Source organism: Camelus ferus, chromosome 10, assembly GCF_009834535.1.
Source record: "Camelus ferus isolate YT-003-E chromosome 10, BCGSAC_Cfer_1.0, whole genome shotgun sequence".
NCBI lineage: Eukaryota > Metazoa > Chordata > Mammalia > Artiodactyla > Camelidae > Camelus > Camelus ferus.
The window spans coordinates 56321273-56458274 of NC_045705.1; the positions used below are offsets into that span (position 1 = coordinate 56321273).

Here is a 137002-nt window from a genome sequence, read left to right on the forward strand (position 1 = left end):
AACGATTATGCAATGGCATATCATACCCATTAGATTTGTACTGTTCAATACAGTAGCTACTAGCTACGTGTGATGTTTAAATTTACATTTCAGTTAATTAAAATTAAACTTTAAAAATTCAGTTCCTTGGTTGCACTAGCCAAGTTTCAAGTGTTCAATAGCCACATGAAGCTCTTGGTTACAATATTAAACAACAGAGATTTGGAACATTTGCATCACTGAAGGAATTTCTATTGGACAGAGCTGTATTTGATTATCTTTTCTAACTTGACTGTATTTGCACAGAAGTTGTAAACGCCATTAGAAGCCAGTCCTGCCTCCACTGAACACTTGGGCAATTCGCTGCTGGATCTCCTTGGTCCTAACACTGTAGACAACAGGATTGAGCACAGGAGGTACCAGCAGGTAGATACTGGCCATGACCGTGTGTACTACTGGTGACAAATGCTTCTCCAAGCAGTGACTCAGAATCATGCCAATAAGAGGTACATAGAAGAGCAGCAATGCACAGATATGAGAGAGGCAGGTGTTGAGAGCTTTGAGTCTCTCTTGCCAGGAAGCAATGCCCAATACTGCCTGGAGGATTAGAAAGTAGAAACCAAAAGGATCAAGGCATCCAGTGCAATGATGAAGATCACAGCCAGAGGGCATAGATGCTATTGATATAGGTGGAGGATGCTATTGATATGGGTGGAGGCAGTATGCATGGGAGAGGATGTTGGAGTGGCAGAAAGGTAGGCTTTTGATGAGGAAAGGCACTGAGAGCACAGCTCCCACACTCCACAGCAGGACGGCTGCTCCAATCTTGCTGATGACTCCATGAGTGAAAATGGTAGCACAATGCAGAAGAAAGTGAATATCCACAAAACAATCAAAGGCCATAGCCACCAGAACACCTGATTCCCAAAGGTGTGGGAAAAGAACATTTGAGTGGTGCAGGCATCAAGGGTTACTGAGCACCAGTTGAACCAGCGGACCCTGATCATGGTGGGCATGGAAGACGACGAAAGGCTGAGGTAAGTGGCAGCTAGCATAGCCAGAAAATAACACATGAGCTCATGGAAACTTCGCTCAACTTTGATGACAACAAGGATGATGACATTACCCAGAAATGTGAAACCAGTAAAGAAGACAGAGGAGCAAGGCCAACCAGAAGTCCTTCTCGGGCATTCCTGGAATCCCAGTCAGCATGCAGATCTAATGATTGTCAGCAGTTTGGTTGAATGGCAACATAGTGGAGTGGAGGTTTGACTAGGGAAAAATAAAAACTCATTAAGTCAAACAGTTTCAATTAGAATCAGTGACAATAAGTATTGAGATGGTAACCATAAGAAAGAGTGACTTAAACATTATTTTGACACATGTCAGTGTCTGATACAGAAACTGATGCCCCACCCCCATAAAGCAATAATTCTGTTACTGACAGTCATATGGTAAAATGTCCAGGAGAATGGAAAAAAAAAAAAAAACCTTCAATCCCCTAAAAGGGATATAATTCATGTAGAAACATCAAGGAGTTAACTGTCTTGCCTCTGTGCTAAGGAAAAATTTGATGCTATATAAAACAGAAACAGACTCACAGACTTAGAAAACAAACGTATGGTTACCAAGGGGAAAGGTGTGGGGGAGGGATAAATTGGGAGTATGGGATTTGCAGATACTAACTACTGTTTACACTTACATTAATTAAACGAATTAAAATGTCAGTACCTTAGCTGCTGTAGCTGTGTTTCAAGTGTTCAATAGCTACATCAGGCTAGTGACTACTTCCCTGGAAAAATACAGATGTAGAACGTTTCCATTACTTCAGAAAATTCTATTGAAATTTAAAAATTTGGTCATGCAGACTGCAGATTATAGGATACCAACATTCTAGTGACCTCTTGACAAATCTTAGACCCAAGTGGATTTGAGGGTTTTTCACTTATATACTGTATAACTTCTGTTTCTCTTTACCAGTATGTCTTTGTCTCTCTTTTGGAAATTTGAATAGGAAAATAGCATTAAAACTGAACCCAGGAGAGTGACCACCTGGGTTTGAATCCTAGCTCTATGACCTTGGACACGTTACTTAATTTCTATGCTTTATTCCTCACCTTTTTAAATAAAAATGAAAATAGTAGCTACCATGGGATAGTTAAGAGTACTCATTAGAGATATTCATAGGGCATTTAGTTAAGCATCCGCCAAATAATAAACACAGTAAAGTTTAGCTATAATCAATGATCATCTATTATCTATAAACTTTGTAATGTTTGGTTCACTGTGAAAATTCTCTCTCAAAATATTGATAGGCCATGAAATTTATTTACATACTGATAACTGTAACTGCCTACCCATATATTACTTATATATTTTGATTAAATTCTATATTACCTAAATATCTCTATACATCAGTGAACACTAAATATCAGTGGCTTGCCAGTGGTAGTTGTTGTAGTGCTCAGGGTGGTGGTCTGTGCTCAGTGACTCAGCATGTAAACATGAATGTTTACTGTAAAAGATTTATTGGAAGAAGATCCTAGATAAATCAGAGATGAAAAAATGATATACTGGTAGGAGTCATGGGTAGTGAAAATCAGTAAGAGGATGAAAAGGGTACGGAACACTGATTCCAAAGAATTAAGACCACAAAAGAAAGACTACACTGACTATCTGAAGAGCTTCATCTAAAGACCAAGACAGCTCTACCAGAATTCAAAGACGAGGATGGCAAAGGAGGCTCTTGATTCCTTAAGAGGAGTGCTATCATGAACTCAGATGCACTCAGGAAAGGATTTTCACTTCTAAGTAATTTATTGATTAATAATTTTGCTGAATGCCTACTAAGTACTAGACGTGTTATGATAGTCAGAGGGTCAAAAGGAGCAACATTTTTCCTTCTAAGACCCTTAGCAAAGAACACATGGAAAATAAGATCAGAAAGAGGAATGAAATGTGTGCCTGGGGTAGAACACAGACATGCTTTACAGATGGGTCAGTATGTTCAGCTTGTATCCTCAGCTGGACTCGGGTTAACGCTGTCTCTGTCAATTCTAGTGACAGACAGTGCAGACCAAGCCTAAACTTTCCTCCCGGCAAAAAGACAGAAGCTCTGTGGCTTAAGAAGAGTGTGGAGGGATGGACGTGGAGGAAAAGAGGGCAGTGAGAGTCTTTCTCTTCTACCTGCTACAGAAATATCTGTCATTCAATGTTCTCTTCCACCCAGGCAGCCAGGTGGAAGGGCTATTCTCTAAAGGACTGGCCTGAGCAATCTATGCTTTTTTTAAATTGAAGTATATTTGATTTACAGTGTGTGTTAGTTTAGGTATCTAGGATAGGATAGATGTATAGAAGAGTGATTAAGTTATACAATATATCCTTTTTCATTATAGGCCATTACAAGATACTGAATATAGTTCCCTGTTCTATACAGTAGACCTTGTTGTTTATCTATTTTATATATAGTAGTTAGTATCTGCAAATCCCAAACTCCTAATTTATACCTTTCCTCCCTTTCCCCTTTGGTAACCATAAGTTTGTTTTATATGTCTATGAGTTTATTTCTTTTTCATAAATAAGTTCGTGTCATTTTTTTTAGATTACACAGAAAGTGATATCGTATGATATTAGTCTCTCTCTGTCTGACTTATTTCACTTAGTACGATGATCTCTAGGCTCATCCATGTTGCTGCAAATAGTGTTATTTCATTCTTTTTTATGGCAGAGTAGTATTCCATTCTATATATATACCACAATTTCTTTACCCAATCATCTGTCAATGGACATTTAAGTTGCTTCCATATCTTGGCTATTGTAAATAGTGCTGCTATGAACACTGGAGTGCATGTATCTTTTCAAATTAGAGTTCTCTCTAGATATATGCCCAGAAGTGGGATTTCTGGATCATATGGTAAGTCTATTTTTAGTTTTTTAAGGAATATCCATACTGTTTTCCATAGTGTATGCACCAAGTTACTCAACCTATACTTTTAAAGTGTCTTAGCTTCAGGCTGAAGCTGAGTTCTGGCTCCTTGGATTTGTCCTCTGTAGGAGCCATGGGCTAGTCTCTCACTTGGAGAAGGCATGTATTTGCTATTTGACTTGAGCTGGGACTTAGAAGGGAAGGGTAAAGTTTAAAGGGGCTTTTGTTGTTTCTCTAATTAGCCTTTGGTAAAATAACACACTCTTCACTTAATTCTCACAGCCACAATTAGAAGTGTTATTTCTATTTTAATTTAAAAAAAAGGAAGAAATGAAAAAAAAAAAACAATTCTTGCTGAGATTTCAGTGATTCTAGGCTTTTTATAGATACATAGAAATCACAAGCAGTAGCTTTATATGATGTCATAGGTGGACAATGGAAGGGATAATGGGCAGACATTTTAAATGATTTTAGTCCTTTAATAATAAAAGCATGTACTATTTATTTAGTGCTTATTTATGTCACAGGCTTTGCTTTTAGCCCCTTTACATATTCTACCTCATTAAATAATCGTGAAAACTTTATGAGGAAAGTACTGTTTATTATTGCCACTGTATTCATGAGTTAAAAAATAGGGTCAGATAAGTTAATTGACCCAAATTCCAAAACTGAAAGTGAGATTGAGGTGCTCTGATCATTGTATTTAAAAGTTCTATTTGTTCGTAAAGAAGAGGATTCACTTTTCAAATTCAAATTGCAGAACAAACAGCAAATTGGCCTCAACAGATCTGATCTCCTTCACTCCCACTACTCAATATTGATCTCTAAAGATTTTCTAAAAATGGCCCACACTACCATCCCCTCCATTCTGTGACCGCATCCTACAAAAAGCACTGCCCAGGTCTCAGGTTGTTCTCCAACTCACCCAGATCTCAGTCTAAGAGATGAGAGCCATTTCTGATGCTGATAGCTACAGCAGTAGAGCCAGAGATTAAAAACCAGAAGCAGCTAGTCCAGAATTCCCTCCGGTGTGATCCTCTGGAGACAAGAGCATCAGTCTTGCTGGAGATGCTCCCAGAGCCAAAGACCATATAGATTCAGGCTTCTGGGCATATTGATTTTCTTTGTCTTGATCTCAAAGTTACCAGTTGTTTTCCCTAATGCAAATCTGAATCAATCTCAGTCCTACATGAATGGTACTTCACTAGCTATATCAAAATACAAATATACTATACTGTCTAATCTTTGTCATTCTGTCTTTTAAAAAGAAGGAAAGAAGGAAGAGAGGAATAAGAAAAATGTAAAAGTAGAGCTCACTCTTATTTCCATGTATTGTCTCATTCTTTCCTCTGCTTCACAGTAAACACTGTGGTCTGTGGTCCCTGTTCCCACTTTTTCCTATTCTGTCCTCAGTTCACTTCAGTGAGAGTTCTTTCCCACTCCACTGAAACTGTCTTCGCAGATGTCACCCATGGCCTGCTTATTGCTAAACCCAGTTTAATAATTGCTAAACACTCCTCATCTTACTCTCCTTTGCAGAAAAATTAAATACAGTAGAAAATAGCCTCCACATTGAGTTACATTCTTATCTGTGTGGTTTTTTTGTTTGTCTGTGTGTGTATGACACCGTGATTTCCTCTGGCTTTAATTTCCACTCTTCAGTACCCTTGACAGTGTATCTCCTTCCTACATCACTAAATGCTGGTGTCCCTCTTATTTGATCTTTTCCCCTAAACTTTAATCTAGTTCCACTCTCCCACTGAGTGATATTGTCAAATCCCATTGTGCTAAATATTGTCTATACACTGATGACCTCCAAAAGTATTTTTTCAGGCCTGAATTCTGCCTTGATCACCAGATCAACTTCCTACTTGATAATTTCACTTGGACTGAATGTTGAGTCAATAAGAAGTTTAATGGCTTTAAGATCAAACAGCTGAAAAATTAAAACTGTGATTTCAAGCAAATTGTATCAGATTTCACACTCTACTCTTTCTGCTGAATTTTGTGCATCTTGGATCCGGAGAGGCAGACCCTTCATAAGGTAGAGCTCCAGCTAATAGGAACTTCTGTTTGTTAGAATAATCTGGGAGTCTGCTGGGTGAGGTTATGCTAAAGGAGCATCAGATTCTATAGATATGAATGGGGCAAGTCCTGATGTCTTCAGGGGAGTCCTAGTCACCTGTCAAGCACTCAGATCAAACGTCTTGTGTATGCCTATTTTTGTCTCTAACAGCACTTCAGAGAGATGGGGGGGGGGGTCCGTTAAACACTCTCACAGATTAGAAACTTGTCGAGGGCAAAGATTTTGTCTTTTAACTTATTACCTTTAATGGCCAGGGGTGCTTAAAGATAACTTCAATAAAATAAAAATAAAAGCTGATCTATAGAAATATATATATGTGCACATATATCTCACATATAGGATCATGTAAAACTAAAACTATACAGAAAATCATACATTTCTAGATACAGTCACACACTCATATTAGAAAATATATGGAAAAACTTATTATGAAACATTAGCCCTTAACATTTATGGTATAGATGGTCTCCTGTAAGTTGTAATATACACTTGGAAAGAAAATGGGTTTAAAATTAAAAATAGACAAACTTCTGCCATACATTCTCTATTATGCCTGAAAAAAAAAATTAGAATTATTTATATTTGGCTTTTGTTTTCTGCTGTTAAAATGTAAATATGTCTATGAAGGAAAAGGCATAGGATCAAAAGGGGCATGAAGAGGTGGTGGAAAGGGTCTGTGGACATTTTGAGGACTGACTGCACAAAGGCACACACTGATGAGTAACCAATTATTTCTATAATTTTAAGAATTACTTTGTTGATGAAGAAAATATCATTACAGAAAAATACACTAAAACAAATGAAAGAAATCATACTTTATATATTGGAATAAGAACCTAGGGAACCAAAGAAGTCCCCAAAATTCAAAGAACTCTGTCTTCTGGGTTCCTGACGGAGAGTCCAGGCAATACTTCGACCCATCCAAAACGGCAGTAGACTTCAACCCTATTCCAATACAAATCACAACACTATGTTAGCACTGAGATTGAAACTGGCTTTGGAGTCAGAAGACCTAGGCCAAAACTGGGCTGCAATCCTAAGACTTGTTTAGTGATATAACATAAGGTGAAAAAAAAAAAAAAATATATATATATATAGTGTTTATGTGTGTGTGTGGTTTGGGAAAAGAAGCAGATCCTTTTGTCTTCAGTTTTGGCTGAGAGAATGCAAATAAATTCAAAATGAAGGAATATTTGAAATAAGTGTTGGTGGAAGAAAGGACAATTTGACAGATGAAGGAGTTTGGAATTCTTAGGGAAACTGGGATGAGATAGCCCAGGTGGCACCACATAACACACCTCAGGAGATTTCTCCAGGGGAATTGTGAGATTATGTGGAATCACGATGGCTCAGACGCCACCCGAGAGTTTGAGAAGTCTTCATAAATGCTCTGTTTTTCTAGTCTCAGGAAGGAAAGGAGCCAAATCAATTCCAAACTGGAGCACAGAGGTTGATATAGGTAATAAATTAATCTTAAAGTCTTTTTACATGCCCTCCATGTAGCAAGCTCTGTGAAGGGTTATTTATGTACTGTATTTCATTAAATCCTCATAAAACTTCTAGTGAGAGAAATGATACAGGCAGATGAGAAGAGTCTATAGTGTCACGGGGTGGTGGGGAGGTACAGAAAAGATGGAAAAAAGTAAAATGTAGGTGTTGGTATTAGAGTATAAGAAGGCATATACTGCAGGGAAGGGTCTATTATGTACAAAAATTGACATGAAGATTGGATGGAAGAGTAAATGAGGTTTGAATTGGAGGCTAGAGGAGAGAGGGGACTGAAAATTCAGGGAGAATGGAAGAGAGATGGAGAATAGAGAGAGGAATGAGATTTCACACACAAAAAAGGAGAGGGTGGGTAAAAGATATTCGGATAAAGAAAAACAGTCAAAAGCAGGAAAAAGAAATGGAAAAATATAAGAATCAACTATTTCCATAGAACAACAATGCTTCAGCAGGCCCTGGGAACTTAATCAAAGACTATCAGAGATTTTGAAAGTCTTTCCAAGGAAAACATCCAGTGGGGATGAGCCAACTGATTATCCCCAAGTGAAAGCTATTGAGAAGAGGGACCAGCAGGACCTACCAGCTGAAGGGCTCTCACTTATCGTGTAAAGTATAAAAAAGTCCCTTCCTCAAAGTACTCCAGAGAGTTAGACTGGCAGCACAAAGTACTTTGTTTAGATTTGAGCATCATGATTTATTTAGAAAGACATCTGGATTCTGTTTGCAATAAACAACACAACCTTTGTGAGTGGACTACACAATCTTTCAGATTCCTCTGTGTCTAACAGATCAGAATCTGCAAAATAACTTCTTTGTAGTGTTGTCTCCCAAACAGCAAATTCTCCTCTCACAGCAGAGAAACAGTAGGCAGAATGAGTCCTGGAAGCCCACCTGCTCTTGTGCACCTGACAGCACCCCACCCCCTCATCCCCTACACCACATGGACTCAGGCGCCCAGAACTGCTCTTGAGGTGCTTCTTTTTCCTTTCTTACAACAGGTACCTAGGTGAGAACAAAGACACCATAATACCTTTCAAGGATCCCTCGTTTAGGTGTTTTTTTTTTTCTATGCCCTGTTAGAAAAAGAGATTTTTATCTAGGTTAATGATTTTCAAGCCACATGCAGAAAATCAAGGAGGAGCTTGAGGATTTGTAGAACTTCTAGAAAGAAGAAAGGTATTCAGTCATCCAAATTCATTTATTCTTTGTTTCATTCCTTCATTCAACGCATATAGAAAAGCTTGTATATGCATGATTTATGGTCTACTAAGTGATGAACAGAAAATATTCCTTTCTTTCAGGGAGTTCAATTCTAGTAGGAGACAGAGAATTAAACATATGTGCAATGTTTAATTAAGTGTACTTACTTATAAGAAGGAAAAGCCCAGAATATGAAAAATGCATACTAACAAGGCAAACTATTATGGGCAATTGGAAAAGACTTACTTGGGAAGGATAGATAGGCTTTGATTAGGCAAAGAGGAACTTGAGAGCAGGTGGAGAAAGGCATAAGGAACAGGGAAGAACACATGTGGAAGTCCCTTATCAATAAGTATCTTACTGAGATCCAGGAACTTAAACACTGCAAATTTGGCTGGATTGAAGAGACCAAAGGGGAAAGAAGTGTTATCAGTTGGTGCTAGAGAGGTAGACAGGGAATGAATTGTGCTATGCTTTGAAGGCTGATATAAGGATTTAGGACTCTGTTCTGGATATAACAGAATCTCTTAAAGGAGCTTTTGCTTGTGATGAATAAATCATATTCCACACTTCCAAAGTTTATTCTGACTGCTGAATGAAGAATTGTTGGAAAGGGGCATTTGTGAATGGAGGACGATCAGTTAGGGTGCCTGGAAGAAATGGGCTATTGCTGTTTATTGGCTATACAAAGGGAAGAAAGGTGATAATAATTTCATAAGTTTTGGAATCAGATTTGAAATTGGTTAAGTGTTGGTTTGATGAAAGAAGAGCTTTTAAGAATAGTCCCAAGTTTCAGGGGGTTAGGAGACTCTCAAAATAAAACTCCTATTGAGTGGGTACTCTGATAGCTTACGTATGGTTGTTTCTGAGTCAATAACCTTTAATATTTGTCCCTTGCTGCTTTAAAATGAGGTTATGGAAAATTATAAATTATCAAAATTTGTGAAGATTAAATATTAATTTGAACAGTTTTATCCACTAAGGTGTCTATTTACAAATATAGGTCATTATAAATACAGTGAGAAAGATACCTAGGCATGTGGAAGAATATACACATATATGTGTATTGAGAATATACATATATATATATACATACACACACATACACATGGATTTATGTGGATGTGAATTTGTGATGGAAATGACATTGTGTTTAGTGTGTGTGTGTGGTAATAGTATTGTGAATTCAGTGTTGTTTGATTATTTAAAATGCTCTATGCTATTAAGTCCTTGCATGTTGCTCCTTTCTGCCAAACCTCACCTGCTGTTAAAGGAGGAGATAATCAAATTTTCTACTATCTAAGCACGAGGTATTTAGTCTTACTTCCAGGTTTTCAGATAAACAAATTAAATTCAAGGGAAAGGACACCATCTAGTGTGATGATCTAAGAAGCAAAAAGAGTGTTGCAAAAACTTCTCAGACACTGATTTTAATGGAGTTCTCCCCTCTGCTATTCCACTTATATATTCATAAAACCATTTACCTATCTTGTATGAAAACATATTTTCAGTTTAGGAGCTGTGAGCTAAGTGGGAGAGTCCAGCCTCACCCGATGGTGAGAGCACCATGATGAACTCTAATGCATCACATGCCAACCACCACAGTTTCATTTTGACAGGTATTCCAGGGATGCCAGACAAAAACCCGTGGATGGCCTTCCCCCTAGGATTTCTCTACACCCTAACTCTCCTGGGAAATGGTACCATCCTAGCTGTCATCAAGGTAGATCAGAGTCTCCACGAGCCTATGTACTACTTCCTCTCTATCTTGGCTCTGACTGATGTTAGTCTCTCCATGTCCACCTTGCCCTCCATGCTCAGCATCTTCTGGTTTAATGCCCCTGAGATTCCCTTTGATGCATGCATCACTCAGATGTTCTTCATCCATGGTTTTGGAGTGGTAGAATCAGGAGTCTTAGTGTCCATGGCCTTCGACAGATTTGTGGCCATCCAAGACCCATTGCGCTATGCTTCCATCCTCACTCATGGCGTCATCGGCAAGATTGGAGTAGCTGTTCTCACCCAAGCAGTTTGTGTAGTCTTCCCTGTGCCCTTCCTCATAAAGCGGCTACCCTTCTGCCGTTCCAATGTCTTGTCTCATTCATACTGTCTCCACCAAGATGCAATGCGGCTAGCCTGTGCCAGCACCCGCATCAACAGCCTCTATGGCCTCATCATTGTCATCTTCACGTTGGGGCTTGATGCCCTGGTCATTCTCTTCTCTTACGTGCTCATCCTGAAGATTGTGCTGGGCATTGCGTCCAGAGTGGAAAGGCTCAAAGCCCTGAACACCTGCCTCTCTCACATCTGTGCTGTGCTCCTCTTCTATGTTCCTCTCATTGGTGTCACCATGATCCACAGATTTGGGAAGCATCTGTCACCAGTAGTGCACACACTCATGGCCAATATCTATCTGTTACTGCCCCCTGTGCTAAACCCCATTGTCTATAGTGTGAAGACCAAACAGATACGGAGGCGGATCATCCATGTGTTCCAGAGAAGAAAGAACAGAGCCTAGGGGAATGGACTCAAATGTAAGGTGCAAATGAAGTAGCATTTTCAGTAGTTACGATGCAGTCAAATTACACACATCTGGTAAGTTGTAAAGTGGACAAGGCTTGTGGGTGAAGATAAAACACAGGTCATTCTTGTTCTGTGTATACTCCATTTTAGAATGTATACATTTTGCTATATGGTGTCAAAACAAACTATAATTTAATTAACATAATTTTCTTCTTGGAAACTGGAGATGAGCATCAATGGTCACGTAAATTACCACCTTTTTATCCAGATACCATTTATGAGTTTTTATTCATCTAATGCTAAATAATATTATTTCTTTAATTATCAATTAAATAATATTTACATCAGGAACAATTCAAGAAACTCAGTAGTACTGCTGAAAGATGAGTCGCTGAGGCTTTTTTTTTTTTTTCTTAAAATAGAGCAAAGAAAGCTGTTACATTATGAATAGTATTTATTGGTATGTTTCAATGTTTTTTGGGTAAAGAGTGCCTTTGATAAAATCGACACAAACAGATCTGCGGTTACTTAATATATACCTTTTCTTTTAAGCGTTATCACTTCTTTACACTTAAAATGTTTCTAGTTTCCTGCCACATACTTAGTAAAATAATAGGTGTCATGCCTTTACTCTTTTAACCTACCTAGCATGAGTGAAGTCTATTTTGCTTTATACAAGAGGACCTAGCAAAACTTTACCAAGAAAAATTACTGCTGGGCCTTGTATGAAGACAAGTAGAAACTTTCAGCGGTGGGAAGATGTTTAAGAAAGCAGCGTACACAGGCGTGGGGATAAGTATGTCAAATGCAACATGTCTTTGCACTGATGCTCACACCTGCTTTAAGTATTTTGTTGATCATTACACAATCAAGTTGCTAGGGGTATTACTCATTCAGTAAATATACATTTAACACTAATGAAATGCCAGCCATGATGCTAGACCCTGAAGACACAGAAAAATGCACCAATTTTCTGCTCAATCCCGGGCATATTTCTCTGTAAGGGAATATGTACACAATTACAAGTCAAGTAGGTATTTAATTACAGTATCACATTTAATTTGCTCATATGAATAGTGCTAGTTGTCTTCAGATAGTCTCTCAATTAATTCTCCCAACAATCTTTGAGAATAGGTGTTTTCACATTTTACACATGAGGAAGTGAGATTGAGAGCAGTAAGCAACTTACTCAAAGTCATACAGTTTCTAAGTGGAAGAAATAGATTCAGATTTAGCTCTGTTGATTCTGAAGCCTGTGAATTGAGCCTAGAGTCGTGGCTCAGAGTGTCCCAGGCTTGCAAGCAAATTCCAGAAAGAAGGAAGGAACCACAATGATTCTAAGACACGGAGGTATGAGACAGAAACTAGGAGTCAATATTGCAGAAACCGTAAGGAAGAAGTTCATCTTGCCAAGATGAAACCAGATGGAGAGGCAGATTTAGACTTAAATTGCAAGACTGATAATGGAGTTTTCATTTTCAATGTTATAAAATTACTTGAAAATTGGTGGCTTGTGCAATACAGATATCAGCCGAGTCCTCTCTCTATATAGATATAGATATAGATATCTAAATGGAAAATGTGAATCCCAGACAGGACACATTATCATCAATTCGCCTACAAGGAAAAAATAATAGAGCTTTTATTTATATTTAAGTTCATCTTATCCTTCCAAAATGTTATTTTTCCTAATGTGTTAGCATAGATGTAGTATATTAGTACAGTGGTCCCTGTATACAATTTTTGAATGAATTAATATATTAAGGAGCATCCACTTTTTTTCTTATACAGTTGCGTAACCCAAAACTTGAAAACTACCACTCTGGACTAAAGATAAAAGCCAGCCCCCCATGGATTATATTTACAATGTTCAAATACTGTGGTAACAGAGGCAATTAACAGAAAGTACCCATTAAATGACATCTTCTTTGATTCTGCAATGGGGCCACGTAGTGGCAAGATGAAAAGCCTAACTTCTTTCCCAGCAATACCCACATACTCCACGTTCTCACTGTGCACTCCCTTCCCCAGTTCCTGCAGTCTCAGTGTGTCTCCACCGCAACATGAAAGTGGTGTTTTCAATGGGTCAGATCTCTTTCTAAATAAGAAGTCAGTATTTCTCCCCAGCCCTCCTTCAACTTGATGTATTTGGATAAATTACACATATTTAAAGTCTCCTGCTTTTAATCTCTTTGCTGATTTCAGGGCACCCAACCACATCTCCTCCTTCCACCTTCTCCTGTTTCCTCACCTGCCTTCCTTCACTTCTTCCTCTCACGCATGATGTGGATATTTCTCCAAGTTCTCCCCTTGTCATTCGGTTGCCTCAGTAAATTTCTTTCTCCAAGTTGCCATTCATTCCAATGGCTTTAAAATGGAGTCCATGTGGATCTCTGTCTCTCTTTCCCTCTGTCTCCTTCTCCCTTTCTCTCTCAAGATCGAATTCTTAATTTTTAACTGCCTTTGCAAAATCTCTAAATGGAGGTTTTGATATAGGACAAAATCCCACACAATCTTTGCTTTAATTCTTTTAAGATGTACTTGGACATATTGTCTCCTGTGCTTACCATTTTCTTCCTTGTAAGGAAAGTACCCCCCATCCCATCTCACCCTCATAAATCTGATACAAACATGTATCTTACATTTGCAAGGGGGCTAAAATAGAGTGGTCTTGCTTTTCGCTACAGTAATCACTTTCCCTTTCTTTAAAGGTATGAACAGTCTCCATTTATATAACATTCAAAAATGTACTGGCACCCATCCAGAAACTAAGTCTTTGATTCTGTCTTTGACTGGCCTCTGTCATCCACGTCCCTGGTAATCACTCTGGTTTGTCCCTGGGGATGCTTGCTCTTGGAACTGAGCCACCGTGCATCTCTTGGTAGCAAAATATCACCCATGGGGGTTGTGTTATTATGTTAATCAGTCCTATTGTTAGATTTGTTGTTACTATCCAAGAAGAGGACAAATTATGCAAATGTATTGTCATTTTCATATATAGGTCCCCCCTCAGTTTCTAAAATTGCAATTGTTAAGAAAAGACAATAAATATTGTATCTAGTTTCAGATTTTAAGCTATGTTTTCTTCTAAGCTGCTCATTCTCGAAATGAATTAAACTGCTATCCAGACCCTAGATTTAGTAATAGAGTTCACACTCTCTCAAGGTTAATTTCAATCTGAGCAAAAAATAGCTCTGACACTAATGATGGCAAGTATGTGTATATTAACATCACCTAGTTTTTCCTAATTTTTTTTTTTAGTGGAGATACTGGGGATTGAACCCAGGACCTCATGCATGCTAAGCATGCGCACTACCTCTATGAATATTCATTATCCATACCCCTTTTTTTCACTAATTTTTTTTTTCACCTAGTTTTTAGAAAAAGTTTTCCTTCTTCCCTCAGCCCAGCAGCCCTGGTATGGAATGAGCCAAGAACAGGTGTTCTTATATGCCACTATATGGACTTTTTAATGTGTGTATATACCTGTGTATATGAATAGAGTATGGGTGGGGTTATGTGGGTCTAGGAATATCTACCTCTATGAGGTTTCAAGAGTGTTTAAAAATACATTGGTTTTTATACCAGTTGTATAAGCGAATGTGTCAGCATTCTGGTGGTAAAGTATGTATGCACACGTGTTTAGATGTGTGAATTCACATGTGTGAATCCATCCCACTGCTGTGAGGTGTGATGTGTGTGTTTCTGTGGGGGTACACATCTATTTGGATGGATTTATATGGAAGCACATGCATGACTGAAAGTGGTTACACATTCTTGTTTGTATCTCCATGTGTGCATTTTTCAAATGATATGTGATACTTATCTATGAAAATATAGATAAGAAAATATATACAAATGGGATGACATTGCATCCCAAAGCCTGTTGCAATCCACCTAATACAGGATTGCCTGTATTTCTTTCTACTTTTAAATTGTGATTACTCAAGAGCTATTTTCTAAAGCAATGCCTCTTTTCATTAGGACAGTGGACACTGCTGTTCAAAAAGTACAGAGTGTTTGCCACCAGGGTGACTACATAGAGCTTAAGCACAAATTCAAATAGAAAGAACTAGGAGATAAGCCTAGAAGTGTGCCTATCTGTACACAAAGTCCCACCTTTGTTTCTTCATCTTCAACACTGTATTAGTTTCCTGCCACTGCTATAACAAATTACCACAAATTTAGTGGCTTAAAACAACATGAATTATTATCTTACCATTCTACAAGTCAGAAGTCTACAATGGGTTTCTCTAGGCTTAAATCAAGATTGTCAACAGGGCAGTGTTTCTGGAGGCTCCAGGGGAGAATTCATTTTCTTATTTTTCCAACTTCTAGAAGCTGGTCTTATTTTTGCTTTGTGACCCCTTGCAATGCTGACAACAGCAAGTCAAGTCATTCTTCCAGCACATCACTCTGACATTGATCTTCCGCCTCCCCATTCTAGGGCTAAGGGACCCTTGTGATTACTCCAGCCCCACCCATGTAATCCAGGATGATCACTTTATCTTAAAGTCATTTTTATAGCAACTTAAATTCTGTAATCTTAATTCTCCTTTGCCACATATCATATTTTCACAGTTTCCAGGGATCAGGTCATGGAAATTTGTGGAAGTCCATTATTTTGTCTACCACAGTCTCTGATTTTGCGAGTGGGATATGTGCATCGGGGAGCTGACGTAGAAGCCAAATGAAAGACTTCCGATAAAATTGGAGCTATTGTTTTGTTTTGTTTTGTTTTTTTGACATGGCAAAGAGCAAAACTCAGGTTATTGAACAGGGTAAAAAGAAGTAATAGTCTATCTACATTCCTGAAGCTAATATAGAGAAAGAACTTGAAATTATATCTGGCCCTATGAATTTAGCCTTGGGGCTCTGATTAGAGGATAATCAAGGCACTAAAAGGATTAAATTCACATATCAATGAACTCAAAAACATGCTGACCTTGGACCATCCTCATCTGGGAAGGCAGATGGTACATCCCACTTTCCAGGTACCTAGAAAACATCCCTGCTGTTTACATGCTTGTCTCCATCATTACACTACCCTTTTTTCTGTACTTAAGTATTTTTTTTTAATTGAGAATAATAATAACAACAGTAATAATACCAATTTATTGAATGCTTGTCATTTCCAGGTCCTGGACCAAGCCTTAATAACTCCTTTAATATTCATTACCCTATAAAATAAGCACTTGTCCCATCCAGATTTTGTAGGTTGGAACAACTAGCATGGAATAAATTTGGTGTCTTATCTGTATTACACAGTCGTAAGTGGCAAAGGCAGGATAAACCCAAGCCCTTGCTCTCAATATATTTACTCACAGAGTTAATTCTGGGTGTAATGAGGCAGTATTTAAAATATGAGTTATGGAGTTATTGTTTAGTGGATGGCAACACACCCAGGACTACTGCTGCTGGTGCTGCAGCTTTCATCATCCTTATCTTCAAAGGAGAAGCGTGAAGGAGACGGAAAGGGGATATAGGGAAGCCACAAACTCCCTCATCTGTACCCTTGCGTCTGAGGTCAGCCTTTATGTACTTATGGCACACAGACAACAGCTATGCAGGGCATTCCGTCTGTCTCTAAAATGGACAGTATGATCTAGAGATTGGGGGCATCAGTTGAATTTCAGGCACTGCATTGGGTGAAAACACCCAAGACCTGAAAGTCCTCAAAGAGTTTTGTTCATCCCCTGAGGATATTGGTCACTTTGCACTGTTTCTAGGACCTTTCCCCTCATGCTGGAAAGAGCAGGTTGAGACCTAGCCTCTTAACAGCAACTGCTGGCAATTCCTGCTCCAGACCCAGGGCTGTAATAGTGTTGACAAGCTCTTAACAACTTCCTCCAGGAGTGGTAGAGCTCCACTCTCCCCACAAAACCCAGAAGGTTTAAATGATATTTAGCACTCATATTATTTTATTAATTGTCTGCAATGTGCTCTTGTTTCTTATAGAGTTAAGAAAAAAATACTTTGGGGTGTGTGTGCGTGTGAACCTATCTAAAATTAACTCAGAAAGACCTGGTGAACATGAAAGGAGTATTAAAATGGAAATACTCTTTTCTTGTAAACACAGTCTTACTAAATGAGTCTCAGCTAAGCTAGTGTCTACCCTAACAAACTTCTAAAATAGCTACCAATTTGAGTAGTAGATACTGTCACCACAAAAGATGCAAAGAATTTTTTATGTTATATTTTCACAATCAAGTGGTAAATATTTTAGAAAAGGTGATTTGGATCATGTAAAGGAATATAGACAGCTCACTGCATACATGTGCCTTTGTTCTCCTACGTCATATGCTTTGTTGTCAAATAAAACTCATAGTGATTTTTTAACCTTCTACTCTGAGTGTCATCCCGATCTGCCTCACCCATTTTCCCTATCTCCCACAATATGGATAGTGTCCAGGATTCCCCCAGGAAGTCTGCCCAGCTGAGCCTTAGCCAGCAAATGAACAGCTCTGAGACTTGATATCTTCATCTGGAAATCCCTCACAGGGAGACTGTAGTTATTCAATAAGACAACACGTAAAAGGCTCTGGTACTGTGTCCTTTACTTAGTGGACAGTCTGAAATACATGTTTTCTTATTCTTATGCATTCAATATTTTTGGCTCTCTATAATCACACAGCATTCTGTAGTTTGCAAGTAATTGTCCTTATATGATTAAATTTAATTTCATAACAATACTGAACGTTAAGTGATAATATTTCCATTTTAAAAATAAAGAAATTGCCACTAGGAGAGGGGAAGAGAGTACCCAGTGTCACTCATGGAACAGCTAAATGTCACCCTCAATCTGTTGATCCCGAGTTATGCAATATGGTTGGCCCCTGCTCAGTTATATGCATTTATATTCTTAATCCTAAAATTTGAACATCTTTCTAATTCATATTTTATTTAATAATGCATTATCCCCAGGTGTTCTCTTATTATTTAATGAGTATAGTTCATTTTCTCCTATTAAGCTAATGGAGGCCATTCCTAACTCTTGAGTTAGAATGTTAAATTAAATAAATTTAATGAGTTTTCATTTAAAAGGCATAAAACTTGTGGCCTATTTATGTTCAAAAGAGTTATTAAAAAGTGGAATTATTAATATTCCCTGCTGTTATATGCCACAGGACAGTCCATTGAACAGTTCCTATAGATGCCACTCTTTCTAAACTGGGCAAAAGATGAATTGGTACAGGAAAAGGAAAGTATGTTCTGAGAGCAGGGAACTCTCTCTTTGCCCAATTCAAATCACACAGAACATAGGAAAAAGTAGAAACCTTTATTTTTTGTCATAGCCATAGTTGAGCCTTTACAGAATAGATTCTCCCTCTCTCCAACTGGCAGACCCTAACCCCCTTCAGTGATCTTGGTTTGAACAAATATCTGGATGATCTTCCTCCGTATCTCTTTGGTCTTCACCGTATAGACTATGGGGTTTAGAACAGGGGGTACAAGGAGGTAGGCATTAGCCATGAGGACATGAGTCAGTGGTGAAAGGTGCCTTCCAAAACGATGAATGACAGACACCCCAATGAGTGGCACATAGAAGATGAGCACAGCACAGGTGTGTGAAACACAGGTGTTGAGCGCCTTCAGCCGGCCCTCCCCTGAGGCAATTGCCATTACTGTTCTGAGTATGAACACGTAGGAGAGGAGGATGGAGAGGGAGTCCAAACCCTTGGTGAAGATGACAGCAATGAGGCCATAGAGACTGTTGACATGGGTGCTGGCACAGGCAAGGCGCATGACATCTTGGTGGAGGCAGAAGGAGTGAGAAAGGAGGGTGGAGCCGTAGAAGGGGCGCCGCTTGATGAGGAAAGGCACAGGGAAGACCACGCAGACTGCCCTTGTCAAGATGACGGCCCCTGTTCTGCAGACCACACCATTGGTTAGGATGGCACTATACCTGAGGGGCTTCCAGATTGCCACAACCCGATCAAAGGCCATGGCCACCAGCACACCAGACTCAATGGCTGAGAAGGTATGGATGAAGTACATCTGAATGAGGCAGGCATCAAAATCAATGGACTTGTAGTTAAACCAAAATATGCCTAGCATAGAGGGCATAGTACACAAGGCAAGTCCCACGTCTGCCAATGCCAGCATACACAGAAAGTAGTACATGGGCACATGCAGGGACAAGTCAGACTTGATGGTAGAGATGATGACACCATTGCCAAAGAGGGCAATGACATATAGAGCACCCAGTGGGAATGCCATCCAGTGATGCTTTTGTTCGAGCCCTGGAATTCCAGCTAAGACAAGGTAAAGGTGTTGGAAGTGGGAGTGGTTATGATCTGCCATGACATCAATGTGACCTAGGCATGAGGAGGGGACTTGTGAGATCCTGATGGATGTCTTCCTAAAAATATAGTGACAAGGATTAGAATCTGACTTTCCTGGGAGTAGAGCCATTTTATCTTCACATGGGTGGGAGAGACTGTCAGAGAGGACTGAATCCCTGAAATTACTGCTCCAAGGAATATCTACTGGCCCAAAAGAAAAGACTCACCCAAGTCAGATAAGTCCCATATTCAATTTAAAGCACACACTGGAGTGCCAATGCATTGTTAGTAAAATGTATTGCTTCCCCTGTCCTCTTCTCTCTCTTTCTAATCAATTCCTACAAGCTTTTGAGTTAGAGGCTGAGGACACAGTAACTAAGACAGAATTGATATAAAGTATAAATTGGTTGATTCCTCACAAAGGATGCCATGTCCACCCATCACACTGCTTTTGCCCGGAACTCTCATGAAGACAACAGATTGCTTATATAGGGCGGGGCTAGAAATGCCCAGGCCTTCTTTTAACCATAACCCTCCTTCATTTCCTCTGAGCCTGGATGTGGCCTCAGAATCATTCTCAACCCAGGAGCCTCAGACTGCCACTTCTAATCACGGGAAATGAAAGGTACTTGATGTGTCAAATCTAATGAAATCTTAGTAGAAGGGTAAGTAAGTTATATTTAGGAAAGCGACAACAGCAATTCTTTGTTTTAGACTAACGTATTTCGTCCAAAAGGAAGTGAAGTCCCCAAGGCTCACCCCAATCAGGATCATCTGGAAATTGGATTACTAAGGCACAGTGAGCATTCACAGTGCCTTGTTACACTCAGAGAGTCAGTATAGAGGCCCTAGTAGAGATCTGGAAGACATGCTCATATGACCAGAATCAGTAACTACACTTATTCCAAAGGGCCCCCTGAGGGACTCAATCAACTTTCTACATGAATGCCAATTCGAGGTAGAGCATACTGTCCTTGAGAAGCTCTCAAACCTTAAGACACTCCTCAGCTGCCTTCGTCAATTGATTAGAATCAAGTTGACTAAGAGGCAAGGGAGTGTTAGGAACATAGACTCCAGATCCACACGTCTTGTAATCGAATTCTAGCTTCCCCTGCTCCTCAGTCTAGCCGTATCTATGTAACACATGCACAACAGTGCCTACTCCATAGGAGCAGTGTGAGGAATATAACCGAGAGGCCTTAGTAAGCAAACGGCGTGCTTTTTTATTGTGAGCACTGGGAGCACATCCCCATGTTCTCAGTGCTGGTACTGGGTTTTTCATTTGCTTCTTTCTTGTTTTTTGTTTTGTTTCTTTGTCTGTTTTGGATTTTTTGGCCAGCGTTTGTTGCAGTTGGTGGAAGTGAAAACTGATGGATTCTCTTCTATCAGCAAAGAATCACATTTGCTTTTACATCCCTTATAATTTTTGAATTATTCACCCTCTGCTCTGCAAATATCGAGTGCCTCAGCCCCAGGCGATGTATACATCTCTGGCTGATGGATGCTTGTGTGGAATCACAAACATATCATAACTGTTTCTGAAATCTCCCAAAACATCCTCTTTCAAAGATTTCTGATTCAGATTTTCCCAGCCGTAGCCAGGGCATTTTTTCTATTTTTATAAAGTATTCATTTCTTTCCATTGCTCTTATGTAAGATAGTTAGCTGTTGGTTCAAAAGACTCTGGCCTTTTAGGCAGCATCCATTTTCTGCCCTCCCAGTAAACTTTTGTTTTAGTTTTTTGTTTGTTTTAGTGAGTTTTGAGAAAGAAAATGTTTATTAAGTTTTTCAAGTGATTGTAATGGAGTGGAAATGAGAGAAAATTTTAAGAGGTAAACAAATGAAAGAGGGGGAAAGAAAATAAAGTGGGGAGAGAAGGAGAGAAAAGGAATAAAAAGAGAATAACATAAATTCCAAGAATAGCAGAAGTAAAAGCTGACCTATTTCACATTTTACTAACAAAGACATCGAAGCCTAGCTAAAGAAAATGACTTGCCCTGAGTCAAAAACCTAGTTAGTAGGAAAACAGATGAGAAGAGAGGAGAAAGGAAAATTATTACTAAGTGCACTGGGAGCATGAGGGTTCAATTAGAGGAGACAAAGTCAAAATTACATCTCCTGGCCAAGATGCTTATTCGCTAATACATGTCCTTAAATTTTGTTCTTCATCAGTATTGCCCAGAATCTAGAAAACAGGTAAAGTTCAAATCTATCCCCTGAAGATTAGGCTCTTAGATCCCAAGTTCTTCTTTTGAAAGTTTCACCTAGTCCTGATCCTCTGCTGTCCATACTGCCACATTTATGGAAAAACAAACTGTGTAAAGTGTTTTATTTCTGCCCCATAGGCTTCCACAAGCTATATGACCTCATTATAGATCCCAAGTTGAAGGAGAGGGGAACAATTAAACAAAATTATAAAATTTCTCTACTATGTGAAGACATATGATAGGCAGGCAGGACCTAAGGAGACAGGAAGAAAAGCCTTCCTGACCTAGAGAGTAATTGTGACCACCCTTCACCTGATGGTAGAGCCATAAATTCCCTTCTCAAGAGGAAAATCCCCAAACTCCAATCATTCTAGGGTTCTAGATGAAAAAAATTTTTAAGTCCAATATCTTACTGATACAGAAACATTCATGCAGTATTCTATAGATGACATTTCTGCCTATTAGTTCCAGTGACTGGGAGTTCCCTAATTTCTAAGGTGATGCACTCAGCACAAAGTATCAGACACCTGCCCACCTCTTAGAAAAAGGTGACTTACTAACCAAGAGTTTAAAGAAGTCTTTGCATCTTTCCCTTAAAGCCAGCACAAATGAGAAACTAGGCAAGAATGCAAGGAATGAAGTGCTTGGGTTGGAGAATAAAAGACAAAAGAGAGATAAGGGGACACAAAAAGAAGTGGTTGGGGGACCATCTGAAACTTTAGTAATGATATCTTAAGATATTCTGTTGATAAGGCAGTTGTATCCTCTGATTTTGCTCTCAAACTTACCTTGTTGCTCAGAGTATCCCTAGCTGGAAGACGGTTCTCTAGCAGCCTGAGGCTTACTGGGCAAAACCATTAGTTACATGAGGACTTTAATTTCCCGAGCTGCCCCAAAACTCCTCCCCTACCATACCAAGGAGAGTTTCACAGATCAGTGAACAGGCTTATTCCCTGGAGCTTCCAAGATTGAGGAGGTCTCTCCAGGGCTGAAAAATCACCTCCTAGATTCTCATGTCTGGGAATTAAGATAGTATTGGGGAGGCTAGTAGGAAAATGTGTGTGTGTGTGTGTGTGAAGGTTGGGGGGTTTCAAAGGCTGGTCAGTACCCAATCACACTCTGTTAGGGCCATCTTAGCCATCTCACTCTTTCCATGCCCTGAAATGAATGACAGTTGCCTTTATTTTTTTCAAAACACAGCAAAAGTAAGAAAAATATTCCAAAGAAAGGTGACTCCATGGTTTTCCCATTCAAAAGAGATTCTAAAATTGAAATGATTCTCTAATGAATAAAGTTTTCCTGATATTTCACCTGTGTATTTTCAGTTTTCAGTATCAACTTAATAAGTCTAATCGTGCTCTGTGCAAAAGGAAGGCAAGAGGCTCTTGAGGGAGCCATTAATAAACAGAAAGGACAACAAATTTTCCACAATATCCAATTATCATCTGCAGATAATTCTACTGTCCCTACTTGCCCTCTGAATAATAATAATAGCATCATCAGTAGCAGTAACATTAATAATAGCAGTAGTAACATCTAGTATAATATCTGAGCATTATCAGTCATACGTTTGCTTTATACATCACCATCATGCCTTCAACATTCCTGTGACGTGGATATGGTATTATCATCCTTATCATTCCAAAGAGAAAAGAGGATCACACTGGGGACTGACCCAGATCCTTGACATAATTGTAATTATTTAGCTGTAGAAATTACTCAGGATAGAAATAACAGAGCAGGGGCTCCTCACTGCCCCAGGTGTGTTCTGGACTTCCTGATGTTGACAGCTGATTTATAATATGATATCATTTTAGGTGTACAGCATAGTGACTCAGAATTTTTGCTGATTAAGCTCCATTAAAAGTCATTACAAGATAATGACTATAATTCTCTGTGCTATACAATAAATATATCCTTGTTGCTTACCTCTTAGATGCTTCTTGAACTATACCCACACTTACCCTTTTCTTCTCAGCCTTTCAGTAAATTGCCTTTTCCCAAGTTCAGTAGTAACCTCACTCCAGTCCCAGTGTCTTTGACTTCATTTCCTACCCGATCACTTGCTTTTCTCATTCTACCTTCTTTTTTGACAATTGAATTCATATACACATATTACATAATATATATGCATATAAAAATTCAATATATAATATTATATACACATATATTCAACTCCATATATAAGCAGATTTCTTCCAGACCTGTATCTCTGATACTGATCCTTATGATAAGTTCCAGAAAATTATATGTATCTGCCTGGTGGCCACTGCAGGGACAGAAAACTTTTTCCTTCTTCCCATCTAGGTTCTTTGGATGGTCTAATAATTAAATTAACATAAAACAAATTAACAGGAGAAAAACAAATTTAATTTGTATATATGAGAGCCCATAAAAAATATGAGACTCAAAGAAGTGACCACAGCAGGCAAGTTTTATAACTTTTACACAAGGAGACAATAAATTTGTGAAGAATTAACAAGACAAAGGGGTTTGGGCTTGGGTTAGTAAATTGGTGAAGAAGTAACAAGGATTGTTTATACAGCCTTTTCAGCCCTAAATTTCCTGTCCCTGGTGATAAGGAAGCTTTTTACTCTCCTGGTGCAGAGAGGGTATATTTCACATGGGAGATTTACTTCCTGCTTTTAGAGGGACAGAGGAGGGTCAGATGACCATTCTTGCACTGGCTGTTTCTTAAGTAACTTTTATTCAAAATAATCCTTATGCTGAAATGGGATGTTTGGAGGTGGCATTTTCTGCTCCCTTTCACCATCTTCGTCTCCACTGTGCTACACATACTTAGCAAAATCAGTAAGTCCAGAACTTTAAAAAGAAAATTTACGTTTCTCTCCCATACTTTAACTGCCTATTTCTTTAACCTTTATGTCTCAGTCCCTAATTCAAACCATCTAGTCATGTAAATTAGTAAAATATAACTCATTCAATAAAGCATAAGTCCTGACAATTTCACCTCTTAAATATTTCTATTGTTGCTCCTATCTCTCCATGTGTTACAGTGTTATACAACTCCAGACCCTCTATTTCTTCTACATGGACTTTTTCAATAACATTTTAACTTTCTTATTCGCATAAAAATAAATTGCTTTGCTTATTCTTGTTTTTCTTTTTCTTGTTTATTCTTTCTCTTAGCTTTGAGTGAGAAATGAGGTTTCTCTTAAGTCTTGTCAATTTTTCTAGAAAATATTACTCTAATAATATTTGGCACTAACCAGTTTTGAATTAAACATATCTCTTATTACACTTAGGTAAATAATTTAATTGCCACATAAATTTGATTTTTTTATGAAAGCCTTATGAAAAATCATTTTCATGAGCAGTCTAAGATGCATTTGTAATAATTTGTAAGCCTATATAATACATCTTGTCTATCCTTAAGCAGTTTTCATAATGTCAAGATAATTTTTAGCTTTCATAAAGTGTATATTTTTTCTAACACATAGTTTCTTATTGACTCATTCTTAATACATTTCTGAGGCATTTTGGAAACTGGATTATTAGATTTGTCAAACACAGATACTTCAACCCATAACCCAGTATTGTATGATCAAGGTGACCAAAAAGTATTTGTTATATTAAAAAAAAAAAAAAAACAGGATGGACAGCTCGGTGCTCCACTAGGTGGCCTCTCTCCATTGCTCTGCAGTCTCCGGCTGCGCGTGCGCAGGCCGAGCGTCCGATGTAATGGGCCGTAGTGGTTGGCGCTACCGGCCGCGTTGGTCCACTGGTCTCGCGCTGAGGGAATGCCGGGCGCCGAAAACCTTCCCCGGAGCCTCGCGGCCCAGGGCCAGCCGTGCTCCTCCTGTCCGCAGGCCTGGGGCCAGCGGGCAGCGACGGCGGGGAATGGCAGGATGGAAGAACAGAGGAAGGAGAGAAAATATAAGAAAATGGAAGAAAAGACAGACGGATATAAGAAAAGAATGAGCCTCGAAAGGTACATTTTATTTAAAATTATTAAAAAGTTTACAGCTTTATGATACTTTTAAATTTTATGTCCACTGAAATTCACTTTCTTTTGTACAACTCTATGAGGTTTGGCACCTAATCCAGATAGGGAAGAGTTCCGTCAACCCAGAACATTCCCTCATGGGACCCCTTTGTAGTCGACGCCTTCACCCATCAAAAGCCCTAAGGCGACCACTGACGCTGTCTAACCCTATAATTTTGGTTCATTATACAGTATGTAATCTTTCAAACTGAATTCTTATATTTAACATAGTGTATTTTATATTTGTCCATGTTATTACTGAACAGTATTCCTTCGTATGGACGTCCATTGTGTAGACATAGGTGATATTCTGTTTATGCATTCAGCAGTTGAAGGAACTTTAGTTATAAATAAAGCTGCTATAAGCACTCATGTTTAGGTTTTTTATGTACATAAGTTTTCTTTTAGTTAAATACCTAACTAAATGGATTCCTCAGTCATATGTTAAGTATATGTTTAATTTAGCAAGAAAATATCAAATTGTTTTTCAGAGTGTTTGTGCTGTTTTGCGTTTCCATCACCAATGTATGAAAGTTTTAGTTGCCTTGCATTCTGACCTCAAATTATCTCCCTATCATTCCAATAGGTATATAGTGGCATCTCATCATGGTAGTTTTAATTTGTGCCTCCTTAATAACTAACATGTAATGTTGAGCCTCTTTTTTGCCATATATATATGTGTATATATATGTGTGTGTGTGTGTGTGTGTGTGTGTATATATATATATATATATATATCTGGCATATGTTTGCCGTATCTCTCTCTCTCTCTCTTCTTTGGTGAAGTGTCTGTTCAAATTTTTTGCCATTATTTCTTTTTGGGTTACTTTTTTTTTTTTCCTTGTTGTAGAATTTATGAAGTTTTCATTTTAGTATGTATTCTGGATAAAAAGCTTTTGTTGTTTATGTGATTTGTGAATGTTTTCTCTTAGCCTATGTCTTGCTTTTTCATTCTGTTAACAGTGTCTTTAAGTATTTGTGTAAAATTTTTGATGAAATATACTTTATTTTTCTTTTATATGTTGTGGTTTTGGTGTCTAATATAAGAATGGTTTATTTGTGCAACAAAAAGTCTCAAATGTATTCTCATATGTTCTCTTCTAAAAGTTTTATATTATTATGATTTACTTTTAGGCTTTTTTTTGGTCAAAAATCAATTGAACATATTTCTGTAGGCTTATTTCTAGATTCTGAATACTGTTTCACTGATTTATGTATCTATCCTTTTGCCAAAACCATATCCTCTTGATTACTGTAGCTTTATAGAAAGTCTAGAAGTCAAGTACTGTGGGTCTTTGAACTTTGCTCTTCTTTTTCAAAATTGTTTTGTCTGTATTAGTTCCTTTGACTTTCCATATACAGTTTAGAATTGGCTTTTCTGTATCTACAAAAAGCAGTGCTGAGATTTTGATCGAAATTGTATTAGATCTTTAGAACAATTTGGGTAGAATTGACATCTTAATAATGAGTCTTATAATTCAGTCTCTTCATTTTTTTTAGTCGTCTTTGATTTACTTTAGCAATGCTATATAGTTTTCACCATAATACTGCACAAATTTTGTTAGATATATACCCAAGTATGTCATTTTGATGCTATTGTAAATGGTACTTTAAAAATTCACTTCCAATTATCTATTGCAAGGATGTAGAAATATCACTGATTTTTATATAGTGGCATATATCCTGTGATCTTGCCAAGTTTATCTTTAAGTTCTAGAAATATTTTCAGAATTATTGGGATTTTTTTATATGGACTGGCGTGGTATCTGTGAACAGACAGTTTGATTTCTTTCATTTCAGTCTGTATGTATCTGCCTCCTTTGTTTCTCTCTCATTGCACTGACTAGGAATTCAAGTACAATGTTGTGTGAGTGTTGGGAGACATACTCTTCTTTTCTGTCCTAATTTCAGGGAGAAAGCATTAAGCCTTTCATCATTAAGAGGTTAGCTAGAAGGCTTTCTGTAGATGTCTTTTATGGAATTATGGAAGTTCCCCTTATATTCCTAATTTGTTAGGAGTTTTTGCCATGAATGTATGTTGGATTCAGCATGCCATCACTGGATTTGAAGATGGAGGAGACTACATACAAGGGTCAGAGCAGCCTCTAGGATACGAGAGTGACACCCAGTCAACAGCCAACAATAAGCTAGGAAGCGTGCAGACTGAGTCTGGTTTGCCTTTTCTATCATGCAGCTCTTTTGGGCTTGAGGCAAGCTGTTTTATGGTGAGAATATTGGATTCCATTGCCACATATATTTGGGGGAATACTAGCTAATAGGGAGCTAGTATAAATTGATATTAATACTGCATTGATTACTAGCACACTTGCTCACTCTTGTATTGATGTGTATCAGATGTAAGAATGTGTCATAAAACTTGGAGTGAATCATTGCTCTAAGTGCTACATTTCTGTGACAACAATGGCAGTGGGCAAAAATGGTATTTACTGACTTTCTGGTTTTTTTTCTAAACAATTTTATGCTCAAACCTTTTGAGTTGCTTCACAAATCAGAAATTTCCCTCTTGGGTTTCAGCCCAGGAAGTTTGGAATGAACGTTTTTTTCAAAAGAAGAGAGAATGGGACTGAGATTACTTAGACAACATGGTCTGTCATGGTCATATCTATTTTGACTGTACCAACTTTTTCCTTCTGGGGCTTTCTTCTTTTCTCATCGCCTTTTCTGGGGAATTCTGTACCTGGATAGAACAAAGACTCTGAGTGAGTTCCCAGAAAAGGTAGCTGTAACTTTTCTTTTTTTCCCTTTTCTGTTTGAGCTTGGCTTTTTTTCCTTTCTTTGGGGGCCTTTCACTCCTAGCATGCAAGATACAAGTTTTATTTTTTACCTAACTGTGAATGCTTCTTTAAAGTAATTTTCAGCTGTTTGGTTTGCTTGTAAGCATTTAAAGGTTAAGTGTGTCAGGCACTGTAACTTCTGTTGCAATTTACACCTTCCCTTTCTGACCTATGTGATGTGACCAACATGCAACTACAGCATCATTTGCTCTGTCACCATGTACCTTCCAGAGAGCAAGAAATGTTGAAAGGAAGGGTGAAGTAAATGTTCTAGAACAGAAAAACAGATGTGTACTCTATATCATTTCTTCTGCATTATCATCTGGAAATAATGACCCCACTAAATTCCATAATTGTGTTGTACTTTGCTATTAGTAAAGGAAATATTTTGTAGTCAAAAGGAACATACATTCTCCAAGAGTAAATATTAAGCCACTTGATCTTCTATGAATACTTCTTTGTTACTAAATTCGAATTCTTTGTTTTTCTGACTTACAGTTACCTCTCTTAAAATGTTTGAATGATAAATTTTAGATAGGCCTTGCTATCATGACTTAGCAGCTGCATCGCATAATCAGGTCTCTATTGTACAGTAGAAAGTGAAAACAAAGCATATTAAACCTTTAGATTATCTAGTAATTAATGTCTCTAGTCTCTGTCCCATTGCACTGAGCAATTAAGAATAATAATCTTATGTGTAAATAGACTATACTATGTTTTTCTCCCCCCTTAATACTAACTCCACTGTGTAGGCACCAGTGGAATAAGAACAGAGCTTTGTGTTTTTGACAACTATATTGCATGTTCATTTTGTTTGTTTGTGTAGTTTGTTTTAATTTAACAGATATGGGCAATATTTTTTGAAGTTCTTTATGTCATTTGTGTGAAAAAATAACATTGAGTTGGGCTTCATTTTCAAAAGCTGTTTATATAACCATGTGTAACGATACCCTTTATCCATCAAATTGTTTAAGACTTTTTAAAGATACACATATAGAGAAAGAAATCTAATCAAGTGTAACTACTAATCTCCATAATGATGAAAACTTTGTCTTAATTTTGAGTATCTTTATGGAATATGTCATGAACATTTTCTTGAATTAGTGGCTAAAGTTCGAATATTCATTTCAGCATTATCTGGTAGCATCAATTATCAGATGAGATAGTCTGTAAATTTTCATTTTGTAGGACAAAAGATGCATTTTAAGGTATTGTTAATAAATGAACATCACTAAAAAGTAGTTGCTATTGGAGTGTCAGAAATATGAGTGATACTCTTAATACTGTAAGATTTTACTTATATAAGGTATCAAAAGTAGTCAAAATTCTATTTTCTGTTTCTTTGGGGAGAGGAAACAGGAGAGCTGTTGTTTAATGAGTATAGAGTTTCAGATTTGTTAAGACAAGAAAGTTTTGGAGATCTGTTTCAAAACAATGTGAATATAATTAACATCACTGAACCATACACTTAAAAATGGTTAAGATGATAAATTCGGTTCTATGTTTTTTTAATCACAATAAAAGAGAGATTTAGAAAAGAAATAAAACAAGTATTAAAATAACTACAAGAAAAGTTAAATGTGTTACGGGCTGCACAAGGAGGTCAGACCAAGACAAGGCTTTTAAAATTAAGAGCATCACTGCCAGCTGATAGGGGCAGGGAAGACTGAGGAAATTTAATGTAGGAAGTGAAATTTAAATTAGGTCTTAGAGAATCAGTAGGATTTTAGATTGAGGAGTTATTAGGGAGAGTAGTTCAGGCAAAGGGAAGAGCACATATGAAAGCAGGTAGTTGAGAAGGTTAAAAGCATTTTCAGGAGACAACGCAGTAGCCCCACATGGCTGGTTAATAGGATGAGGGGAGAATAGCGGTTAAGAGTGGAAAATATTGGAAATAGAATGTTAGGGGCTTTGAATGCTTTAAGAATGTGGAATGTTTTCAAGAGGCAGAGAATAAACAACAGAAAAATTCTGCAGGAGAAAATGACATTATCAGATAAATTCTCTAGAAGAGGAGGGGGCAATAGGGAATGGGAGACAAGGGATGACTCAGCATTAGTGAGAGTTGGGACAATAGGATAGAAAGAACAAGCTATGATACGAATAGCATCATAGAGACTCAACAGAGCTTGGCAGAGATTCAGTGATTGGGCAGGACATGGAAAGATAATTTTGTAATTTCTTTCCTGACCAACTGGAAGAACCTTATCTATTTTAAGTGTACGCTTCTACAGACAAATAAATATAGTTGTCTCAAGAGGTGTAATAATCATGTTTTCTCTACTCCCAAATGCTCTGAAAGGGTACCCTTAAATGGTTTTCCCACTTCCATTTTTGTCTGTCAAAGTCCATTCTCCCTCTGTGTGGCAAGTGGAAGTTGATTTTTAAATCACAAATCACATCTTTATACTTCTCTGCTTTTAAAACACCCAAGGTTTGTTCCTTAGACTTCAAACAAAAACTCTTAACCATGTGTGATCTGACACTGTATGGCTTAGCCCTGTAAGGAATTTCTGATCCCTTCTTGTGTTAGTGCCTCCTCCTTCCTTCTACCTGAGTAAACTGGCCATCTTCTTGTTCCTCAGTGATGCCAAACTTAGCCTCACTGCCTGAGTGCTTGCTGGAACACGTTTCCTCCATATCTCCACATGGCTAGTTTTTCTCAGTATTTAGGCCTCAGCTTAAATATCATGTTCAGAAACGTCACCCTTTCTACAGTATTCAGCCACTCTCCATTTATTATCCTATGATCCTTTTCTCTTGGCTTCATAGACCTTAGATAGAGCCATCTGTAACTGTTGTAATTGTTTACTCAGCTATTGTCTATCACTCTCCCTACTGGAAGCTCAATAAAAGAAGCAACCTTACCTCCCTTGTTTACTGCTGTAGCCCAGAATAATACCTGGCATATATCAGGTGCTCAAAAATCATCTGTTGAGAGAAAGCCATTTTGGACAACAAAGAGGGAAGATTGGAGAACTGAGATTGATGTGCACGTGACGTTCTGGACACTTCACTAACTACACGTACAAACTGTTTTTACTGATGAGGAGATTGAAGCTCAGAGGTGTGAAGGGGCTTGTCCACAGTCTTATAGATAGAAAGTAGCAAAGTGGGGATGTTTACCTGGATTGGTCTAAATATGAAAGCCACAGCACCATACTGTGGGTTCCTGAAATATAATATCAAATGGTACACGTGTCAATCTGAGAAAAGGAGGGATCCATGGATGGTTTAATTCTGTCCCTTCCTCCAACCTACAAAGGTAGATTCATTAATCACATTGATAAATATCTATCCTGAACATTAAGACCAGACTTTAGAGATACAGGGCTCTTTCTGTGGTTTGGAGATTAGAGGAGTGACAGCCCTGGATCCCAGGGTGAAGGAAGAATACTAAATGGAATACATTGAATTGAACAGGGAGCCTAAGACAGGACTGGCTATTGGGATTGTGGGTGTTCTGAGGAGCTGAAACCAACCTTGTCAATGTCCTCAGTTCCATTCCTCATGGGGTTAACTTCAGTTGGAGAGTTTGAGGGCTGCCTCCAGATCTAATGGATCACACCTGCTAGAATTGTCTAGAAAGGAGTGAGAGGAAAGATGCAGTAATCTGAGTCCAGGAGAAATCTAGCTGTACCCTGGAGATAGAGAGATTAAAGCAGCATCTCCTAAAAGGGAGTAAAAGTGACAGCGATAAGCCAGGATCCCACAAACCTACCCACAAGCTGGAATCTGGTTACCCAGGTCTGCTGCAGGAATTCCAGGAACAAAAGCGTCCCTGAAAGGTCTCAGATTAGGGAGAAGCAATGGGTGGCATGACACACAGTGAGTACCCAGGCTATTTACAGAAATTAGGGCTGATTGTGTCCAGGGAGTGACGGAAAAGCCACAAGCTGGTGTGGGGACCTCAGGTGTCTGATACTTGATCCATCAGAAAACAGGGCATCTATAAAGAACAAGAGATGGCAGGGAGAATGAGGAAGTGCAAAGTACAGGGAAGAGAAGGAAAAATAGTGAGCCCAAATGGCCATGGAGTGAGGGGGTCCAGTCAAATTAGCTATTATATTCCAGACAGATCTGACTTTATGTGTAGCAGAGTATGTGTGGCCAGGGATGGGCATCAAATTTTAACAAGGATAAAATGTAGTTCTGTAGCCATCTTTGAATTGATTGATTGTTTGAACTGATTCAGTCCTTAGGCTGAAGATGCAAAACACAGTGACTAAGTGAGCTCTACAGAGATGGAACCTGTGACCTTAGAGCCATTAGCACCATGTGATACCTACTGAGCTAATGGCAATTAGTCAAAACAAAGATGTGCAACAAAACCAGAAGGTGTCCCTATGGACTGAGCCTGGGGCACTCTCTGGGGCTCATTATCTGCTCTCTCAAAAAAAAAAAAAAAAAGGCTCAGGAGATGTTGTGGTAATTGTGAAAGAACAGACAGGCCAAGGCAAGACAGGACATCGGGACTGACTGGATCTGTGAGCTCAGGATTAGTGTGGGGCAGAAGAGGGCCTGCTTCACAGGCTATGAGAGGAGGACTTGATGCTAGGGATGGAGGGATTCTTCCATTCCTGCTGCAGTTCAGAGGTCATCATCGTGCTTCCTCTGGGCAGAACCATGGACCCCTAACTGACCACAGCATTCTCATTGAGGGTCCCCATGGGGCTCTGGCAACAAGAGGCTGGATACCTGTGCTCACCTTTCTTGTATCCCGCACCTCACCCACTCCCCGGGATACAGTACAACAAGGGTAGCATAAAGAATACACCTGAGGCAGCCACTAGAACACCAAAGTGTGTGAGGTCGCTGGGAGAACCAGGTGTGGTGAGTGAGCTTCACAAAGGGAGAAGCAGGTGTGGGGAAGGACAATAAGATTCAAGGTAAGGGTGGAAAAGTTAATGGGGAGAGGGGAAGTGGGGAGATGAACCAAGAAAGAAAGAGGTGGGAGACACAGTTGTGAAAGTTACTGTTTCTGAGCCTGGGAGGGCAGAAAGGAGGGGGCAAAGAATTTGACCATTCTTAGAAAGTTACGTCAATTTTGGAAGAGTAGGACAGTAGATTGGGGTTGGGGAATCAGGATGGAGCAGGTGGAAAAATCAGAAAAATACAGTGTCCTTTGCAGAAGGCAGGGAGCTATGAGGCTCAGAATCTGGGCAATTTTTGTATAAGCAGACTCTTTAAAACAGCTCATGGAATTCAACAAATGTACTTCATGCATAATAGAAAGATGCCATTATTATAGGAATGGAAAATATAAAAGATAGTGTGTGTTCAGATAGCTCACAGAGTAAGTAGGGAGGTGTGGGAAGAATTCTAGTAGTACACTGGTTTATGCTAGAGGGATGCCCAAAGGTAAGAGAATAAGTGATTTGTCTGGAGGGGAAATATATTAGCAGGCCTGTGGGAACTGGTAGCACCTGAGTTCTAGTAGGAATAAATTGCTTCCTGAGATGGAAAATGGAGAGGAGGTGGAGATAACTGTTGGTTCAAAGGCAAGGATGATGAACCAGCATGCAGTATTTGGGACTGGATTAAAATCTTGCAGTCTAGACATAAAGGACTCTAACATTTACTAGGAAGTCACTTGCAACAGACTTTGCAGACCAAATATGATTACCGAGCAATGTCTTAAAATTAATACAGTATAGTTTTAAGCTATTGGTGGCCCAAATCTCTGGATGGTGGAACTTGGGGAACCTCAAAAAATTCAGTAGTGATATCTTCTATCCCTTATACATGGGCTGGTTTTCTGCCTGTCTTGCACTACTGGTAATCTGCTGGTGTCCTTTCCCCCAGATTCTTCAGGGCAGAAGTGAACCCCATCAGTGTCCTCAGTCAAAGACACAGTATGAGGAAAAATCTGAAAATAGGGAGCAGCAGAACTGATCACTGCCTTATATTACAATAACCTACAAAGATCTGAGACTAAGAACAGGGAGATGATTACCTAGATTTAGGCTCTGTAATTTACCAAATCATTTCTATTCCCTGAATTGTTTTATTCCTCAACCCCACATGTTATGCTTTTTTTTAATGCTTCCTATATGCCCAGATCTCTTGCATATTCACATTTCATAATGTATCTGATGTAATCTCTTACTTTGTTAGGTAGTTATCCATGAGACATACTACCTGTCTCCAGCAGATTTGCGGGGTGCTCAGCACTGAAGATACCTCTTTCAGGACAGTCAAGGTTAATACGGAGACAAATGGGGTCTCTCGGGAAATGGAAAGGCAATCACCACCTTGGAGATAAGTTCAGTCTCTTAGCCATTTCTTCCTACTGTGGTTTATCCCCTGTGACCCAACTTTTAGGAATTCCTCTCACATTGGCCACTTACTGAAGCCTTTCTAATTCTGTAGCGCTCAATCCCAGGGCCTGGGAGGAGAGATGGTCAGCAGGGGTTCAGGGAAGAGGAAAACAATATCTGTGGCAGAATGCATGTGAGGTATGATGATACAGAGAAAGAAATTCCACTTACAAAATGTATTTTTGATGGTCTGAAAATCAGTGACATATCTGAGGAATTACAGGAGTTCTGGAAAGCTAAGATGCATGAGTCAAAACAGATTAAACAGTAAAGGTTGTCTGGAGCCAGATGGTGAAGGGGTTTCTATGGCAAATAAAGGTGTGGACTTTATTTTGAAGCAGTGGAAAACCAGCTGGGTTTAAGGAAAGACACCACAGCCACATTATCAGATTGCAAATTAGAAATAACACCGTGGGATCTCTGCAGAGGAGGGATTAAAATGCAGAAGAGTTGATAGCCCGGAAACTAGTGGAGATAAAGCCCTCAGCAAAGGCCACAGCCATGTCGATGAGTGAAAGAATTGGATTCGGGAAAAATATTTGAGATGAGACAATGGAGTTTACTGAGTAATTGACAGTTACTCATTTGATAGGAGAATATGTCTTTCCAAGAAAAAATAAAGAATTTGGGGTAAGGCTAAAGTCATCTCTGAATTCTATCCTCAATTCAGCATTATTCCCTTTTCCCTAGCCGTTACTTCTTTAGTCAAATCAATTTAATGCAAATCCTTCTAGCACCTCTAGGCACTTAAGTACAAATGTAGCTATTTGGGAGATAGAATACTTTAGGAGACTTATAAAACATGTATGATACCATAATGCATAAATCACTATTATGCATTTTTTAACTTAGCAATGTATCTTCATTCCTAACTATTAAGATTGTCGTGCATCATGGCCATCTCCCTGATTAGTTATCAGAACTAATATGAAGAATTATAAAGAATTGTTTCCCCTTGACAACAAAAATCTATTTTTATGCCTCTTTAAACATGAGAGCCTTTCTCTCTGATCAGTATTTAAAAAACTAGAATTGCCAAACCAAGCAGATTTCTTGTTTAATGGGTTCTGCCAAATTGTTCCCAAAAGGGCTACCTTGTTTTATAATCTAGACAACCTTGATTAAGAACAATCTTTTAATATCTTTTACAGAATATAGTTTTATCAAATTTTATTTATCCCACATGATGGGTTAAGAAGTGTCTTGTTATTTTTAAATGTGTATTCCTTTAGTAACCACTGAGATTGATTTTATACATTTGTTTAGCATTTGTATATATTATTATATGAAAAAAATCAGATTTTGCCAGATTTGACATGATATTGCCCATCTTTTGTTCATAGTTTTTTTCTTAATAAATTTCAAATTCTAAATGTTTTTCAGTAATGTAAGCCGCAAATATTGTCTAATTCTGGGACACACTCTTCCATTGTTTCCCATTATCTTTCAACCTCATATAAGGTACCATGGTTACATTAGATTTTTTCTTTTTGCTGTGAAATTATTTTATTATTGTAAAACAGTTAACATGAGATCTAACCTCTTAAAATTTTTTTAACTTGGTAACTCTAGGCACAGTGTTGCACAGAAGATTTTTAGAATTTTTTCATCTTGCATGACTGAAAATTGATTCTCATTAAACAAAATTTCCTGTTTCCCCCACCCCCAGAATCTGGGACCACCATTCTCCTCTCTGTTTCTCTGAGTTTGGCTATTAATATACTTTATATAAGTAGAATCATGCAGCATTTGTCCTTCTATGACAGGCTTATGCAACAACATCCTGGAGGACAGTATGCTAAAATAATAAAAAATTTGATTAGAAAATAATAAAACAGTATTATTGTATATACATTTACAATTATTGTATCTTAGAGATATTGACCTTATTTCATAATGAAATGTCTTTCTTCATTTAATAATATTTTCTGTCTTGAGTCTTTTTATCTGATATTGGTATAGCCACTCCAGCTCTTTTATGGTTATTGTTGGCATGATGTATGTTTTTCCATTCTTTTACTTTCCTCTTATTTACATATATCTTGGAATCCATATGTGTTTCCTGTGTGCAGAATATAGTTAGTCTTTTTTTTTCTACTCTGTACAACAGTGTCTGCTTTTTGTGAGGATTTTTTAGCCCATGTACTTTGTAATTTTTGGAAGTTATGGTTCCAGTGGTTGGAAATGGTTGGAATTTCATGTGCCATTTTGCCAGAACTCCTTGTTAAATTTCCAGTTACTCTGATGATCCACAGCTTGCCCCAAAGAAGACCACTGGCTCTGGGTGGTAGAACATCTGGTCCTCCCTTTTTGCTCACCACCAAGATCACCACACTAATTGGCAAGCTCCAAGTCAGGGAAGCCAGCTCAGGCAGCTAGACCAAAGCTGTCGGCTTTCCCTGTCTGGTGACTGCTGACAACTGAAGGCAGTGGGGATGATGAGAGCAACCCCAGGCCAGAAAGCCAAGAACATGGTGGTTATTTCCCAATATTCAGTAGTCTTCATGAATAGGCTTATATCTCTGATGGATTTCAGAGTGCTGAAATTATATTAGTGACAGTTTTCCCAGTTTTATAGTTGCTTTTTTGGAGAGAGGATGTTTCAACCTCCGCACTTCATCATACCAGAAATGAATATTTGTTTCTATTTATACATCTTTTAATATTTTCCTTTTATAGTTTAAAAGTTATTACATTTTATTTTAAAATACTTCACTTCATGTTTTAGGATATGTGCATTTAGAGTTTTCCAGTGAATGTTTAGAGTTAATTTATATCCATAGCATCCCCTAAGAATATAATGTAGCATGTTTTTATTTTGCTCTTTCCCACATCACAATTTCATGGTCCTTTTGTCTGGAATTTCAGTTTTAACTTTTTGAATATTTAACTAAAGGAGGGAGATCTGACTATAGTGTGTGTCCAGTCCTTCTTGTTGAAATTATAAATAATATTTGGATATTAAATGTGAAAAGAGTCTAATTATGAGGCTCTTATTCTGGAAAATTGTTGAGTGGTAATGCCACCAACTGATTTAGGGAACCAAAATATGTTTCTTATTATTATGCATATATATTTTTTGGTTGTTGTTGTAATTTTCCCACCACTGCCTCCTAACTGAGAAAACTGGAAGAGGTTTAAAGATGCATCTGTTAAGATCTGTTCTGTATTACTGAATTTAAAATGCTTCTGACATCCAAGTAGAAATTTGGATGAGATAAATATAGAATGATCAGGGAATATATTTGTGATTCATCAATTTATAAAGTTTAGTTGAAGTCAAGAGGAATACCACTGAGGAAAAAGAAAAGGAAAAGTGTATATTCATAGCAGCCAGCAGTCATTGAGAAAATGATCAGTTTAGGAAAGGTGACTACCTTTGATTTAGTAATAAAGGAGTAATTGGTGACCTTAATGAGAGCAATTAACATTGAAATGTGAATGTGTTAAATCAGCTCAAAAGTCAGATTGCCTGGGACTGGGAGGAGTAGAAAAATGTGTCTATAGGAGTATAGACCCCCTCCCCCGTGTTTGCGATTAAGGGAGGAGGTAAGTTAGGGAAAAGATAACAGGAAAAACAGGGTTGAGGACAATGGGAAAACAATTCAAGAGTTTTGAGGACAGCTATAGAAAAAGCTCCAAGGCAAGGGATGACAGCAGTCTAGTTATTAGAATGTCTGTGTGTGAAAGGAGGGAATGTGTGTGTGTATGTTATGTCTGGGGCAGGAGAGGAAGGAGGCAGGCTGTTTTCGAAAGCATTATGCAAATATGTCATAAGATTAAGTATGTCTTTCTAATCAGTTTTCAGGTTGCACAGTTCAAAGTGGGACCCTGAACTATGTCTACATTCCTCACCCAGTCAGCTCCCAATACCAGCACTTCAATGGCCCCCACCTTCCTGTTGGTGGGCATGCCGGGCCTGTCAGCTGTACCCTCCTGGTGGGCGATAGCCCTCCTCACTGTCTACCTTCTCTCTGCCCTGGGCAATGGTGCTATCCTCTGGATCATTGCCCTGGAGCCCGCGCTACACCGCCCAATGTACTTTTTCCTCTTCCTTCTCAGTGTGTCTGATGTTGGCTTGACCGCAGTCCTGATGCCCACCCTGCTGGGTCTTGCTCTTGCAGATGCTCATGCTGTCCCTGCCTCAGCTTGCCTCCTACAGATGTTCTTCATCCATGTCTTTTCTGTCATGGAGTCCTCTATGTTACTCACCATGGCCTTAGATCGGGCACTGGCCATCTGCCGCCCTCTCCACTTCCCAACACTCCTCACCAGTGGCATCGTTAGCAAGATCTGCCTGGCCATTGCTTTCCGATGTCTGGGTCTCCATCTGCCCCTGCCATTCCTCCTGGCCCACATGCCCTACTGCCGTCCACAGGTCCTGACCCATTCCTACTGCTTGCACCCAGGTGTGGTCCGTCTGGCCTGCCCCGGAGCATGGGGTGCAGTCTACAGCCTCTTTGTGGTCCTGTCAGCCATGGCGTTGGACCCCATGCTTATTTTTCTCTCCTATGGCCTAATTGGCAGAGTGTTACAAGGTTTGGGATCCAGTGGGGATCGCTGGAAGGCTGGCCAAACCTGTGCTGCCCACCTCTGTGCAGTGCCTCTCTTCTACGTGCCCATGATCCTCCTGGCACTCATCGGCCGTCTTCGGGTGCCAGTCCCTCAGCCTGCTCACACTCTTCTCTCCTATGTCCACTTCCTGCTTCCTCCATTGATAAACCCTGTTCTCTATAGTGTCAAGTTGAGGGAGATGAGACAGAGGATACTCAAGAGGCTGCAGCCCAGGAAGGTGGGTTGTGTTCAGTGAGGAGGGTGTTCCTTCACGCTTGGTGGCTCAGGGCTACCGGATTCAAAGGTTTCTGTGACTGAGAACTCATTTTATCATGCATGAAATGGTCATTCAGGTGCACCAGAATGCATATACGCCAATATATCTACCTGCCCCTAGAAGCATGCATGTGCTCATTGATGAAAACTTAACAAGCCCCAGAGAATGTACCCACTTTTATACCACAGATGCCGGGCATCAAAAGGGCCAGAATCTAGGTCTTGTCACTATCCTTCAAGTGTGTGAGAGTGTACCTTTTTCTGCATATCCACCAAAATTCACCAATACCCCTATTCTTAAATTTTCATAGTGAGAATAATCTCATTTTACTTTGTGTCATATTTCCCTAATAGTATCAATGAGTGTCTTTCACATATCTACTGGTTATTTTATTTCCTCCTCTATGAATAGCCTCTTCAAAAATCCTTCACCCATTTTTCTATTGGATTGTTTATGGTTTAAAAACAAATGTGCAAGATGTCCTAGTTTTAATCTTTGCCAATAGAGTATTTGCCTTTGTCATTATTTAAGCAACCAAATTTCAAGTAAATATAGTTTTATGTAATCAAATCTACATTTATATTTCTTTATAATTTTTGTGTTTCATATGTCTCTTTTAAGACAAGTATCTTTGACCCGTATGTTCTACATATATTCTCTTACGATTTTTTTTTTTCTAGAATCATTATAATAGTTTTTACCTCTAAGTCTTTCTGTGTCAGGAGTCCAAGTTATATTAACCAAGACAATTATGTACTAGTGGCAGCATCTTCTATTAAATACATTATCTTTTTCTCACTGAAATAAAATACCATGCATGTCATCTTTTAGATGTGTCTGTGCATATAGACTTGGCTTTAGAGATCTTTTTATGGAGCATGATATATGTGCGTATACACACACATGAGATATATACATACATACACATCACTGATCTGTTAGAATAGCCTCATAGCATGATTTAGTTAATAGATTTAGTTAATATGTGGTATAAAGAGATACCTCACAAAACAAACAAGAGCTTTGGAAAACTAACAAGAATTACATTATTTTTATAGATTAAATATAAGGGAATCAGCATTTATGAAAGTTTTCATGTTGAAGAATTTAATAGGTGTTTTAGTTATTAACACCTATTTTTTACTTTTCAGTAAAATTATTCACATAGTTAAATTTATCTGTGTAGTTTTTAAATGTATGATTGTGTTGCTACTGTAAATAAGACATTCCCTTCTTCTCTCTCCATATATATATTGCTAGATTGAGAAAAACATCTTTTATCTTGCATAAATATATGCTTTACCAAATTGTCATAAACATAATAGTAGTATTTTCTTAATTTTTGGATTTTATTTGCAGTTAGCATTCATAAGTAAAAACAGGTGATTGGTAACTTTCCCCTAATACTCATATAAATTATTTCATTTTCTTATTTTATTCATTTCATTGGAATCTCCAACCTATTATGAAAGTTTGAGTGAGCATTGAAATGTTGTTTCTCATTTTAATATAAATGGCATTAGTGTTTCACCTATTTGAAGAATGGTTGGCGCTAGATCTTTGGGTAAACTTTATAACTTTAAATAGTTCATTAGTATTCCAATTTTATTAATTTTTAGTAAGCGTACTTAATGAATCCTATTAAATTCTTTGTCAGCATGCACTAACACAATCATAATGTCTAACGTGTTGAACAACTGAAATATCCTTGTTTTCTTTTTTTTAACACTTTTATTGATTTATAATCATTTTACAATGTTGTATCAAATTCAAGTGTAGAGCACAATTTTTCAGTTATACATGAACATACATATATTCATTATCACATTTTTTTCTCCATGAGCTACCATAAGATCTTGTATATATTTCCCTGTGCTATACAGTATAGTCTTGCTTATCTATTCTACAATTTTGAAATCCCAGTCTATCCCTTCCCACCCTCCGCCCCCTTGCCAACCACAAGTTTGTATTCTATGTCTATGAGTCTATTTCTGTTTTGTATTTATGCTTTGTTTGTTTGTTTGTTTGTTTTAGATTCCACATATGAGCAATCTCATATGGTATTTTTCTTTCTCTTTCTGGCTTACTTCACTTAGAATGACATTCCCCAGGAGCATCCATGTTGCTGCAAATGGCATTATGTTGTCGATTCTTATGGCTGAGTAGTAGTCCATTGTATACATATACCACCTCTTCTTTATCCAGTCATCTGTTGATGGACATTTAGGCTGTCTCTATGTCTTGGCTATTGTAAATAGTGCTGTTATGAACATTGGGGTGCAGGTGTCATCCTGAAGTAGTGTTCCTTCTGGATATATGCCCAGGAGTGGGATTCCTGGGTCATATGGTAAGTCTATTCCTAGTCTTTTTAGGAATCTTCATACTGTTTTCCACAGTGGCTGCACCAAAATGCATTCCCACCAGCAGTGTAGGAGGGTTCCCCTTTCTCCACAGCCTCTCCAGCATTTGTCATTTGTGGATTCTTGAATGATGGCCATTCTGACTGGTGTGAGGTGATACCTCATTGTAGTTCTGATTTGCATTTCTCTGATAATTAGTGATACTGAGCATTTTTTCATGTGCCTATTGATCATTTGTATGTCTTCCTTGGAGAATTGCTTGTTTAGGTCTTCTACCCATTTTTGGATTAGGTTGTTTGGTTGTTTCTCATTAAGTCATATGAGCTGTTTGTATGTTCTGGAGATCAAGCCTTTGTTGGTTTCATTTGCAAAAATTTTCTCCCATTCCGTAGGTTGTCTTTTTGTTTTACTTATGGTTTCCTTTGCTGTGCAGAAGCTTGTAAGTTTCATTAGGTCCCATTTGTTTATTCTTGCTTTTATTTCTGTTGCTTGAGTAGACTGTTCTAGGAGAACATTTTTGAGATGTATGTCAGATAATGTCTTGCCTATATTTTCTTCTAGGGGTTTATTGTATCTTGTCTTATGTTTAAGTCTTTGATCCATTTTGAGTTTATTTTTGTGTATGGTGTAAGGGAGTGTTCTAGCTTCATTGCTTTACATGCTGCTGCCCAGTTTTCCCAACACCATTTGCTGAAGAGACTGTCTTTATTCCATTGTATATTCTTGCCTCCTTTGCCGAAGATTAGTTGACCAATCCTTGTTTTCTTATAATTATAGAAGAACACATTTTAAATGAAAAGTAACAGATTGAATCCACATAGTGCCAAGACAAGAATACACAATGATATATTAGGACATAATTCTAGGAACACAGAATAGCTATACCTCCATATTACATCAAGCTTTCCTGCAAGGTACATTATATAGTCTCTTATTAAACTAATCAGATAAGTTAGTCTGTCCATTTCATGAATGAGAATACTGAGGCTGAGAAATTAAGAATGCCCCAAGTCTATAAAATTAGTTATGAAACAATTTATTTTCAGATTCACCCTAATCAAAAGCCCCTACTACAGAAGACTTCTTAAAATTGTTGAATGGAGAAGCTGCTTGGTCTTGAGGCAATAGGGATGAGGTCTCTGAGAAACCCTTCTTTTCCCAAAGTTCACTCTTTCCTCCTCCTGGAGGAAAACCTACCCCCAATTTCCTATTTATTTACTGAGGGTAGAGTGATGTAAACAGAGTTTGGAGTCACACAGGCCTGGTTTTGAATTCAGGCCACTATTCCTGTGTGGTTTGACATGGATTGTCCCATATTTATAAAATGGGTATAATGAAGATTTCATAAAATCAGTCCCCTGAATCCTAGTGTCTGAACATAAGAGTTATTCAACAAATGGTAGTTTGGGGAAATTAAAAATGAAATTAAAATAGCTATGTTTAAATGTTGTATGCATACTCAATCTCAATAAAGAACTTTACAGCTGGAAGTTTCTTTAAGGTCCTACCACCTCATATAGACAGAAATCTGCAACCTGTGACCTGCCGAAAGCACTTTTGGGTGGACCTTTGTAGCTCAGTGGTGGATGAACTGAAAGCAGAATCGCTGGCTGCCTCCATGTGTTTATTACTTCACTAGGTGAGGGGAGCAAATAACTCTTCCACAGCAGGGTTTCAACTACTCTTTCCTGGTCCTCACTCCTAGTCACTGGCCACATCCACATCAATCCCCTTGAATCCTTGCTGTCTACTGGTTGCTGTTACCACTGCATGACATCAGGGGGCACTGTTCTCCCTGAAAATCATTCCACATCAATTTAACTGATAAATTTTGGGAAGAAACATTCTTTTTCCTCTAACAGCACATGGGAGAATATAAATACTAGCAAGAAAACTTCTAAGTGTATACAAAATGTAACTGTGATACACAGAAGTTGGATGAAAGTGCAGACCAGGAAAAACTTTGCAAATCCCAGATCTCTGGGTTGGTCCCACAGATTAACAAAGCCTGCCAGACTTGTACCCAGAGTTTAAGAGTGTGTGTGTGTGTGTGTGTGTGTGTGTGTGTGTGTGTGTATGAGACAGAGAGAGACAGATTGAGAGCGAGAGGGTTGGAGTAGGAGAAGGAGAGAAAGATTAAGAATTCCTAACAGGGATCATAAATCCAAATACCGTAGAGGAGGAAGTGATAATAAAACAAGTGGAGCAAGTGCACGCTCAGACTGTGATTAGTAGGAGCTGTGCTAACTTAAGGGGCCAGCCACTTGTCAGTGCGTTCCTGCTGAGTATTTCCATGTGGGGAAATAGAACTGGTTTTGCCATATCTTCCCATTTTGAAGATAATTTGAAGTCATCTAAATATCTTGTCCAAGCAAACCTTGCTGAAGACCGTATTTGTATTGTATAGCTTTAAAAAAACATTAACTGATTGATCTATACAATGCAGAAAGAAGAAATTCTTTTTTTAATTTTGAAGTACACATGAAATAATCAAAATACATGATACATAGCAAGTAATTTTCTCAAGACCCACAGCCAGGAAATGGCAAAGCTGAAACCAGAGGACTGTTTTGTTGGGTTTTTTTTTTTGTCTGTGTCCAGAGAGCTTTTCCACATATCTTGCCTCCTGGTTGACAGGACTAAGCTATCAGAGTGGATGGTTTAGAGGATATCTAATTCCTGTTGAGATCTATTTGCTCTTTCTTCCATGGGTTGGTACCAGCAAGAATACATCAGCTATCAGAATCATGGCCAAAGGGGACTTATGCTTGGCAAATTGATGAATAGTAGCCAAGGTGATGATGGACACATAGAAGATGAGCACCGCACAGATGTGGGAGACACTGGTGTTTAGGGCTTTAAGCCGTTTCCCATGGGATGCAATCCCAACTGCAGTCTTGAAAATAAACACATAGGAGACCCTAGTAAACACGCTGCCTGACATCACAGAGTGCAACAAACAGACCATAGTAAAAGTTAACTCTGTTGTCAGAGCAGGCAAGTTTCATGACATCCTGGTGGAGGCAGTAGGATTGTGATAACAGGCATTTATTACAGTATCTGAGTCTCTTTAAAGTGAAAGAAAGGGGAAGAAATAGAAGAACACTTTTAATAGTAAATGCCAGCCCAGTTTGCAAAACTCTGGAGCTGGTAAGGATGAAGCTGTATCTCAGGGGGTTGCAAATGGCTACAAAGCGATCAAAGGACATGATCAGGAGCACCGAGGACTCCATGTCTGTGAATCCATGGATGAGAAATTCCTGGGCGTTGCAGGCATCAGCAGAAATTCCCATGGCATTGAACTAGAAGATCCTTAGCATGGTGGGAAGAGAGGAGAAAGACAAGCCCAGGTCAGACAGGGCCAGCATGGAGAGAAAATAGTACATGGGCTCATGCAGGGAAGGCTCCGTCCTGATGACAAAGGATGGTGGAGTTGCCCCAGATGGCCATGAGGTACATGAGGCAGATAGGGATGGAGACCCAAACGTGCATATGCTCAAGCCCTGGAATCCTGATCAACAAGAATGGAGAGATTGCAACTTCCGAGGTATTGAGAGGAAACATCATAAATAGATCTCTTATTAAATGATGTACTGCTTGTGTGATTTTTAGAAGATTAAAAAGTTAAAAAGTAAAAAAAAAAAGGTCTCTTATTTATCTGCTCCTGGTAGATAAATAACATCAACAACAAACAGAAATTCTCTTAGTTATATGTACTGAGCACAACTAATTTCAATTGTCAGTTAAATTCACCATCGCTCACATTTAGGTGTCAAGAAATAATGTAATATAACTTTTTCTATATGAAGAAAAATATGGAGTAGATTTAAACAGTTTCTTCATGATATTTATTTAAGACCTTTACAATCTTCAAGTCTGTCTTTATTCCCTGACATACCTCTAAACAACTCTACAGAAGTAATGAGGTGCTTTATTAACCTTTTTTCCCTCTGTTTTTAATTTTATTTTTTAATGAATCATAGTTGATTTAGAATATTAGTTTCAGATGTACAGCAAAATAATTCAGTTATATGTATACATACATATATACACATATTTTCAGACTCTTTTCCTTTATAGCTTATTACAAGAAATTGAGTGTAGTTCCCTGTGCTATACAGAAGGTCCTTGTTATTTATCTATTTTATATATAGTAGTGTGTATCTGTTAATCCCAAACTCCTAATTTATCCTTTCCCCTTTTCCCCCTTGGTAACCATAGTTTGTTTTCTATGTCTGTGAGTCTTTCTATTAACCTTTTTTTAAATCACCACTTTTTGAAGTTTATGCATCACGTAAAGTAAGTTGGAATATATTGTAATCTGGAAAAGCTCTTAACATCATGAAAGTGGTCAATGGTCGTGTACTCATACAAACCACAGATGCTGTAGTAGCAGGAGTTAAAGGAAGCCTAAATCTTGTGTTATTGTTCATGGAACATGTGTGTGAAAATATAAAATTGATCTGCCACAGTGCTGAGTTTCCCTTTTGTCTCAGCCTTTCAAATGTGGTTAATGTTCCTTTAACGTGTAGCACATACCACAGTTGTCACTTGTAGATGTCCTAAAGCACTCACATCCTTTCCATGCAATTGCTACTGGTGCTGCTCAGAATAGCTACAGTGTTTGCTCTTCTCTCCTTGTTATTGAATTTCTTTCCCATTGCTCTTGGCTTCTCTGTGTCTACCGTTAGGTTGGTGACCCATTCAGTTCTTATCTCTGGTATTCAGATGTGATCCCACTCATAACCCTGGTGTCAGCATCACTGACACCTTGGGTAACTCTGCTTTTAACAGCTTTAGACCAGAAAAGCCCCAGTGGTGCAGCTGACAATCTGCCCATGTCCTTGTCAGAGGAGTGGGATTCAGATACAGAGAAAAGGGATAGAACATTGTCCATTCTTACTCGATGAGTCCCTTCAAAACAGGTCATTTCCAAAGTTCCATGTCTGTGGCTTTTCTTGACAAGCTCCCAACCTAACTCGGCTAACTAAATAAATGACTTACTGTTAATAACATTTTTTCCCACTATGCTTATCATGCAAATACAAAGATGTATCCCCATCCCACATACAGACCCTAATCTTACCAGTAGTCAATGCTGTCCCAAATGTAGCTTGATCTCTTAGACTGGAGAACCCGTGAAACATCTTCACCTCCAGCCCTCTGAAAGGTATAGGGTTAATGTCTATAAATTGCAGGCTTTTTTCTATGGAAACATAAGATCATCTTAAGGAAGGTCAATTTCAGTCTCTAGGACACCTACCAGGCTCCTGGTTGTCATATCCCAGAGCAGCAGTGGAGAGGTTTCAAATGACTCGGGTTCTGCAGTTTCTTCACTTCAGCACCCTGTTGGGAATCTGCACCCTTATTTATACTCTTATACTCTTCTCTAGCACAGGCACACCCTCCTGAGAATGAACAGACACCTGTGTCCCTGGGAATAATGACTCCACTTGCTTCATCACTGTCTGTCAATAAGGTGCTCTCCTAAGAAAATGCAGAGTGCAGGCTCTGCCTCACAGTCATAGGTTTAACTCTTGTGACTGTCTTCCCACATGAAGTGTGGGCTATGGGGACAGCCAGTCTCAGATATTGGTAAGGCAACCCATGGCTCCAAAATTAAGTGTATGCTTTAGCAGACTTGGTGTGAGACTATCACAGACCGTATATGGAATTCTGCTCTCAGAGGTGTTTTCTTTGGTCATCACAATGTCCAATTTTATTTTTATTGTGAATGCATTTAAGTTGTTCACAAGCTCTCAAATTTATAATAAAATCCTCTTTTTTTCATTGTCTTATATTCAGTCCTTCACCTTTATTGACAACCAAAAGCATTTGACTTTATAGAACAGAAAGCCGAGGGTTGCAAGCAGTCTGGTATCTTGGACCCTCAGGTGTAGAAGAGGAAATCAGTTTTTATCCAGTTCTCAACTTTGCAAACTGGAAGTAAACAAAAGGTGTAATTCTGGTAATATGGTTATAGGAGGACATACGATTTTCAGGCAGAGAGTAGAAAATAAGATCTAGCAAAACATCTTACTCCTGAAATGGTATAACAGATATAAATGAATCAACTTTGATAAGCCAACAATGTATTCAAGTTAGTAGAAGAGGGGGTATGCTGGAGGTGAGGGCTGCAGTCATCAAATTAGGTCAGGCAGAAACTTAAAGAAAAGAGACCCGTAAATTATTAATTTTGGTTTTCCACTTCTCCCCCCCAAAATGTATATTCCGTTAAATACATTGGATAAAATAATACAAATGTCTAACCTTGATGTACTTATCAGTTCAGGATCATAATGGAATTATATGGCTCAAGTTCATCTATGTTACTTCCTCCCAGCACTTTTTGACAGATGTCTGCATTATTCTGAGTTCAAAATTCATTGGTCTCCAGGTCACAAAATGGGACCAGGAGGAAAAGCAGCTGGTACTAGAAAAAAACTGCTTCTTTGTTTGTTTGTTTTTTCAGGGAAGATAGCTATGAGAACTCTGGCCCTAGAGGGGCTTAATTTAAGTAAAGGGTCCATTTATCTAAGTAAATGTAGGTAAATTCAGGTAAAAAATGAAATAAAATGTATTATCTTCCTCCTATATTATCCTTCCAATTCACATTGCTGCCCCAGTCCCTCCTGTTTCATTTCTTCTTTCCCTGATTCCTCTTTTCCACTTATTGTTAATATTATTATTTTAGTGTAAAAGGCTATGAATTTAACAATGACAAATAGTTCTCATAAAAGAAATTGCTCTCAGCAATCTTTCTGAGCCCACTTCTGTAAACTTTATGTACTCATAACCCCAATGGCATTTGAGTGAATAAGCCCCAAAATCTTGAAACCTTTCAATGTCTCATGCCATCCAAAAAAACTCTCATCATTTTACAAAGGATATTTATTTTGTCTTGTCTGAATACCTTACAAAACCAAGCCTGAATACAGTGCCTTTCAAGATAGTATTTTTCCTATGCAAGATCACTTCTCATTGTACCCAAGCCACTAAGCAGTCAGATCTCAGCAAAGCATGAGCAGGGAAATGTTATTACAGTTTGGAAGAAAATGGCTTAACCACTAAAGGCGTTACAGAATCTTACCTAATTGAATTAATGAACATTTGTAGAAGCATATTTTAAAGGTGTTAGATCTGAGACAGTAGAGGAAATGGCTGGTGGCATGAATATAAATTGACATGGAGAGGAATTTATTGACATGAGGACACTCATCCATGATTGGAGTTCACTATTATATCAAGGAAACCTGCCTGCTGTGATAATGCACTCTTGAGATGGTTGCTTGAAGCTTTAACATGATGATTGCCTATAGAAAATTAGATAGAGATGCCATATCTGGTTGGCATCATACAGAAATCTCAAGGAGGTAGACATGTTAGAATGGATGTATCATGGAGGGCCAGATAATTTATCACATGATTATTTTCTCTGGAAGGAAAGAGAGGGCATTCCTTCACTTAAGCAACAAAGAATGCATTTGTAAGAGAGTGTCTGACATCTTTGAATAATTCAGTAGTTGCTGTTCTCTGTAGACTGGGCTTGGCAGTGAAAGCTGCTTCTATGGAAAAACTCCCTAGTAACAATGAGAATAGATGGATTTTCAGACCACATGGTAGTACTTAACAATCAGAAGTAAGGTAAGTAATTACTGTTGAGAGTAGCAAGGCTAGAATGACAATCACAGTGTCAGTGCCCATAGTGATCTGTTCCATTAGATGATAGCATTCCTGCAGATAAGCTCAGTGGACAGTGACTAGGGTGTTACTTGAAATACATTTAAAATAGAGAACTTCTGAGCGTCAGACTGACATCATCCACTCTAACTGAACAATGTGGTTCCTTAGCCTATTTAAAGATTTAAGTCACTTGACATACCCAGTGTCCATCAATTACACATGAGCCTTAGTTCCCTTGATGAAATAACCTGCAGTGCCACTGTAAATATGAAACAAAAAATATCCATGGAAATATGTCCATTTCCAAATGTGCTGGCTCACTGGGCAAAGGAGAATACTCAGAGTCTTTGAGGACTGCTGGATATAGGATATGATCTCTCACTGATAATAGGCACCCAGACATACCATCCTGCTCTTTTTTGGTTAAAGCATGAGTTTATTGAAGCAAGATTAATGGAATTCTGGACGAAGTTTATCTCATAGTAAACCCAATGATTCTTAGCTCTGCCTGTGCTTATTCCATAGATGCCTAAGTATGTAACTGGCAATATTACATTTAGTAGCTAGGGAAAATCTCATGTTACCACATCTGTGAAATTTAAACTGTTATGATAGGAAGGGCAAAGTACAATATCACAAAAGCACAAATAAATAATGTGAATAGTTATTCCAGAATCCCATGGAACCTATCACTTTTATATGGATGCTTCTCCATTATTTCACATCCATAGCCTTACTGGAGGTTCCCAATAAGTTGTTAGAAGAGAAGATAAATATTCAGGCTTGGTTTCTGGCTGGATTGGTGGGCAAGTTGGTGTTAACCAAAAATAGAATATGACGTCACAACAGCCCCACACATTGTGGCCAATAAAAAGAACAGTGAAGGAAAATCCTCATAATGTACAGTACTCTTGGTTGTCAACTTTTTGTGAAAAGAGAGGCTGTCTGATGTATGTGGATATGCACGGGCTTCTGTACTTTAGTGAAAGGTTTGGATAGTTGATCAGGTATGGAACTAGCAAATTTGAAAGAGAAACAAGGAAGTCTGTAGAAGATGTACATGAAGTACATATTGAAGTGGTCATAAAGGGTGAAAATCTTTTTATCTCATACTACTACCCACCAAACAGTACTCACCCCAGTGGAGGAACTCAACAACCAAGTGGAAAGAACCAACATGTAAATATCACCCAGCCTTAGCTATACCACTGCTGGTCGCCTGGGGCACAGGTGAAGTCATCATGGCAGAGAGAGAGAGAGAAGGCATGAGCAACTCCCTTTTGCCAAGGCTAATCTGGGGAAAATGTTGAGAAAACAGTGTGATCCTCACTCCTGGGATGTTAGTAACGGCATTACAAGCTTAACGTTCAGCTAAGTGCCAGATCCAGAACACTTTATATGGCCCTTTCTATTTACATTGGATATGACCCTACACATAATAAAGGGCAGAAATAACTTGGCCTACGTAAGATCCAATGTTAAATTACATTCATGTGTATTTTAGGATTCACTCTATAGTATGTATATTTCAGAAGCATGCAGAGAATTGAGAGTTTTAAGAAAAAAATCCAATTAATTAAAGTGCTTTTTGTACATCATTCAGAAAATAACAGCTGTCTTGTTAACAGAGTTTCCTACGTTAAATCTGGATTGTTATAATTGTGTACAGAGTCCGAATGAATATTTTATTCAGGTCTCGTACTACCTGCAAATATAAATAGTTTTTAACTTATATTATTTCACTTTATCTTGAAAACAAAATTATAGTTTAGGTGGTATTAATATGGGCTTAACTGAAAGGGGACCTAAGCAAATATCATACAACCTATAAGTTGCAGAATCTGGACTGTTGGAGGCATATCTAGGCACTTTGGGGACAATTACCCTATTCTACCAAAGCACTCACTCATAAATGGACTTACTCTGAGATAACTAAAGATTAGATTTGGAACCTCTTCTGAATTAAGGCCTTGATAATAGCCTTTTTAATCTGCTTAGTTTTCACACTGTAGATGATAGAGTTGAGCACAGGAGGAATGAGCAAGAAGATATTGGCCATGATGGTATGGACAAATGGAGGTGCTGAATGGCCATAGCGATGGACAAGAGACAGGCTGATGAGAGGGATGTAGAAGATAGCAACAGCACTGATGTGGGATATGCAGGTGTTGAAGGCTTTCTGCCGCCCCTCTAAGGAAGCAATGCTGAGGACAGACCGGATGATCAGGACATAGGAGAGCAAGATGCAAGGACAGTCAAACCCTGTTGTGGAGAAGAGTGCAAACAGACCAAGGATGCTGTTGATTCTGTTGTCTGTGCATGAGAGTTGAATGAGATCAACATGGTAGCAGTAAGAATGTGAAAGGACCATAGAACTGCAGAAGGATAGCCGCTTGACCCAGAGCACAACTGGCAACATGACAGCAACATTCCTTATTGCCATGCTCACCCCAATCTGGGCAATCCTGGCATTGGTGAGGATGGTCGTGTATCTCAGTGGGTCACAGATGGCCACAAAACGATCAAAGGCCATGGCCAGAAGAACCCCTGACTCCATGAAAGTAAATCCATGGAGAAAGAACATCTGAGCGATGCAGGCGTTTAGGTTGATCTCTCGGGCTTCGAACCAGAAGACACCAAGGGTAGTGCAAAGTGTGCACAGGGACAAGCTCAGGTCTGTGGCTGAAAGCATAGAGAGGAAGTAATACATGGGCTCATGGAGGCTCTGTTCATGGAGGACCACCAACAGGATCATGCTGTTCCCAGCCAGGGCGATGGCATACAGGAGACAAAAAGGAATGGAGATCCAGACCTGGACTGCTCTCAGGCCTGGAATACCCGTCAAGAGGAAGGCCAGAGGCTGAGCACTGGTATTGTTGAGGACCAGCATAGTGAGGTACTGGGAAGACAGAGATATTTGAATAATTAAACTTAACACATGATGAAAATGCAGCTTGTCACTTAGACCATCTTTCTGGCACTCTGGGATTCACTGAATTACTATTGCTGATTCTCCAAGAACTTTCCTATTCTCTGAATTGTCTAGAACTGCAAGCCTCTTTTTCTGTCTCAGTATTTCTCATTTGTTGAGAAGGGAGGAGTCCCTGAATTGTTTCACATCAAATTTTCTTACATCTCTAGTTGTCTTTTTTGGCAACAAATACCACAATTTTAAATTATCCATTGGATTTAATTGACTTCAGAAGTCCCCAGTAGAATACCTAAACAATATGCTGATAAATCTGGTTTCCAGTATTTTTTTTGAAAATAATTTATTGATCCTGGAATAAAGCACTGAAAAAGCAGCTCACAATTGAAATGTGAATATTATGAGGCTTTCCTGGGATATATCCAGAAGGATGTCAGGACATCCTCAAGATACACATGTCTATGTAATGACAGGGTGGTCCAAAGAATCACCCTAAGAAAAATAAGTATAGCCCTGATTTGTCAGGAGTTCCCTGTATTATTGACAAATATTTGTATGCATTACATAATTTTATCCATATTCTAACTCCTAGAGTATATATGTTTTGCATATGACAAAACCAAGACTCAACAGTTAAATAATCCCCCAAGTTTTTATAAAGATAGCAGATATTGAGAGAAACCACATATATAACAAAGGTGAAGGAAAAGAAAGAAAGAGAGAGAGAAAGTAAGAAAGAAAGAGAGAGAAAGAAAGAAAAAGGCAAACCTTGTCATTATTTTATCACATTTCAGTAAGCACTTCACTTTAATGAATAGCATCGGTTTACTGCGAAACACAAAGAACTCTAATAGCTAGCATTTCTTGAACACATATTATGTGCCAGATCCAATTATCTTCATATCCATAATCTGATCCAATAATCATAACTATCCAATTAAGTACTGCAAATATCATCCCAAATATACATACGGGGAAGCTGATGTTTAAAGTGATTAAGTAATTTGCCCCAAATTGTGTAGCTATGCAGTTGAAGAGCTGAAGTTGGAATCTGCAGCTATGACCCCAGTGCCTTCATTCAGTGAGGCTGAGACATGCATAGGAGGAATCTCTACAGTCTGAGGAAGGTCCCTGGCGGTTTTCAGGTGTTTGCTTTCCGAGATACATTGTGGTCAATGTGGCATTTCTGGAGTAGAGTCCTAAGTTTTAGATGTTATTTCTGTGTGACTTGTACAGATATGAAGCTGTTTAGGTTTCTCAGGAAAGGAATCTCATCGTGAATAATCTGTTTACAAGGGGCCCAGAGAACTAGATGTTGAGGATACAGCCACTATGGAAAATGACACCAAAGCAGAACTGTCAAATGCAGTTGACTCATTTTAGTGACCATCTCATTTATCCACCACTTACATATTGTGCTGATGATACTTTCCTTCTGGAAATTTTCTCTCCGTGTGTGTTATTACATGGCATAAGTTTCTATCATTTTTTCCCCCTTCCCCCGGCAAAAGAACCTTAAATATGGTATCCTTCAGGTATCTGCACTTTGCCCACTCTCAAGCCATTTAAAAAAATATCTCACCCATTTTTACAGCTTCATTTTTCACCAATTTAATGATAAGTTTCTAATAAATATCTGAAAACCAGCTCCAGTGTCCAGGTACCTGAAGATGGAACTTTCTTCTGAACACAGCTGTATGGATTTCTCATGATTAAATCAAATTCAATATATTGAAAACCAAATAGATCATTTTCCCCAACAATTGTTCTTTTTCCTAAATATTCTATATAAAGTTTATAATTTTTCACAAAAATTAGCCAGTTATCTAACTAAAAGCTCTGAAAGTTATCCTGTTCTTTTTTCTAATCGTCACCACTCCCAATAAATTACCAGGTCTTTTCTATTCAACCTGTAATATCTCTCCTTCTTCTTCCTGCTCTATTTAAACACAAAATAATCCATTTTTGATCTTCATACTATATAATTTGAACAATTAAGTTAACCTACAAATAGTAATAATTTGTTATAAATATAAAATAACAAGGGCTGCAAAACAGTAGCAGTAGCATTCATTTATTAAGGATCTTCTCTGTGCTAGGAAAATGTAAGTGAGAAAAACAGTCTTTCAAACTTAATAAAAGTTTGAGAAACAGATACCAGATCCTGTGAGGCAAGGCACTGGAGTACAATGTATAGGCTGAAGAATATACATTTATTAGAAAACAAAGATATAAAATATTATTTTTTATGTTTTCAACTTAAGATGCTAGAAAAATATTTAAATAAATGTCAAAATAAGCAATTAATAAAAAAAGCAAGATAAAAAAGCACAAATGAATGAGTTAACAATAAAACCAAAGGTGATTATTTAAAAATAAAGTATGTGAGCTTTTTTCAAGAGAGGTCAAGAAATTTTAGAAAAAGCATGATTAACTGGACAAGAAGTGAAAAAGAAAACAAAAGTATAGCAAAATAAAACTTTGTATCAGAGCAGTATGCATAGTATAATTCTGTATTTGTCAGTAGATATAAAATAGATAATTTATAGGAAAACATTAATCACCAAACTAGCCCAGGAAAGCAAATTCAGAGTAGAAGAAATGGTAATGACAGGAAAAACTCCCACAAAACCAAACTTAAAGAAAAAAGTAGAGTATTTCTATTCTATACAAATTCTAGTAGAGCAGAATAGAGGAGATTTTGAGCCGCAGGGTCATTTGGCAATGCCTGGAGACAGTTTTTGTCACAACTGGGGAAGGAATGCTACTGGCATCTAGTGGTAGAGGCCAGGGAGGCTTACATCGAAAAATACACAAGACAGCAAAGATTATCCAGCCTCAAATGTCAATAGAGCAGAGGTTGAGAAACCCTATTCTAGAGCATATGAAAAGATGTAAAGTACATTTTAAATTTATGCAGTGATGTATGTTAATTGTATTTCAATAAAACTGGAAAAAAATTCAAAGAGTACCTATGTCTCACAAACAAATCAGCATATGTTTTGCAACCAGGAGAAAAAAAAAAGATGGAAAGTTATTCATCTAATTACTTAGGATGACATATACAAACATTATATATAATTTTTTTGCCAGCTAGATGCAACTGTGCTTTTAAAGAATATTGCACTTTGACACAGGAGACTTTGTCTTATGAATGAAGAAATTAGTCATCTTAAGAAATCTATCCATGATATGACTACACCAGCAGAGTAAAGGGGGCAAAACGTGATTTTCTCAAGAGATGAGGAAAAAATCAGAAAATGCAATGGTAATTCATGATAATTTTTTTAATGTTTAGGAAGAAAATAAGTTTCCAAATGAAAGGTATCTTTCAGAAATTTGGAGCAAACATTTACTGTTGACATATGAAAAGCAATTTTTATTAAAATAAGTGAAAAGATAAAGGAAAATTTCCCCCTGTCATTACTGAGTTCTTTCGACTAGTCTAATAATTGAATTGAAACCAGACAGATTAACAAGTGAAAAAAGAATTTAATTTGTATGTATGGAAGTCTCATAGAAATGGAACCTAAGAAGTGGCCAAAGCAGGCAGCTTCATACTCTTTAGACAAAGACAACAGATTTGTGAGAAATTGCCAAGATAAAGAACCTTGGGCTTCGGTGCTTAATTAGTGAAGAATCTAAACAGAGTTTGGTTTTGGAGTAGCAAATTCATAAGGAAGTAATAAGGTTTGTCTGTGTAGCCTTCTCTAGTGATAAGGATGTTTCTCTACATGACAGATTTGTTTCCTGCTTTTAGAAAGAAAGAAGAGGATTAACGTGTCCTTCTTGTATTGGCTGTTTCTTAAGTAACTTTAATTCAAAATTCAATAAGCCATATTCTATCATATTTTGGGGTGGTCTGCCCTGAGCCCCAGCAATATCTACTAACACAACTACTATTCAGCATTTTATGAAACAGTCTTAGTAAATGAAAAAGACAAATAAATAAAAGGAGATAGAGTTACCTTTGAAAAGAAACAAAAATGTATTTAGGTTTTAGTTGATTTTTTACTTGAAAAATCCAAAAGAATAGACTGCACATTCTTAAAGTAGAGTCTACCAAAGTGATTGCATAGAAGATCAGTGTCACAAATTAATAGCTTTTTCTGTTCACAAAAATTAAACAACACTGATGAAATTTTATGAAAATAAGGATTTATTTACAATAGCCAGAAAACTGTAGAATACATTGGTATAACAAAAGTTTGTGTTTGGCAGAGATAGGGGAGGTCTGTTCAAATTTACTAAAGAATATAAAGTCCTTTATTCCTTTCCTGAAAATAATAATGAATACTCAATAGTGAAAAAAATGTGAATTCTCCCATTAACCCTGTCATAATTTCAAATCATTATCAATCAATAACATACAATCATTTTCAGTGAATAGTGACAGATGGATTCTAAAATGTATTAGGTTCTAAATGTGAAAATATATTCAGTATAATAGAAAACAAAGAAGAGAAGTGATATCCTTTAATATATCAAAATGTAATATAAAGTTATTATAATGAACAAAATGTAATAATCAAAGTTTTAAAAATATATATCCCCAGAAAAGAGTAGTATTTCTAAAAATGTAAATAAAGGTTAAGAATAAAATGACAATGACATCTTATATCAATAGAAAAAAACCTGATATGTGATAAATAGTGCTCGATCAATTGGCTAACAATTTATAAGAATATAAAAAAACACTATTTCACATGTCTCTGCATTTGGATTAAGAATTTCAAGGCCAAAAAAAGGCTATAATAATTAATAATAGAATAAAGAAGGGAATTGCTTTTATGGTATTTTTTTTAGGGAGTGCCTTCTTTAAGAAGATGAAATCAAAGTGACTAAGTAAAACATTGAAACAGAACACTACGTCAACTTAAATACAACTGATTACAAAGATATGTGTAAACAAAATAATAAGAAATATAAGATGCCACATATGCATTAGAAGGTAGAAGGCAAGATCAAAGAACACTCCTGCATCTGCTTCAGTCTAGATTGTGTATCTGTCAGTTTAATTGGTGACAGCCTATGGTTGGATAGATGGTGAGAGAGCTGGGAAGAGGAACAATAAAGTAAATAAATTTGTACACCCAGAGGTTTTGGTCATGAAGGGAATGGGGGACATTGGGATGTATTATTCCGACCCAGCATATTAATAAAGATAAAGGCAGAAGTCCTTGTTTCTAAACTGACATTGATGAGAGGTAGGACCTTAGTAAACTATTCCCATCTAAGATTGCTCATCTGTAACCCTGGACTTATACAAGTATCCCTGGTCTGTGTATATCCAGTTGTTTCTGTGATAGTTAATTGCCAAGATGTGTTTGAAGTACTTCTTTCTAAACAGTAAAAAGTTTCTATTAAGAGTGCTATTTGAAAGCTTAGATATGAGGATCTAGTACAAAGATGGAGCTGATGCCAAGTGAAAGAACTCAGAAAATAGAAAATAAGAAAATACAGAAATCAGTTAAAATTAAAAGCTGAGTGAAACAACAATAAAATATACAACAAATATCAAATTTGGGCCACACAGAATCACAGCAATCCACTCCCTTTCCTTGACATAACTGACTTTGATGCTTTCTCCTGTAGAGAAATATTAGTTTGTAAACGCCTTGCTGATGTCTCATTTCATTCGCACAACTTCAACTTGAGCCTGTCACTCTGAACCCCTCTTCCTGATATCTACTCCTCTATCTCTGATTTACAGTCCTTTGCCTCCCCTCTTCCTGTCCCCCCTCTGCTCTATCCCTTGCCCTCCAGGTTAGCTCTCATCAGTCCTTCTCCTTGGTCTCCTTTCTGGTTCTAGCACCTTACCTGGTTCCCAACAGAGGGAGACTTGTCCTTTCCACTACCACCCTGCAAGTATGTAGTGGGTGGCTCTTGGATATGGCCTTCTGAGGAGCCCAGCATGTGAGTCAGCCCTGCTGCCAAGAGACCCTTGGGGCTTGGAGAGAATATAATCAGATGACCAACCAGCGAGCAGCATAATCCTAGAGGTAAAGACTAGAATTTCCCTGGAGACTCACCACACTAGAATGAAGCAGGTCTAAATAATATGTTTCCCATCTCCTTTTTAATTATTTTACGATCTTTGTAGAATATCCATGAATATATAAACATTTTTTCCCCATTAACTTTAGATTCTATTCACTGCTATGCAGGAAATGCCCTTACACCTCTCTCCTTTCTCCATCCCCAAATTTCATCATCTACAGTGTGATTATTTCCCTGAATAGGTATATAAATTTACGTATAGCCTTCTAGCTGTGATTAAATATAACATAGTTGTGTTTCAGTTGTTTGAACTTTAAAGCAAATAAATTTTGATTGAAATATGATTAGATAAACATTACTTAACACAGAATCTAGAATACTTGGTGTGACTTGAAAAAAGGATGACATATCATTCTACATCACTAAACACATGTCATTGTAAGACAAGGCATCCTTTCAACAAAATAAAATCAGTTCTTTCCTTTTTCTCATTCAGTTGTCCATATTTACATTAAATTTCTGTCTAATTTACACTGGACCGTGGTTTTCTGGGACAAATTTCTGTTTTCTCTGGAGTTCAAATTCTCTTCCATTCTGTCCCCTCACAGGATACAGACAAGCTTTCTATACCATCTCACCAATGCCTTACTGTCTTTATTGGTAATGGTAATTAATTGCTTGCAAAATTTAATGAGCATACAAATAACCTCAAGATCTTGTTAAAATGAAAATTCTGACTCAGTAGGTCTGGGATGGGATCTGAATCCTGAATTTCTGACATTGTGTCTGCTTTGAAGTCATATTTTGTGCAAGACTTTAATATATTATACATTTTTCAAGACGTTGGATTGCTGCTTCCCTGAGATTACATGACACCTCTGAGTAGTTTCTACTTGATTATGAATTGTTATCTATTGTTGAACTTTATTGGATATCTGCTTCATTTTGCTGAAGCGCATAATCCAATTTTATTCAGAAAAAAATGGATGTGTTGCATAAATGATACATTTTATGTGTGTTCCTACCTATCTAAAATCTTCCTCTCTCTCTCTCTTTTTCTTCCTTTAATACTTCATTAATAGGTTGGCTGGATATAGAATTGTTAGGCTTTAAATAATTTTCTCTGAACGTTTTTAGGTTTAGCTTAATGTAGTGAAATAAGACTAGAGATAAAATTCTGGTTCTGTATGTCTACTTTGTAAAACTTTAAACCTTTCTGTGCCTTGGTTTCTGTACCTGTAAAGTAAGGGTGCTGATAAACTACTTCATTCGGTTGTTGTAGAGAATACATAAATATATAATTTTTAAACCTTTAGAGCCAACCTGGAGTGTAGAAATTATTAAACAAATCTCACCTACTCATTACTAGGCCTGAGTAGACTAAACCTAAACTTAATAGCTTTCCTTTGCGTATGATCTTTTCCCTATTTTAAAGCTCCATCCTTTATCCTTGGCACTTTGAAATTCCACAGTGTTATTTCCACAAATACTTTTGTTCCAGTTCTTTACTTTTTTTCCCTTCTTTACTGAGTAGTATTTTATTGAATACGTGTTGCAGAATCTGTTTAACTAATCTCCAACAGACAGATTTTGAGTTTCCAGGTTTTAGCTGTTACGTATACAGCTACTACAAACATTCTCTGACATTTTTGATGTAAATATAAATCATTTATTTGGGGTATGCGACTTGAAGTGGAACTGCTTGGTCAAAAAGATGCTCAACTTTATTACAAATTGCCAAAAAGATTCCTGATGTGTCTGTACTCAGTGCATGAATGCTCCAACTGCCCCACATTTTTTTGCCAATACTTAGTGTTGTCAGTGTATTGCATTTTAGTTATTCTAATGACTTTATATTGGTATCCCATTGTGGTTTGAATTTTCATTTCTCTAATGAATAATAATTTCAAGCACCTTTTCATACGTGCATTAGACATTCATTTATTTCTCTTTAATGAAATGCCTCTTTAAATCAGAAGCTTAAAATTTTAATGTAGAGCTTTGTCTCTCTATTAATTATGGGATTTTGTTTTTCAGATCTGTGCATTGTGAATATTTTCTTCATCTGTGGCTTTTGTATCTTTTGATAGTAGTAGGTTGGTTTTTATTTTCATGACGTTCAGGGGTTTTTTTTCTTTAAAATCCCTTTTGTGTCCTGGCTGTGAAATGTTTGCTTTCTTCAAGTTCATGACAATATTATCTTAGTTTTTTTCTTTGGAATCTTTATAGTTTTATCTTTCAAATTTAGGTTTATGTTATATCTCAATAAAGATTTTTTTTCATTGAGGTAGGAGTGAAGGTTTATTTTGTTTTTCATACAGATATCCAATTGTTCTAGCCCCAAAAAGATATTTTCCTGTCACTGAAGTGCATGGATTTATCTGTTGAGAATCAATTAATTATGTTTGGGGCTATTTCAGTTTTCTTTATAATTTTTTTCAACAATGTATTGATCTATCCTTACATAAATACAAGGTAACTCCTAGGATATGTGATACCCTAGGCAAATATATCCTTAGGGTTCCCATCTAGATGAACAGTTTCATTAGAACTATATTTAAAAATCCACTGGCTCATGTTATATGAATTATTTATAGATGATTATTTAGAATAATGGAAAAAATACATTTATTGTTATATTAGTTTATGAGGGCTACTGTAATAAAGTACCACAAACTGGTTTAAACAACAGAATTTATTATGTCACAGTTTGGGGGCTTAGAAGTTCAAGATTAAGGTATGAGCAGGGCTGATACCCTCTGTCAGCTGTGAAGGAAAATCTGTTCCTTGCCTCTCTTCCTAGCTTTTAGTGATTTGCTGGCAATCTGGGCTTATAAACACATTACCTTGATCTCTGCCTTCATGTCTACATGCCATTCCCTTTGTCTGCGTATCTGTGTCCAAATTTACCCTTTTTATAAGGACAGCAGTCATATTGGATTAGGAACCCACTCTACTCCAGTATGACCTCTTCTTAATTAATTACGTCTGCAATGACCGTATTTCCAAATGAGGTCACATTCTGAGGTACTGGGGGTTAGAATATCAACATATGAATTTTGGGGTGGTGCAATACTGTGATTTCTCATATATTTAGTAGCATTACTGAGAATTGTAGCCCTGGATAAAGCCTCTCAGCTCTGAGGAACTGTTTTAGGAGGTAAAGGAGAAGCCAGTATATATAGTTTTTGCTGAAACAACAACAACAACAACAAAAACAACCATGTAGTCAAACATCAAAAGATTACCGCTAGTCACAAAGAACAGGTATCTCAAGTTCATGATTTTAGTGCCTGACTATGTATGGGAAGATGCAAGATTCTGGACTAATTGAAATTATTCCTTTGCTATGCGTCTTAACTGTCTAGGGCCAATATCCTGTTTTTCTCTTTCCAAATTGCCCTCAGGGTACATCTTAGTAGTACCGAGGAGGTGGACTGCATTGACTGATGGCTGAATGGCAGACAACTGTCTTTGTTTACTGAAATGAAAGGCAACATTTTTTTGTCCACATGTATCAGTGACCTTGCTCTCACAGAGCCCTGGTATCACACTAGATATGTATATTTCATGCAAATAATTATTCATACTTGCACATGTATATAAATTATACACATACATTCTAAAACAAATCTAGTCCTTTGCACACATATATACTAGTATCTCTCAGTATACACATTAACACACATGATAAATGAACGCTTCCGCATTGTGCAAAATATCCCTTCAATCGTAAATATACATACTCTGACTAACAATAAAATACATGCAGACAGATAAACTTACGCTCATGTAATCTCAACAACATACATTCTTAAACATGCATTCAAATCCCATGCTTTTGTATTTGTGTGTACGATGGAAAGAGAAAACTTAGGGTTAATGCTTCCAGCTTTGGCCCCCAGTCTCAGAGGAAGCCAGTTTGAGTGTGAGGCACTGGGACCTAGGAGGAGGGAGAGAATTAATGCTTGGGGGAAGGGAAAGGCTAGACTTGAACAGGATTTTAAATAGGCTCTAATGGATGGTCTCTGCTAAAAGCTGAATCCCAGGAGCAATTTATAGCTACTTGTGGTCATGCTGGACTTGATGAGAGATGAAGCAGTGCCGACAGTTAGTGGTTCCCTGTACCTCATTATCTCTCATCTCTGCCCATCCCAGAGAGCAGTAGGACTCACAGAGGCTTCCAGGAACTGGAACACAAGGTGTGCAGAGTGCATAACTGCCTGACTCACTGGGGGCTCCAGGTACAGGGTCCCATGACTGCTGAGCTTCATCCTGAGATGGGAAAAAGATTTGCTGTTTGTAGTGTGTCTTCCAGGGACACTCCAGAAAAGCAGGAAGACTGCCCCATACACAATCCTTCTATGAAGGAGGTCGGGTCTGAACCCTGCTCCTGCATTATTGTTCTATGCCTTAGTATTAGATACCCCAAAGTAAGAAAACAGTCTAATTTTCCCTGAGGCTATTCCTTAGCAAGATCTCAACTCATCTTACTCTTTATCCCTTCAGCCTTGAACAATGTGGATTGAACTGATGGGTATTTTCCACATAATGAATGATTTGGAAGACACTAGATTGCATGGGAAGGCAGAATAAAGTGCAGAGAGGAAAGAGAGGTATCTCTCCAGGGCCCCCATCTCCCACTTCAGATTTGGTTCTCAGGTCAGCTCTGCTTCTCCCTTGTCTTCCAAGAAAGAAAATCTGAGAGTGGAAAATCAGAATGGTATGAGGCATCTCTTATGGGGAGGCTTTTGGTTTGTGAAAAGGCTATTGGAGAGCCTGAGATATAGATGAAGCAGGGAAGAGAAACTGGCTTTGTAGAGGGGCTGCTTATCTGAGTAGCTGAACCCTGGTTGGGAAGAGATTCACCACCGCAAAAAGTGTTTGGAGAACAGGTGAGTTCTCTATTCAGGCTCTGGGCAGAGGCCAATAAAGATGCCATCCTAGAAAAAGTAGCCTATACCCAGAGATGCTAGAAGACCAACCTGGACAGAGGCATCCAGTCCAATGATGTAGCAGGTGTTCCAGGTTCAAATGCAGATCTATCTGTAATGCAGTATATAATTTTGGAGGTCTCCTCTGTATTTGCCTTTTTCATGATAGGGCAACAGTCTCTGTTTTACACAACCAGAGTGAGTATTCCAGAATGATTGTTCCAGTCAATCATTTTCTACCAGAGATAGTGGTGAGTACCACCAATAGCACTGGCTGTAGAGTTATGCACTTGGCACTAAGTTATTATATGGTCTTGGGCAAATCATGTAACTGTTCTGAGCTCTATTCTCCTCATTGTAAAATAAGGATGCAGAGGCTTTGTAAGAGTTAGAAACAACAAAATGTAGAAGCATATAGTGTTATATCTACAAAAATAGCAATATCTTCCAGAATTTATCAAAGAGATTATTAAGCACTTTGGTAAATTGTGTCTTTAGCTAACATCTTTACCAGTGCCCAGTGCAGGAGTGAGTACGGTCCAAGTATGCTTTTCCAGGTACCCCTGAGCCTCAGTGACTATATCCTCACAAGTGGAGGGTGACATATAGGAGGCAAAAAGGAGGGAGGGAGGGAAGCTCTGGCTCAAACAGAATTTATGACTGTTTGGGAAGACCAGCACAGGCAGAAGAGGATAAAACAAAACCCTAGCCCCCAGATAATGTGTGTGTTGCTGAATTTTCACCATACCTTAGACGGGAGTATTTGTTTTGAGCAAACCAATAGCTATTATCTAGGTAGGATGGTAAAGTTTCCAATTGAGATCAAAACTTATAAGGTCTGAACTTCATTTTTCTCACAACATTATAAATCTAGGGAAAATCAGAAAAAGGCTAGGACCTTTAAGCCAAGTGTTTTTCAAACTGACTTCCTACCCTGAAAAATTGCCCAAAGGTTTTGTTGTTGTTTTGTTTAATTCAGACGCAGGAGGCCACAGCATAGACCCTGTTGTTTTACATCTCTAACTGTCTCATCTGGATGTCTGTCTTTGTATCTATGTGTATATCTCTATGGAAGGGGACAAAGGGACTCTTCTGTAAAAATCTGAAACACATTCAGATTATGAACACCTACAATACTGGTCAGTCCAAGTGTGGCTGTGAAGTCCCAAGAAAGAGAGGGCACATGGGGTCAAGGCCTGACCCAGCCTCTAACCAGCCCCACCTCCCCAAGGTCAGCCAGCCCTGCAAGGATAGAGAAAGAAGGCACAGTCTAGCCCTCCTCCAGGGGACTTCTAGGAGACAGTGGGGTCCCTGGCTTTGGGAGTCTCAGAGCCCATCAGCAGGGAGATGCTGGGAGATGATTATCCCCTTTGGAGATGTAGGAGCCCTCTCCCAGCTAGAAGAGCACAGGCAAGTTGCTGTTCCCCACACCTACGGAGCCCAGGTCCACTAGGAACGGGTTCCTCAGCGTGGTGTAATACGCCAACTCCTTCTCTGAGTCACGGATTCCCAAGGGATGAAAGGACCTATGGGAAAGGTTAAACACATCAGTTGTTAGTTCTAAACAGAGTGAAAGGAAAAGAATTACCACAACATTATTTAGATGGTTTTCCTTTAGCAGATTCTACTTTCAAAAAAATATTGATTCTTGTAAAATATTGCACTTGCAGCTAGTATGTTTTGAAGGACGTGAATATGAATAAAGAATAAAGAATAGCAGTCATTTTATATTGTGAAATTTTATTTATTAAAATAGTTGAAATGATTCTTGTTTACCATTAAACCTGGTTGCCTACTATTCAATTATTCCATCCAAAAGATTATAAACAATAACAATGATTTTTTTTTTTATTATCATCTGCAAAGAGTAGGTTACCTTCCCAATGGAGAAAAATTAACCATCCTGTGATGTTGGCTTCAGGGAACAGCTCTTCTCATCCTGTGTCCTTCATCCTTCTTGGGATTCCAGGACTCAAGGAGTCTCAATTTTGGATTGCCTTTCCATTCTGTGTCATGTATGTTGTGGCTACAGTGGGCAATATCACTGTCCTTCATATAATCCGAACTGATCACACATTGCACGAGCCCATGTACTTCTTTCTGGCCATGCTAGCTATTACTGACCTGGTCCTCTCCACTTCCACCCAACCTAAAATGCTTGCCATACTCTGGTTTCACACTCATGAGATTGAGTACCATGCCTGTCTCATCCAGGTGTTCTTCATCCATGCATTTTCTTCTGTAGAGTCTGGGGTGCTCATGGCTATGGCCTTGGACCGTTATGTGGCTATCTGCCTCCCACTCCGTCACTCTAGTATCCTGACTCCATCTGTAGTGGGTAAATTGGGGGCAGTTGTGATGATTGAGAGGGCTTCTGTGGGTGAGTCCTTTCTGCTTTATGGTTTCCAGGATGCCGTTCTGCTCTAACCAGATCATTCCGCAGTCCTACTGTGAGCACATGGCTGTGCTGAAGTTGGTGTGTGCTGATACTAGAGTAAATCATGCGTATGGGCTCTTTGTGGCCTTCTCTGTGGTTGGCTCTGATATGATTGTCATCAGTGTATCCTATGTGATGATTTTGAGAACTGTGCTGTGGTTGCCCTCCGGTGAAGCCCGGCTTAAGGCTTTTGGCACATGTGCTTCCCATATCTGTGTCATCTTGGCTTTTTATATCCCGGCCCTCTTTACGTTCCTCACCCACCGCTTTGGACATCATGTGCCCCGTGTGGTACAAGTCTTGTTGGCTAATTTCTATGTACTGGTACCTCCCATGCTTAACCCCATCATCTATGGAGTTAGAACCAAACAGATCAGGGACAGGGTTATTCAAGGATGTTGTAAAAAAGACCCCTGAGTCAAGCAGCACAGAGCCTCAGCCACCCCATTTGCCCCACTGATCTGGGGACATAAATGCAGAAAGTCTGCCAGGCTGTCACACATTGTCACAAAGTCATCTCTGTGACCAACTGGCTTAGAGGTCAGCAACCCTCCTGAAGCAAGAGGAACAATTCTCAGGATACCCAGAACAAGAATTCTCTAAGAGAAGTGATTAATAATGGATGCAAAGTTGACCTACGTTCATTATCACAAGAAGACGGTAAAAGACATATTCACCTATCAAATTAGTGAAGATTTGAAAAGAATATCATATTCCACAGACCGCTAAGGTGAAAAATTATTTCTACATTGTTGGTAGAAGTATAAGTTGGTATAAAAGGAATTAAGAAATTTCCATTAACACAGTTTAAAAGTCATATATTTCCCCATCTTTATTTCTGTATAAAAATAGAATTTTAGAAAAAATATACAAAGACATGTAAAGACCCATAATTTATAAAAAAAAAGGAAAACATTTAAATATCAATCTATAAGAAACCAGATGAAATAATGAGCAATTGAATGTCATGTATCATGTAACTGCTACATTTGCAAAAAGTATCTCAAGATGTGAAAATGATCAAGATATAATATGAAATTTTAAAAATTGCCCATACAGCTGATGCCAATTCTAAAAAAGGAATATATATGCATAGAAAAAGTTTTGGAAAATACATCCTAATTCTAAAAATAACTAATAGTAGTAGTGAGATTTGTTCTATTTTAATTTGCTTTTGCACCTTTATATATTTTTAAAAATTATCCTTAATTGATGTTTAATTTCAGTATGAGAAAAAGTAATTGAAATAACAACACAAGTGTGTAGAAGAAGTTCATTCCATGCTGAAGCCTAACAGAGTGCAGTGGGCATTCTGAGAGCGGGAGGAACTCTGGAATAAATTTCAGAAAGGTTTGAAAATCTAGATGTAAAATTGCTGCCAGAGTCACAACTTCTTGAGACTATTAACAGAGAGAATTAGGTAGGCTAAATGGTGGTCTCTCTTGGCATAATTTGATTCCCTGGTAACAATGAATTTCAAATGAAGAAGTTTTCAAAAAGAATAAGGAAAAAGAGTCTCCTCTGAAGATAACTATATCATATGGTTAAACTTCATAAGAAAGTCACTAGAAATTTTATTATTTGTTAATATTCAATTTCCTTTTAAATTAAAATTTTAACCTGTTTTAGAAAACTACATATCCTTCCTTTATTGTTTTTTTGTTTTTTGAACTTTATTGAGCTGTACTTAACATGCAAGTAGTTGCACATATTTAATGCATACATTTTGATGAGTTTGAACATACGTATACACCCAATACCATCAGCACAAGCAAGATAATAAACGTGTCTATCACAGTCATTGCATTTGTGTTTTTATCTGCACTCACCACTCTCTTGTCAAAGTCAATGGTGAAGAAGGTTCCAGAATTCAGGATCTTTTGTTATTAAAACCAACATCAAATGAAGGTGTTTTAAGAGAAATCAGGAATATGTGTGCTTTTCCCAGAAGGAACAGCTGTTGGAACCTAAAAATGCCCGTAGAAGTGAATAGGTATTCTAAAGGAGCATTTTCAAAATTCCCAAATTTTAAAGTTGCAAGAAACCATGATACCCTTATCAGCAAATCAGTTAATGATTGCGTATCTTTTTCTTTTGAAAATTAGCTTTGTGTCTTAACTTGTGACAATAAAATGCAGATATATTAGTACATCACTTTAATGAGTTCTGATACATGTAAATGTCTGTGTGGCTACCAGCCTAATTAAGATACAGAAAATTTCCATCACTTCAGAAAGATTTTTGTTGCCTCTTTGTAGTCAGACACCCACCCCTCTCCATCCCAAGCAGGCAAATCTTGATCTGATTTCTTTCTCTATAGATGATTGTTTTCTCTCACTAGGATTTGACTCTGGTGTCTCGCCTAGTATAAAGCTTTTCAGATTCGTCCATACTGTTGCACATAAGAATAGTTCATTTCCTATTAATGCTCAGTAGTATATTTTATTTTTTCAAAATACCTCAATTGGTATATTGTTACCATTCTCCTTAGCTTCAGCCCTTCTAGACTTTTACTTCCAAATGTATCAACCTCTTATCTGTCTTAGGGCTTGGCTCTTAATCATTCCACTTCCTCACATTGTTCTTTTCTAGGACATTCTGTATCCCTGTCATTATCCGTTAGGTCTCAGCTGTACCACCTTATCCGTGAAATGTGTTTTAACCTGTGTATCTCAACTAGATGCTGCCGCTTACAATTGTCTTTTAACACAAATATTTGAGTTCCTCCCTATCTTAGCACAATATGTAATTATTTAAATATTTATTTATTATCTGTTCCTTTGACTTGAATATAAATTCTATGAAAGCCTGGCATAATTGTTTACTATTCTTTCCCCAAACCTAGCTCACTACAAAAACAAAACAAAACAAAACAACACAAAACAAAACAACCCAAAAAACTAGTTATGTTAAATGAATGAGTTTTTACGTGTTTGATACCATTGTCCCAACAATTCCACTATGGAGCACAAGATGGCATTTGCAGGTCCATTTTCCCCTCATTCCTCCAAAACTAGGTACCAGACTTTTCAGTCCTAAGGGCTCCTTCCATTATCCCCATGGGAATTTTGAAAGATGTTTGTCAAATGAGATAAGTTTGCTATAAAATATAAATAACAATATTCCCTCACTCACTTCTTTTTATTAACAAATATGAAATGTTTAAAATTACAGTTTAAATTTCTATTCAAGAAATATTTACTGAACAATTATCTGCACCATTCTGTAAGAGGATGGGAATAGAGAAGATAAACTGTCCATTACAGCATCTAAATAGTAGGAGACAATGAAAATAAGCACCCTGCGTATCTACAATGCCAGCCCCAGTGTAAAACCTGAGTACTTAAGCTATGCAAGTATGTCACAATTCAAAACATCCTTAAGTATTCTGAATCAATGAAAATGGATGATTGTCTTTATCACACCTTAAGAAACAGTGGATCCAGGACATTACATTTGTAACTAAACTCAAGCTTGTCTGTAGTCATTTGTGAAAACTACCCAGTGAGCACTTTGAGTGAGGGGCTCAATTTCCCACTTACAAGGTGGGCAGAGTCATCACAGTGCCTCCCTTCTCTCCAATGTGACATAGTGACTGAGAGAGGCCAGATGGAACTTAAGAAAAGCAGTCCCTGGCAGGTCAGCTTCTCATAGTTTTTAAACCTTGCTAAGAGCAAGTCAGGCTCTCAGAGCACAGTTTTAGACTAATTTCAAAACAAGAACACTTGGTGCTGGGATTATAGAGATTAAAATTTCATAGCTCATCCTAAAAACCCCTTCTCTATGCTCTCAGAACACCTGGTGCTGGGATTATAGAGATTAAAATTTCATAGCTCATCCTAAAAACCCCTTCTCTATGCTCTCAGAACACCTGGTAAAATCTGCTGTCATCACACTCATGGCCTAAACACCCTAATGAACTGATTGTGTGTTTTAATGTTAATTCTGTCTTCTAATCCTGAAGTCACTGCCTAATTCTCTAGCTTCTAAATCTAGAACTCCCGGGGCCGGAGGAGGAAGGAAAGGCCTGAAGAGGTACGATGCCTGACTTTGCAGAGCACAGCCTTTGCCCCATCCCCATCCCAGATAAACCTGGAGTCTCAGCCTTTGGGTTCTGATTATCAACGTGTCTATCTTAGGTATGGACCATCAAGGAAAAGATTTGAACTCTTCGGTTTCTGGAAGCCCTCCAGATACCAGCCCCAACATTTCTTACACTCCTTTGCATCACTGCAGGTGCGTATATGTACAGGTAGCTATAATTATCCAGTTACATTTTGTAGATGAGGAAACAGAAACCAAATAATCTAAGTAATATCCTTGAGTGTATTTCTGAGCCAGAATGTATAGATAGCAGATCCAGAAAGTGTGTGTGTGGTAGGGGGCTGGGGGAGATCAACGAACAAATAAATAACAGCAACAGAAAAACAGATCTCCTAGGTAGAACTTGACCCTTTCTAAGAAATCAGCTACGGATCTTATAGCTCTGAGGAGAAATTTATAGGGTAGCCCACATTAATGACACCCCTGTTGTACAAAATGTCTCACAAGGAAAAGTTGTAAAAAGAAGTATGTATCCATTTCTGTTTCTGGAATGCGCCAGCTCTATTGTAGATCTCATATGGGTTTTAAAAGAGGACCAAGGCCAGTGGGGAGGTGATAGGGACAGAATACCATAGCATAGTGGCTATGGAGAGGAATGAGGCTGAGAGCAAACACAGGCTTGATGTCACCTAGGAGCTTAGGTTTTAACTTGCAGGACAGAAATCCTCTACTGTGTGTGTGTGTTTTTTAATTGAAGTTACAATTAAAGTAACAGTGAAAGTAACAATGAAAAGTAACTGAAATTTGTAATGAAAAGTAACAGTGGAAGTACAGTACAATTGAAGTAACAATGTCAGTTACATGTGTCAATTTCTGGTGTACAGCATAATGTTTCAGTCATATATATACATGCTTATATGGATCCCAGGCAAATTCAGGGTGAGAACTTGTCCTGCTGGGACTCAGACAGAAACTAGGATCCGAGGGAAAAAGAAACCTTAACAGATAATGCTGCCTCCAGATCAGGGTGAAATCAGGAAACAGACTTAGCAGGCTATAAAGAATTAAATAGAGTGGAATCTAAAAAAATAATGACACAAATGAACTTAGTTACAAAACAGAAATAGACTCACAGACATGGAAAATAAGCTTATGATTACCAAAGGGAAAAGGAAGGGGGAGGGATAAATTAGGAGTTTGGGATTAACATATACAAACTACTATATACAAAATAGATAAACAACAAGGTCCTGCTGTTGTTATATATATATTGAATATATATATATGTATATATATATTCAATATATATATATGTTTTGAATATATATATATATATTCAATAGCTTGGAATAACCTGTAATAAAAATTAAAATGAAAGAGAATATATATATGATAACTTGACTCACTGTGCTGTACACCAGAAACAGACAACACTTGTAAATCAACTATGCTTCAATTTTTAAAAAAAGCAAAATAAAATAAAATTACATTTTTGTTAAAATGAAGATAAAAGACTGTCTAGTCAACATATGACCAAGGTAACAACAACAACAACAACAACAACAACAACAACAACAACAACAAAGGATTAAATCAAGCACAAGGAGAAGGATTAGCTGATGGAGTGAGGTGTCCTTTTTCTCTCTCTCTCTTTCCCATTTTCTTGAGCTTTCCAATTTATTTTAATCAAATGTATGTAAAAGAGAAGAGTGATTTAATATATCCATAGGCATAGTGAAAAATAATTTCTTTAGACCAAATTAACTTTTATGTGGAAAAAAAGGACAAGGGTTAATGTAGTATTGCTGTGACTCATTTCCATTTGGAGACTTTATGTTTGAAGTGTTTATTCTTCATTCCATAAATCTGAGTCTGTGATTTATAAACACTGCCATCAGGAGAAAACGTAACACATTTTAAAGGTTTAATTTAGGAAAAATATGTGTATTTATTAACATATGATAAGTGGTTTCCTGTTCAGACAATTTTCTAATGACTCAGTTCTCGTAACTCCCAGTCTCCTCAAAAATAATGTGTTTATGACTTGGTTAGTCTCTTCAGAGGATAGGTTCCTCCTCCAATGATAATCTTCCCCTGGTGCCACCAGTGTAGACTAGGCCTCCACCAACTTCTTATGTCTTTTCAAGGTGGGAGGATTCCCAATTCTGGATCTGTTTCCTGTTCTATTCAGCTATGTGAGGGCTGTTGTGACAAACAGCCCCCCTCTTTGATGTGGCTTACACTGACTACTTGTATCAACGTGCATTTCTTCCTGACCCTGCCAGCTTTCATGGTGGAGATCCTCTTACTTCCACCCTAAAATCCTGTCCTTGTTATTAGTTCCAAACCCATAGAATCAACTGCTATAACTGCCTCTACTCTGCCAGGTCTGCTTTATCCTTACTTTCTTTTCTGTCAGCAACTGGAACCATGGATTTCTCCAAAGGTCAGTAAAAGATTGCCCCACAGTGGAAGCTCAAGTTCTCCAGCTGTCTCGTTATAGCCTGTTCTACTCAGAAATAAATATCTGTTAGCACAATTGTTCTGAAAAAGCAGAAGGAATAAAGAAGATCGAGAACGGAAAGGATTATAGTGTCTTTTATCCAGGATTGCCTAGTATGCAGTATACCTGTGAAGTGTTCCAGGAGTAGAACTGGATGTCCCGCTGTCCTTAAACTGTGACATTAACTGTGTCATCTGCATTTAGAGGCAACGTGATATCCAGGAAGTGCACAGAAATTAGAATCAATAGACCTGTATCCAAATCTCAGGTTTTTTTCCTTAAGCAAGATATTTAAAATCCTAGTCCCTTAATTATTTCATTTCTTTTTTTTTTTAACATTTTTTATTGATTTATAATCATTTTACAATGTTGTGTCAAATTCCAGTGTTCAGCACAATTTTTCAGTCATTCATGGACATATACACACTCATTGGCACATTTTTTTCTCTGTGAGTTATCATAACATTTTGTGTATATATCCCTGTGCTATACAAAGTTGTAGAATAGATAAACAAAATTATTTCATTTCTAAATTGGGATTATGAGTACTCATTTGAAAGAGCTATGGTTTGAGCTAAATAAAAGCATGAGCTTAAGAGCTAAATGCAGAACTTGAACAGAGTGGGTGTTCAGTGACCATTGCTGTTTTTAATGATAGAGAAGAAACATGGGTCAATGTGGGGAAGAAAAGCAGCAGAGAGAACAACTAAATTAGACTGATCCCAGCAGAGAAATCTACTTTTAAGGAGAGGAAAGGAAAGCTCATCTTGAAAAAGTGAGGCAATTAAATTCAGGAAGAGTAGCCTCCATCAAACATCTCCCAGTTTTGTTGGGAAGAGCTTGAGAATGGCCCTGTGGATTTGTTTAGTTGTCACATTGTATATGATGGTGTTCAGCACAGGGACCATGGGAATGAAAGTTGAACAAGAGTGAGTGGACAGTTGATGAAGCCTGTGGAAAAACCCAGGGACAACCGAAAGAACACCCAGGAAACAGAGAAGACTACAGCTGCCCCAACGTGGGAGACGTGTGCTAAGGCTTTATTCAGTGCCTCCAAGAAAGTGACCTTGACTACAGAGCAGATGATTGGGATGTAGGAGAGGACAGCATATGGTGGATCAACCCTTGTGATCAGAGTGAGAACACTTAATCCTCCATACCTGTTCATCCTCGAATCAGAACATGCTACCTTAAGCACATCAGAGTGGAAGCAATAAGAATGAGAAAGGACATTGACTTTGCAAAATGACAGCCTCTTAATGAGAAAATGAGATGAACAGAGGCTGATGCACATTCTAAGGACAATTGATATTATCAATCTTTAGAATTGTAAAGTCTGCCACATGGTGGCTTATCAGAGGGATCTGCAGATGGCAGCAGAGCGGTCCAAGGTCCATGGCCATAGTCCTAAGTAGTGAGGGTTCTGTAAAGTCAGAGCTGCAGAGGAAGAAGAGCTGGATGATTCATGCAGCTAGGTGATTTTATGAGTGTTGAACGAAGGGACATTGAGGCATTGTGGAGAGAGACAGTGCCAGGTCAGCAGTGGACAGCATGGAGAGGAAATAAGACACGTGCTTATTAAGGCGTGGCTCTGGAATCACCACCAATAGGATCACACTGTGCTTAGAAGGAAGAAGGGAATTGAGAGCCAGATGTGGGAGGCCTCTCACCCAGGAAAATCTGTTCAAAGGAAGATTAAGAACTCTGATGTAATGTTTCTGAAACAAGACATGGTGAGCTAGGGAGGCAGCACTCACTTTCACTGAACCCCCGTACTGCCCAGAGGAAGCCACACCCCAAATCTATCTGCCTGAGAGGTTGCTGAGCAGATTCTCTCCATCTGTAGAGCCAGATTGAGATGGGGTGGGGGGAGACACAGTAGCCCTCATAGATTTGGCTTCTAAGATACTTTCTACACTCATGTTACTGTCTCATCTATTTCACAACAGTTTTCTATCAGTTAGGTCTTACTGCCTTGCATTGATGGGAAAACTGAGAGGGAACAGGGATTGAGATAATGTTATCCTGCTTAAGGAATCCCTTGAGCTACTCTCAAGTCCAGCTCATTTAATTGTCATCAGTTATGAGAGTCAGAGGCAGGAACCAGGCAGGACCCCTAAGATTTTGGAAGGACCGTTGGCATTACGTTCTGAATTGACCAAACAACTGTCTCTCCTGTTGGAGTCAGATCCAGAATGCAGACACTGAATCCCGATCTGCCTTCATCTTTTTTGAGTCTCAGCTGTCATCTTTCCAGGAGCTTGGATCTGCAGCTCTGACTGTGCCTTCCTGTCCTGGAGACTAATACAGCCTGGCACTTCCATACATGCCCAAGCAGGGAGAGGAAATATGAGTGATTCTCCGGCTAGGGCTCTCTGTTGAATCCCAAGGAGCCTTGTTCCATTCCCTCAGGTCCATGAGGATCAGGGAGAAGCTTTGAGAAAAGTAATTAAAACACTTTATTGCCAGGTAGCAGGAAGTTGTCATTCTTAATACAGTTTTCCCAGGTGAATCCCTAGCACCTCCCGAATGAACTGGAGCCCTTGATCCAGATACATGTCCCTGAACGGATCTGTTAGAAGGTAAAGGAAACTAAACCATTGAGAAAGCAAATCCCAAGGGAGCAGGGAATGATTTTGAAATTTTGAGTAAACTTCTGAAAACTCTTTCTTGCACATTAGTATGATTATCTCCTGGTTCATTTGCCATCTCATGAGGCTCTTTGTTTAGTTTAAAGTCACATTCTATTTGCAGAATTTGAAAGGAAAATATTTGGTAAGGAAATTGGAGATGTTATACACAGCTATTCCTGATTTACAACGATAATCATCAAAATGCTAATTAAAATCATGTAATCTGGCTGATGATGACATACAACTGATAATTTGAAAAGTCTGAATTTCAAAAGCAGGTAAAGTATTATCAGAAAGAAAAAAATCTGTTAGTTAATCAGAAATACACACTAAGTCCAAAGAATGGTACAAAATATTGCATATTTCCCTACTGAGTGACCTTTCAGCTCATGAGGCCAAATAGATTTTGAAGAGTATCTTCATATTATAGTTTTTTTCCTCCTCTATATTTTACCCAATCCCGTCAGCCCAAGTATTAAACTTTGTTCTGGCTGGTTCAGTAATTAAAGAGCATGAGTAGATCCTTAAAATGAATCAACTATTAAAGTCCCTAGTAATAGTGAACTTGGGTAGAATATCTACAAGATGAACAAATCCTTGCTTACTCATTTAGATAGTTCCTCATACCATAAATCTGGGTGTATTACGTTTTTAAAAGTTCCTGTCTTCTAGGAGAAGGAGATAAAAAAAATGAAAGGAGTAAAGAAACCAGAAAATTCAGTTCTTGTTTCTTTTTTCAAACTAGCAATAAGAACAAATGACATTTATTTTTTTAGTTTTACTGTGTGTCAGACCATATTAAACAGTATACACACACACACACACACATACACACACACATATATATAGATATATAATTTTATTTAAGCCACAACTAAAATATTTTAAATACTTCAAGTGTAATGACAAAAATATCAGTTTTTAGAAAGTTCTACCCAGATAAGTCCCCCATTCATTGAACATCATCCATGGGTCAAGCACTGTGTTAAAATGTTGTACAGACTTTGTCTCAATCTTCATAATAGTCATATTATTATTCATATTTTATTATTGAGACAAATAACATGCCCAATGTCACATAACTAGTGATGACAGAGTTAAGATTTAAATATTAATCTGTCAAGATTTCAAAATGGTTGTACTTTCAAAATGAACTAATGAAGTGACAGCAAAAAAGGAAAATTATATTGTTTATATTTGTTGCTATTCCTTTGAAGTGTGCGCTCCATTGGATGTGATAAGGAGCAGTGACTAAGTGGAAAAAATTTCATATTAAATTCAAGCTTTACAGTTTACCAGCTGTATAAACTTGAGCATATTGCTTTAACACACTTGGACTTCAGTGTCCTCGTCTGTGTCCTCATCTGTTAAATGAGAATGATAATTATAAACAAATTGTATAGGATTATTTTGTGGATTAACTGATATAATTAAATATGAAAAATACTTTGTAAAGTATATAACTCTTAACAAATGTTACATTTTTAAATAACTCATATAGTCCATTCTTTCTTGGTGTTTTAAGCCTGATCTCCAATTAGCATCAGGAAAAGTGTCAGAAAAAGATGGTTAAAAAAGGAGACATCTGAGTTTTAGGTGCTCAAAGCAGTGTAGTGTGCCAGCAGCAGAAAGGGCACTTGGTTACCTTCAGAGTAACAGAGATATGACACATAAGAGTGAGGGCAAAAGATGTATCTCAGTTATCTAATGCTGGAAAACAAACCTTTTCAAAACCCAAGAGCTAAAAAAAAATTATATTATTGCTTATGATTCTTTGGGTCAAGAAGTCAGTGGTCGGCGGGTGACTGGCATCAGTGGAGATGATTCACGCTTGTGCTCTGCTGGCATCTACCTGGGCTGAGGGATCCACAGCGGCCTGGACTACATGCCTGAGACCTTATGCTGGCTGTGGGTGGGTTCTGAATTAGCATCCTCTCACTGCTTAACAAATTACCATACATTAGTATAAACTCTGTGGCTTAAAACAACACAAATGTATTATCTTACAGTTTTGGAGGTTAAGGTCTGAAATTAATCCTTTGGGATTAAAAAAAAGATTTCAGCAGAGTCTTAGTTCTTCTGGAGGCTCCAGGGGAAAATCTGCTTCCCCTCCTTTTCCAATTTCTAGAAGTTGTCTGCATTTCTTAGCTTGTGTCCTCTTCCTTACAAATCTCCAGTCTCTCCTTCCATAGTCATATGTCCTACTCCAGCTCTGACCTGCCTGCCTCTTTCTTACAAGAACCCTTGTGATTGATTACACTGGGTCCATCTGGATAATCCAGGATAATCTCCCCATTTCAACATACTGAAACAAAAGTTGGATTAAGTAAATTTAATGTGTCTGTTTTCCTCATTCTTAGGCCTTGCTTTCAGAACAGGGCAGCACATAGTAAATATCTACCATTCGTACTACATTAAATTTGTCAACTAAAACGGGCACAAATGGATGAATTCATTAAGTCATAAAATATAGCATATAGTGGCTAATAAAAAATGAGTTAGGATTATTTCAGAAAATGCCCCCAAATTATATGTATTAAAAACTTGCTTTCATGATTTCCTCTGGCCTTTTTCTGTCCCTTTTTCTCCTTCTTTAATTCATGGAAAAATATTTACTAAGTGCTTACTTCCTTCTGTTAATGATTCTTTCTTTTAATGCACCATGAAAAGAATGAGAGGCTAAAGCAGGAACATTAGATCATATATGTAATAAATCTCTCCCTGTGCCCTCCTGTGTTAATACTCAGTTACAGTTACTTTGCTTCTTTCCCTTTCTCCTTCAGAGGGTGTAATCCACAGCAGGAAAGATCTGGTTAATGTCTGCATGAGAATGTTACTGTAATGGGGTTTTCCTCAAGTGTATGAAGCGCCTAAGGAAATCCATGCATTTTCTCTGGGATGGGTTAGGAGGCCCCACTGGGGCCAAGGATTCTGCTCTTAAGAAGTCAGTCATCTGGGAAAAAGCCATTTGAATGGCTCTTTGCTTCATCCAGGAAGGGCTGAAATTGTAATCTCCCCAACCAAGCATCTCAGGAAGCAGTTCCATCAGCTTGGGAGTTTTCACTTCTGGTCTCTCTGATAGGGTCCTGTGAGGGCAAAGTAACTTCTTCCTCCAGTGAGTAGCAGGGTAAGGAGATGAAGAAAAGAGGAGAGGGTGTGGGGGGAAAGTGTTAAGGTCATGGGGAAGTGGGGAAAGTTGGAGTAGAAATTTGAAGGAGAAAGATTATCTCTTTTATGCCTTTCTAGCTTTTGTGGAATAGCGGGAAAGAAGATGGAAATAGGAGTGAGTGTTTGAGAAAAAAAAAAAGTCCTTTAGCAACTCTCTAGAAGTTTAAAATACTAATGAGTATTGAAACTTTCCCCTGAAACTCAGAATCATGAAAATACTTCTTGGCCTCATTCATGCTGGAATGGGGAGACACACCAAGGACAGCAACTGCCAAAGGCCAAGGCTGCAGGGAGGGGAATGCAAAATTTAGGGGGACATCAAAACCTGCAGTAATATGAAAAGTAATATTTTAATGCAATATTTTAATCAAATTTTTTAATCCATGATCAATAAAACATCAAAAGTTTAAATAAAGACCAGTGCCACACCAAGTCATATTACAGCCTCAGGCAAAAGAAAAAATATGAACCCCTAGTTTTAATGGAAGCAAGCTTATCAATAATATATTTTTAAATCTACTTTTTTGCTTATCTCATTTTTCAATTGAGAAAACTCCTATATTGGAAATTTTCACTTGACTATGTGAGAATTCTAAATAATTTTTAATTAACTTTAGCTGAGGTAAAATAATTCTGTTATGGTATAAGTCAAATGTTTACACTTAAAATCATGTTGTAAGGTTTAACACAATTGATTTTCAATTTTTTCAATATTTTTTCATATTATGTGATTGTTCTAGAGAACATTAAATATTAAAAAATACATAAAAACATGTATAGAGGAGTGTACATTTTTAATTTTGCCTTAGACTCTAGTGTGGTTTGGCACAGTTCTGATCATTACATAGAGTTTCGGTGTTCTGTTTGTCATGGACTTTTTGCATTGGTTTTGACTTTTTAAAGTATTTCTTAAAAGTGCTCTTTACCCAATTGCTGAGTTTTTAGCACCTTCCTTATATTCCATAGCCAAGGCAAATGTCTTACTTTCAGCCCTGCTGTTCATAACATGTGACAAGCATGATATAGTAGAAAGAGTGAGAGCTTTGAATCAAAAGACTTGTCTTCTACTCTTGTTTAATGAATTAATGTAACCTACCTGAAACTTATCTGTAAAATGAAGATGACAAATAAGAGCTACCTCTAGCCCTATAAGGACTACATGATGTATAGTAATTAAACCAGTTATCAAAATATCTGCCAGAAAGTAGCTTTGACCCAATGAAATGTGTCATTGCAGGAACTTACTGAAGGGGAGTGCCATTTCATTCAGCCTACCATGCTATCCGCTGGTAATTCCACTCCCCCAACTTTCTTCCTGACTGGAGTTCCAGGGCTAGAAGCTTTTCACATCTGGGTTTCCATCCCTTTTTGCTGCCTTTGCACTATTGCCCTCTTGGGGAACAGCACCATTCTGTATGTAGTGATCACAGACTCCAGCCTCCATGAGCCCATGTACTATTTCCTCTCCATGCTCTCCACCACTGACATAGGCATCACTGTTTCCTCTCTTCCCACAACACTGGGTGTCCTCTGGTTCAATGCTAGGATCATCAGCCTAGATGCCTGCATTGTGCAGATGTTCTTCCTGCATGGATTCACCCTCATGGAGTCCTCTGTGCTTTTGGCCATGGCTTTTGACCGCTTTGTTGCCATCTGCAACCCCCTAAGGTATGCTGTGATTCTAACCAACTCTAGAATTATCAAAGCTGGTGTGGTGATTTTTGTACGAATGCTGATCATCCTGATGCCCTTGCTCCTGCTCCTTAAGGGGTTGTCCTTCTGTGGTCCTAATATGCTTTCTCACTCCTATTGCTACCACCCTGATGTGATTAAGTGTTCTTGCTCAAGTATCAAAGTTAACTGCATCTGTGGCTTAGTTGCTCTCATTCTGACATCGGGTATAGATGTTCCCTGCATTTTACTCTCCTATGTGCTGATCATAAAGTCCATCCTCAGCGTCGCCTCTCCAGAGGAGAGGCAAAAGGCTTTTGGCACCTGCATCTCTCACATTGGTGCTGTTGCCATCTTCTATATCCCCTGGGTCATCCTGGCTTTGGTACATCAATTTGGGCATAAAGCTCCTCCGTATATCCATACACTGATGTCAAATCTCCATTTCCTATTTCCCCCAGTGCTGAACCCTATTATATATAGTGTGAAGACCAAACAAATCCGTAAAGCTTTCTGCAGGCTGTTTCCAAACACAGACTAGCCAGTTTGACCATGCAATGGTCTAGAGATAGTCTTCCTTCCTTCCTCTTTTCCTTCTTTCTTTCCATATTTTATTGAGTAACATTAGGCTTTTTCCTAGTTGTGGTAACTAATACAAAATCACATAAGAATATCCTTGTCCTCTCAAATAGTTCATGCAATCTACTGGAAAGGACATAAAATTAAATATATAATAACAACAATGGAGGTGAACTATTGTCACATAATTATATCCAAGAGGCCATATAGACACTGAAGAAAATATCTAGATCATGTTGGAGACTTAAAGAATTCTTAAAGGAGGTGATTACTTGAACTAAGAAGAATATGTAACACATAAAAATGTGAAAACCTTCCAGGCCAAAGGTACAACGCTGTGAAGTCAATTAAATATAGATAGCCTGATACACGAAGGAATTGTATGTGGTTTGTATAGGTGGAGTAAGGGGTCTGTGTGATAGTGGAAGGGAGAAGAGAGGTTTTATGTGAGATTATGAAGTAATATTTGTGCTAGTCAAAGTTAAAATATGGAAGCTTAAAGAATGGTCAACTGGAATTGGGAAGTTTTATTAGATTCACTTTTAAGGAACATTCATTGTGCCCTGGAGAAAAACATTCTCCCTTTATTCTTCTGATTTGAGGTAACCTTCAAGAAATGCTATAGTCTTGTGTTGTTAGTTTGGACTACTTTGTAGTAGTCTTCACTCCCTTAATGCTAGGTAAATTTCCCATCTGTCCTAGTTCATACATAGGGAGTCTGCAGTTCTGGTATTATGATCTAGTATTGTTGGACTTAAAATGGATTCTGTGATTCTAGTACAGGCTCAAATCCTTAAGTCCTCAAGAGAAGATAATGAAGATCACAAGATCTCAAGAGCTCAAAGTAGAAGACAGAATTGGTAGTAAAATTTAGTGACTTCTTGTCTCTCCTGACAATATCCAGTTTCTAAATACACTCCCTTTTATCCCCTCACAAAAAATCCTCTAACATAAGATATAAGATACTGTGAAGGGAGGACAAAATTGGAGGAAGAGTATGAAATAATGCACTAAAGGAAAGATATTTTTTGTGCCTTATTCTATATCTTGTAGAAAAATTTACATCTCAAGGTGATGTGTATGTAGCTCGTTGAGTTTAAGAGCATAGTAGCATTTCTGAGCTTACTGTAAATATTAATTTTTTACTTTGTTAAATTTTCCCAAAAGTCGTAGTCAGATTGAACAGTGGTACATAGAGATGATAAATTAGTAGAACTGTAACATTAATTATGTACACTGATGTATTTATGTATTAATTATGTACTCTGATCAGCACCTGGCAGGTTCAGTACATACCTTACCTCACTTTCACCCTCCACAAGCGAAATCTCACCTTTTTATGTGTTTCTTTTCTGTCATAAAGTCTGCGTCCTCTTCTCCTTGCCATTTCTTCTTCAACAAATAAAAAATTTGTAGATAAAGCTAAAACTGGGCTTATAGAGAAGATTTTAGTAGAAAATGCATATATTAGGAAATAAAAAGTCTGAAAACAAATTATTTAAGTATCTATCTCTAGAATTTAGGGGGAAAAAAGTTAAGAACTCCCCAGAAAGGAGAAAAATGAAACAAAATAGTAAATGTTAGTACAAAAATTTATTTTAAAATTATCCAACAATAAATACGATTAAAAAGACAAAAATTAAAAGACATAAAAATAGGAAGGAAGAAAGAAGAAAGGAAAATGAAGAAAAGAATGAAAAAGGGAGGGAGAGAGGGAAGGGCAGGACAGAAGAAGGGAAGACAGACAGAAATAAACTGACAGAACAATTGGCTTTAATCTCTAATATATAGGTTCCAACTTCACATAAACTCTTTGAGAATAGGAAAATAAGGAACACTCCCTAATGAGTTTTATAAAACCAATTTTATTCATCATTGCAGAGAAGGACCCAGCCAGTGTAACCACACAAAGGAAAATAACACACACACAGAATAAACAGAAAGCAAAGAAGAAATATAAATACTATTACTTATAGAAAACCTGATAGATTGTATAGAATACAAAAAAAATCAACAAATAAACTTTTAAATTAAAATGGAGTTAGCAAGTCTTATGATACATCACCATACAGAGTATTTTTCATATTTTTCACTAACACTTAGAAGAGTAGATTTAAAGTGTTACCATTTAAAATACATGAAAAACCAAACACCAAAGAGTAAACCTCACAAAGGTATAAAGCACCTCTACTCTGAAAACTATAAAACAGCATTGAAACTACAGAAATCCTGAGTAAATGGAGGTATAAACCATATTCATGGATTGACTGATTCAGTACTTTGAAGTATTATGAAATATTCTCCCCAAGATGGTTCAGTACAGTCCCACCAAAACTTCGGAATTTCTGTGTGGATTGGGATGTGTGTGTGTGTGTTAACTAGTTGTTCTAAAATTCATAATGAAAATTTAAAAATAAAGTTTTAAAGTCTTACCCTAGTCAATATCAGAACTTTTGCAAAGCTACAATGATTATGATAATGTGGTTTTTTTTGCCCAGAATTAGAAAAATGGAGAATTAAAGCATAATAGAGTCCAAAACAGACACACTACATAAATGGACACTATTTGTAATAAATATGGAACCATAGACCAGTGGAGAAAACATGGTCTCTCCATTGAAAATTGCTGAGTTAATTTTATATTCATGTACAGAAAATAAACTTGACCCTCACCTCATACCATAAACAAAGATCTGTTCCAAAGGGATTACAGATTTGAATGCAAACAATAAAAGATATAAAGTTCCTATAGATAACATTGGACAATGTATTTAAGTTGTTGGACTAAGCAAATATTTCTTTAACATAACATATAAGGCACTAAAAATATGTGTATATATGTGTGTGTGTGTGTGTGTGTGTGTATATGTGTGTGTGTGTGTGTGTGTGTATAAAGAAGCCTAGCTTGCTCTAAATGAAAACAGGACATTCTGTCCATCAAAGGACACTTTCAAGAAAGTGAATATTAAAAAGAGGATTTGTGTACTATATGTATAAAGAACTCTATAAAATCAATAATAAAAATCAAGCAAGCCAACAGAAAAATGGGGTAAAGTTTGGAATGGGCACTTCGTAAGAAACTAGATGCAAAGTGCAGTTAAACACATGAAAACATGTCTGACATCATTAGGAAAATGTGAACCAATTAATACCAAAATCAGATAGGCTCTAAAGCTCCAGAAATTGCTAACATTAAAAATACAGATACCACCAAATACTGGTAAAGATATGAATCAGTGGGAACTCTCACATGTTGGTATGAATGTAAATTAGTACAAACTCTTTCAAAAACTATTTGATAGTGTCTCAAAGTTGGCCCAGAAATTATACTCATAGAATATAACCAATAGAAATGCATATATGTGTGCTCAAAAAATATAATAATCTTCCTAGCAGCATTATTTATAACCAAAACCTGAACACAATGAAAGTGTCCAGAAAAGGAAAAATTGACAATTTTTGGTGTGTTCATACAATTACAAGAATATTTTAAATAATGAACACTTCCAACACACAGCATTGAGAAGTCTCATAAAGATAATGTGAAATGAGCCAGAAACAAAAGCATACATACTGCATTACTCAATTTATATACTTATATTTTATTATTTTGTAAATAAAAATTATAAGCTAACCCATTCTAAGGTGTTGAAAGTCAGGATAATAGTTACTTCTGGTGTAGAAGGAGGGGATAGCTAATGGGATGTGGCTGGGGATGGGGTACTAGAGGATATCTAGGAAGGATGTATACCAGAATTGGCAAAATCTGGCCTGCAGGCCAAACCTGGCCGCCATCTGTTTTATAAATGAAGCTTAATTTGAACCACGCCAGTTCAGAATAGTCTTTGGCTATATCATGCTATAACATCAAAATTAAGTAGTTAAGACAGAAAACTCTATGGCCTGAAAAAGCCTAAAATATGTACTATCTAGTCCTTACAGAAAAAAAGAAAGAAAGAAAACCAAACTCACTGGCCTCTATTCCGTATATTTGGCTGGGTAACTGTTATGTATGATAAATCATTGAGCAGTGCGTTAATGAAATGCATAATTTGATGAATGGATGTTATTTTCTTTCTATCAAAATTTTATTTACAATCCAACAAATCATTATTTTCTTCCTATGATGTACCAGATGTGTTGTGGGCGTTTAGATGGTGTGTAAAGTGTGAAGTGCACAGTCTTTGTCCTCCAATCACATCAAAGTCTCAATGAAGAGTCGTGGCATGTCACACAGGGCAGGAGTAAATGTCACTGTATGTTAGTGTTTCTACACTCATTAGCAACAAAAGAGAGTACGCAACAACCAAAACAGATTTGGTTATCTATCTAAGTAGAAGTTATCTATAGCTGCATCACAAATTACCAGCAAACGCAGTGGCTTAAAAGAAGTAAAAATGTTTATCTCAGAGTTTCTGCCAGTCCAGAGTCTGGGCACAGCTGAGCTGAGTACTCTGCAAGGATGTAGTCAAGATGTCATTGGGGCCACGGTCTCTTCTGAGGCTCGACTAGGGAAGAATATGCTTTCAAGATCACATGATTGTTGGCAGGATTCAGTTAGTTCCTCATGGCCAGCTGGACTGAGGAACTCAGTTCTTGCTGACTGCTGGCTAGAGGGGCCACACTGAGTTGCTAGCTGGTTGTTGGCTGAAGACAGCCTTCAGGTCTCTGCCATGTGGGCCCACCCTACATGACAGCTTGCTTCATTAAAACCAGGCTTTATGTAACAGAAGCACAGAAATAATATCCTGTCACCTTTGCCATGTTTTACTGGTTAAAATAAGTATAGGACCTACCCACATTCAAGATCAGAGGATTACACAAGGGCTCAAGAAAGCAGGGGTAACCAGGCCCTATTTTATTATTTTATAATCTGTCCGTAACAGAAGGATGTGGGTGGAAACCATAGTTAGATTCTAAGCTCTTTAAAGGCAATAGTGGGACAACTTTTCATTCTTTAACACTGACTCATTAAATTTCAAACATGATTTGCTCTTAGTTCATTTTTATTGTTGAAGTATCAGTCCAGACATTTGTTGGAGGTTCCAAGTAGAGCTATAGTGCTTGAATTGAAACCCTCACACTTTCTGCCATAAAGAGTTCTCACACAAGGAGACACAGGAACAATAGCCAAATAGACATTAAAGACAAATATCTAAGTGGGGAACACATTAGTGGATTTATGGATATCTAGGCAAATATATGACTCTCTCTGCCAGTGTGGGGCTTCTCTGTAGGAGAGGCACACAATGTTTGGGTGTGGATTTTTTACCTTTCCTATGGATCTAGAATTGCTAGGACTGTACAGTAGTCTGCATTCATTACTCTCCTGGCCACATTGACAAGGACAACCAAATTCCCCCAGGGGTCTCTATCCTTAAACTTACTACTTCTGGAAAATAGCAAGTAAGAGAGCAAGAACACATGCACATGAGACCTCATCATCTACCTATAGTGACTGCAGCCACTAGCAAAATTGGGTCCAATTAATATATCAGGAGCTGACCCATTTGCCGGGAAAAGCAAGTAGGTGGCTGAACAGAGATGGATTTGGGAGAGGATGTATCGTCCTCCCTCTGGATCAGTGTGGTAGTGTAAAAACAGGCTAGGAGACTGAAGTGCATGTTTCTTCTCTCTTCGTTGTCGCCATGATTATTCCAGTGAACACTGGTTTGCTTTCCTGTCTTCCTAGCACACTGATAATCTAGACATAATGACATGAATCTCTCTATTCCCCAGTGCCTAGAACAATGTCTAAGCTTTCCATTTATACAGATTATTTGGTTTATTTTGCTTTGTATTATTGTCCCTGTGGACCACTGGTCACTTGAGTTAATAGCCAGATCCCTTCCGAGATCACACAGCACTGTCCTGTATTAATAGATGGAGAGAGGAGGATTTTGGTATTCTCTGTCTGCAGCCCCAGGGAGATTCACATTTTACCAATGGCCCCATAGATTAACTCCGCTTTCCTATAAAATCAGTGGCGCCAGAGCTATAGCTCATTCTCTCTCTGCTGTTGAAGACAGAGAAGGCTTCTCTTTGCACGTAAAACTGGTAAGAAACAAGAGAAAGGTGTTCATTCTGTTGATTTTGTGCTTTGTTATCTATTCATAAATATTCATAGGAGCTAAAGAAAGGCAGATAACATTAGGTTTTACCTCTTCCATATAACACACAGATGGCTGAACTCTTCTAGTTTATAGTTAAGTATTACAGTGTTTTTTTTTTCTCAGATTGAAGTGAACCCTGGAAACCGGCAATTAAAAGGGAACTGTAGAAAACGAGCATGAAGGGAATGGTAACATGTATACTTGTTACAGGGAATTCACTCTCAGGAAGTAAACTCTACCTAGTATTTTAAAAAGCTTGATTGAAAAATAATAGTATAATAACAAATACTGCTATTATTTGATTTTAAACCTTCCTAGAATTTATTATAACAATGTAAATTTACTACTTCAAAATTATTTTTTATATTTTAATTGAATAAGACTCTATAACATTTGTAACATTTCTGAGTGCATTGAGTCAACTGCCTCTTTTATTCTCTGCTGTGTCTACTAAAAACCTCTCTCATCCTCAAACCAGCCCCCATTACCTTCATAGCCCTTCTGCAGTAAATTTCCTTCTAATAATTCATGGAGGAAAAAAGTAGGCACTGGTTTAAAAGGAAGGAAATTCTAACATACGCTGTGATCTGGGTACTCTTGACGACATGGTATTGAGATAAGCCAGTGACAAAAGAATAAATACTCTATGATTCCATGTATATGAGATACGTAGAGTAGTCAAAATCATAGAGACAGAAAGTAGAATGGTGGTTGCCAGGGGATAGGGAAAGGGGAGAATGAGGAGTTGTTGCTTAATGGCTATGGAGTTTCAGTTTTGCAAGATAAGGAGTTATGGAGATGGATAATGGTGAAGGTTGCATAACATTATTAATGTATTTAAATCCACTGGACTGTACACTTAAAAATGGTTAGGGTAGTAAACTTTATGTTAGGTGAATTTGACCACAATTTTAAAAACTATAAAAAAAACACACACACACACAAAACAAGTAGCCCTGAGTGACATTTCCCTCAGAGAAGCTTCCACCAACCTGCCACCTCTAGTGTCAGTGCAGATGTTGGCCCTCATCTTTGTGAGGTCTAATTACTGTCATGCTCTATCATCTATTCAGTCACCTGCTTTCTCATGGACTTTTCTATACCAGTTAACCCCTGTCATTCTATATTTTAATCTCTCAGTATGTACCATATCTTTAATCTCAGTTTAAAAATATGTACGTTTCTCTAAGTCTTCCCAGTCTTATGAGAATCTTCCATCCACCTTATGGTCTTCTTTAGTCATGGCTTATTGTTCTTGCATTCACTGATATGTTTCCAAAAATAATATACACTACTTACTTTTCCATTCATTCTTCAAGCCCCTGTAGCAGTTCCTCAGCTTTCATCACCGGACTTCACGTGTTTTTGATTTTGTTTTTGTTTTTCCTGTGTCATAGGGTCACTAGTCTGCTCTTAGTAACATTTGAAATTTTCGATCCTCAGAAGACGTGACCACTCAAGCAATTCAGCACTGTTGTTCATGTAACACCCAGTCATGGCACCATGCTCTCTTGATTTTAGTGGTTTCTGGAAAGCTGTCTAGTCTCATCTTGCTTTAGTGTATATAGTCTTTTCCAATAATTGCTGCAGATTTCCATCTTTACTAGTTTTCTCTTATAAATCTACTCTCTGAAGGTATTCACCCACACTATTGGATTAAAAATGGCACTTAGAATGATAACTCCCAAATGTATATTACCAGCAAAAATCTGGAGATGTTTGCCTGGAGATTCACACCCACATGCGCACTGAAGAGTAATGGATATCTTTAGGTGAATTACTTCTAGTCATTTCATACACGGTGTATTCAAAATTGAGTGTATTGATTTTTCTTAACTAATTCTTTATTCATTTAATCTTATGATCTGATGAAGCTTAAAATTCTGTCAATATAAAATGTAATTATCATCAAAGTGTATAAAATTATATTAACATATTTTCCTTGAATTTCAGAGTAAAATGTTTATTTATATACCTGTATACATGTAATAGAGTTTGACTGAGAGCTTTCACAATGACAAAGTACTTATCTATAACTTTAAATAGTGCTCCTAATCAAAAGAAAATTTATCTAGATATTTTTATATAACAACATAATTTACTATTTCTATAGGAGGTGAGCATCGTGAAGAGAAATGGTACAAATTTGGAACAACAAGGAGATCTTAGGTAACTTGACATCTAAATTTCTGACTTTCTTATTGACCGGCATTCCTGGCCTAGAGTTTGTCCATGCCTGGATCTCCATTCCTTTCTGCTGTCTTTATGCCACTGCGCTCTCTGGAAACAGCATGATCCTGCTTGTCATCATTACCCAGCAGAATCTCCATGAGCCTATGTACTATTTCCTCTCTATGCTGTCAGCTGCTGACTTGGGCTTGACTCTTTCTACAATGTCAACAACGTTAGGTATCCTCTGGTTTGATGCTTGTGAAATCAGTCTAGATACCTGCATTATCCAGATGTTTTTTCTTCATGGACTTACCTTCATAGAATCTGGGGTGCTGGTGGCTATGGCCTTTGACCGCTACGTGGCAATTTGTGATCCCCTGAGGTACGCTACCAAACTCACTAATTACAGAATCATTCAGATGGGCCTCTTAATGATTATGCGCACAGTCACATTAATATTACCACTACTTTTGCTCCTTAAACCCCTCAATTTTTGTGGAGTGAATGTCCTTTCCCATTCCTACTGCTATCATCCAGATGTGATTAAATTAGCATGTTCAGATACTCGGGCCAATAGCATGTGTGGGTTAATTGATCTCATCCTGACCACAGGAGTAGATATACCATGCATCGTCCTGTCTTACATCTTGATCATTCGCTCTGTCCTCAGTATTGCCGCCCCTGAAGAACGACACAAGGCCTTTAGCACCTGTGTCTCCCACATTGGAGCAGTTGCTATTTTCTACATTCCCATGATGAGCTTGTCCTTGGTGCATCGCTATGGCCAGTCAGCCCCCAAAGCGGTCCATTCGATGATGGCCAATGTATACCTGCTCTTGCCCCCTGTGCTCAACCCCATCATCTACAGTGTAAAAACAAAACAGATTTGCAAGGCTATACTCAGGTTTCTCCTTAAAAAATAAACAGAGATGATTAAGTTTGAGGAAAACATGATAGAAGTGGCTTTCACTGTACAAAAGCAATCCTGGTATGTTACTGAATATTAGAAATTTTTTCTCATTTTTTTCACTTATTCAACAAATATTTAGTAAGCATTTTTGTGTTTTAGTCATGAAATATATGTATATAGTCAGGATTTTACAGTCCAATCAGGGAAACAGGAAAATAATAATAATGAAATAATAAATATAATACCTATAGTAACTATAGTAACCATAGTAACAGACAGATCCTTAAAACTCAGTTGCCAAAAATGGTAGAAAAATTCAAAGGAAAAAGGAGATACAAACCTGATGAGAGTCACATCAGTTTTATTGCAGTTGGCACAGTGGTCATTGGTAGGAGGGGGGCTTCATGAATCCCACAGCACTGGGGGCAGCAGTGTGCTGGAGCCAGCTCACACCTGCTTGCAGGAAGACACAGTGGGCATCTCTTCTCAACTCTGTGTTCAGTGATGTCATATTGGCAGCTTGAAATCAGCATTTACAACCGTGGGAATTGATAAACACGACAAATGAAGAGTTTTGTCTCTTTGTTTTAAGCTTCAGTTTACTAGCACACTAGTGACTGGGGGGTCTATCTTATGTTTGGCCTTGTGAGAAGCAATAGAAATTAGAATGTCCAGAAAATGTAATCCCTTGCACTCAAGAAGCTTGAAGTCTAATGTGTGAAAGTAGTGATGTAGGCGAAAATGTTACAAAACAATGTATGAAGTGTTGTGATAGTTGATAATACAAGATTATACCCCTTGTCTGTGTTGCCATCTGAGTTTAAAATGTTCCCCAAGATAAATGGAGGAGAAGAGTACTTTGGAAGTAACTGTGGGAAAACGTAAAGTACTGTTGTGTCACCATGTTACTCTTCATAGAGGAATGCTCTCCTGAATTTTAAATTCATACACCCTATCTGGACATAACACTGAAAAATAGGAAAACACAAAATCTTTTTTTTCTTTTATCCTTTTGTTTTCTCTATCCATCAGATCCTTCCAGGTGAAATTAGATTATAAGATTTTCATTAGTTGCTTAGGGAATTCATTAGTTGCTTAGGGAACATCTCTTGTTTGAACAATACTATTTTATAAAGAATTGATTTGTAGATTTGGTTTAGAAATTCGGCTGTGCTCCCTGAATTGTAAATGTGGGGAACTTTTGTTCTGGCAATTGTACATGCCTGTTAGTTGCTTCAGAAAGAGAGAATGCATCAGAATATTAAAGTTGAGGGATTTTGTTTTGAGATTCTCATAACACTACAGCATTATAAAGGTACTCCTAGCTTTAAAGAAAAGAATCTAGATATCTTTGGAAACATCTGGCTGGAACTGAGCATGAAAACAAGATGATGGGCAAGGAGAAAAGTATTGGGGAACTTCTATGAGGTGCCAACAAAACTTAGACAATTTTATTTAGCTTGGGTTGTCTTGGTCAACCAAATGTCTAGGATACGACATATACATGCCACTGAGTGTGAGCCATTAAAGGGACTAGGCTAATGCCTGACTTAGTATGTCTAGTGGACTTGAAATATGTTTATTAAATTAACATTCTAATAAATCACATTAGCTCAAGGGAGCATCATTAACAAGATGCTCATAAGAGAGCCTTGAAGATCTGGGTATCTCATCCCATAGGTCACAGGTAGAAATAAGAAAGGGACAAGGAAGGAAGAACAGCTGTATGAATGTGAAGTCATAACATTGTTTTCACTGTTTTTCCATACGCTGTGGATGTCCTGATTGATTTATGTGTACCTGTTGTTTTCTCTGTCTTTTCTCTCTATTCAATTGATTTATCTGATCAATTTGTGAAAAAAAAAATCCATCAAAATGTTTCCTGCAGAAGGATGGATCTAGTTGATGTTTCTCAGCCTTGAAGTAAGATGCTTACTTACCTACTTCATTAGCCAGTTTTACAAATAGGCTTTTATTGTCACCATTCCTCTGATGCAGCAGGTTAACCCCATGTTCAATTATGCCACTTCTCACTCTAAAATACCACATTCTTTCTTCTTTAGCTTTAACCTACATTGTATTCATAGTTCTACTTCTATGAATCATTCTTCAACCAACAGAATAAAGTGGCTGAGGAAAGTGAGCAAGCTGGGATGGATAGATCACATAGGTCAGAACACTCACCCTCAGATGACTTCCATGACAGGGCCCAAAGGACACACAATTCACTAAGGCTATTAGGAGTGACCTGTGAAAATTATCCCAGCGTACTAAGAAGTTAAGCAGTGGCTCTCCTCGTCTGACCGGGGATGACCGTAGGAGTTGCAGTCACAGATCCAGGCTCATTAATATCCATGCATATGGTGAAGTCTTGACATAATAGAGGCCAGACAGCAGTGGTTCATCACCAAAACCCAGAGGGCTGTGATGGTGAGAACCAACAAAGTCCAAAGGGCAGACAAGAGAGTTTAACATGCAAGAAGTTGTAGAGATGGTTAATTGAGCATGTCATCCCTGGGGCAAAACAGACAACCAGCTAAAAAGGGCTAGCTAGGTAGCATAACAAAAAGAAGACAAGAATGGATGGATGAGAAAGAGGCTTAGAAGAACTGTTATACTCTGATATGAGCTTGACCTTGGGTGAAGGAGAGATAAGAGTAAGTTTTGGTAGAATGAAACATCTTAGACTATAGTGCAGTTCTAAACAGAATTAGCCACGGCTACTGGGTATCCACAAGTCAAAGTCACCTGTCAGCGGAGTCCTGTGTGTTCCAGGACTGGACCTGCCTTAGATTCCTGGCCACCCTCAACCATTGGCTGGAAGCTGCTTGTGGGAAGTGTGGCTTCCTTGGACTGTGATGGGTTTAAAAGCACAGCAGCTAGGACCATTGTTCATCCTAATCTCAAATGTCAGAGGCACATTTTAATCACCAGCACATCTGTCAAAATAAGAGGCAAATATGTAGGATAGTACAAGGTGGAACCAAACCACCAAACCTTGAAACAAGAGAAACCAGAGCATGTGCTCAGGAGACATTTAACCATCTGCCACTTCCCGGTCTGCATGTGCCTCTCTTGAAGCTTCAAACACTCAGGAAACGGAGTAGCAGAGTGAAGAATATATGAAAATTTTAGAATTATTTTTGCAGCTTTTCCATAACCCAGAAATTATTTTGAAATATGTTGAAAATACTCATTAGGAAGCATCTCATTGGTCCTGCTGGAGTCAGGTATCAAAAGTCTCTACTACTCATCAGTCATGTGTACAAGCGCAGAGTATTGGGCCCACCTCTGTGTCTAAGGCTGCTGTCAGAAAAGGGAGAATATTTTGCCAAAGGACTACCCAACATCACTCTAACACCCACTCTTTATCCAACAGAGTGCATTAAGAACATTCAATTAGAGACAGATGTCTTTAAAGCAAAGTCAAGATCCTGGGGATTAAATGATTGGCTAAACAAAAGAATGTAGTCAAAAGTTTCCCTTTTAGCGAAACTGCTCAAGGCCAAAGTATCAAAGATTACAAAATCACTGATAAATAACAGAGCAGTTACATAAAATTACGGCGTGTAAACATGTTATTAGCACTCCATAGGCCAAGAGAGATGGCTTCAGATATTTTGAAGCAAAGATTGAAAGGTAATCAAGATAAAAAAAAAGTTACTTTGTTAGGCACAGAAATAATAAAATATCCCTTGCATATAATTTATATTCTTATAAAATTTTCATGTTTATTATGTTAAATAATTACTTATTCTGACAATTACTCTTTTATGAACTCAATTTAATACTAAATACTTTGATGCTAATAACAAATAATGCTACACACCATTAAACTTTAAGGAAACTAATAATTCTTAGTCTGGGACAATTTATGAGAATTAACCAAAATATGCAAAAAGCAACTACAGAATGTCTGTAGTAGCTTAAATCTATGTTTCTGTACTCATTGTCCTATGTTGTGTTGGACAGACAGGAAAGAAATCCATTACTGAAAACTAATTTTCACAAAAATATACATTTATTTGTCCATCATTTATTCATTTGGTGAATATTTATCTACACCTACTATGTGTAAAAATAAATAAAGCATACTCTCTAAAAACATGTATTCTCATGAAGTATTTTTAACCATGTCTTTTTACCATAATAACCCACATGCCCAATTAATACCTCAAAGTCAGCAAGTCTGAAACCAAACTTATTTGGTTTCATTAAGAAACAAATCCTGTTGATGAGTGAAATTATTTCTGATAATGAAGGATGCAAGGTGATTCAAAGTTTTTCTTCTTTGAAAACACTTGACCAGTTGATCCTCTGACCTGGACATGTTTCTGTTTAAATTTCTGTTTGATCAACTGTGTCTACCAGTACATGTCAGAAAAAGAAAAAAATATGTTTTAGCCTAAATAACTAAGACTAAATAAGATAATGTACTTGAAATTACTTGGAAAAGAATAATCACTATACAGATGTTAATTAATATAATCCTTGAGAACCAACCTATTTTTTTTCTGAAAGTTGCTTCCACTTGAGTCACGCTGTTGCCAAATCTTTCTTCTTGTATTGAAAGGGCTACCCCTCTGGTGCCCCTTGACTTGTGATTCTGTTTTACTCCTTGCTTCTGAATTGTAGGATACATGTTTTCGTTTTAACAAACAATGCATATACACTGTGTACGTGGTACTATGTTATTACCTGGAGATACTTTCAAAGCATTCACTTAGTTGTACAGTAAAAATCTATAGATTCTTTACAAGAAGTACACAGAATAAAAACCAAGAGGAAAATACCAGATCGTCATCTTAAATGCAGTATCTATGTTCAAAGTAACAGTTCAATTTCATTTTTAATTAAAACATGTAAACAGAGAGTTACTGCATCATTATGTTTATTTTTCTTTGTTTGGTTCTTTTTCACCTGTCTTAGCATCCACATTCCTTGATGCCAGATAAGTAATCTGGAGCCAGGGAGGCAAAGCACTAAAGAAGAAATCCCCCTAGAGTGTGTTTATCCCAGTTGGGTAAATGACTACACCATCAAGATTCCATATAAAAATTCTCCATTCATAGAGGTAAATGGGTGATCTTCATATACCCACTCTAAGTAAGAGTAAAAGAAGTCTTTCCTCTCATCTAAAGGCCAAGTCAAGCAGCAGTTTTCAGATCAGAAACAGTACTTGCTCCTGTCTCTAATAAAATCTGTCTGATGACTCTAAGCTGCATCATGAGTAGCTTAGCTTAGCTAAACAAAGGGAAGACTTTTCTTGGAAGTGAAGTTAAAGACAATAATTCACCTAGTCTTGTGGCATTTGCTCCATCAACATCTCTATTTGTATTCCTTCTAATTTTCCAGATTTTGAACAGTAAGACTTTTCCCACTTACCCCTGGTACTTTATCTTCAAGCCCTCTGAGCTCCTGGTTATTCTTAATTCCCACTCTTTTATTTACTTTTTTGACCCTGATGCCTATTCAGAAATCCCAAATCCTGTATAGATGTTTCACTTTAGTTTAGTTTAGTTAATGATGGTAAAAACTGTTCTATATATATATAGAACACACACACACACACACACATATATATATTTCTTGATACATACAATAGTCAAACCTCAAAATACAGTCATTGACATAACCTCACTATTGTTTAACTTACATTTCTAATTGGTTTACATTTACTGCAGCATATTTATTGCATATGGTGTCCTAAGTCTGCAGCAATCTGATTTATCTTTTTTATTTTGAACATAAGGGCCAGTATGGCACAGGAAAATGACCATACCTTTAGAGTCAGACAGATCTGGACTCACACACTGGCTCCATTATATCTACTGATGGGAACCTTCAATAATTTCTTTTCTCTGAACATAAGTCAGCTCACCTGAAAACAAGGAATGTCAGTCACTGCCTATTTCATGGTGCCATTAAAGTAACAGTGTAGAGATATCTAGCAAAGAATCTGGCCCAATATTAATTTTTCTTCTCTCTAAGAACAATTAAAACTATCCTCTCATCAGTCTTCCAACCTTTCACCTACTTCATATTTCAGGTCCCAGACATTGAGACGGCAGTGCCTCCCTTCAACATAATCAAACGACAGTCACTGCTTCACCTCCATGTAAGTAACTTGTAACATTGCACAGACTCTTTTCCTAAATTCAGAAAATGTATACATTTTGTTTTTAATCGGGTAAGTCGAATGTTTGAATGTGTTTTCATCTGATTTAACTTGGAACACAATGAGCTCTTTTAGGCTCCAGACCCCACAGTCTTCTTTTGGAACAGTCATTTTTCTTCCACTTGTTTTGGTTTGTTTTTCCAGGGATGGCGATTATCTGTATGTTGTCTTTTCACTTTTTGCCCTTCACAAATATAATTGTCTCATTGTTTTCTTTTTATTATTTACTCCTTTGCATTATGGGAGAGTTTTCAAATATATTCTCCTAATTGAACTGATTTAAATTACTGTACCTCAATTCTGCTTTTGATTGTATCTAATATTTGCTTTAATTCATTATATTTGTAGTATCTCATTATTTTGGCCTTTTTCCCCAATTTTTTTCTTTAATAATGCTATACAGTGCTATTGTCTGAGTTACCTTAGGGTATTTTCTTCTCAGTTCTACAGGGATTTTAACATCTTTGATGATGACCGAGTCTTTATGATGTAATAAGGAATGTGCTGTGTGGTTTACAGACATTATTAAATGTTCATATATGCTTATACTTTGACTTTTCCAGATGCTCTTCCCTTTTAATTTGTATGCAATATTTTAAAGATTTTATGCTAGCATATATTTTCCTTTATACACTCCCTAGCAGAAAGCAAGGTCTGTCACACCTAGTTTTTCAATAAACTCTTCATGGGGCTTGCTCATGGCTGCTGTGTCACAAGTATGATTATGTAGAGTGCACTTTCTGATCTGATTTCCAGTTTCTAGAAGCCTGCAGTTTCACTAAGTAACACCCATGCCACTAACATCGTCTAGTTCTTTGCCACTTTGAAATAATGGAGGAAATTAAAACCTAAATTCCAAAATTGTGCTGTTGCCAGAATTATTCTGTTTCCTCTTCTGCTGACAAAGATGTACTTGAGCGAATATTTCAAAATTCAGTGTGTCTCTACTAATGCTACCCCTCGCACCATTATCTTTGCCTGTTTTTCTTGAGGTGAGATGTCTGGTGCAAGGAGAATGCTCTGGGTCACTTTATAGTTAGGCATCTTATAGAAAGAGATGCCTCTTTTTATTTTGGTGTAGACTCTGGATTCCTGAGTGTAGACTATGGTAAAGGTGTTAAGTGCTATCCTATGTTTTAACTTAATTCATCTCCATATTCCTTAGTTTGGAGCAGTTAATCACTCTAAAAACATTCTGGAAGAAGGCTACCTATCAGTTTAACATTGATATTTCTTTGGTCTATTCCTTTTCCCCTTTTTTGAGAATTTGATAGAAATTGGGAGAGACTGTTTCAGGAAGTACTGGTTAAAGATACTTTATAATGAAAGTCTACTTAAAATCTTAGGAAAACTCTAAGAGTGATACACTGTATAAATTAGAAAGAATTGCAGTACAGACAGATATCGATGATCAACACATGGGAGGTGAGAATACATTCATATTTCTGAATTTGGCAACCTGATACATCAGGCTAGCGTAGATCTGTAGACCTACAATTGAGCCATAGAGCTATCAATCAAAACGGGAAAAAGCAGAATACACACGCTGCGGGGGCTCTGTGGACTAATGCAGGTGCGGTAATTTTGCGCTTGAGTTACCTTGAGACATTTTAGTGGAGAAATCAAAGAGGTAAACATATGGGTCTGATATTTAAGAGGTTAGCCTGGGATGAATTAAATATTTTAAAGTAGTAAAATAAATGAATAAAAAGGATTGTCCATGGAATGCTATGGAATTGAAAGTATGTAGAAATAAGTAACATGTTTGGAGAAATAAGGATGCTGATTTTTAACTAAATCTGTAAGTTATGTAGCTAATTAGATGATAAAATTGTATTAAAATGGGCCTACTTAGTGGAAATGATCTTAGATGGCATCCAAAGGAACTACAGAAGACTTAAAGAAGTTAAAAATGTATTTTGAGCAATAGCTTTATTTTTATAAAAATGTTATGTCCACTGCAGATTAATTTCAATTAGAGCATCTCATGTTATGCTTAAGAATTTCCTATTTGCTAAAATTAAGCTGCATTCATTTATTTAAATATCATACAAAACATATACAATCCAGAAATAAAACTGTTTGAACTCTGAACCATAGAAATGTCAAATAAGAGATTTACATAGATATCTCTAACATATTTGCCTTGTTTATTAATAGAGAATTATATCATTGTTGAAGTAGAATTATATCATCATTATTATAATTATTATTTTCATTAGAAAATGTAGTGTAGTTTTTAATAGCACAGGCTCTAAAGTCTTAATTTTCTCATTCCTAATGTCATCCCTTTCAGATTTTACATTTGGCAATTTATCCTAACTTTTAAATTTCTCTTTATTTTTATCTGTAATAAAAACCTCTCTCTTTTAGGTTTGCCATAGGCTCAAGTGAAATAATCTATATAAAATACTTAAAACATTGTATAGGGTATGGTCTTAACATTCACATAATGTTATATATCTGAGTAACCCTATAAGAGATCAAAGGCCAGATTAAGGACCAGGGTATACATGTTACAAAAGATTATTATTATTTTCCTTGTTGATTTTTACCACAACCCAGGCAGCCTCATAGTGGTAAGCAAGGCAGTATTTTAATGTTACAATTCAAGAATATCAAGCTTCAGATTCACGGGACCCGAAGCATCTTCCCTCTAGTTCCCTTTAATAAAAAAATGTAATGAGAAAGGATGAACTGACATTATCTAGGGTGGAGTCTTAGGTATATGTAATCCCTGAAAAAGAGATGTTTCCCTGCAAAGTTACAATGATTTTTCACTTAGATTCTGAGTTTAATAATTCTAAAGGTCCAAGGCAGAATTAGTCAATTATTCTCTTAGGCCAAGTCCTGCTCATGGTTAAATAGAATATTTCAGGAAGAGCAAATGAAATACAATCAATTAGTAAATACATATTGAATATTTACTATGAGCGAAGAAATCTACAAGACAGAGATAAGCTAAAATTAACCTTTTATTCTAACGAGTCCTCATTAATAAGCATCAGTTTATAATCCAGTTGAAAATTTAAAATGTAATAGAAAATACTGGTAAGGGTACAGGATAATAAGTGATAAACACCAAATAGATTTAGCTAAGTAAAATGAAATTAAATTGAACTCCAATAAATATCTTATTTCAGTGATGAATTTCACAGACATGATATTGAGTGAAAAAAAAGCAAGATGCAAATAGTATACACTGCATGATTCCATTTACATCAAGATCAAGAACAGAAATTATGGTAATAGAAGTCAGACCAATGGTTACTATAAAAGGGGACATGGATGAGGATGAGGTCTTCTTGGTTAGTGGTAATAATTTATAGTTGATCTCAGAAGTGGTTACACTAGTGTGTATAGATGCCAAACTTAACTGAGCTGTACTCTAAAGTCTTGTGCACTTTACTAAATGTACATTTAATTTCAAATAAAAATAATTTTAAAATTCTAAATTTAGAAAGTCAAGCTCTTACAAGAGAATTCTGCTCCTGCAGCATAATGACAATTTTCCATAATTCCACTTTCCCTACTTTCCTCTTGACTGGGGCTCCTGGACTTGAATGGGCCCATGTCTGGATCTCCATCCCCTTCGGCTGCCTCTATATAACTGCCCTTTCTGGAAATTTCTTGATCCTGTTCGTAGTCCTCACTGAGCCAAGCCTCCATGAGCCCATGTACTATTTCCTCTTCATGTTGTCCACCACCGACATTGGCTTATGCATCTCCACACTGCTGACGGTACTGGGAATATTCTGGGTCAATGCCCGGGAAATCAGCTTCAATGCTTGCTTATCACAGATGTTCTTCATTCACCTTTTCACTTTCATGGAATCTTCGGTGCTCCTGGCTATGGCCTTTGATCGCTTTGTGGCCATTTGTAACCCCTTGAGATACGCCACCATTCTAACGCACACAAGGATCGCACAGATTGGTTTAGCAGTTATCACCAGAGGGACAGTCGTTCTAACACCACTAGTCCTGCTTCTTAAGTGTCTATCATTCTGCCACAGTCATGTGCTCCATCACTCCTACTGCTTCCACCCTGATGTGATGAAGCTCTCATGTTCAGATACAAAGATTAATAGTGCGTTTGGATTAACTGCAATTATCTCTACTGCTGGAGTGGACTCTGTCTTTATCCTGCTCTCCTACATCTTGATTATTCGCTCAGTTCTCAACATCGCATCCCCAGAGGAGAGGAAAAAAGCCTTCAGCGCTTGCATTTCTCATATCACTGCTGTGGCCATATTTTACATTCCTCTGATCAGCCTGTCTTTTGTTCACAGATTTGGAAAACATGTTCCACGCTACGTGCCCACACTTATTGCTAATGTATACTTGCTCGTTCCCCCTGTGATGAACCCCATCATCTATAGCGTAAAAACAAAGCAGATTCAGAAAGCTATGCTGAAACTTGTATGTTCCAAGTGGACTTCGTATTTAACAGTTCTGCTCCCATAATGACCTATTTCAAAGTCATTGAAAATTTACCACAAATTGGAGTTAGAAACCTGTACAATTTTAGAGTTGGGTGGAGCTAGACATTATCCAGTTTGAACATCTCCACAATTTAGTTAATTCCACCTAAAGCAATCTTAGCTTTTCTACCACTAAAATATTAATTCAGAGATTCACTACTTCTCCATTAACTTGTTCCTATAGATGACTAACCAAACTCTCATCTCTATTCTATTTCTGCCCAAAAGTACCCATCACTCACTATGAACTAATTTTCCAAATATCCAGCTCAAATAAAATTTTAAAACAAACTAGTAGGTATCTCTTTCATGGTTGTTTCTTATACACCAACTAAACGAAGCAAAAACTCCCATCTATGATGAAGTCCTCCGCAGTTAGGGTTCAACTTTCCTTTAAAGTTTAATCTACCTATTTCTCTCTTCACATGTTTTGTAAGTCTAAGAAAATCTGTCCGCTAACTGCTCTGTCATGTACGTGCAATTTTCCTAATGGTGTGCTTTACTATTGATGCCACTTTAACCCCAACACCTACTACTACAACTGGAAACTCTACCTATGTGTCAAGGGTCATCTTTAAATATCTTCTCTATTAAATTTTCCACGATTACTCCAATGACATCTGATCTCTCATTCTCATAATTTGCCTTTTATAGTGCTCTATCTATATCTTTTTTGCCTTCAAGTGTTTTTGACTATACACTTGTATATAATTATTATAGTTTCCACAAGGCTGTAAATTCCCTAAATTAAAAAAAAGTCTTGATTTTCTTTTTTTAATATAATTTTCTTTTTTAATTTTATTTTTATTGAAATGTAGTTGATTTATAATGTTAGTTTCAGGTGTACAGCAAATCGATTCAGTTATACATATACATACATGCATATATATACACATGTATTTTCAGAGTCTTTTCCATTATAGCTTATTACAAGAAATTGAATATAGTTCCCTGTGCTATACAGTAGGTCCTTGTTTATCTGTTTTATATATAGTGGTGTGTATGTGTTAATCCCAAACTCCAAATTTATGCCTCCCCCCTCTCTCTTCTTCATAGTTTGTTTTCTATGTCCGTGTCTCTTTCTAGTTTGTAAATAAAATGTGTTATCTTTTTTTCAGTTCAAATCTAAGATTCCAGTAGGTCTCATTATACACTATACCTTGTAAATTTTACCAGCATCTTACTAATTTAGCATGTAAGGAAATCATGCTTTTCCATCTCCCTTAAATGTTGACAGGAAATAAGTTTTAAGTAGAGCAACAAAAATCAGGATGTAAAAAACATATCAAGTGTTTGAAATGATAATACCTATGCATTCATATGACTGTATAGAGATAAGGAAAGATGATAGCGTATGGCTGTTGAAGAAAAAAAATCACATGAATACTAGACATTTTACTAATTCACATGTATATATAACATGAAAGTTTTTTTTTTAATGTTGTTCTACCAATTTTACTATCTTGGGGAAGCACTGATATGTACCATGGTGGAACTTTTAACAGATTTTGAATTTACAAAAATGGGATTCAAGGCCTAGTTTTTCCACTGCATGAAATATTGCAAAGTTTATCTCTCTAGCTTTTACTTTCTTGGATGAAAAACTTCAATTTTATAAGAAATATGATTTTTACATTAAATGAGATAATTCACTTAAAGCACATAGTATGGGACGCATTGTGGGATTCTACAAATGATGTGTCTTAGCTTCCTTTCAAAGTAACTGTAAGTATTATCATCTCCAATTTACCAGGGAGAAAATTTGATCAAAAATATTCTAAGTCCTCTGATTTGAAAAATTTTGCATATTAACTTTTGAATGAGGCCAGAAAACTGAGTTGAGATTTTGATTTAATTTCACTTAATATACTTTCAGTCAGATAATTATGAAGTCAATGGAACATGAATGACCTTATCATCAGTAACTATTCTATAATCACTAAAACATGCACTTGAAATTTTCTGCTTAGGGCTCTTTCTATAACCTCTCACGTCAGCGTGATATCATGTACACACGAACACCGTGCGGAGAGAAGCGAAGCAGTTCTCTGTTTACTGATTCTTGTAAAAGGGTTTATGTAGGACATGCACGATGCCTCACATACCATCTAAGTTATAACAATGTTAATAATCTTGATCTATTAGGCTCCCAGGCTACTGCAGTAAGCATAGGATGTTACATATCAAGGACAGATTGTTTTAAAGTTCATCACGAAACTTCATTAAGTAGGCCATCTCTTAACCAGCCGGCTGTGCCTGTTTTAGGTTGTCCTCCTCTGAGGATCTTACCTGTCATTGGCTATCCAGCTGTCCATACTGGATACATTAAATAGGCCATCTCTTATCCGGCCAGCTACGTGACATTTCTCACACCTTGTTTATCAGTTCAGCCCATGGCTTATTCTCTAGAGCCTTCAGGCGGGGGCCTATATTTCATATATTTAAGATACTAAGTAATGTCTACAAGCACGTTTCTGTGATGTCTTTTTCAACTGCAATTGCATAGAATAAGGAAACAATAATGGAGATGATCTAATTCAATCACCTTAACATTAACATTAAATGACAAGACTAAAGACGTATCTCTTCTGAACCCAAGCTGAGTATCCTCAGACATAAGGTATGCTGGGATCCCAGTAGCCTATAAGAGGAATAAAAATTGAGACTGGGTAGTAATAAAAGCTGGAGATTAAAAAAGAAATGTAGACAGCAACACTACATGTATTCACTAGAGGTGTCCCAAACTAAGATTTGGAGCCAGAATATTTCACTAAGGAAGTAAAATTGCGTAGGTATAACACAGCTGCAGGAGTATATTCCTCACAACAAACAGTTGGAGCATTGTGGTTCTGAATGTTCATAAGTGACCAGTGGGATTCCAGCCAATGATTGGGACTATGACGAAATCCTCCCGTCTTCAAGAAGCCAAAGAGAAGAAACTTAAGAATAGAGCACCACCAGATTGACTTAGTGAAGATCTTAGCAAGACCTTCTGGTGTATAAGGGGACTAGATCAAAGAGTTCAGTCAATATGAGAAAGGAGAAAGGAAAGAGAAGAACATGTATCCAGGACCTCATCTACATAACAATAAGTCTCATTTCAGTTGCCCCCCCCCCCCCGCCCTCGGTGGAGATGAAAGCTCAAATGTGTCATTTACTTTGATGAAGACAGGCTCTGTAAGTGTACTGTTCTGAGGCTGTAGGCAAGTAAAGGGTGGCAATGATTCCAACAACACTAGACTGGAGAGGGAAGGATCTAATATCAGGTCTGTGCATACCCAGTTCACTCTTAGCCCTGAAATTTAATTCAGTTGCCTCTGAATGGACTAATTGCTAAAGGTGAAGTTACAAAGAATTTTCTTTAACACTTACGTATCAACACAACCACAGTGACAACACATATGAAAAGAAAAAGAAAATCAAGAGCAGAAATGTAACCATAGATTAGAAACAACCTTAGCAAGACGGGGTAAGATCAATTGGCCAAGAAATAATGAATAGGATATTTTGATGTGGGTAAAATTATTTCCTTAAATAAAATTACTTCCTAAAAAGACTATATATTTTTTAAATGTATGATAAAGTTCCATGATAATGTGCTAGTATTAACACAAATATTCTAACACATGTATTTTTTAATTAAATAATAAATCTTATTTTTCAAAACTAATATAATTTTTGAGATCTCCATTAAATTCTTTGTATTTTTGAATTATATTGATCCAATTCTCCCTCTGTGTTTGGAGCACAAAAATGGGGGACAATGCTTAGGATCAAAGTGGAAAATGACAAAAAGTACCCCTGAGATTGAAAAGAAAAAAAAAGCTCTATTCTCTATTGTGAATCAGGAAACAAGAATTTTGGAGGGGAAGTTTAATACAGCAAAAAGAAAATAAAAACTGAGGAGCAAGAAAGAGAGGTTAGCATCCTAGGAATAAACTCCAATTTGATTTATCAAATGGCAGTTAATAAAAATCACAATGAAATTGCTGAATGATGTTTTCATTTCTCATTCTAGGGTATTTGATTTCAGCACCATTATTCTTCCATAGCCATCATGTCACTTTATCCTAACATCACTTCCTCTTCTCTGATCTTTTTCCTGACGGAGTTCCGGGACTAGAAGCTGCCCATGCCTGGATCTCCATCCCCTTCTGCTGTCTCTACATAATTGCCCTCTTGGGAATGGCGTAATCCTATTGGTCATCATCATTGAGGCATGTCTCCATGAACCTATGTACTATTTCCTCTCTATGCGCTCAACCATTGATCCGGGATTGTGTATTTCAACGCTGGTCACTATGCTGGGCATATTCTGGTTCCATGCAAGATAGATCAGTTTCAATGCCTGTGTTGCCCAGACATTCTTCATTCAACTTTTTACTGTCATGGAGTCTTCAGTGCTCCTGGCGATGACCTTTGACCACTTCTTTGCTATTTGTAATCCACTGAGATACACAAACATTTTGACTGATTTCAGAATCATGAAGGTGTGGTTTGCCATCCTTGTCAGAGGGGCAGTGATCCTAATGCCTCTGGCTCTGCTTCTTAAATGTCTGTCCTTCTGCAAAAGCTGTGTGCTCCATCAGTCTTACTGTTTCCATTCTTATATAATCCAGCTCTCATGCTCTGACAATAAGATCAACAATGTTTTAGGACTTACTGCCCTCATAGTTACCGCAGGAGTGGACTCCATCTTTATCCTTCTCTCCTATATCCTGATTATTAATATCGTCCTGAGCTCCGCTTCCCCAGAGGAGCAGCATAAGGCCTTTAGCACTTGTGTCTCCCACATACGTGCTGTTAACATCTTCTACATCCCTTTCATCAGCTTGTGCTTTGTCCACAGGTGTGTGAAAAAGGCACCCCCTTATGTGTACACTCTCATGGCCAATGTGTACTTGCTTATTCCGCCAGTGATGAATCCCATTATCTATAGTGTAAAAACCAAGCAGATCCTTAGGGCCATTAAAAAAGTCTTCTTCCCCAAGCGATCTGAAGTCTGACTCTTAACAACTCTGCAATAAAAGCTACTCCTTAGTTATCACTTCTAAGACCTGATGTTTAATCAATATGATCTCTTCTATCCGTGACTGGAAATCAAAAAACACAGAAAGTTGGGTGGGGTGGGTGGGGGATGTGGTTTGGTGGAAATTTATATTTTTAATTTTTAGATTTTTTATATTTATTACTGAAGTATAGTTGATGTACAATATTATATAAATAATAGGTGTGCAATAGAGTGATTCAGTTTTTAAAGGTTATACTCCATTTATAGTTATTATATAATATTGGTTATATTCCCCATGTTGTACAATATACCTTGTAGCTCATTTTATACATAATAGTTTGTACCTCTTAATCCCCTACCCCTATTTTTTCCCTTACCCCTTCCCTCTCCACACTAGTAATCACTAGTTTGTTCTCTGTATCCCTTAGTCTGTTTCTTTTTTTGTTGTATACACTAGCTTGTTGTATTTTTTAAATTCTACATATAAGTGTTATCATACAGTATTTGTCTTACTTGATCTGACTTATTTTACTTAGCATAATGTCCTCCAAGTCCATCCATGTTGTTGCAAATGATCTGCTTTTTTTGTATAGAATATCCTGAGAAATCTATTTTAAAAATTCTTAAAACTAATAAATGACTTCAGCAAAGTTGCAGAAAACAAGATCAATGTATTAAAAAATTATTGTATTTTTATACACTAAAAAAGAAAAATCCAAATGTAAAATTAAGAAAATAATCATTTACAATAGCATCAAAAATAATAAAAATACTTGGAAATAAATTTAGCCAAGGAGGTACAAAACTTACCCAATGAGAACATTGTACACAAAAACACTGCTCAAAGAAATTAAGGAAATCATAAAGAAATAAAAAGATATGCCATGTTTATGGATTTTAAGACTTAATGTGGTTAATATGGCTATACTTCCCAAATTGATTCTTAGGTACAGTGAAATCTCTATCAAAATTCAAGTTTGTTTCTTTACCTAAATTGACAGACTGCTCTCAAAATATGTATGGAATTTTAAGGCACCAAGAATAGCAAAAGTCATCTTGAAAAGGCAGCAAAGTTGAAGGGTTCACACTTAAAAATTTCAAAATGTACTACACAGCTCCAATAATCCAGATAGTGTAATACTGGCATAGGACAGACATGTAGTTCAATGAAATAAAATTGAGAGTACAAAAATAAGATATCACATTTCTTGTCAATTGATTTTTGACACAGGTATCAAGAAAGTTCAATGAGGAAAAATTGTTTTCAACAAATGGTGCTGCCACCCAAATGTCCATCAACTAAAAAATGCCTATCTATAGCTTGATATATTCATAGAGTAGATTATTACTTTCCAACGAAGAAGAGTGAAGTATTTACACTTAACTACAAATGGATGAACCTTGAAAATACTATGCTAATTAAAAAAAGCCAGTAACAAAAGACTACATACTATATTAATTCATTTATATGAAACGTTCAGTATAGGCAAATCTACAGATACACAGAGTAGATTAGTGGTTGCCTAGGGTTGTGGGGGATGGAAGGTATTGAGATGTAACCGCTCATGGGTAGGGTTTCCATTGTGGATTATAAAATGATCTAAAATTTACTGTGGTGATAGTTTCACAACTCTGTGAATATACTAAAAGCCATTGAACTTTTACATATTAAATAGGTAAGTTGTATTGTTTGTGAATTGTGTCACAATAAAACAGTTATGTTTTTCAAAAAAAGAATATTGGAGATTATATAAGAGAGGTAGAGAAAGTGCACATGTCCAAACTGCTCTCGCTCTAGAAAAAGAAGAAAATGTGCTCGAAATAAAGATTAAATTAATAGTAACACCAGACTATAAATACATGCATAATCAGTGATCTGTAAATTCGGCCAATCCATGAAAGATAGAACAAAAATAAAATAACATTGGTAGATGAAACTGTAGCCCAAAATATGTACAAGAGAATACTGAAGGGGAAGTGGAAGTTACTCTAAGGGATAGTCTGAGTTCCGGGCTATTGGATTGGAGAACTCCATTAAAATATTCAGTCATTTCACTTCTGTCCCTCTAACCCTAACCTGGCTCTCTTTGTGTCATATTCTAGGCCACAGAGAAATTTGCTTAAAGGTAGGAAAAGTGAATGCAAATGGTTCTGCCAACTGAGGCAGGTCTGCACCTTAACTCATTGGCAATATCCAGGGGGAACAGAGAGCCTCTATGCGCAGACGAAGAGCTAATAGTATATTTTCCTTCCCCACGACAGGATGTCCCCTTCCTCACAATACTGAGGGCAGTAGATCTGTAGAAAATAGAAGCAATATCCATGAAAATATGAACAGAAAATCTTAAATATACAGAAGATCGCAGTGTAGAATTCCTAGATACATCATTTCAGAGGGGCTATGAATTAACAGGAAATAGCAACATGTATACATACACACACACACACACACACACTCTCTCTCTCTCTCTCTCTCTCTCTCTCTCTCTCTCTTTAACATTAGAATTAAGTGATAGAATATTAAACCCAGGATATTTTTGGAGTATCAGAGTTACACATGTGGCATATCTAAGCGTACCTTCACTTATGCACTAGAAACCTAAATGTGGGGGAGAGGTAGGGGAGAGCAGAGCTGCTGAAAACTGTCTTCACACGTTGGGACATGATTAGACCAGAGCCTGATTTCTTAACCAGCCATAGTCCTTAGGTCTGCAAATACTTAGAGCTTCCACCTTTACTCAGAAGGAACGTACCCAAATAAACTAATTGGTTCACAGAAATATGTACAAATGTCTGAGGTATTCAAGGAAAGTTCAGTGTCAGACAGCTAGGGCATACCGAATAATGTGTGCAGAGACATGGGGAGAGAAGCAGTCAGTGTGTAGGCCTCTAGAACCTGAAGGGGCCCACTAAGCATTGTGCATCCTTGGGGCTGGAAGGCAAGACACAATATTTGCCCTTTACTGTTCAAGAGATGTCCTGGCATAGCTCAGACACTGGGCCACTAAAAGTTTTACTGATGTGGCAGGCCTCTGTTTTTGCAGGCTTGCCAGCCAGCCTCTGGACTGTGTGTGTTACTAGCTACTCCTTATCCACGCTGCATGATTAGCATGATTTTATCATTTCATCATAGAGTGGTCCAGTGTGATGCTCTGTGGATACCCTATTGTTCCAGGTCTCTTAATACTATATTATTTCAGAGTTCCAGAAAGACAACATAGCCCTGGGTCAAGACTATGAATGTGAGCAGAAGGGTGGAATAGGAGTTTTCTACCATACTCCCTCCAAAAATCACTGATTTTGATAAATACCTACAGACAAAAGTATCTTTTTTTAACATTTTTTATTGATTTATAATCATTTTACAATGTGTCAAATTCCAGTGTTCAGCACAGTTTTTCAGTCATTCATGGACATATATACACTCATTGTCACATTTTTTTCTCTGAGTTATCGTAACATTTTGTGTATATTTCCCTGTGCTATACAGTGTAATCTTGTTTATCTATTCTACAATTTTGAAATCCCAGGCTATCCCTTCCCACCCTCCACCCCCCGGTAACTACAAGTCTGTATTCTCTACAGACAAAAGTATCTTTGTGGGAGTCTGGGAGTTCAATGGAGAAGTTCCAGAGAAAAAAGTCCAAGAATAGAGGCATTGAAGAAGAGAACAGTTTCATTTTACCTGCATCACACTACCCCAAAGAAGCAGAACTCAGTGCCAGGAGAGATCCCCTCTTCCACAGGGGAAAGTAGCAGGGGAGAACCTGGATCCCCTGCCTATGCAAGGTGCTTCCAAAGAGACCCATGTGTTTCTCACCCCACCCAAGATACTGAGGTGACCTGCATGACTGAGGGACAGGGAGAGCTGGGAGCACAGCAGCCAGGGATTGGAACTCACAGAAGTTCCAATAGGATGCAGATCCTATTAACCAGTTTGCAGACTCCACTAGGAAGCCCGGGGATGCCTCACTTCAGACCTTCTGCCTGATCAATAGGCTCTGTCCATTGCTCCATGTGCCTTACCACACATCCTCCATAGCTAGCTCCCTGTGTGCGACCCCACGGGTGGAGAGTGCAGGGTTTTATGGATGACCAGTGAGCACACACAGAAAGCTGGCTGGACTCTGCAGGACTGGGAGAAGGCACACAGAGTTGAACTATCAGCACTACCCTAGGGAGAGCAAATGGGAGGCCAGCAGCACTCAGCCCGGCTCTGCAGGATCAAGAAAAGGTGTACAGCCTTAAGAATCATCCCCCTCCCATCCCCAAGAAACAAACTGTGTGAGCAGTCACACCCACACAAAAAGTCTGAGAAATCCTTAGAATCTCTAGCAGGGCTGACAGGTAATTTTTTAAGACTCGTTTTATATAAACAAGCGAACATATGACTTATCCTGGAGAATGTTCCTCCTGTGCTTGAGAAGAATATGTATTCTGCCTCTGTTGAATAGAATGTTCTGTATATATCAGGTCCATTTAGTCTAAAGAATACTTCAAATTTAATGTTTCCTGAAAATTTTTAATTAGCAGCATTCCAGAAGGCTGTATGTAGAAATGCTTGGTAAACTGTAGAAACACTTGTCTATCTATAGTTAATAGATACTGTTGTTATTATCAGTTCAGATGAGAATAATTAAGAAAAATCTCGTAATGGCCATGTCAAGCTTAATTGTGTTGCACGCACATTGCCCCACTGTGCTGGCTATGAAGATATTGTACCTCTGTTCTAAAACCACCGTTCTTTATGCTGTGCTGCTGCTAAGAAGGCAGGCTATCATAAACCACACTCATTGTCTGCCAGCTGGGCTCCCTGCTGTATTCTATTGATTGGAGGATGCTGGAAGGAGGCAGGAATCTACTAGAAGGACAAATATCTCCTTAGGTTTGCTTGCTGTTCCTCGCATTGCCATGACAACAATAAGTCTTTGCAGACTGGCATGGGGGTCCAGTTTCTAGTTTTAATCTTTCCCACACTTCCAGCACCAATCTCATCATGCTCCCTTGGAAGAAACAGACCCTGACACCAGTGGGCCCCTTTTCAGGAGTCTGACACCCAGTACTACTCCTGAGGCATAAGTTCCATTTAAAAAGTGCCCTCGCCACAGAGGTTTGGGTCTTGGCTCCATGTGGTCTGTCCTGTGAACTTCTGAGATACTGCATCCAGCAGGGCAGTACCTTCTCATCACAGGTCTGAGTGTCAACTCTGGGGAGACCCTCCACCAAGCTTCTAGGTTTTCATAACCTCAGATTCATCTCTTTGTTTTCATAGACTTAAAGATGGAAGTGACATCCTGCAGTTACTATCTCGGTATTATGTCTGTGTTCCCTCTGTGCCCTTTCAGTCCTCTAATACCTATTTATCCACTTCCTTGGATTAAATACTCCCAGTGTTAACCACAGGTATATGTTCTGTTTTCCTGTCTGGAGCATGACTAATCGTACCCACTTCAGCTCTCCTTGAGGGGAGGGTCCGATATAGCAACATAAATCCAATCAAATTAAACTATGTCTGCATTTGGTTCCTGATGAACTTGGGACTTCAAAGAAATTTACTTTATTTCTAGATGATACTCGCTAAAACTAAGAACAGATTTATTAAGCATTAAGCATGATGACAGTACTTCTGAAGAAACTATACAGATTGGAGTTGAATTAAGCAGTTATTTTCTCAGAATGATTGTGGTATAAATCTTTCCTGAAGAGTTGGGGAAAAGTAAAAATATTTGACAAGAGAGTTTAGATTATGGGCAAGGCAGTAAAACATATATTGATGATGATATTGGCTATTTTATTAAAGGTCAGAGATGCCAGAGGAAAAAAAGAAAAGTAAAAATATCTGGAACAATTGCATAACCATGGACAATGCCAGTCATACTTGCAGATTTAGATGATAAAATTTGGTAGTTTATGATTAATACCCTTTTTATTCCCATCTTTGTCTTACAAAAACAAAAATAAAAACACAATTAATTCATTTGAAACCAAAACTGGGTCATCGGTTATCTTTATCATTATAAATCTTTCATCTTGAATTAAGAAATATTAAATAATTGTGGTTTTCTGAGGAAAACAGTAATAGACAATTTCCAGCCTAAATTTGTATCTTTTGGCCCAGAGTCTTCTTACTTAAAACGAAAGTGATATTTTGGTATGCTTTTATTTCAAGCATGAGTCTCAACATTTTGGCTTCTATAAATGACATTTTGCTCATCTATACAATGCTCAGGACTAGAAAAAATTGAAAAACCCATCTAGTTCTTTGTTGCACTGGGATGGAGAATTTTTATCACAGCTTTGCATATCTGTTTGGTCTTCACACTATAGATGATGGGGCTCATTACAGGGGGGATCAGCAGGTAGGCATTTGCAATCAGAGTGTGTACATAAGGTGGGGCCCATTTCCCAAATCTGTGAACAAGGGACAGACTGATCAATGGAATATAGAAAACAGCAACAGCCCCAATATGGGAGATGCACGTGCTGAAGCCCTTCTTCCTGTCTTCTGGGGATGCGATGCTGAGGACAATCTTGATAATCAAAAGATAAGAAACAATAATGAAGATTGAGTCCACCCCAGCAGTGGTGATCAGGGCTGTCAGTCCAACTGCACTATTGATCCTGGTGTCTGTGCACGAGAGCTTCATCACATCGGGGTGGAAGCAGTAGGAGTGGTGGAGCACGTGACAGCGGCAGAAGGACAGTCATTAAGAAGCACCACCATAGGAGTCAGTATTAGTGTCCCCCTGGTGACGATTGCTACTGCAATCTGTGCTATTTTAAGATCAGTTAAGATAGAGGCATATCTAAGAGGATTAGAAATGGCCACAAATCGATCAAAGGCCATGGCCAACAGCACTGACGATTCCATGACAGTGAAGAGTTGAATAAAAAACATCTGTGACAAGCAGGCATTAAAGCTGATCTCCCTGGCATTGAACCAGAATATCCCCAACATGGTGACCAGAGTGGATACGGACAAGCCAAGGTCAGTGGTGGACAGCATGGAGAGGAAATAATACATAGGTTCATGAAGGCTGGGCTGGGTGACAATGGCATAGAGAATCAGGCTGTTTCCTGAGAGAGCGATTACATAGAGAAAGCAGAAGGGAACAGAGATCCAGGTGTGGAAGGCTTCCAGCCCAGGAACACCAGTCAGCAGGAAAATAATGGACGAGTATGTGGCATTTTTGAAAGCTGACATAATTGAACACAAACTGAAGAATCTTAATCTGAGTGTTCTGCAGTTATAAACTGTATTTATTATGCAATCAACATGAAATTAATTATTTCAACAAGTAAACATTTATCAAAGAAAAAATCTGTATTATATAAAGAGCTCATGAAGATCAATTAAAAAAAGAAAACTAAGATCACATCTAATAAAGGAGCAAAAGACAGAAAATGAACAATTACGGGAGGATACAGAATTTGTATGCAAACAAGTTTCATAACAACCCATTTTATTTAAATTCACATGTCTGTTGAGTGAGATTGTACCCATCAACTTCCTGACTTCATGTGGTAGAAAATGATTAAATATTTGTTGAAATCTGTCTATAGAGATGAGTGAAATTTTAGATGAATAGCAAACAGTATATGCAGTGAATCTGATATAGTAAATAAAGGAAGTTAGCGTCTCTTGGCCCCCAAAAGAAATCCTCTCTTCATCTCCTGGATACTTTCAATCAGGTTGAATATCTTCAATCTGAATAAATAACTAACATTTGTTGAGCCCCTACTAGTGGTTGTGATAATATCTTGTATAAACATACAGTCTATTTGCAACATCATAACTTGAAATGTACCTAATTAATTTTCATACCACAAAAAGATTATAAGCAATCAAGACAATTATTCCAATTACAAATAGACTGATTTGAGTATAGAGGGTCTCTAAAGTAAATATTATGGGACTATTTTGATGTTAACTTTTTGGCATATTAAATCAAGTTTTAGGATTGCATATTCTAAACTTTGATGTATTCAAACATGGATGAAAGTATTTATTGGCTGAGTTACTCACATGATAATAAACTGGTGTGCCTGAATTTCTCCATCTCTAAACTAATAATGATATATATTACCCAGGGGATGATTGTGAGGACTAAGTTAGTTAATGTATGTGAAAAGCTCAGGAGGGTACTTAACAATGATGCAAAAGTTCACCAAATACTAGCTATTATCACTTAAAAATTAAAGTTAAAATGTAATATGGTCATTTCCCTCCCTTCACCACTTCTATTTGCATACCCCTCCCCACTTATCCATGTATCTTATTATCTGATAGCTGAGAGAAGAGGTGAAAATATTATATATTAGAAAGTTGTGGTGGGGAGGTGTCAAAAAAAAAAAAGGCTTCCTTGAGAACAGGAAGATTACTTGTGCAGAAGTTGATAGGTAAAAATCACCAGGAAAAAATTCTAAGCACATCCGAATTTCACATATTTTCAAAATGCCACTACACTGTGAGATATAAAGTGTTAAAAGGTGGTGTATAAAGGTAACAGGAATCCAGTATGGAATTATCACCATTTAAAGGGTAAGGAATGTGGACTTTTTCTAAACATTAGTTAAATAATGAATATGTAAATCTTTTTGTACTTTGATATAATCCCAACAATTTTTCCTTCTTTTTTTTTTTGAATTTGTATTCCCTTTATTTGCAGCACTATCACAGTCTGTAAATATTCCAACTTCTTCCTCAACCTAAACAATTTGTTAAAGAAAAAGGAAAAGGAGGGAGAGAATGAGGGATTGAAAGAAGGAGAGAGGGAGGAAGGGAAGAAAAAAGAAAGAGGGAGGGAGCGAAGGAGTGAGGGAGAAAGAAACCCTTTCTTATTAACCCTGACTCCCTGTTGCATGTTTCTCCTTCCTCATTTGTCTCTTAAAGGGTTTACACCTCTTTAATGAGTCATACCTAGAGTGGAAATCTGACTTCTTTTTTACTGAAACATACTTACGAGGTTTCAGCTAAGCCTATGTTCTCATCTGGAGCTCAGAGTCCTCTTCCAGACTCATTCAGGTTGTTGGCAGAAGTGAGTTCCTTGTGGTATAGGATTCAGGTCTCCATTTTCTTGCTGGCTGGTAACTGGGGATTGGTCCTAGCTCCCAGAGACTACGCTCAGTCTCACCCATGTGGACCTCTCACAATATCACATCTTGCCTTTTCTAATCTAACTGCTCTCTCCACTGCTTTTTCTCTCTTTTAAAGGCATACATGATTAGGTTAGGCCCACCCAGTATAATCTCATTTTTTGTTAACTCAAAGTCAAGTAGTCATGGACCTTACTAACACCTGTGATCTCCCTTTGCCATAAATGTAATGTAGTAAGAGAAGCAATATCCCATTACATTCATAGGTCCACTCAGACTCAAAAGATGGGTTTTTATACTAGACAAGTCCATAAGAGGCAGGAATCTTGAGGCTTCTTTTAGAATTCTGCCTACCATAACTGTCTAGGCCATCTAATCTCCAGATGTTTATAGGTTCATCTTCTGCAGTATCCTTTGACTGACTATCCTTATCCTCCAGCTCCATCACCAGTACTTTACATAACAATCATTTGTTTTGCAGGAACCTAGCAATATTCTCGTAAGTAATTTCCCTGCCCCAAATTTCAAGTGTTTCCAAACTTTCTCCATATTGATGACAAAGTGATCTCTCAAAAATACATCTTCATGTCACTCCTCACATAGAGCTCTTCATTGCCTCCAGCATGAAGTCAGAACTCTGTTTATCATAGCAGTCAAGGATCTTCCCAACCTACTTTAACTGCCACCAGTCCTCTTTCCTGCCCCAGGAACCTTTTGACATAGTCAGCCTTGGCTTTTTCTACTTCACCAAACTACCAAACACAGCAAGTTCTTTCAAATCGCTGTGCTTTGCTTAATTCATGTACCTTCTACCCTTTGAATTAGCCTAAATCTTTAGACTCATTATTTGCTCCATTTATAAATTGAACATTTCATTTATTTACATTTAAACATTAAATGGTTACACTAGAAAACATTTGGTGGCAACATCTTCTCCAAATCAAGTCAGAAGAAATTACTCCTTCTAGAGTCATATCCGTTTTTATTTAAACATCTAGAACCGTGGTTATTCCATTGTGAGTTATTTGAAAATATGTCTCTCCAAATGAAATAACTGACTGGAAGGTGAATCATTTCTTATTCATCATTATATTACCAATACTGGATTGTGCAGTGTGGGAAGAAAATATATATTTCTTGATATAAATTAAATCCAAGAGTTGTAAACTGACAATGGAAACTCACTGAACCTCCTTCATTCCCACAAAATGACTGGTGTGTGTGTGCAGGCACGCGTGCACATGCACATTGGGTGTTTTCAATGGAAGACTGTGTCCTGGTACTGTAGAGTAAACTTTTATGTGTCCCCTTCCATTTGTTGGTGGTAATTCGCACCTTATATGAAGGTAATAGTCCAGTCCCATTGTAAGAACATGCTGCAGGTTCTGTGCTGGACTACCTTGGCTTATCTCTCCTCTGACTACAGAAAGTTGTTAATATGGTTGTTGGGTCAGGCAAACCTAGGTTTGTTTAAATGCTGCCTCTGCCCAAAACTAAATTAAGTTTTCCAAATGAGCATTTTACATTAGAGTCTGCTTCTGTGAAATCGGTAGCTTACCAATAGTATTAATTTGTAAGGATTAAGTAAGATAGCATTTGCAAAGCATTTAATCTGCTGACTAGTACTTGGGAGATATTTAATGATGGTAGATGAGGATGAGTGTGATGCTGGTAATGAATGGTGATAGTAATGCCAGATGGCCTTAGACATGGTTTTGAAATGTGGCACAGCTAACCAGAAGACTCACAATTAACCAGAAAACTCGCATGCTAACAAATCATTCTAAACAGCAAGACATATGGCCCATGGATCAATTGAACACCATCAGTCAGAATATTATGTCCCTAATGATACAGATTTCAGGAATGAGCTCTCCACAACTTTCTCTAGGCATCCTGAAAGCTTTTTGCAGTTAATAAAATCTTCCTCATTCTTAAAGAAACCAGTGTGTGTAGAGTCTGATATTTTCCCTGAATGCAGTAGTTTTACTTACAAAGTATGGAGGTGTGTTCTTTTCCTGCCATTTGCCAGGAAAGGGCCTGGGGAGCTGGGAGGTTTACTACTCAGGGGTAGATTGCCTGTATAAGGAGCTGTGATGCAGGCTGTGTGCAATTTGTTAATCAGAAAACTCCTGGTGGACTTTCTTGCGTCCCCCAGGGTATAAGGTTTCCCAAGGGTTCATTCTACTTCAGAGCTTCCTTTCCTTTCTATTTTATTACAATTACTTTTGTCATTTACATGCAAGGACTGATATTATAGTTCTTTGACCTTGTATCCTGGTAAAAGTTTGTTAAAAGTGAATTTGAGGGTAAAAATTCCAGAGAAAACCACCTGCTGTATGCCTGAGCTCACTCCCGATCCCTACACCATCCCTGCACCCAGCTGATAAATATATCAGCCTCCAACATCACATGGCTGAATTTTGTACGTTTTTAATACAACGTCCCATTTCTTTTTTTAAAAACATCACTAATTCTTTCATAAAACACATTAAGTACCTGTCACATTCTAGAGTTTTCCACCAGGAATGCAGAGACTAGAACAGAGTCACTTATCTCTAAATGCTCAAAGCCCAGTGAAGAAACAGACATAAAACTTGATAATCACAACAGGACATGTTTATGGTGAATGCATCGAAGAGAAGTATTTATCCTGCAGGAAGGTCAGCACCAAGTTTGTCAGGAGACAAGGAAGAACAGAGTCTGGGAAAAACAAAAGTGACTAATAATATATTCAGCCTGCCTGGACCCCTGGGTGCAGATCAGAGTGCATGTGGCCAGTGAAACTAAACCAGGAGGCAGGATCCATGTTGCAAAAGATCTTACAGGCATTCTAAAACATTTGAGTCTAAATAATGTAATAGAAATTGCTTAGTATGAAATTTAATCTTTCTCTTTCCTAGAAAAACACATTTCTACATATTCTCGTGAAACAACTGAAGCATTCAGGCTTCGTATTTGAGGCTCCATAATATACTGCAGTTCCCTGTGTGGTGCAGTATCAACTGAATGATAAGAATATAGTGTTTTCCTTCTAAGCAACAATATCTGTTATACAGAAACACAAATTTAGGAAACATTCTCAAACAGAACCTCAACAAGCTCATATAATCTCAGCCAAACACTTCATCACTTACTCTTCCAAATTCTGCATCAGATTAACCATGCGATTATTTTCAGCATTAACTCAATTTTTTTTCATATTTCATCAAATTTATTGTATGATTCATCATTCGTTTATGTATCACTAGAATAAAAGACCCTCACAGCCAATTAAGCTAACATGCCATTGATTATAAGAAGTATATAATTGTACAGCTTAGAACCGAGGAAATACATGTCATGGGACAAGGCAGGCCAGTGTCACAGGCAAAAAAAGGATTTACCAGAGACAGAAAGTGGAAGGAAAAGTTTATTAGGGGTACCCTGCCACAGACAGCAGCAGGCCACACAGATGAGAGGTGCCCGTGTGAGCACCGAGGGTAGGTTGTTGAGGTCTTTTATTATGGGTAAGGCATTGGTGAACACACGGGGTTGGGGTCTGCATGCATGCACAATTCTCTGGTTGTAGGTGAGGCAAGAAATTTAGGGTCTATGAAGGGCTGGTGGGGTTTATGACTCTCATAAGGTGGGCTGAAACTAACCAGCCTGAGCTATTGTGAGATTAGGCATTACCTAGGGCTGTTAGTTTGTTAGGGCAAACATGCCCAGTATAGAATGTACTTTATCTGTTGAGGAGGCGCAGGCAGACATCTGAGAGCCCAGGAATGGGGATCATTGGACTTTGAAGGATGCCAGTTGGCCCCACGATACATAAGTAGTACATAACTTCTACGGTTCTTTTAAAGATTAGATGAATTAATATAAATCATATTAACTAACAAATAATGTAAAAGAATAGTTAAAAATTACTTGAGTCACCACATCCTGTATTATTTTGGCTCTTTTACATATTCCAATAGCATTTACAAAGTTAGCCAAAATCTTTAATATATTTTCATTAAAATTACAAGTCAATAGTCAGTTACTAGGTTAAACATTTTATCTTTTCTTTTTATTATTTATATAGTCAGTTTACAATGTTGTGTTAGTTTCTAGTGTACAGCATAGTGATTCATTTATACATGCATATATATATGTATATTAGTTTTCCTATTCTTTTTCATTATAGGCTAGCACAAGTCATTGAATATAGTTCCCTGCACTATACAGTAGGTACCTTGTTGTTTATCTATTTATTTATATAGTAGTATCTGCAAATCCCAGACTCTCAATTTATCCCTCCATCCCTCTCCTTCCCCCCAGTAACCAGAAGTTTGTTTTCTATATCTGTGTGGCTCAGACAATCTTGAACAAGCATTGTTTCCTAGGGTCTATAAATAAAAGCAAAAGCTGTAAAAATGTACAGACCTCTCTATTTGATGATATTGAATTCGCAGAAAAACATAGCTCATAGAAAAGTGAAAAGTATTGCCTGAAAGAATAAAAGGGAAAAAAAAGTATACTTACGTAGTTTTCTGTGAATTGTTGTCATTTTATAAAGAAAGAAAAGTAATATACTTTAAAATGGATTGTGCTGATGTATGCATGACTGTATTATATAAAATTATATGTAATTCATACTTCTTGAGTCACTCACCATTCTTATTACAGCATAAGTTAATGGTATAGCTTTCATGAGAGCATTCTTTAACACATTTATTTTAAAACACACTAAACAACATGGTTGCCCTACCTTTAAATTCTCCATTTTTGAAATTTTACTGAGCATTTATGAAATTTGAATCATTGTATTTATGTTTTTATTGCTTGGACTTGAATGTGAATTATGTGCCTTCTGTTAAATAGTAAATTTCTAGAAACTAATTGTTCTCATCGGGCTAAGAGTTTCCTAGGTTGGTGATTTTCCCTCTATTTCATGCTCTTCCTATAGAAAGAGACCACTAACTATGACTCCTCTTAGTATCTGGTACAAGTGACATGTATACAGTATCATGCATAAGAAACAGCTGTTTGAAACATTATTTCAATTTAGGTATGTATAGTCAGATAGTTATTCCTTGAGAATGGAGACCATGTCTTCCTTGTTCACTGTTTCACTCTAAGTACTTCCCATAGTGTTTGCCAAAATGAAGGTGTTCCAAATATATTAGAATATGTACAAAGTTATACAAAAATAAATTTAATTTAATAAGTTTTTTTAAGTTAGCCGTTATTAACAAAGCACTGTGATTGGGTCTGTGCAAGATATATCAATCCCCAAAGGATAATGCCTGTTTTCAAAAAGTTTCAAATCAAGCATAACCAAGATGGAGGAATAGGAAGACCCTGAGCTCACCTCCTCCTCCAGGCACAGCAAAATTACAATTTACAGAACAACTATCAATAAGAACCACCTGAATACTTGCAGACAAGCTCTTCTACAACTAAAGGATATCAAGAAGGAACCAAAGGAGTGTGGGAGTGCTGGGGGCGTGGTATAGTTAAGACCCACACCCCCAGTGGGTGACCCACAGATGGGAAGATAAGTACAGATGCAGAGGTTCTCCCAAGGAGCATGGGGTCTGAGCCCCACATCAGCGTCCTGTGCTGGGAAGATGAGCCCGCAAAACATTTGGCTTTGAAGGCCAGTGGGGCTTAATCAAAACAGTATGGTATGGCACAAAACAGACACATAGATCAATGGAACATAATAAAGAGCCCAGAAATGAATCCACAATTATATGGGCATTTAATCTATGACAAAGGAGGTAGGAATTTACAATGAGGAAAAGATAGTATTTTCAGAAAGCAGTGCTGAGAAAATTGGGCAGTTACATGTAAAAGAATCAAGCTGGATTACTTTCTTACTCTATAAAAAAAATAAATTCACAGTGAATTAAAGACTTAAATGTGAGACCTGGAACCATTTCATTTCTACCCGAATTATAGGCAGTACACTCTTTGGCATTGGTCTTAGCAATATTTTTTTGGATATGGCTCCTCAGGCAAGGGAAATATAAGAAAAAATAAACAACTGGTACCACATCAAACTAAAAGCTTTTGCACAGTGAGGAAACCTACCAATACAAAAAAGGCCTCCTACTGAATGATAGAAGATATTTGCAAACAATATATTCTGCAAGGGGTTAATATCCAAAATATACATACAGTTTATACAACTCAACATCAAAAAACAAACAACCCAATTAAAAAATGGGCTGAGGTCCTGTACAGATATTTTCCCAAAGAAGACACACAGGCCAATAGGCACATGCAGAGATGCGCAACATGTCTAATCATCAGGGAAATGCAAATCAAACCCACAATGAAATACCACCTCAGACTTGTCAGAATGGCTATTATCAAAAAGACAAGAACTAGCAAGTGTTGGAGAGGATGTGGAGAAAAGGGAACCCTCATGTAATGGTGGAAATGTAAATTGGTGCAGCCATTATAGAAAACAATATAGAGATTAATCCAATAAGTTAAAAATAGAACTGTCACATGATCCAGCAATTCCACTCCTGGGTATTTATCCAGAGAAAACAAAAACACTAATTTGAAAAGCTACATGCACCCCTATGTTCATTGAAACATTATTTATAATAGCCAAGATGTGGAAGCAACCAAAGTGCCCATTAATATTTGAGTGGATAAAGAAGATGTGATATATATATAATTGAATATTACTCAGCCATAAAAAAGGGTTAAGTCTTGCCATTTGCCACACGTGGAAGCACCTAGAGAGCATTATGTTAAGTGAAATAAGTCAGAGAAAGATAAATACAGTATGATTTCATTTATATGTAGAATCTAAAAAACAAAGCAAATGAACAAACATAATGAAACAGAAACAGAGTCATAGATAAAGAGAACAAACAGGTGGCTGCCAGAGGGAGGTGGTTCAGGTGTTCAGAGGAGAGAAATAGATGAAGGAGACTAAGAAATAGGTGAGGGAGATTTCAGATACAAAATAAATGAGTCACAGGTATGAAATGTACAGTATGGGGAAACGTACAGTTTAGTCAATAATTATGTAATATCTTTGTGTGGTGACAGATGGTAACTAGACTTATCATGGTGATTATTTTGAAATTTATAAAACTATCAAATCACTGTGCTGTGTAACAGGAACTAACATAATGTTGTAGGTAATTATACTTCAAAAACAAATAGTCCCATAGAAAAAGAGATCAGATTTGTGGTCACCAGATGCAGGGATGGGGGATGAGGGGATTGGATGAAGGTAGTCAAAAGTACAAACTTCCAATTATAAGATAAATAAGTATGAGGGATGTAATGTACAACATGATAAATATAATGAACACTGCTGTATGTCATCTATGAAAGTTGTTAAGAGAGAAATCCTGAGTTCTCATCACAAGGGAAAATATTTTTTGTTTCTTTAATGTGTCTATATGAGATGATGATATTTATTACTAAACTTACTGCAGTAATCATCTCATGATGTATGTATGTTATATTATTATGATGTGAACTTTAAACTTCTGCAGTGCTGCACATCAATTATTTCTCTATAACCTGGAAGAAAAATAATGTAGTATCAAATCAATCAGGGAAAAGAGACCTGACTATAAAAAAAGATTTCTTAATAGCACCTAGAAGAAAGAGAAAGAGCAATACCAGCAAAAAATAATAAAATAAAAATATTTTTTAAAAAAATTTGAATAAATAAAAGCAGGTGGCTATTTCAGTCAGAGACTGAATGAAATGATTGAAGTCTATGGACAAAATATTTATGGTGTTATTCAGAAGTGAAAACATCTTACAAGAGTGGTACTCTAATATGCATGATAACCTATAGGTAGCTTGTTAAAATGCAGATTCTTGTGCTCCATCTGAAAAGTTTCTGCTTAAGTAGTTCTGGGGTGGAGTTGAAGAATCTGCACTTTAAAAAAGAATTTCAAGTGGTTCTGATGCCCTGGTGCTGGACCACACTGAGAACAGTGAAGGATGCCAATGGTAAGTGGGTGTCATAAATGTATCCAATTGGTAGTATGAAGACAGACTGTGAGGACCCACAGGAATGAAGAGCATGGGAGATGACGAACAAAAAAGTGTGGTTTCATGAAGTTGTTAAATGGGAATCGATAATTTTATTATCTGCAGTTAAAAAGCAACAACAAAAACTTCATTATTGAGCATTTTTAAAGTATAAGAAAGTTTTTTTAAAGTGTAAATAAACTAATATTCAACTATCAGCATATAAGTAATTTTGACATTTGGAACATGTCTTTCTATACCTTTGTAACATATATGTTATGAGTATATACTTATACCCTTGTGTATATTGATCATGAAATATACACACAACAGTGATAAAAGTACATTGAAGACTAATCTATCTTTTAATATATCATTCATATCTATATCAGTATTTAGCTTGTTGCATGATAGTTCATATCTTATTTATCAATATTCTGAAGTAAATGTCTAAGTCCTTTCCAGATTACCATTGCAGTATATAACGATGTATCACTACCACACCACTGCGCTCCTGCCCACTTTCCCCTAGCACACACATACTTAGAAGATGAATCACTAGACATTAGATCCTTAAATATCAGTACATCTACCAAAGGGTCTGATGAACTTTAAAATTTAGAAAAGTATCCTTTTTTATATATTTTTATTGAAGTATAGTCAGTTTACAATGTTGTGTCAGTTTCTGCTGTACAGCACAATACTTCAATCATATAGGAACATACATTTATTTGTTTTCGTATTCTTTTTCACCATGAGTTACTACAAGATATTGAATATAGTTCCCTGTGCTAGACAGTATAAACTTGTTTATCTACTTTATGTATATTAGCTAGTATCTGCAAATCTTGAACTCCCAATTAATTCACATTTCTTCTTGCTTAGTGTTGTCCATGTTCCTGAGTCACAAATAATCTATTTTGGGGAATAGCAATCATTACCAATATCTGTAAGAATTACTAAAACCTAGACTTTCCTACCTGATCTAAATTATATCAAACATACCTTGATAGCTACATACCCTAGAGGTGGTGAGACTATTTGGACTCCAATTTATGAATTAATTTGTCCACTTTGCAGACATGTTTTAACCATGGTCCTGGTCTGCGCCAGATACAGTAGTCTGATAGGGTTATAGGTACACAAGACATAGTCCCTGTTCTCAAAAAATTCAGTCTAGAACTCTGTAAATAGTAAGTTACTGGATCATCAGAAGAATGAAAGCATGTATAGACAGACTTTTTCTGCATACAGTGGTAACTCACATTAGTGAATGATCAAATGTCAGTCAGAGAAGACAATGTAAAAAAAAATACACTGAAAAATGTCCTAAATTAGCTTAGAAAGGAATATTTTGAGCATGGTATTACGAATTTGCTTTGTCTTCACACTGTAGATTATGGGATTCATTACAGGAGGGATGAGAAGATAAACATTGGCAATGAGAGTATGCACAAGGGGAGGGGCATTCTTCCCAAATCTGTGCACCAGTGACAAGCTGATCATGGGGATGTAGAAGATGGCAACAGCACTTATGTGTGAGACACAGGTACCAAAGGCCTTTTTCCGATGTTCTGGGGAGGCAATGCTGAGCACAGCGTGGATGATCAGAACATAGGAGAGGAGAATCAAGATGGCATCCAAGGCAGCAGTAGAGATGACAATGGCCAGACCAAATGCACTGTTGATCTTGGTGTCTGTGCATGAAAGCTTCATCACATCAGGGTGGAAACAGTATGAATGGTGCAGAACATGACTTTGGCAGAAGGACAGATGCTTAAGGAGCAGGAGTAAAGGCACAAGAGCTACTGTCCCCCTAATAACGACTGCAAAGCCCACTTTGATGATCCTTGAATTGGTTAAGATTGTGGCATATCTCAGTGGGTTACAGATGGCAATGAAGCGGTCAAAGGCCATTGCCAGGAGCACTGAGGACTCCATGAATGTGAAACCATGAATAAAGAACATTTGACCAATGCAGGCATCAAAGCTGATTTCTCGAGCATTGAACCAGAAAATACCCACCATAGTGACCAATGTGGAAAGGCACAGCCCTAGGTCCATGAAGGACAGCATGGAAAGGAAATAGTACATGGGTTCATGAAGGCTCGACTCACTGATGATGACAAACAAAATCATGCCATTCCCTGAGATGGCAGTGGCTATAGAGACAACAGAATGGGATGGAGATCCAGGCGTGGTAAGTTTCAAAACCAGGGATGCCAGTAAGAAAGAAGACTGCAGGGTAGAAAATGCTCTGGTTGAAGGATGGCATGATGAGTGAAGGAAGTAGATGTCCCTTAGGAAGAGGAGTACTTCCTACAAAAAATAGGGAAGAAATGTTTTCACTCTCTTCTACATATACAGTTTAGGATCACTAGTGAACCTTGTCCTGGTCTTCAGTGGAAGTGCACACCTAGTTATTCCTTTCTTAGATTTGGAGTTAATCTTGAAAGAACTAGAACTAGGGGAAGAGACAGAGCACTAAGTTGTATGAGGACACCTGGGTTTCAGTAAGTCCCACTTGTTATCTCTAGGCTTCAGTATGCATTCATATACATTCATAAAAGAGGAGGTTAGATTAGAGAATGCTAAGTTATGTCCCACTTCTGTGATTCTAGGGTCATGGACAGGTAGGGCATTCCTGCACAAATCTAGGACAACACATTTCACCCTGCTCTTCACTTCTCACTTTCCAAGGCAGAAACCCTGAAGAGGTCCTTAAGAGTTTAAAGTCCTTGCATACCAATGAAAATAGTATAGTGAGATACTAATAAATATTTTACAGGAAAAAAACTTCTGTTTGAATTAGATATGCAAAAGCTCTTGATAAAAATGAAATACTATGAAAGAACCAATTCAATCTTTGCAAATAGACTACAGTAGGTGATAGTTGGGAAAGCAGTTTATTGAAGTAGCAGCTGTAAACCTGATATGTTTAAGGGGAATTCTCCCTGAAGAAGCAGAGCTTAAGTCAACTTAGTAAGAACAAAGGAATTCACTGCAAGCTAACAGATAATTGGACCAGAATTATCTGAGTAAGATTCTTAATATTCAAAATATTCAAATATACAAAAGGACATTGAAAATGAATTCAGGGGTTTGGAGGTGGGGGTGTGGTCCCTCAAAAGGCCTCACTGAGGCTGGATGCATCTCCAGTCAGACAAAGGATATGACTGAACAATCTGTTTCAGGATATCAGCATGTACTCACCAAGATCAAGGAATCTGTAGGATCAAAGAAGTTCCTCTATACTGGTTTTTGTCCTAAGTTTTCTAACACCCAATTTTTAACTATAGAAAGAATGCTTGGTTTTTAAAGTATGTGCATATCCTCTTTCTCTCATTCATGCATGCATTATTTCAATAAATACGTAAAAAAAAAAACAGACAAAATGCCTGTGTGCCATGAACAGAGTTAGAATTAGACCTAGTATTCCAAGAAGGCCTGTACATGACTCAGGGAAAAAAATATCTAAGTATAGGTTAATTTGGCGAGTTTCATTCCAGCTCCTGAGTGAACAGGGAGTGGCTTCAACTTGAGTGGGAATAATTGGTTACAGGGCGTGTGATAAAGAGGACATTTGAGAAGAGAAAAATGTTCAATGTAGGAAACCTCTTGAGGACTGACTTTGAAAAAAATTAATGGCTAGAAATTTTGAATTGAGAGGAAATGCATAACAAAATAAAACCCATGGGTTTGATCCAGCTCTTGGACCTCAGAAGACAAGCCTTACTTTTTCACCTGGGACTTGCAGGAATTGAAATATGTACTTACCTTTGCATTCCCAACAAAGGAAGGCTTGAGAGTTGTCAAACTGATGCCTGGGTTGAAGTCACAGGAGTGGTTAAAAAAAAAATATATATATATATATATTATTTAATATATATATATATATATCCTAGAGTAATCAAATCTAAAAGAAGCAAGGTCTGGAAAAAAAAAAAAAAAGGCCCCAAGGAATAGCAGTATTTAAGGAAAAGCCAGAGTAGCACCTCCTAATGAGACTGCAGAGACACGGCCACTAAGGTGCAAATGACCCCCAGGAACATGCAAGGACCTCATCAGTTTTTCTCAGACCTTTCATCTCAGAGACAGGAAAAATGCCTGGCACAACAGGGACTAAGAGTGTCTAAGAGTACAAATGAATGAATTGCATCTAATAAGTGTGATAGACCCTAGACACTTAGTATCAGGCATATATTGTGGTTCCTGATATATGGCCCCTTCAAATTGGAAGTAAAGTTCATGTAACCATATTGTTATATTTTTATACAGGAGATAAACTAACAATTTTCTGATTAATCTGGTGTTTATCTTTGATACTTGGACTTTGCTCAAACTTAGATCTGGTGATAAAAAACAAATATTTCTGGATGAAGTTGTAAGGACATTTAAATCATAAACTGTAACTGAACAGGACCCTGTGGGGCCTTCCTGGGACAGACCCCTCCCCATATCCTCTGCTTTATATTCTCTGTGAAGTACCCAGATAGTAGTATCTGACGCACATTTCCTGAGTTGTTTACAGATGCTAGAAACCCCATCAAATGGAAGAAATTAACTACTTGATGACATGAGCACGTAGCCCCTAGACTTACTGGCGCCTAAGGATTGATCATTAACTCCTGTGACATCATTACCTCACCATCAACCAATCAGACAATTGTGCATGAGCTGATCACAGGCCCTAGGACACCTAGCCCTCACCTTGTCTTTATAAATCTTTGCTGAAATGCATTGGGGGAGTTTGGGTGTTCTGAGCTCCTTGCTTGGTACTCTGCAATAAATACTGCACTTTCCTTCACCAAAACCCAGACCCAAATTTGGTTCGGTAACAGAAGCAGGCTCTAAAGTTCAATGCTCTTTTATCCAAGTGTCCTTCTCCTTAACAATGGTGATAATATTTGAATGCCTTCTATGTGCCAAACAGTTTACATCATTTTCTGAATCTTTCTTTCCACTCTTCTACAAGCTTCTTATGGGTATCTTTTTTCCAACTGGTATAATCAAAGGGAAAGAAAGTAAAACTATTCTAATTCAGGGAACTCTATTAGAAAAGCTTGTGGGCAGGAATAGCTTTCCCCTTTAATTCTATTATTCTTAAACTAAATGTTATTGGATGTTCTTGCACTAAAATTAATGAGCAGATATTAAATAACTACTCATAGAAAGCTATATTTAAATGTCTCTTTCTTCCTCATGGAGAATTCTTCCAAGGCAAGGGCTATGACTTAAACATCCTTGTAACAGACCGCCAAGAACATGTAAATAGATCACTCCCACTACAGAGCTTCACACCCATCACTACCACAGATGCACTGGGTATTTTTTAGCTCTCTTTCACTGATGAGGACATTGAGGCTAAGAGTAGAAAACCAAAGCTTAGAAGAATCATGTTACTTTCTCACATTTATCTCTGTAACAATGGCAAACCCAAGCATTCTCTCTGACTTCAAATGGTATGCTTTATCAATTCTTATTTAAAAAGAATATTTTTAAAATTTGGAATGAATGAACACATGCAATACAGCAATTGTTTTTAAATTGATATATGAATATATATAATATATGAATCTATTTAATACGTACAACTGAGTTTGCTAACTTCCTCCAAACTATTGGTTTTATAAGCTATCTGAAGATTATACAGTACCTGATGTATTCAGAAAAGACTTCAATACACTAAAACACTGACCTCATGCGAAGAAGACTTCTTGGGTCTGGAATATAAGGTCATTTGATCCTGCCCTCTGCTCTTTGAAAGTCATCCCAGGCAGCAGCAGCCAAGAGTCTTTTAAAGCAAAAGAGAGTATCTCAACCAAACAAACTTACAAGCAGAAAGGTCTTCTGACCTAATGCTGGGGAAACAGTGTCTGATCAGTCCTGTCCCTGTAAACCATCTCCGAAGAGATTATCTTTTGCCAGAATTCATAGGCAGTTCTCAGGAATGAGAGAACTCTCAGATTTAGAGAGTTTATAAGAAGCCCAGGAGCTGCCAGGTGAGAACCATTTACCCAGCAGAAAAACAAATTCCTAGGAGAAAACTCTATAGAGCTGTGTCCTGCTAACCCTTTGTGCCTCAAACAACAGACTATGAAAGGCAATTTCTTTTCAGTCTAACTTCTCTGCCTTCCCCCGAGGAGAATTCTGCAGATTGATTATGATTGTAGTTCTCATTCAAGAGCAAGTTTACCCCTGTGCAGCTTACAAGAAGCAACTCAGCAAACAAGCATGTGAAAACATGCTTCACATATGTCATCAAGGAAGTGAAATGAAGACAATGAGATACCACTACACCTATTAGAATATCCAGAATCCTTAACATTGTCATCATATTCTGGGGTGGGTTTGGAGCAACAGGAAATCCCATTTATTGTTGATGGGAATACAAAGTGATACAGCCACTTTAGAAGCCAGTTTGGTGGGTCTTACAAAACTAAACATACTCATACCATACAATCTAGCAGTTGTACTCCTTAACATACACCCAAAAGAGTTGAAAACTTATGTCTACACAAAAACTACACGTGGATGTTTACAGCTGCTTTATTCATAATTGCCAAAACTTGGAAGCAATCAAGATGCCTGTTAGTAGGTGAATGAATAAACAATGGAATATTTTCAGTGCTAAAGGGAAATTAGCTGCCAAGCCATGAAAAGACATGAAGGAAACCGAAATGCATATTTACTACTGATTGGAAGAAGTCAGAAAAAAAGGCTCCATACCATATGATTCCAACTATATGACATTCTGGAAAAGGCAAACTATTGGAGACAATAAAAAGATTAGTGACTAGGGTTTGAGGGAAGGGAGGAATTAATAGGTAGAGGATTTTTAGGACAGTGAAAATACTCTGTATGGTGCTATAATGTCGGATACATGTCATTTTTATGCATTGGTCCATAACTGTAGACTACACAACATCAAGAGTGAACCCTAATGTAAACTATGGACTCTGAGTGATAATGATGTGTCAGTGTAGGTTCATCAGTTGTAAGAAATGAAGCACTCTGGTGGGGGATGTTGATATGGAGACAATGCTTATGTGTTGGGACAGGAAATATATGGGAAATCTCTACCGTCCACTCAATTTGTTGTGAACCTAAAATGTATCTAAAGAAAAAAGTATTAAAAACAGAGAGAGAGAAAACAACCAAAGACCACAAAACTTTGTGAGTACCTTGTGTGTCCCTTGCTAGCTTACAAAGCCACTAGGCTTTTGTGATAACTGGCCTAAAACTGACACCAGTATATTTATCACTGTGGTGAAGATGTTAACCATGTTAGACAACTTCTGTTTAAATTGTGAAAACTCAGAAGTTGCTTTCAGCCTTGTCCATTTAGTACAGCCTTTGACAATTTGTGGTGAACTGAGAGGGTTGATAAATTTCAAGAACAATAATTAATTAAATATGTTGCTTGGCATAAAAGGCTGTGATAGGGATATAAATGTGGAAATCCTGCTGGTCTTGCTAAGGATTCCAGTCTTCAGAGCTTTGGTCCATAAGCAGGGCTGCAGGAGATGGAACACAGTTAGTAGAACCTCAGGCTCTTTTCCAGCACAAACCCAAGGGATTTAAGCTATTCATCAGCTCAGGTCTAATAATCAGTGGATACACAAAGGCCATAATAACCAATGTTCCTTCTGACAGGTAGAGTGTCTTTTCTAATTGACCTATCCCAGGACTTGAATATTTTAAATATCTTCTCTGCAGTCATCTACCCATTTAGAGTTCAGTCCTGAAAGCACTGTCTTTCTACTCTTTTCGCTTCAACCCTACTGAACACATCTTCAGTTCCCTGAACATGGAGTGCTTTTCTTGGTCTACTCATTCTGTTCTCCTAGGTAGTGTTAAGGTGTTTACTAATTCTGAAATTCTGCCTCAAATGCAATTCAAAAGAAATTTTATTTTATATTGGCATAAAATTTACATTTGTGTTAAAATAGTTTTTCTTCCTAGATGTTCTGATTTCAAATTTAAAGAAACCTTAATGGAAGCTGAATGTGGTGTGTTTGTGCTGTTTTTAAAAGAAATTTTGCTTTGTTTTTGTCTTGTTGGGGTTTGTTTTTTAGTTGTCCTGCTTCATGGTTTCCTAATATTGTGGTCAGCCTTCATATGGGATAAACAGCACAGCTGTTGCCTGTGGCTGCAACATTTCCTTAACCTTCTATTGTCTCCTCACTCTACCCCCGACTCTCCCGCCCTCATCCTTGGCTCCCTGGGGGAGGGGGGCAGATTTCTTCTCATTTCCTAAAATCTCATTTTAGCAATTATATTTGGTTAGCCTCCCTTGATCAAATGGGGCTAGATTGTCCCAACACCTTTGCATCAGTGCTTCTCAAATGTGAATGTCTCATGAGTCCCTTTAGGTATCTTGCAAAAATACAGAATATAATTCAGTACATCTGATGTTCTACAGTTTTAACAAGCTTTCAGGTAATGCCAACACTGAAGGCAAGTTACTGCATTGTTACTGAATGCAAGTTCGTGTGCCCCATGCACTGTGAGGCCAAAGAAACTAAAACGTCGGGGTTTGGAGCAAAGAAAGGTTTATTGCAGGGCCAGCTGTGAAGGACGGGGTGGCTCATGCCTGAGAGGCTCCAGACTTCCTGATGGGTTTCAGCAAAGCATATTTAAAGACCAGGTAAGGGAGAGGGGTTGCAGGATACGTGATCAGCTTGTGCATAATTCTGTGATTGGTTGATGTTGAGGTAATAGGGGGTCAACAGGATCAACCCCTAGGCACCAGAAGGTCTGGGGGCCACGTGTTCACGATTCTTAAGAAGTTAACTTCTTCCATTTTTTGATTGTTTTTAGCATCTGGAAAACTCAGGAAATAGATATGAGATTTTATTATCTGGGTACTTCAGAGAGGAGCTAGGGCAGAAGATATGGGGTAGGCGTCCGTCCTGGGAAGGCCCCACAGGTTCCTGCTTGGTTGCATTATTAGTTTTTTAGTAGCAAAAATCTCTATTAATTCCCCCTTTAGAGTAGTTGTAACACAGTATTGTAATTTCCCACATAATTGTAACCTCCACTAGACTTTGCAATACCTGGGGCAATGTTACATCCTCCAGTCGTTCAATAATGTGTATAGTGTGCATATGATATTTTTGTAATGACCAATGAATAAAGAATGTTGATGGAAGAATGTACAAGACATGATGGGAGCAGAGAGGAATGAAATAAATAGGAATAAGAGGAACAGCCCGAAGAAGTTGATAGAAAAGAGGAAGAGCTGCAGTTCTTTATCCACTAAAATTGAATGGTTAATGTTGGCCAAATCAGCAAGGGAGAACTAATTTGATATGGCTGAATCCAGGAGGAAAATGAGACCTTCACCAGACCATGGAGGGCCGCTAGGCCTTGTAGGACCTTAATACTTCTTGTGAATAGTGGCCTAAATGGAGCAATCACTGATGCAGCAACCAGGCTTTGCTGTTGTTATTATAGTTCGCTTGCTTTTAAGTTTATTTCTACAGTTTGAGTACATTAGCTCCGGATTACCCGATTTGCTTCTGGCATCTTGCTGCTGTCTCAGACACTCTGTTTCAGAACTTACAGTGTTTACTGCCTTGTAAAACTCTCAGCCCCGATTCCTGCTTTCTCGTTTCCTGATTCAGGATGACCTTCCATATCAGCTGCTACACACCTGAATTTTAAAGGTTGCATAACACCCTATGACTGGATATAAATACTTTATTTCTGCACATTGAGAATTACCTACAATTTTTACTAGTGTGAATAATGCCATAGTAAGTGTTCCCCTACGTAAACCGTGGCCTGCATTTCTGATGTTTTTTTTTCTTTAGATAAATTTCTAGAAATGGAATATTATGGACACTTTAAAGCAATAGTATAATAGAAAATTCACTTCCGTAAAGTTTATACAAATATTGTAAAGTAGTGCTTAGTACACCCTAACACAGCAACACAACACTGTGTATTATGTTTAAAAAATATTTGCTGATTTGATAGGTAAGAGTATTTTATTGTTTACTGTAGGAAAATTTTAACACTAAAAAACAGTTTCTTGCAAGTACCTATGGCACAATTTTTTTGTTTCTAATTCTGCTCTTCCTGTTTGGGTAAAAGTTTGGGAAACATTAATATGAAGTCCAGTGACATCCCAGACTGGTATGTTTCCTGGGATCAATGTTACTGGTATTGACACATTGCTAACTGCATATTCCTGTTGCAGTTGATTTTATTGAGGGAGGTTTTGCTCAGGTTTTCAGAAAGTTGGATCCAATTGCCAGCTGCAAGTCTGCTAGGCTGGCGTGAGAGGAGGGCAGTGGGAAGGGCCATATTTTGGAAGCATGTGCACCAGTGTGCGGGTCAGTGCTTTGCCAGTACGCACACCAGCTCATGTGAATACACCACGCTCTGGCCAAGAATGCACTTGATACTGCTATAGTAACTCTATCACTCTGAGAGAAAAGTATCATTTTTTTGTACAGGGGAAAAACAATTGTGGTCATGGTCAAATAGTTTCTGAGACTGGTGGGAAAGCAGTCACTGCCCTAGAATTTGCCCAGCCTGCTAGAGAAATTGTCTTCAAAGGTCTCAAGGAGTTCACTGTGAGGAGACACAACAGAACAAAACTTCATATGCAAAATATAAACATACACAAGTGACAACATGTTAACATCCACTCTGGCACTTAGGCATGCACGCATGCTATAGGTTTAGAACAGCTTGTTGGATTAGTGGTGGATGAATGGTCACGTGAAAATTCTCCAGCAAATAAGTTTTACACCTTTAAGGGTCTTTGATAGCCCAGACTATGAATACTAGTTGTGCCATTTATTAACTGAGAGACCAGAGTAAATTACTTAAACCCTGTAACCTTTGGTAACTGCGTAAATCAAAGTAATAGCGGATTCTTCTATCAAATTTATCATATTTTAGTTGTGTAGGTCAGAAGTCTAACATGAGTCTCATTGAGGTAAAATCAAGGCATCAGCAGTCTTTTCCAGAAGGTCGAGGGGAGGATCAGTACCCTGGCCTTTTCTCTTTGTAGAGGCTGCCTACGTTCTGTAGCTCACTGTCTCCTTCCACCACCTTCCAGGCCATCAAGCCCTTCCCATGCTGCCATCTCTCTGGTTCTCCACTTTTTAGGACTCAAATGATTAAATTGGACTCACCCAGATAATCCAGGATAATCTTCCATTTCAAGAGCTTCAACTTTAATCACATCTGCAAAGTCCTTTCTGCCATGTAAAAGTAACATATTCACAGATTTCAAGCAGTAGGATGTGGTTGTCTTTGGGGGCCATTATCTTGCCTACCATGAATATTTGACATAGTATCTTGGACATAGAATGCATAATTAAATATTACTGTTGTTGCTTTGGTTACATTATAAAAAATAAAATAATTCAGGCCAAGACATTTTCTGTGGGGAAATAGACTTGGTGGTGGGGATGGAAGAATGATTAAGAAATGACTAAAATTATCCAAATAACAGATAATTATGACTCGGATAAGGGAGGCACTTTTTGGAGGTGATGGAGAGTGATTAAATTCTGGTTATGTTTTCAAAGATATTTGTGTGGTTTGCCAATAACTTGTATATAGAATGTAAGAGATAGAAATTGAGGATGATTCTAAGGCCCATATGCTCAAGAATGGTCCAGAAATGCTGGAAATATCTGAGGATCTAAAGGCATCATAAATAGAGAAGATGGACAGTCCATAACAATCTGTGGGTACCAATTACTAACGGCCAAATGAGGCAGTGTTCACCCCACATCAGATGTACATCGGATGCATGGTGTAAGATCCTCCAAATTTGAAAACAAGTAGGGAAAGCCCCAGATTACTGTGATTAATTTTCTTCCACCTTGTGGGCTGGGACTTAAAAACAGAAAGTTGGTTGAATAGTGAAAAATTAGATAAACTTTATTTCCTGCCCACTTAAATGATATGCTAAGATTTTTGTCTGCTGTATTCACCAAGCACTCCTTGCAACCTCTGAGATAATCTTATCATTGGCTATCTGTGTTGGTAATTATCAGTTAACCTGTCTGTTTTCTACACTAAACTAGAAGACCCTGGACAGTAAGAACTATGTTGTATTCTTTTCTTTTTATCTCTAGCACTTAGCATGATATTTGGAATATAGGACACTCCTATGAAATATTTATTGAGTATATGTAGATCAATAAGTTATTTTTTTCTTAGTTGTAAGAGAGGCTTCGAAGAAGCACAGGCAGGTTGATGAAACAGGACTGCTGTTAACGATAGATACTAAGGGTTACGGGTGGAGGGTGACTTACACTCACAACAGGCAATACCTTTTAGCAATCTCTTGTAATATTTCAGTTTTAAAAATCCCCTTCAGAGTGACTGCAGGTGGGTCTGGGGTTTCTTTTGGAGGTGATGAAATTTTTCTAAAATTAGACTGTGATGATGGTTGTTGTGCAACTCTGAATTTACTAGAACCTATTAAATCATGCACTTTAAATGGGGGAATGTATGGTATGTGACTTATACCCCAAAACTCTTTTTACAGTAAGTCCTTCAATAAAAGGACACAAGGACAAAAATTACATCAGCCTCTAAAGCACATGGCTACAACAAGCAATTGCATAATGCAACAGATATAAAAAGACAGTATGAGGCAAAAGAAGTCTTCTGGGAACCCCCGTACCCTGGAGACACAGTGAGTGACACCCGCACCGGGAACTGGCCTCTCGGCTCTGTCACTGTCTCCAGCAAGGCTTGGAATAAGTCTCCTCATAAGCTCCCCTGGCATCTAAAGCCTCCTCAGTGCTCTGAGACAGCCTGAGAGGGACAGAAAAAGTGCTGTATGGGCCTTGTAAGTAAAATCTTTTTTTTTTTTTTTCAGTGGAAAAGCTCAACTCCAGACAAGCTGAACCTTCTTACCCACAGAGAAGTTTCCTCACACTGTGCAGAATTAGATTAGATAATGGGATAGTGGGCTGATGCCAATGGTGGAATTTGTAAAATTATTTATTCTCTGGAAATCTGTAGAGAATGGGCATTTTTTTCTGCCTGGTGTGGGTTGGATATCTCATTGTTAGTCCAGTGACAATCAATTGTTAATATATTTATCATGGTTAGTAGTTTGGTGCTCAAGAAAATGGAGGAGGTTTTCAGGGGCTGAAAATCCCATTTCTAAGCCCAGTGATTCTTACTAAAAATGAAAAAAAAAAAAAAAAACAGTTTTCAACATCTGCATGCCAGATACTGAACTAAGCACAGTGCGTATTCTACCTCATAGAGAAGGAAACTGAATCAAACTAAGTTTACACTACTTTTAAGTTTCAGTGAAACAATTGTGAGAGCGTGAGCATTGGAATTAAAGAGAAATGGGTCTAGAAACCCAGTTACTGTATCCACTAGTTGTATGTGATCCTGAATGTTTCATAACTTCTCTGATGCTCCATTTCCTTATCAGAAAAGCGAATTTAGAGTGAATGTAATAATACTTGCCACCTGGTACTGTAGTAAGAATGAAAAGATAGAATGTTTATAAAGGTCTTAGCAAAGTAACATTCATAGAACAAATTCCAATAAATGGTAGCTATTATTATGAGTAATACTTCTTGTTATTATCACTGTACAAGGTCTCAAAACTAGTTAGTGTTTGAGCAAGGATCTGAACCCACATCAATCACACATACCAGAGCCATACCATTGACAATGGCTAGGACAATGTTGATAATGCCAAATGGTCTAATTCAGCAGTTAAAGACATAGCCACAAGCTACAGTTCATGGCAGTGCAATGAGAGAAGAGCATCACTGTGGTCTAAGTGGACCAGAAAATTAGTTGAGAGACTATAGCTTATGAGAAAATGAAGGTTGTACAGGAATTGGAGAGGATGGATTGAACAGATACATTGGTGATGGCTGCACAAAAGAGTAGCTTGGGGGAATTTTTGTGCTTCCCCTAATAATACCCATTAGTTCTCCTTTATTCTTGAGCAAAAGTATAATGAAATTTAACAAAAGTGTAATGAAATACAGCTACAAGGACCCACTACCAACCAGAATGCAATTACTTAGCCTTCATATATAGGTCTCCTGAAGGTTCTAGTTTCTGACATTTCAGTAGCAGAATCAATACAAATTTAATGACTATGTGTGTGTAGGGGTTGAAAGAGAGGGAGAGAAGTGTGTGAAGTGTGTGTACATGAGGGAGGCAATTCTAAGTAGATGATTTGCTACAAATTGATGTCATTTAACAACAAATGAAGCATGGAGGGGAGAGCCAGGTTTGGAATGGGAGGAATTCTGTTTGTTCCTATTGAGGTTGAGGTGTCTGAGAGTATATGAGTGGAGATGCCCCTCGGGGGTAGTTTATTCACTTTTTATTCACAGGCACTAAGGAGAGAGCTTTGATTGGTTCTCCTAACTGCTACCAGTTATTTTTATGAATCATCAATTTGATTGCTTCACTCTAGTTCCATGATTC

General features: G+C 37.6%; 10 protein-coding genes and 3 pseudogenes across 10 annotated transcripts; 7 read left to right on the forward strand and 6 right to left on the reverse strand.

Moving 5' to 3' along the window:
- Positions 1–300: 300 nt before the first annotated feature.
- On the reverse strand, positions 301–1246 carry LOC102504845 (annotated as a pseudogene).
- Positions 1247–10263: 9017 nt separating this feature from the next.
- Positions 10264–11214, forward strand: LOC102505107 (olfactory receptor 51H1). The gene has a single exon (XM_006183113.3). The coding sequence runs from the start codon at positions 10264–10266 to the stop codon at positions 11212–11214; it is 951 nt and encodes a 316-aa protein (XP_006183175.3).
- Positions 11215–18566: 7352 nt separating this feature from the next.
- Positions 18567–19523, reverse strand: LOC102505363 (olfactory receptor 51H1). Its single transcript, XM_006183114.1, has one exon. It carries the CDS (start codon positions 19521–19523, stop codon positions 18567–18569), a length of 957 nt encoding a protein of 318 aa, XP_006183176.1.
- A 5789-nt stretch (positions 19524–25312) lies between these two features.
- Positions 25313–89812, forward strand: LOC102515287 (olfactory receptor 51F1). The gene is made up of 2 exons (XM_032489208.1): positions 25313–25663; positions 88831–89812. Exon 2 carries the CDS (start codon positions 88853–88855, stop codon positions 89810–89812), a length of 960 nt encoding a protein of 319 aa, XP_032345099.1. The 5' UTR covers positions 25313–25663; positions 88831–88852.
- LOC102505620 (olfactory receptor 51S1) lies at positions 38671–39642 on the forward strand. Its single transcript, XM_006183115.1, has one exon. The coding sequence runs from the start codon at positions 38671–38673 to the stop codon at positions 39640–39642; it is 972 nt and encodes a 323-aa protein (XP_006183177.1).
- LOC106729626 lies at positions 44713–45593 on the reverse strand (annotated as a pseudogene).
- LOC102512071 (olfactory receptor 51F2) lies at positions 51646–52626 on the reverse strand. The gene has a single exon (XM_006173607.3). It carries the CDS (start codon positions 52594–52596, stop codon positions 51646–51648), a length of 951 nt encoding a protein of 316 aa, XP_006173669.2. The 5' UTR covers positions 52597–52626.
- Positions 65469–66423, forward strand: LOC102512307 (olfactory receptor 52R1). Its single transcript, XM_006173608.3, is given in 2 exon segments — positions 65469–65933; positions 65935–66423. Coding segments are annotated over 2 exon segments (945 nt in total). The 5' UTR covers positions 65469–65477.
- Positions 79417–80585, forward strand: LOC102515020 (olfactory receptor 51F1). The gene has a single exon (XM_006173617.2). The coding sequence runs from the start codon at positions 79631–79633 to the stop codon at positions 80564–80566; it is 936 nt and encodes a 311-aa protein (XP_006173679.1). The 5' UTR covers positions 79417–79630; the 3' UTR covers positions 80567–80585.
- A 9666-nt stretch (positions 89813–99478) lies between the features above and the next one.
- Positions 99479–100495, forward strand: LOC102515551 (olfactory receptor 51F1). The gene has a single exon (XM_006173618.2). It carries the CDS (start codon positions 99479–99481, stop codon positions 100439–100441), a length of 963 nt encoding a protein of 320 aa, XP_006173680.2. The 3' UTR covers positions 100442–100495.
- Positions 100496–104515: 4020 nt separating this feature from the next.
- On the forward strand, positions 104516–105464 carry LOC102515808 (annotated as a pseudogene).
- A 6259-nt stretch (positions 105465–111723) lies between these two features.
- On the reverse strand, positions 111724–112673 carry LOC102512549 (olfactory receptor 51F2-like). Its single transcript, XM_014559352.2, is given in 2 exon segments — positions 111724–112175; positions 112178–112673. Coding segments are annotated over 2 exon segments (948 nt in total).
- An 11139-nt stretch (positions 112674–123812) lies between these two features.
- On the reverse strand, positions 123813–124826 carry LOC102516052 (olfactory receptor 51F2). The gene is given in 2 exon segments (XM_006173619.2): positions 123813–124714; positions 124716–124826. Coding segments are annotated over 2 exon segments (945 nt in total). The 3' UTR covers positions 123813–123880.
- Between the last annotated feature and the right edge of the window lie 12176 nt (positions 124827–137002).

Coding starts and splice junctions, on each gene's coding strand:
- LOC102515020 (XM_006173617.2), top strand. CDS start 79,631: ATGCTATCCGCTGGTAATTCCACTCCCCCAACTTTCTTCCTGACTGGA.
- LOC102515287 (XM_032489208.1), top strand. CDS start 88,853: ATGGTACAAATTTGGAACAACAAGGAGATCTTAGGTAACTTGACATCT.
- LOC102505363 (XM_006183114.1), bottom strand. CDS start 19,523: ATGGCAGATCATAACCACTCCCACTTCCAACACCTTTACCTTGTCTTA.
- LOC102512071 (XM_006173607.3), bottom strand. CDS start 52,596: ATGCTGGTCCTCAACAATACCAGTGCTCAGCCTCTGGCCTTCCTCTTG.
- LOC102515551 (XM_006173618.2), top strand. CDS start 99,479: ATGACAATTTTCCATAATTCCACTTTCCCTACTTTCCTCTTGACTGGG.
- LOC102505107 (XM_006183113.3), top strand. CDS start 10,264: ATGATGAACTCTAATGCATCACATGCCAACCACCACAGTTTCATTTTG.
- LOC102505620 (XM_006183115.1), top strand. CDS start 38,671: ATGTCTACATTCCTCACCCAGTCAGCTCCCAATACCAGCACTTCAATG.